This window comes from Meriones unguiculatus, chromosome 15, assembly GCF_030254825.1.
Source record: "Meriones unguiculatus strain TT.TT164.6M chromosome 15, Bangor_MerUng_6.1, whole genome shotgun sequence".
NCBI classification, from domain to species: Eukaryota; Metazoa; Chordata; class Mammalia; order Rodentia; family Muridae; genus Meriones; species Meriones unguiculatus.
The window spans coordinates 71413125-71533827 of NC_083362.1; the positions used below are offsets into that span (position 1 = coordinate 71413125).

Genomic DNA, 120703 nt, shown 5'->3' on the forward strand with positions numbered 1-120703 from the left:
GAATTCAACTTTTTTTCTATGCAGGACCTCACTGACTTTCTAAAACACAGAAGTCAAACTTAATGTAGTAAAAGAGCTATTTTCCCTTTCTTCCAAAGCAAGGATTTCATCATTTGGATGGAACATAAGTTTTTCCAATACGTTGTGTCCTCAAAAGCATGAAGGTGCCAAACTTTGCCACCCAAAGACCTAAAGCACACGGGAGTTTGGTCAGGTACATCTCTCCGGAATCCCCTTCTTCTTCCAGTCCCCTCGGCCTTCCCAGTATAACCTCCAGAAACCTGTGTGACATGGAGTCAGCCCCATTTCTTAGAAGGCATTTTCAGCTAGTCCTGCCTGCACCCAAATCCAAGACCTACCACCTGCTGAGTGACCTAAGACTATAACCTCCCTGAGCTTTTTCTGCTGCCATAACTTGAAAAGGTGACCTCTCTGCAGCTGTGCCCCGCAGAGAGGAGATATCTAAGACACCCAGCACACAGGAAGACTTTTAGGGGCAATTTTTAGAGAAGGAGCCTGTCAGATGTCCTTTGATTTTTTTGTTCACCCCCTCCCAAGGGGTGAGGGAAGTCACCAAGGGTGGAACTGATGTCTAAGCAGCCAGGTGAAGTTTTCACTTCCTCCCAGCCTGGGTTGCTCATGCAAAATGAATGGAAAGGATGCATCCGCCTTCCAAGTCTTGAACCAAAAGGGAGACTGCCTTTCTCTCCCTCCTTGCCCATCCTCTTGCTAGCCAGGAGCTAGGGTGCCCTGGACCAGCAGCCCTGAAGGCAGGAAAGAGGCCAACCTCCCCCACTGAGGATGACAAAGGGCCACACCACTGACATTAGTGGCTGTACCACTGACACATTTCTAATGTGTCTTTGGATCTATTACATCAACTTAAATGCAACCATGGAGTCTAAAAGGTTCCAACCATTAACCCCAATATTCATTATCCAACACCAGCTGTCACAACAGAGCTTTTGTCTCTAATGCCACTTCAAGGCCTCCCTCTCCCCTCCCTCTAAGGATAGGGCCTGTTAGGTCTAGGGACCATCTGACTTTCATCTGCTCATCCGTCCACCTCACAGAGTCTGGTAGGCCTCCCGTCTCTCTGTCCCTCTGCCACGATGTGGCTTCAGTGATGAAGGGCAGTGCCCTGTGACAGACCTGTACAAGCAACCTCTGACAGCTCCAACTGGAGTTGAGCTGATGAACAGCTGTGGAGGGGACAAGGCAGCTCAATCTGGAGACTTCTGATCCTAGTGATCCTCCCCAGTTTGGGGCATTTTCATATAAACTGGATTAGAGAGCAAAGGTCAAAACCTAGGTAAGCCTTCTTGCTGCCCGTGGCAAGCTCAGCCTCCCCTCTCCCTCAGGACTGTGCCATTCCTTCAGCCAGCTCCCTAAAGAGAGGCCAGCCACTGACCTGCTGGTGGGATTTGCTCGTTTAGCTGAAGGGGCCTGGAGGTGTTCTCACCAACAGTCTGGCTGGAGGGCAGCTGAGTCTCTTTGGACAAAGACAGAGACTAAGATGGGAACAGACGCATCACTGTCCAGTTTGGTTCTGCCAAGACAGCCCATCCTGGCTTTGTCTGAAGCTCCCTTTGAAAATTTTAGTAGGATTTCAACTCGGGATGTTCGCTATCATCTTGCCTTCAAGCTTGTTTATATTTATATATTTAAAAAAAAAAAAACTTAGACATTTTCAGAAATTCCTCTCCCCGCCCCCTCCGGCATTTTGGAGATGTGGTTTCTCTTTGTAGCCCTGTCTGGCCTGAAACTCACTCTGTAGACCAGGTTGGCTTCGAACTCAAGGAGATCCGTCTGCCTCTGCCTTCGGAGTACTGGGATTAAAACAGCCTGTGCCACCGCCAACCAGGCTACAAGGCTTATTTTTAAAAAAGAAAATTAGCAAAAGGAACAAATTATCCAACTACCAGAATCCCAGTCTCTAGTTGTGTCATGTGTAAACCACGTCTGGTCCACTGTTTTTAAAACGTCTGCATTTTTCTTGAAGGTTTTGGCGGTAAGGAAGTCCACCTATGATCTGGAAAGATGTGCCCTTTGAATTCACTACGCAGAGAGACACACAAAGACACAGACACACAGACACACCATGTGTTACCCCAGCATCCAACATCTCCCTGCGTTGGAAGATTCCCAAGGAATAGCTGGGTAGAGGCCCTTGACTGCCTGTGGTGGGAGGCAGTGAGGCCAAGGGGTATTGTGACATGCCCCGGGGAAAGGCAGTTTTTCCTTTGGCCGACGGAGGCCCCAGCCCATTGGGACAAGGGAGCGAGACCGACATGGAACAGAGGCCTGAGGAGCAGCCCTCCAGGGCCCCTAAGGAGGAGAAGGTGGAGGCGCAGACCCTGAACCAGGCTATCTTCGGCCGCGGCCGGATGCTGCTGGTAAGAGAAGTCTTGAAGCAGGAAGAGAGCTACACGAGCCTGCAGAACTCTGCGGGTCAGCCCCCAGAGGATCTGAACGGCGAGCTCTCCAACACCCAAGCAACAGACGGCCAGAGTGCGTCCAGCAGCTGCAGGCGGGGACTCAAGCGCCCCGCCGACAGCTTGGCCGACAACCCGGAAGCCCCGGCCGCCAAGTGCAGGAGCCGCACGCAGGAGCCGGAGAAGCCGCAGTTCTTGGGTCTCGACAAAAAGGACTCGCCGGGTTGCGCGGCGGCTGAGATCGCCGAGCTGTGCTCGGAGCCCGGCAGGCAGCTGCTCCTGGTGCTGTGCCACGCGTCGGCGCTGGGCACGCAGCTGCCGCGGCTTCAGCTGCTCCTGCAGCAGGTGCGCGTCCAGGACCGCCGCCCGCCAGCCGCGCTCGTCGGGATCCTGATGCAGCCGCGGCCGAGCGAGGAGGCCGAGTCGCGCCGCCGTCTGGAGGACCTGCTGTGCAGCGTCTTCGCTTCAGACAACCCGGAAGTCGAGGTGCACACAGCAGTGTTCTCTCCCAGCCGCCCCCAGGGTGTCCTGGACGTCCAGCGCGCTGCCAGCCAAGCGCACATGCCCCCCCTAGTGGATCGCCAGACCCAGACGGATGGTGAGGGGCCCGAGGGTGGAAACTGGGATTGTTGTTCCCTTGAGAAGTGGGCAAATCCCTGACATTCACAGCCCCTGTGTGATGGCGTCTCCAGAAGTTTGGGGTACAGTTTGAATGGTAATGAACCAGCGTCCTTTTCCCAAGATGTACGGGGCTGGGTTAATCTGAAAGTGTTCGAGAATTAACCCAGAGGTCGACCTCTCCCCTCTACCTGCCCTGCCTACAGTTGAAGAGAAGTCACGTTTTTATAGCGTCCTGATGGGTGGATATTGTAGGACCTATAACGGCTCACCCCCTCCTCTCCAAATGCCCTGATGGATGCCCTTCTCAAGTTCCTTAGTGGACTCCCTAGTCGGACACTTCTCCAGGGGATAAAAGTGACAATAAAAGAAACCTCGGTGTGAGCCGGTCACTGTGCTAAGGGCTTTCACCTCTTCACAGCAGCTCTCTAAGGTTGGGACTTCAAGAGTTAACTGGTTTACCACTGGGGGTGGAGTGTCTAGGGTTCCTCCCCCCTTCAAAGCCCCTAATATTCTTCCCTGTGGCACTGGGGGCTGATCTGTGGCCTACGGTCCTTGAGCAGTAGGCTCTTAACACCAGCTTCCGGCACTCTGTTTCCAGAAGCCCCTTCCAGCACAGCATCAGAAGCGTCCTGAGCACAGGCCCCTCGATGCCCCATTGCAGAGGCTCTGCTGCCTTTCACTGGTGACCATACCATAGTAAACTCCCTCTCATCAGACCCGTTACCCTCCCGGGTGACACAAAAGGATGAAGGACTGCTTGATGCCAGATTCAGCAGAAAGAGGCTAGCTTCGGGATAAATGGTGACACACCCACTCTAGGGTCTCAAGGAAAATTGATGGGGGAATGGTATTATCACATTCCACACCTTGTCCTCACCATCCTCCGACCTTTCAAACTCATTCTTCTCCTAAAAAGCCGATTACAGTTTCACCTGGCACTCCTGGCTAAGAAAGCCCACACTGATGGGCTCATTCCAGTGGTGACACTCCTCTAGGGACTACAAGAATCTAGTCCATCTTTGGCAACAGCCTCTTAGTAAGAAAACTTCCCTGACTCTGCCTTCAGCTGTTCCATGGACACCATCTTACTGCTTTCACTCTCTTCTCGGGCAGCTTGCATAAAACCTGCTGGCTCTCCCTGCCCGGATCTAGGGGGTGGGGAATGAAAGCTAAGAAAAGCAAGAAGTAATCCTAAAGTTAAGTAAACTATGACAGCAATGTAGAGGGGCCAGGTTCTTGCTGGGGAACACCCATGAGGACTTCTCCCTCCCTGCTCCACATATTTTCTCCTTAATGGTAAAAACGCTCCTCAACCGTCTTCTTTCAGGAGCACACATCTGTGTGTCCCCGTGCCCTGTTGCCTCTCTTCAGGAGAAATGGAATAACTGTTTCGTGGCTATTAAAAAATTCTATCCATATATGTCCCCACCTACACTGGATTCATTTAAATCAGTTGTTTCCAACCAGAAACAATGTTAACACCTTCTTGAAGTTCTGGGCATATGTAGCCACACCTGGAGGTCTTTTCTGTTATCGTGATGGGGGTGCTGGCCAGTGAAGGCCAGAGAGGCTGAAGGGCTTCTTATAACACACAGCACAGCCTCTCCTGGGAGACATCCAGCCCACAGTCAGGGCTGAGCCCGAGAAACTGATTTAAGCCAGGTTAAGCTCCTCAATCAATGTCTTGATCAACCACTGAAAAGGCAATTTAGGCAAGATGAACCTCGTGCTGACTTCCAGCTTCTCTGATTCTAAACGGCATCCCCTCAATTGGTCCATGCCTCTTGACCTCAGGAAACAGCCAACTTCTTGTAGAGTCACCTACCCACTGGACCTCCTTACTCCAAACCAACCAGACAGAACCTGAGCCCACTGAGCTTTCCTTCCAATTCTCCATGCCTTTCTTCAATCTTCTCATGCAAGAAACTTTAAATTTGCTTTTTTTCAATTCATTAATTTCAAAGCTTGTATAATCTGACTCCCATTGACTACTGGAGTCATAAAGAAAGAGAATCCCTAATTGGAATTTAGTCGTAAAGATGCTACCAATCAACTGGAGGTGTGGGGATTTAGTCTGGGGAGAGGGATCTCTGTAATTTAACTTCTCTGAACCTCAATATCCTTTTTGGTAAACTAACACCAATGATAATTAATAGGTAAAGTCTTTGCTGGCTCTAGAAGGTTGAAAATAGATCCTCTCATGTCACTGTTGCCATCGGTCTGACCTTTGTGTGGGGCTGGTATGGAGCATTTCTGGCTTGCTAGCTTTCCCTGACCTTATCCCTTGCCCACTCACTGTGGCCTCACGCCCTCCTCCAGCTTTGGAACTCTGGGTAGGGCAGGTGTACTTACCTCTACAGCTTACCTAGCTCATGGAGGAAGTTCCGTCTCTTGCTGGGAGCACATTTTTCTATTGTGATGTGTGACATTTACGCTATATTTTCAAAATGCTTTTCACTCTTCCATCCTAAAATGAAAGCCACATTGTCAAGTTAGAAAGACTCACTGTCTATTTGACCCAACCATTGTGTGGGGGAGGTAATAAGTCTGTTTCACCAATGAGTTTGAGAAATTATTTCTCAGTTTTCTGAGAACTTGCTTAAATTCTTGGCCAAAAAATTGAAGGGTTCTTAAAAAGTTCACACACACACACACACACACACACACACACACACGCAGGTTCCCTTCCCACAAGGAAAGAGGGAAAACTTTTCAGAGATGATGGGAGGCAAGAGGCCATGGAAGGTAAAATGCTAAAATTAGTCAAATCTTCAGAAAAGGTCCCTTAAAGCACACTACATATATGGGAACCGTAAATGTTTGTGTTTGGGGGTAGACATATGTAAACCAGCAACAGAGCTGAGAATCCCATCCAGAATGTCTTTGAATTAAAAGGTAGCTCACTTGGACCCAGGAACACGCAGCAGAAAGGTGTCTGAAACGGGTGCTCTGGTCACAGAATCGTGGGGATCCAGTTGTCATAGGCCCAGAGACTATCTTAACCAGGCCATGGAGGGACAGGGCAGCTCCTGCCCCCTGCCTGTTCAAGCAGGAAGCCCTGGAAGAGCAAAGATGCTACAGGGAAGACTGTGCCAGAGCCCTAGCTACAGGGGCCAGCCTGGCTTTTGTGACCTCACAGGAGGTATGGGTGACTCTTGTCTGTGGGACCTTTCTTTAGTCAAAGCCCAGAGACATATCTATACAGGGGAGCCGACCTCCTTAAAGAGGGAGCCAGGAAATTTACAGCTCCATGTAGCTCCACGGTTTTACTCTTAAAAAGACCACCATGAAGAAGGTAAAAAAGAAAAAGGCTGAGTCCAGGCGCCGGAGGGATTCTATCTCACGGCAGGCTAGCTCCGACTCTTCACAGCAGCCCAGCTCAGAAACACCGCTGTCATGTCCAGAGCCGATCCCGCCACCACTGCAGCCACAGCCTTGCCAATTCAGCCTGCCTCCGCAAGTTAACCCCGAGCCTACCTCACAACAGCCGACACAGGTTTTCCCAGCTTCAGAAATCCACGCCCCACCTCCGTTTTTGCTATCTTCAATGACTGACTCCAAAGACACCTCTCCATGCAGGAAAGAAGGTGGGCAGACTTCCTGCTTCCGCAGCTCTAGCCTTCTGGCCGATAGAGTCCCAGAGCTAGGGGCAGCTTCCTGTACGGTGATGGTGTACAGTCAGCATGCTGGCTGCCGCCATGTTTGCCAAGTGTGGAGGGGCGAGAGTTTTCCGCGAGACCAGGATTTCCGGGTTTTGTCATTCCAAACCATCCCAGGTCTCGCTGGAAACAGCCGTGGATGGTTGTTTATGGGAGTCTATCTCATTAGGAGTCAGTCAGCAACTGTTCAGAAATTAACAGCAAAATACGGTTTAGAAGACAGGAAGCAGTCCCATGCCTTGTGGCTACTTTTTATCCAGCTATTCTCATGAGAGGTCCGACTACTCCAAAGACCATTCCAGGGTGATGGGTTGGGGATGGCTGTGTGACAGTTCATGAGAGAATTTGGGGTTTTCTGTTTGTCAGGTGAAAAGTGGGAAGGTTTTTTTGTCCCCCCCCCATGTGGTTCCAAGAGGTCTGACCTTGGATTCACAGGGAGGATAGCTAGATCAAATACAGGATTCCTGGCTTAATCCTAACTTCAGATAAACCACAAATAATACTATAATTGTTAGTATGTGTTCCAAACAGGCATCCTGTATTCCTGAGACAATTTCTGAGAAATTGTCATCCTTTCCCACAGAAGATACTAAAATAGGATCGGACCCATTTATTTGATCAGAGCCTCCACATAATTACTTTTTCTCCACCTTAATAGACACTCCCAGAGGTGTGCTTTGTTGATGATCTTGGCAGTGTCTAATCCAGTCAGGCTGACAAGATTTGCCTTCTCGTTTGTTGATGTTCTAGTGGGCGCCTCCTGTTGCTTTCTCAAGGAATCCTTCCCCTCTGAGAAAGAGCGAGAAGGAAGGGTGGAAATATGGGCTGAAGACTTTCAAATTTATGATGTGACTTTCTAAAACCTAGACTTAGCCAGGCGTGATGACTCTCGCCTTTAATCCCAGCACTCAGGGCGGCAGAGACACGCAGATCACTGAGAGTTTGAGACCAGCCTGGTCTAGAAAATGAGTCCAGGACAGTCAAAGCTACACAGAGAAACCCTGGCTGGAAAAAAACAAAATAATAATAATAATAATAATAATAATAACAACAACAACAATAATAAAACCAACATGTTTTAATGCAAAAAAAATGTGGCTCAAGGCAATACTAGTCCTTAATTAGGGTGACTGTCATTAAAAAGGACAATAATAAGGTGGAGATTTGAGATTTAGAATTTAGAATATACACTGTTAGTAGGATGTAAAGTGGGGTGGCTACTGTGAAAAACAACCTGGAAGTTTCTCAGCAAAACATCGTTAGCAACCGACCCATTCCATTTCTGAGTACAGAATTAAAAACACACTCATGCAGAAACACACTCATGTTAGGGTACGTGTGACTACCCTAACAGCACCGTTCACAATAATTAAAAACTGGAAACAACCCAGTGTCTACCAGGTGATGAATGTGTACCAGAATACACTGAAATACTACTTGTCAGGGGAAAAAAAGACATGGTTTATTGATAACTGTTACAACACAGATGAGATGAACCTTAAAAATATCAGTCTAAAGAAGCCAATCCCCCTAAGAGTTGACATATGTATGATTTCATTTATGCAAAATGCCCAAAGTAGATTAATAAATTGCCAGGGATAGGAAAGAGAGAAATGGAGGTGTCTGGTGATGGAATGAGGTTTCTCTTTCAGGAGATGGAAGTGTTTCAAAGCTCATAGTGGTGATAATCACACAACTTTATAAACATACTAAAGCCACTAACACATTAACAGTAACTTTAAGGACAGTGAGAATTATATATCAATGGCAACTTTTCAAGCTAAAAATAAAAGTGTTGCTTATAGAATTCTTGTTTTCCCCTGTCTGTGGAAATCATGTATTTTATAGATAGTCTAAGCAATAAGTACACCAAGCTTACTGATTGATCAACCAGCTTCATGGAGCTTACGAATGAAGCCCTTGACAAACCGAGTTGGAATTACCCACCAAAACATCAGCTTGCCCAGAAACAAAGGGTACCATCTCCCGATTCTGCTAAGTCAGGTCCCAGAAGAGCACAGAAATGGGAGTATTAGGGAAGTTTTCTGTAAGAATAAACCGAGTGTGGTGTTTGTTTTTTGGATGAGCTGGTACCCACTACATAAATGGAACACGGCACACCAAGTCCAGGACTGCAGCCTCTCATGGGCTGGGTCATCACCTGCTTGCATCACTTCCTACCAGTTCTGTACGAAGGCTTTTCACTGGCCTAAAAGTTAGAGATCTTGAGCCTAGGTCCACTTCTGTAATGCACTTGCTGTACAGTCTTTGATCCTCAACTTCCTCATGTTAAAAAAAAAAAAATGAAGTCAGCAGTATGCCATGCCTCAGGATTGCAATAATTAGACATGGATAATGATGAGAAGCACCATCCTGTGTAAGCAGTTGTCTCTTCATTAATTCTCCCCAAGTAACACCAGTGGGTAACCTGCTTACTCCTCCAAGCAGCTAGTCCCCCCTTGTGTTTGGGAAGGGGTGGCGCTGTGGATGAGCCTTCTTTTAAGTCGTTGGCTGCCCTCTATAAGTCATTCAATTTCACATCTTTGAAAATGTCTTTAAAAAGCCAGGGTTTCCCTTGAAACCCCTGCAGCTGCCACATGTGACTTCTAGAATAGTCCAAGAGACTGCGTCCCACCCCAGGAGCCAGGTGCAGCCCTCATCTCTCTCCTTCTCTGTCCGGCAGTGCCTCTGACCTATGTGGCTCCACCCTCCTGCTCCTGTTCAGCCTGCCCTGGCAGCTCTACTTGCTGGCGACGTTTGGGGCTGTGCCACAGCCGCATCTTCGATGTCCTTCTGCCTCGAGACTGCCCAGCTATGCCAGGGAGAGACTCTTCAAACCTTCTCACCTTCTACAGGTTCCCGAGTGGGTGGGTGGGCTAAAGCCTTGATTGTATTGCTCCCAGGCCAGGCTCTTTCCTCTGATCTTGTTAGCAATCAGTGTAAATTCCTCCAAACATCATAGACCTTTCAAAACCAAAGCCTTCCTCTTTAAATAACCAAGTCATCTGCTTTGGCAGGCAGCCTTTGGCAGTGCTTTTCCTCCTTTTTCCACACAAGCCCTTTTTCCTGAGAACACCATCCCACCTAGCCCATTGCAAACTCCATGTCACTCAGGAACTTTGTGGTTACTCACTGGTTGGCCATTCACTTACTTTTTGGACCAATATCATACACAGGGAGGATCTATTTATTAACCCATATATTAATTATCCCTGGAGCTCACTGATAAATGATCATAACTCAGAGGCCCCTTCTAATAATAGCAAAACCTGCCCCATTTAGAGTAGCCATGCTGTTACGGGAAGTCTCCACAAGGCCCATGTTTTCCAGACTGGTCTGTTAGTGGCAGCCTCTTCCTCCATTATCGCATCACCCAGTCTCTGTCCTGCTCTTTCCCAAAACCACCAGAAGAAATGTCATCTAGCCACCGTCATTCATGAGAAGGTCCCCGTCCATGTGAAGAACAGACTGAAGATGCTGTCATTCTTGCAGGACTGCTGGGTCATGTGTTGGGGCTGGGAGAGGGGCCTCTCCTGAAAGGAGCATCCCGGTTGTACTCAGGTCCTTCCACTTAGGGATCTCATATCCTACATCAGGAGCACAACCTGTTCTCTCATTCTCCTCTTCTCCTATCCTTTCCAGCTTCCTCTCTTGCAGAATTAAAAAACAAAAACAAAAACACAGAGGCAGGGCTGATCTGGGGAGGAGAGCACGCATACAGTCACAGATAGCATCTTGTGAGTCCCACCCAGGAAGAGTCCATGACTCACGCACACAGTGTATCTGTCCCTTCAATCTGTCTGCTGCCAGGTGGCACTGTGGGTTCCCATGGGTGAAAAACCAAATAATCCTCTGGTAGGAAGCTAGGTGCTGTGAGGGACACCTAACCAAGCACCTTCCGACGTGCTCAGCCTATGGAGCTTGCTTAAAATGTGTGCATTTAGAGGCCTGTGCACAGAACAGGTAGTACGTGGTATGGGAGGGCTTCTGGGAGTTTCAGAGTAAGGCAGAACCATGTCAGGGTCCACAGCACTGAGTGCCCAGTGTGTGAGCCAACTCCCAAGGTGTCCTAGGATCCCTCTATGGCTTAAGATGGAAAGGAGGGGCATTCTAAGCTACAGGAAAAGCCACAACACAGTTCAGACTTGGGAAAGACTTTTCCCATGTGAGCCCCTGCTTCTGCAGTCTTTTCCTTCTCAGAGGACTTAAAATGGGCGTTTATGTTAGACACGAAGCTCTCTTTCAGTCAGTTTTCTATCAAACTGGAATCCTCATTTTCTGAACGGCTTCCTTGCATTTACTAGTTCACTCTCTCGCTGCCCGGTCTTTGTAGCGAGTGTAACTAATGTTATTTCCTCTAAAAAGCCTCAGAGAGTTGTTGTGAAGCTTAAAGAGGACACTGAATGGGAGGTGTCTGGTCCGAGGTCTGGCACATCATGACCTGGACCACCCTTGTACCCTGTTACCCTCTAGGCATCAGTCACAGGCTGACTGAGCCTCCTGCCCCAGGGTGTTGTTGGAAGCTCTGTTGGAAGGGGGTGGGGGTAGTGTGTCCCTTTAGGAGGTGGAGACCAGGAGGGGCCCCTGGATATCCCAGTGTTGCCTCCCAGCACACAGACACTGAAGTTTGCCTCCCCAACCCTTCCTCTCTGCTTTGCTCTGCTAGAAAGCCTTCAAGGAAATACTACCCTGCCCGTAACCTACGTTCTTCAAGCTCTCGGAACTATTGCTGTGGTCCTGGGGGCCCTGGGAGCTGCCTACTTCATCACTGAAGCGCTGTGAACTGGACCCCAGGCCCACGGTCCCGCAGGTAAGAGGATCACCGTTTCCCTTTACTTTAAAAGGCTATCTCAAGATGGATGAGTCCTTCAGCATGTTGGGGAAAGCTCATGCTGTCCCAAGATGGGCTACCATGACTCTCTTGGGCCTCTCTGGAGACCATTTATCAGAATCATCAGGACAAAGCCCCTACCTCCTCTCTTGTCCCCTGACTTGCTATGGCTTCACTAGTCCTGGAAGGGAAGAAGTAGGAGGGGTCGGGAAGAGATTAGTCCCACCTCAGAGCCTTTCTCAGATGAAGGGTCACCCGTCTCACCATCTCCAGTCTGACCTCTCTCTGGTGGCTTAGCATCTCAACTTCAGGAGCTATTTCCACTCACGCCAATGACCTCCAGCCTCTTTCAAGGCCATGCTGTTTCTTTGGAATGTGTGTGATCTCTCCCACTCCTCACTTATATTGCATCATCTCCGCATATGAAGATGACTTTCATTTCATTCTGATTTCATCTGAAGCCAGAAGCAGAGCCCACAACAAGTACTGGGTACACCAGATACCTTGAAGAAGTATTCTTAAGAGAAAGCAGGGCTGAGTGGGGAGGCAAGAGCAAAAAGGAAAGGAGAAAAAGGAAAGGAGAAGGCTTCAGCCTGGCCTCATGGAGTCCCAGAATGATATCTGTACAACAGAGCCACTCCTTCAAGAGACAAGAGACTTCCCCTTCCATATCCCTGTGTCAGTTGGTCAGTATGTGGCTATATGGCTGCAGGGAGGAAATTTGGGTCTTTGTGTAAAAAGCAATTCTCCTCAGGCTGAGAGCAGGTCACTGGAGGAGGAGGTGACTCTTGGTCACCAGCAGCCGAAATTCACCATTCAAAGAGCCAATGCATCCGTCAAGCTGGAAACAGAGGAAAGGTGGTTACCAAGAGCAACCATGGTCATCCCAACAGCTAGGTCTTGTTTAGCAAATGCTTCAAGTGTGATGGTTGAGGCAGGGAGTGAGAGCCAAGGGAAACATTTCAGTCTGCCCTTCAGCACTCTATCGTCCACGGGACTGAGCATCCATGGTTGTAGTCAAACACGGCTCTGGGAATCGATGCTTAAAATGCGTAAACATCCAAACCTACAAATGAGGCCAGCGAGAGCGCAGCATCCTCTCTGGAACTCCTGGTGACTATTCTAGCATCATCTAGGGACTACTATGAAACCATCCTGACCTCCAGGAGATGTCACAAGCACAAAAGAGCTTGGCTTCCCTCTTCTTGGACTTGCTGGGAGTGGTGGGGGTATTCGTAGGAGACATCTGGTGATTGATGTATCTTGTTATCATGTCAGCATAGTGGCCAAGAAAATGCTGGCTCTGGAGTTAAACTGACAAATCTCTAGACTGTGCCACTTGGAATCCTGGTGTTCGGGGTGTGTTCTCTGACTGTCATCTCCAGAGAAGAGTAACAGCTCTCTCCAAAGACAATGGTCACGAGGATTCAAAGAGGGATATTCAGAGTTGAAGTCCCAGGGACAGAACTAGGAGTTCATTGCCTATTGATCCTATGATACAAGTACCAGATGGTCCGGTGGCAGGCTGGTGGGTGCTGCTGTACCTCAGTGGCAGCAGGCCTGCCTCTTATAGGAACCCACTGAGGGAGTTGCATTACTTGTGGTCTAGCGTATTCAATATGTTCATAGGCCTGCTTTTTCTGATCTGATTTTGGTCCACACATTCACGTGTTTTCTTGGCTTAATTGGTGAGTTCATGTGTGGTGGCACTTTATTTGCAAAAATGAGTTATCACCCTGTGCCTCGTGGTGCTTGTCGAGCAGATGAGGGTCGTCAAGCTGCTGCGTTATTGAGTATGGAGTAAGAGTGCAGAGCACAGGCTGACTGCATAGCATCCAAACCAGAAAGGGCCTCAGGCCAACCAGCAAGAAGTTAGGTGCAGGAGGGCAGCCCAAAGTTCTCATTGCCATGGACAAGGGTGTCTCCAGAAGGTTCTATGGTAGGAAAGATTCATAGACAAACCTGGTAGAATGCAGAGAAGTGCCACTCTAAAACATACAGGAAAGGACTATGTGGGTACATTGAGTCCTCCTGAGCGTCAAGGCTCAGCCCTTCATCCCTGTGAAAGGAGAGAGGTAGCTGGGTGTCCTTCTCTATCCAGAGCAAAAAGTCATCCGAAGAAAGTGGCAAAGTTGCCCCCTCTTAGAGAAAAGTGCTTTCGGAACTTTCTTTCCTAAATCTCAGAGAACCAACCTCTCCCTCAGTATTATCCTCAGCCGATAACGAAGCAACAAAAGCAAAAGGTTCCTTGGGGAACCCTTGAATATGGTAAAACTCAACATCACAGCCAACCTCTGGGGAAGAGGGGGTCCCATCTTAGCTGCTCGGGGAATGGAGAGTTAACAGGGAAGGTGTTGACATTGGCTGAGCCCAGTAGATGCTCTAGGACTTTACAAATAGTGTCATAGCCTTGGGTAAAACAGTGTGAAACTTTGAAGAAGCGAACAAGAATAAAGAAGAGATCAGTGAAGAAGGAAGAGGAAAAGAAAGAAATCAGGTGGAGGAGGAGAAAGAAAAAAAGAAAAGGAAGGAAGGAAGGAAGGAAGGAAGAAAGCTGAAGAGAAGGAATTTGAATTCTAAAAATTTACTTTTTTGCAAAAAGCACTTAGTTTTGAACCCTCACAGATAAGACTGTAAACATGGAAAGCTGTAGAGATAGGTCACAAGGAATTGATTAAGAGAATGGCTCTATTATTTATTATTTATTTTTCCTTACAGATCCAGTTTCCATCAGAGGATCTCACTTGTCACCAAAATAGAGAGAAAAAACTATCATGCCTCTTTTCTTCATTGTATTTTTTTAATTATTCTTTTTGAGGCAAGGACTTGCTTTGTAGCCCAGGCTAGCCTTAAACTCACAGTTCTCCTACCAGAGTCTCCAGAATGCTAGGGTTACAGGTGTGAGCCACCGCGCCCAGCTAGAAATCTGTGTGTTTTACTCAGAAACATAAAAGCTGGATCTGGCACAGAGTCAGGAAGGTAAGTGCCTTGAGGCTGTTTTGAGCCAGAGTAGGAACCTACCATTCTAGTCTTGGCCTCTCAACCCGGTGGAGACCAGTTGGCACACGATTGGCACACATTCAACATGCTTTCACTTTTCTCACTCTAAGAGCAAGAATTGCAAGGTTCAATTCAAATCCTGATTTAACTTGTCAGCCACCTCTCAGGCCAGTTAGTAGGGACAGGAGGAATAAGCTAATATGAAGCTTGAATTCTGGGAAGCAAGGGCCCTGGACCTGGCAAGGGTTGGCTCTGTGATGGGGTCCTGACCTGCTTGCACCCTGTGGCTACTTCTGGCCAGTGCTGGGCAGGCTATATTCTTCTAACTCTTCAAACAGCCAGGTAGAATCTTAGTCTACAGAAATCCCAGCAAATACTCCTGGGAGGTTGGAGGGAGACGGACAACACTAGGTACAGTGGCCTCTGCAGGGAGCTGGAGACAGACGCTGCTGGCTCCTCCCTGCACAACACACCATCAGAGTAAGCCCACCCAAGAGAAAACTAATTACGGACACCCACTCCTGCAAGTAGAGGTGGGCTAAGAACCTGATGTTTCTCTAAGAATTGTCAAGAGGGGATCTAGCAAGACTTGCCCCAATGAGGCAGGGGACTGATCTTTCTGTAGCAGTAGATGGAATTGGGTAGGATAGGCCAGGCTAGTTACTTGCTGGGATTCCCAGAGTCCTAGAATCTTTGTTTAAGATGATCCTAGCAAACACCACTAGGTGAAAATGTCCAGGGAACAGAGGTGGTCAGCACTGGGCTTCCTTCCCTGGGCCTGTGGAAGCCTTCTTTGAAAAGCCCAGATCCTGAAGGCAACTAACAAAGACACAGGAGGGTCACGCTTCTATCCTGTGCTGCGGTTGGAGATGAAGGAGCCCATGGGCATCAGAGACCCACTGGCCACTGCTTCTGGAAGGCCTAACTGCTATCACCAAAGATGAACTCCTTTCCCTGGTACATTAATTAGACCCCTTTTGTTGTAAATAGCAACTTGGCAAAGCCTCAGCCCTGATTAAACCTAGTCCTCTGTCCTTCATGCAGACGTAGGAAATATTCAAATGATTGTTCTGCCTTTCCCTCACAAGTGCTAGGATTACAGGCACATACCACTGTGCATGGTTTATGCAGTGCTAGAGATCAAACCCAGGACCCTGAGCATTCTAGACAATCACTTTACCCACAGAGATGCTCCCTAGCCCCAAACTAAATGCAAATTAAATACATGATGGTGGACTCAGGTGAACCTCTGTGCTGCTAGGAACTAAATCATCTTATATTCCCCATGTGGTTATCCATTGTCCTCAGACCTACACCTCCTCTCTGTCCCTAAGATCCGCTGCCCACAGCATCTCTCTAATAACTACCCATTACCCTGTCCTGAGGCATTGACTGCTTTGACAATGCCGAACATATGCCTGTTTTAGAAACCAAAGTAAATTAGTTCAGCCGTCATGGATTCTTTTGTTCATGGCTGCTTTTATTCAACCTGTTTTTAAAGGTTTATTTATTTATGTATATATGTATGCGTGCTCTATCTGCATATATACAGGGGGGGGGGAGAGAAAGAGCTCTGTCTGCATGTATGCCTGAAGAGGACACCTAGATGTCATTATAGATGGTTGTGAGCCACCATGTGGTTGCTGGGAATTAAACTCAAGACCTCTGGAAGAGCAGGCAGTGCTCTTAACCGCTGAGCCATCTCTCCAGCCCCTCAGCATAATGTTTTGAATTTACATCTCAATCCTGTGCGGCAATTTTTCTCTTTTTATTTCTGAGTGTGCCACAATGTATTTTTTCCATTTATATGCTAATAACAGGTTATTTTTCAGGTTAGGGTTTTTAAATCAAGTTAATATGCAGGCACAATTCTTTTTATAAAACCAAAGTTTTCATTTCTTTGGAATAACTACCTAGAGATGAAATTGCTGGGCCCTAACTCATTTAGAAATTTTCTAAAGCGTTTGTACCAGCTGACCCTCCATACCGGAACTATGAGCATTTCTGGAGGCTCCACACTGCCTAGCCATTTCATAGACGAGGGCATGATAACCCTCCAGACAAAGAAAACCACACTTTTCTACTGACCCATTGTTAAGCTCCTTTGTTAAGAAATGACAGTGTTTAGCTGTGAGAGTGGTTTTGTGGTCAGGGTTAAAACAGCAATTTAGAGAGATATGTGTAAAATGGGTATGGATAGAACGCTAAATGGTGGAAAATCAGAGGAAACTGAAAATGGGTTGATCCTGTGGGAACCAGGTGAGTAATCAGTCATTTTTATTTAGGGATTCATGGATTGGCTCCCCAGATAAGCCATTCTGCAAAAGGGGTATTTTAAGTAAAAAGCCATTGAGAAATAGCTCTCCAGCAAGGCATGGTGGCACACACCTTTAATCCCAGCACCCAGGAGGCAAAGGCAGGCAGATCTCTGAGTTTGAGACCAGCCTGGTCTACAAAGTGAGTCCATGATATCCAGGGCTACACAGAGTAACTCTGTCTCAAAAGAGAGAGAGAGAGAGAGAGAGAGAGAGAGAGAGAAGTAGAGAAAGAGAAAGCTTTCCTTTGACCTCTCTGATTCATCTGAAAACAGGGTAATTTCTACTATCACAATGAGGCGACCCTACCCCAGGAAGGGTGAACAGTCTTCTCCCTGGAGACAGCTTTACAGGGAAACCATCCCACACAAAGCTTGCCTCATCTGCCACTTGGGTCCCACATTTGTGCCCTTCCACAGTTGGCCACCATTCATGTTCAAGCCTTTCATACTGCCCTATAAAATCTCCCTGTTCATGGAGACACTCTGTACATATGTCATACCTTTGTGTCATTTCTCTGTGTGTATGCACTCTGGTTAAGGACTTGGTTTTTGCTTGTTAAACTATCCTTTATCAGTCTAGGTATTTCTTCCACTATATGAAGTTTTGGCCACCCCCCAAAAATCTGTATGTTAAAACCTAAACCAATTCCCAGTATTTCAGTATTAGAAGCTGGGGCCTTTAGAACATGATGAGGTCATGAAGATGGTGCCCTCATGAATAGGTTTAGTGCCCACATTAAAACAAAAGCAGAAGATCTCAGCAGGGATGTATCTCGGTAGGCAGAGTGTTTTCCGAGCATGTGCAAAGCCCTGGGTTTGACCATCAGCACAACCTAGACCAAGTATTACACGCACATGTAATCCCAGCACTCTCCAGGTAGAGGCAGGAGGAGTAAAAGAAATTCAAGATCATCCTCTACTACATAGCAAATTCAAGATCAGCCTAGGGTACATGTGACCCTGTCTCAAGTCCAGTTGTATCTCCAAAAAGAGCGTCTCCTCTGCTCTCGTGTCTCACAACACTGAATACTTCTGGGAAACCTCTGTGACCTCATGAGGAGAGAAGACTTCTCCCCCACAGAGAGAAATTCTGATGCTGTGGTGGACACCTCTGGGTCTCTCCAATCCAGTTCTAACACGATCTGCCGGGAGATAGAGCCTCCAGGTTGAGGCTGCAGATCTCAAGATTGCTCCCATTCAGAAATTCCAGACCCAGGCCCCGAGCGTCTGACCCACTGGCATAAATCATGGTCCCCCTCCCCCAGGCCTCCTCAGTGTTGGATTCGCTGGAATGACTCTAGGACCCAAGGAATCATGTTCATTAGTTTACAAAGATCTACAGAGTGCAAGGTATGGGGGCAGGGCAAGGAACTTCCCTGTTCTCTCCTGGTGCACCATCATCTGTGAACTGTCACTTGATCAGTGGCCTGGCACCTCCCCAATCCTTGTCTTTTTTTTTTTTTTTATGAAGATTTCATTGCCTAGGCAGGATGGAAGCATAGACAGCCGTGCAGAGGTTTATAGACACAGCAAGGCTTTCTCAGACTCTGTGCAGCCTTCTCCCCTCCAGGGGGTGGAGCAGTCCCCTCTGGAATGGAGAGGCTCCTGTGACTTCCTGTAGATCATTGAATTTCTTTGTGGCCGGCTAACAAGATGGGTAGAAGATTAGGGTTTTCTATAGCCCACCTTTATGGTCTGCACTAGGGAGAGAAAGCTAAAAGTGGTGCATATCAAAATTTTAAATATACTCATACCACACCCATTTGCATTATTTTTGAGATAGCAATAAAATAGACTAAGATATTCCCCAGACTATTTGTATGTTTTCTCATATTTTTCCATCACTATTTGCTGATGAGAAATTCTCACTCCTCAATGGGCCATGAAGGTGGCATCAAAAATAGGCCTTAATAGAAAAGTAAAAGGCTGCTATAGAAAAGTAAAAGGCTATTCAGATGGCTCAATGGGTGAAGACTGTTGCAGCCAAACCGGATGGCCTACGCTTGATCTCCAGACCCACATTTTAAGTGCACCAACACACATATACAAAATAAACATTAAAAAAAAAAAAAAGTTGGTAAAATCCTCCACTGGCTTCCTATCTCACTTGAGAAGAAGCCAAGGTCCTCACAAGGCCGCTATGACAGCAGCTGCATGTGCTTCCTTGCTGCTCTTACCTCTGTTGGGAGACCTCTCCCAAATCCCTGCACTGGCTATTCTGGGCCTGCTGAACCTCTCCGCAAGAGTCACTGGCCACCTTTCTTTCACCTCTGCTCAAGCCTGCTTTCTTATGGAACCTAGAACCACTAGCCCAGGGATAAAACCACCTATAATGGGCTGGTTTCTCCCCATCCAGCACTAGTTAAGAAAACGCCCTTTATCTATCCACCTAAAGAAGATAAACAAGAAAGAGGACCCAGGGTACAATGATCAATCCTCACTTAGAAAGACAAATGGTAGGGACATTGGATGTAGGAGCAAACGAGTAACAGGACAGGAGCCTACCACAGAGGGCCTCTGAAAGACTCTACCTAGCAGTGTATCAAAGCAGATACTAAGACTCATAACCAAACCTCTGGCAAAATGCAGGGAACCAAAAAAATAAGGGGGGGGGAGTTAATACGACCCGGAGAGGGGACAGGAGTTCCACAAGGATCAAACATATCTGGGTACAGGGGTCTTTTATGAGACTGTTTCTCCAAACAAGGACCACGTATGGATGCAACCTAGAACCCCTGCTCAGATGTAGCCCTTGGTAGCTCAGGATCCAAGTGGGTACCCTATAAGGGGAACAGGGACTGTTTCTGACATGAACTCGATGGCGGGCTCTTTGATACCCCCACCCCCACCCCCAGAGAAGCAGCCACAGAGGAGGACTTTGCAGCCAGTCCTGAAGAAACCTGATAAACCAGTATCAGATGGAAGGGGAGGAGGTTCTTCCTTATCAGTGGACTTGGAAAGGGGCAGGGAGGAGATGAGGGTGGGAGGGTGGGATTGGGAGGGAAAGAGGGCGTGGGATACAGCAGGGATACAAAGTTAACAAACTGTAACTAATATTAAAAAATAAAAATTAAAAAAAAACGCTCTCTAGCTGGATCTTATGAAGGCATGTTCTCAATTGAGTTTCCCTCCTCTCAGATATGACTTGACATAAGACTGGCTCTGTGACACACACACACACACACACACACACACACACAGTGCATACAGTGTCCCTGCAGCAAGACCCGGAAGAGTGGTACTAGGGCCCCTCTCACACTCTTCTTAGCTCTTCCTAAGGGGTCGCTTCAACAGACTGACCACAAACTAGAGAGGGAAGGCCCTGAGGAGAGGAGTCATGAGTAAGGACAGATAGGAGTTAAAGACCTCCACTTTTCTCACAGTGGTCCTCAGGGACGCTGTCTGCGGTGGGTCAAGGTAGGACTGACCATGGGCTCTTGTCCTGGGACCAAAGTCTTTGGCGAACGCTTGAAGTTAAGTGTCATCTTTGTCCAGGCCGTCTCTTGAAAGCAAAGATGAGCTTGGGGGTCAGTTCAAGGCAGCATTTATCAGCACAACAGGTGACGCCTAACTAAGGCGAAAGCAATGGAAAGGAAACCCTTACAAAGAGGGAAGTGAACCCTACTCAAACAGGAGCAGCCCGGCTCCATACCCCAAGGCGCTCAGCCCTTTCTACAAAGCCATAGCCTTGAGCAAGAGGAAAATCAACGCTGGGAAAAGACGCTTTCTTGAGCTGGGAAAAGATGCTTTCTTCAGTCTCGGCTGCGCGTTTACCTCTCAGAGCTCAGCTCCCTGGAAACCTCCAAGGGGAAGCCACTCACACATATATCCCAGCATCCTCTGTTCTTGGCAAAGGTAGCTTCTTGCCTCCCAGCCTGGAGCTGCTGGAGGGGGTAGAGGGGGAGATGCAGTGTAGATGCTTTCTCTTCTCGCCCTCGGACTGTTCACAAACACAGAAAGACCTCATTCACAAACCAGCTATTGAAAGCTTGCTGGAAATGCAAATTGCTCAGAAGCGCATTCTTTTTTTTTTTCCCCCAAACGCCAATGTTGCATATTCCTGATGAGGGCTGCTAAGCGGACCAGGCGCCCCAAAGCAGGCGGCTCCTGAAGAACTAATGTCTGTTGTTAAAGGAAGCAGAACTTGGCTGGCAGCCAAGCAGGAGGCTCACCCCTTTGGAGTAAGCCAATAGCCCCCCTGGACCCCGAGACTCTGGGCAGCGGCTCCCACCCCAGGTTCTTAGGATAACTGTCAATGAGAGTGAGGCTGGCTGGCTGAGCTCGCTAGCCTCCACCGGTGCTCCTGGCCCAGCTCCCACCCAGTATCCTTGGGGGCCCTTTCTCCCCCAGAGCTCTCCCTGAGGGTGTGCTGGTCCTTCCTTTTAGGCATCGGATGGGAGTCATGATGGGCCTGAGGTGACTGAAGAGAATAGGTTCCTTCTCTCCTCTCCATAGCTCCCACCTTCCACCAATATATATATATATCGTGTGTGTGTTTGTGTGTGTGTGTGTGTGTATGTACTCTGGTAAAATGGACGTCTTTCCTCTGGATTCTGTAAAATTTCAAAACAAAGATTTATAACCCATTTCCCCCACTTTCCAAGAGAATCTTTTCACGAAAGCGCTTTGTTTGCTGGGGGGAGGGGTTGGTTTCACTTTGTTTTATTTTTTTGACAGAGTCTCACTATTTAGCCTTGGCTGCCTGGAACACTGTGTAGAGAAAGAAGGACTCAACCCCACGGCGATCATCCTTCCTCTCTCTCATGAATTTTGGATGTGTACGAACATACCCAACTTCCTTTGTTTGTTTAAGATAGGGTCTTACTGGGTAGCCCAGGCCAGCCCAGAACTCATGATCCTCCTGTCTCCGTCCGTCCAGGAGTGCTGGGATGACAGACATAGGTCTCCACGCACAGCCAGCTTCTCATGGTTGCATCATGTTCCTGCACATGGCTGGTTTATAATGGACCACGTGTAAGTCAACCAGGCTTACGTTAGTATGTGCTTTACCATACCACGGGCTGAATTCAGTCCATAATGCCAGTTATAATCACATATAAAGGAGAGGAAACCAGGCCCATCTGTCTTAGACAACAAGGGGAATCTTGTGGCTTATGTAACTGTAGAATCCCCAAGTAGCAGGCTTTGGGGCATTTTTTATTCAAAGGTTCCTTTTTTCCCCCCACTCCCCATTTTGCCCTCTGTGGAATTAGTTTTATCCTGTGGTTATAAAGGCTGTGTTGGGACAGAGAGATCTGATCCCTTCCTCACCCCTCATAAGGGCCTGTCCTCCTACAACAAAAGACAGGTTAGCAACATCGCAATACATTAACTAAATCAGTTTTAGTCGACACTCAAGCCCCTCAGTGCCGAGGAGCCGCTAGATCTAATGAAACACACAGCTTTAGTCCCAGCATTGAGGAGGCAGAGGAAGGCAGATCTCTATGAGGAGACCAGCCTGAGCCACATAAAAGAATTCAGGCCAGCCAAGGCTACACAGTAAGACCCTGTCTCAAAGACAATAAATAAATAAAAATAAAGAGCAAAGCCCCAGGGAAGGCTGTTTCCAGACTTAGGTTTGCTGGAGCACAGATAGCCACATTGACAGGCGACTGGGCTATGCAAAGCTAACAGACTGAAGGGCAGGGTGAAACTCAGGAAGGCCAGTCTTCTCGGATTTTTCTTGGCCTTGGTGTAGCGTTCCTCCCTCTGCTATGTCGCAGAACCATAAGGAATGATAGCCCTCAGGGGAGAAAGTTGCCTGGCTTTTAAATTTTTATGGTTTAGGGAAAGGTTCTCGTTCCTATGACTCACCTCAAGGAGGGCAAATTCTGGATTCTATGGCTCTTCAGGAGGGAGAGGCAAGCAGGAGGTGAGAAAGGCAGAAAGTCGAGACGCTTTGCTTCTGAGACCTTCCAACCTCTTTTTTTTTTTTTTTTAAATGTAGTTCAAAGAAGTATACCAAGGTACCGTACTTTGGAGTATTGTTTTCTGAGACTCAGCAGCTGCCAACAGCGCCTAAGGCTACCATAGATCCTTGTCCCCACCCAGAGAGAGTGCCCGTGTGCCTGTCAATCACCTAGCATCCCCAGCAAAATCCGATGGGTCACTCTTCTTGTCACATGATCAACTTATGTCACAAGAACACCAATGACTGGGACCAGAGAACTAAAAGGGAGAAGGCAGGATATTGGAATCAAAATCCAGCTACTTTAATAGAAACTCAAGAAATGCTGAGGGCTTCAACATATGTTAATTCTCCGTCTTCTTTTTTCCTTTTGAAACATTCTTTCAAGGGATCTGCAGGCTTCTCCAGTGTCTCACTTGTATAAGCAGCACAACAATGGCATCCACCATAGACATTTTGGGAAAAGATCCTTCTCAATGCTGTTCTCCTCTGATTTCTAGATCTTGCCCCCTGTACATGCCAATTCTTGAAGGCTGTCCCCGCTCTCACACACAAGCAGGCTATCTCGCACCTTCACTAGCATTACCTACCCAGACTGGTCCAGAAGGTTCTCTGAGGTCAGAAAATCTGAAATTTCATTCTCATAACACAGTCAACTGTGATGAGAGACTATTCACATTAAATCAGAAATCCTGATCAAATTTATACACTCATCTTGTGTCTTTAGTCAATTCTTTACTCCTCACTTTATGCCAAGCACATTCTTGACAGAAAGTTGTCTGGGCATCAAGTAAATTTCCCTTTCTGTATTCATGCAATGGGAAAACACAGAAGTCTGTAGAAACAGGATTGCAGAGGACGCTGTAGTGTGCTGCCTACAGACAAGCTGACCTATCCCAGATTCTGGTGTACTCACTGCTGGCCACTTATAGCTACACCTTTCTTTAGGCATTGTTTTAACTAAAGAAAACTGCCTAACCCAACATCATACCATTCCCCAAGAGCCAATGTAGGTTAAATGACAAGTACATGTGTGGTTAAGAAACAAAAAACCTTGGATGTGAGCCTCAGTTGAGGATAATTCTGGAAGACCATCTCAGATGAATGAAAAAAAAAAAAAAAAAAGGACCTGACTGCCTCTATGGATTGAGGAGAAGGTTTATTGTAGATACTGGGGAGAGCACTGCCAGAGGCATCTGGAATGTTCTAGACTGAACTAGACCATGAGTGGGGGGCAGAGATGGATCATGCAAAGATGTGAGATTCCCAAATAATCATCAATCAACAAAAAGCGATCCAGTCGAGCTGGGGCTCTGCATGCAGACGTTTGTGGTGGATCGTTGGGAAGAAACAAGAACCCAGGGGCATCTCTCAGCCTCATGGTTTCTCTCCACAACATCTGCAGTGACCATCCATCCTCTTTACACACAGCAGCTGAATTCCGAGAGTGTTCCGACAGGACACACCCCAGCACACAACCGTGTGTCAAGTTGGCTGGCCTTATTTTGGCTAATGTCCTGTTAGCCGTTCCCTGAGTCCATAGGGCGCTCGTTGGAATGTTACTATGAGAAGGTGTGGTCTCCTGGGGCCACCAGTTCAATAATCTATCACATTCTTCTTCCCACCCTCCAAGGATTTAGATCTACTTGCAAAACGAGTCATTCCTAGAGCAAAATCAGATTTCCAGAGCATCTTTTAAAACAGTCAGACTCAGGTTTGCAGCCCAAAGAGTCGCCATTAAAGTCAGATCCCAGGGTGATTAGGGTGAGATTTTTCAAGGGCTATTCCTGGTTGTTGAGGTCTATGAACTACAAAGATCAATTGTCTCCTCCACACACAAAGGAAAAATACTGGTGGGACAGAGATAAGAAAACTGCTTCAGTATTCTTTCACTCCATAAGGCTGAGTGAGAACCACGGGGCTCATAATAACCATTAGTCATGACTGTCTTTTAAAAAAAAAATTATTTTACTTGATTGGCAGTTCAGTCATGGGACTGGTGGAGGCCCTCTGCACATATGGTACAGTTAGGTAGCTTGGTCTTCTTGTGGGGCTCCTAAGAGTGAGATCAGGTGCTGTCTCTGAGTCTGTTGCCTGCCTTCGGGACCCTTTCCTCTAACTGGGTTGCCTCATCTAGCCTTAATAAGAGAGGAGGTGCCTAGTCTCACTGCAGTTTAATATGCCATAGCTGGCTGATATCCATGGGAACACTGCCCTTTTCTGAAGAGAAACGGAGGAGAAGTGGATGGGAGAGGCAGGCAGGGAAAAGGGGGAGGTTACGAGAAGGCACTAGGAGGAGAGGAGGGAGGGGAAAGTTACTAATTTGATTGCATCCCACAACTTTTGGTATTTTATTTTCATTTCATTTTAGATTTGTTTAGTTTTAGATTTATTTTATGTGTGTGAGCGTTTGGCCTGTGTGTATGTACAAGCACCATGTATGTGCATGGTGTCCGAGGAGCTGTCCCTAGGCCATTAGAGCCTCTGGAACTGAATCACCACGTGGGCTATGGGAACCAAACCCTGATCCTCAGCAAGAACATCAAGTGCTCTTAACTACTGAGCAATCTACCCAGCTCCATGTTTTCACTTCTATTCAATTAAAAATATTTTTCAGTGTTATTTATGATTTGTTGTTGTTGTGATTGTTGGGTTTTTGAGACAGGGTTTCTCTGTGTATCCCTGGCTGTCCTGGAACTCACTCTCTAGACCAGGCTGGCCTTGAACACAAAAGATCCTCCTGTCTCTGCCTCCCAAGTGCTGGGATTAAAGGTGTGAGCAGCCACCACCACCAGCATCCTCTGTTAGCTTTTTAACTAAACCTCTTGGTGTTAGTTCCAGTATTTTTTTTAGGAACCAAAATAGACATCTTTAGTTCATCCATGCCTTTGCACTCCAGCTTGCCTGTCCTATCTACCTTCCCCAGCCCCCACTGCCTCCTGTCTTTGAGAGATCTGTTTCTCACCTACACCATCTCTCCAGTCCTGGAAGATGTTTGGCTCTCTAACTCTTCACCAGTCACACACACATGCTTGAGCAGCCACAGAATGTAGGAATGCCTATTTGAGCAACCAGCCTGTATGGACTGACCCTTCCTTATTTAGATTGGTCCCTGCTGTAGTTTGGATGTCTTAAATGTTCCCTCCAAGGGTTAATGTGTTGGGAGCGTGGTCTCCAATGTAGTGGCAAGGTCATCAGGGTTCTCTTAAAGTATTCTCATGGGGATCCAAATAGTCTAAGATTAATTCCACTACCTTGGTAGCCCTGTGTCTCTGAGGAGTACAGGCTTGGAGCTGGGCTTTCAAAGCCAGCGGCTTCCATCTCTAATCCTGGAGAACCAGACACAAGCCAGTGATGTACACTGTCTGCTCTCAAAGACAGAGGCATGTCGCCTTGAGCTTTGAGTGCTCGGAAGCCAGTGCCCAGCATGTAGTGTCACAGCTCTGGTCTCATAGCAACTCAAGATGACTCAGCAGCTTCCTAAAATTCTTCAGTCACTCATGTCTGCAACTCCACTATACCTGCTGGTCCATTGTGACCATGGTTGCCTGATCACATTGGACCAGCACCATTTCCCTGGGAAGTCTGGACCATAGAAACTTACACTCAACCTCCTGCTTGATCAGGCCAACTAGATTTCAAAAGAGCCCCAAATCAAGGGGCTTTGGGATGATTATGACACTAATTAACAAGTCAGCTGCACACATCGCTGGAGAGTCAGATAGTGACAGATTCCCATGCGGTCACTGTGGGGTTGTGGGCAGGACTTGAGGATGGCAGGTGCTGACTTACTCTGTCGTTGCATGCTGAGTGTCTCTGCACATAGGATCTTCTCCTCCACCTCCCTCAGGCGGTGTGTGCACACGCCAGGGGCCCACCTGCACTTCCTCTTGGTATATTAAGTCATCCTGGGCCCAGGAAGAGGCTTCCTTGAGTTAGGGCTCTGTCTTACAACATTTTGTGTTTTGCTTTGTTTTATGTTTCGGTTTTTGTTTTGTGTGTATGGGTGTTTTCCTGCGTGTATGACTGCACACTTTCTCTTCAGAAAAGGGCAGTGTTCCCATGGATATCAGCCAGCTATGGCATGTCTGTTACCTTCAGAGGACAGAAGGGAGCATCAGATCCCCCTGGAACTGGAGTTTCAGATGGTTGTGAGCGGCCCTGGGAGACCTGGGTATAAAACCTAAGTCCTCGGAAGAACTGCCAGTGCTCTTAGCCGCTAAGCCAGCTCTCCAGCTCCCTCCTCCAGCCTTCTTAACACACCTTCATCAAGTAAAATTGAGATGACTACCTCTATATAAATGCCAGCTGGCGTAGAAATCATTTTCCTGGTGCCAGACTGAAACCAGCCCTCGTCAAGTAGATGAAGAAAGCAACTCTTCCAATACCAGTGCCTTGTCTGGCCACGCAACAGCCAGAGCACAGCCTGGGGCTGGCCACTGTGTGCCCACATTCCATTCCAGAGGGTTTTTAATCTTTCTTCTATGAATGAGGTCCTGTCGGTTCTCTGGTTTCTGTTCCTCAGGAAGCTCCCAGGCTCCCAGCTCCCGCTGACCACAGCTCAATGTCAGGCAAAAGAGACAGCCCAGAGAGACAGAGAGAGGCAGGGAGGAAGGGAAGAAAGAATAAATGGTGGAAAAGGAAAAAACAGTGAAAGTGAAAACAGGCGGAAAGAGAGGAAGTAACGAAGAGGAAGGAGGCACCAAGCAAAGGGGTCACAATTACACCCCTTGTTTCCCAAACAAGCTCTTCCTTGATCCGCTTGATCCCCACTTAAATTCTGCTTAAGTAGACAAGAAGGGCAAACGATTTCAGAAATCCCAATCTCTGATTACAGCTATTGAACCCCAGAAAGAAGAGCTACCTTTGTTTTATGTTGCTTCCTAGGGTGTGGATGACCAGGAAGAAGAAAGATTCTTGGCACTCTGCCTGTTTTTTGTTTTTAAAGGTCTTTGTAATTCCCTGTTAATTTCATACCAGAACCTTTGCTGTGTAAATAACACAGGTAAAGATAAGTTCACTGGCCCTGGACTCCAACCTTTGTGTAACATTCCCTTCTCTATCTGATCTACCTCGAATCCCACCTCTGGGAAGTTTGGAATTTGTTGCCTGGGATTGAGAGCCCGAGAGAGAGAAGAGTGGAGAGTTCAGGAGGCCCAGGCTTAGCAGAGGTGACCTGTGATCTGCCCCCACTCCTTAAGGAGGTGACCTCTGTTCACCTGACTCCCCTTCACCTGACTCCCCAGGCGCTGCTGTCCTCTCAGGTGGCGATGCGCCCACTTTCAAGGCGGTAATGTCCTAGAAGTGCGAGGCCTTCTGTGTACACACCCCGACCAGGCCGCAGAGGAAGAGGGAGGCTGATAGAAACGCTAAGGAGCTAATGTAAAAACAGGAGAAACACCCACATGGCCTCTACCTCAAGGGAAGAGAGAGAGAAAAAGAGGAAGAGGAAGAAGAAGGCCGAAGAGGGAAGCGAGGGCCAAGTTGACACCTTAGGCTTGTGCTCTGGCGTCTGGCGGGAATCTCTACCTATGCACGTAGCCCCTCCCCTATGTGTGGCAATGGTAGGCAGAGCAGGGTGCTAGCCAGGAATGAGGTGAGCGCCACAACAAAGAAGTCTGGCACTCCTTTCTCCTCCTTGCAGGGGTCAGCGATTCTAGCTCGTGAAAAGAATAGAGGCCAGGAGAGAGAGCCAAGGAGCTGTGTTTGCACGGCTGGGCACTGCAAGGTTCTGACAGGTGATTACATCCCTTGAGCTTGCTGCATGTCGTTGCTGTGATAAATGCCACGACCAAAAGCAGCTTTCAGAGAAAAGAATTTGTTATATCTCTTCAGAAAGGAACTCAAGGCAGAAGGGAAGGAACTGGAGGCAGAAGTTGAAGCAGAGGCCATGGAGAGGTGCTGATTACTGACTTGCTCCTTGGGGCTTGCTCATCCTGGTTTTTTATACCATCCAGGACCATTGGGGGGCTGGCACTGCCCACAGTGAGCTGGACCCTCCCATATTAATCATTAACCAAGAGAATGCCCCACAGACTTGCCTGCAGGTCAGTCTGATGGAAACATTTACTTAACGGAGGTTCCTCTTCCCGGATAACCTAGAGTGTGTCAGGCTGGTGAAAACCTAGCCAGCGCCTTCAATTGCTTTTCTTGTTGCACTGGCAAAAGCAACCTGAAGATTAAAGAGTTTATTTTGGCTCACATATTGAGAGTACAGTCCATCGTGACAGGAAAAGCCTGGTAGCGAGAAAAACAGCAGGGACACGAGGCAACTGGTCACATGGTCTCCACACTCCAAAAGCCCGAGGTGTAAAATTCCAGATGGTGCTCGACAGCTTCCGAACAGCTTTGCTAACTGTACAGAATTTTGTCCAGGTGTATAGACTTTGGGTCTGCTTCATTTTGACATGTAATTCTTTTTCTCGGTGCAAGGTTTTCCTTTTCCATTCAGTATAGAACCTCAGCCAACAGGACAGCGCCGCTCACATTCAGGATGCGCCTTTTTTATATTAAATCTTTCTGGAAACATTCTCATGGATATGCCCAGATATGTCTCCTAGGTGATCAGCTGACAATGAATTAGTCACTAGAAGCCCATCCCTGTCAGTCTTATAACTAGACACATTATTTGTGAATGTTATTGAATTTAGAGTGTATGTGTCTGTCTGTCTGTCTGTTCCCATGCAGGTACAAGCATGTATATGCAGGTACGTACATACTACCTCATGCATGTGGAGGTCAGAGGTGTCCCCTGCCACCTAATGGGATCTAAAGATAAAACTCAGGTCACCAGGCCTGCAAGCAAGGCTTCTGCTCACTGAACCACCTTCCCAACCCAAACATGTCACACTGCCACCCCTCCCCCCAGGCTTTGCAGACACATGGCTACCTTGTAACATAAAGCACATCAGCACATCCATTCCCATTTCAAAAGTCCCGGTAGTCTTGTCAGCTCTGAATTATTCGAAAGTGTGTAAGTACAGAGTCTATTCACACAACCTCTTAACTGTGAGGCCCTGAAAAATAAAAAATAAAAAAAAAATTATATACTTCCAATATGCAGTGACACAAAATGAATGTTTCCATTCCAGAGGGGGGGTGGGGCAAAGCAAAGAAAAACCAGGCAAAGCTTAAGGGAAACCCACTAGGGAAAACACCAAGTTCTCCCACTTCGTGTCCTGAATGTGGGGCTCTTCATAACGTCATCTGGGCTCCTGCGGCCATGGGTGGCCCCACCTCACCAGTTCTGTGACCGTAGCACACACAGCCTCCCCGAGGCTCCACTGTTCGCCTCTCTGCTTGCAGCTGGCATCTCCAAAGTGGCTTTCCCCTTGCAGGCAAGGTTCACCTTCACAGCTCTACGAAATGACCTCTCGGGGGTCTCCTTGAAGGGAATATGACCCTGCCACACATTGCCCAGCTTCACGTCTTTCTGTAACTCTTGCTTTTTCCAGGCCTGTAAAACCAGCACCACATGGATGACTATGCCAAGGTCTGATGCTACAATGAGAGGTAGTCTATTCCCCTTCTACCACAGCTATAGTGCCCTCTGGGCACCTTGGCAGCCAAGCTGGTAGCCAACCATAGGAGTGACATTTCCAAGCATTGAATTTGCATTTTCACAAGTTAGTATCTTTTTTTAAAAGACTTACTTCTTTATCTATCTGTTTTGTTTGCATGTATGTCTGTAGCCAGAGGAGGCCATCAGATCCCATGGGACTACAGTTAGGTTGTGAGTTGCATGCCCATGCTAGGAATTTCACTAAAGACCTTTGAAAGAACAGCCAGTGCTCTTAACTGCTGAGTTATCTCTCCAGCACACATTTAGAATCTTTGATAGGCAGAATTAAGGTACTTTCCTTCTATCCCAGTGTGAACAGCAAGTTTCTTCTTAGTCCTGTTAAGCTCTCCAACAATTATAGCTACTTTCTCTGTGCCCTTCTCACCTGCAGCTTAAAAACTCATTCACATTCCTATCTCACCAAATGGCACATATTTCACCAAATGGCACATCTTTCATATCTCCCTCTCCACTTGCTGCTCTTTCTCACTGTAAACTGTGTGAAGACCCGTGCTCACTAACTATGCCTCAGTTTGAATGTTATATTGTCTTAAAATACTCTCTGTCAAACAAATGAGTCCATTACCTTTGAATTAAGCCTCACATACAAGTTCTCAGGGCACGGGAAGAATGCAGTCATGTTCTTTCACAGTATAGCACATGAACAGCCCCTTGTCTGGCTCCTGACTGACTTCTTGCTCCCCCCTGGACTTCTTGAGTCCAATCTTTACTGTCTACCTCCAAAAAAATCAATCCCAGTAATCGACAAACCACATGGTCACGTTTATCACAGAAACAGCCCTTTTGAGTGGCATGTTCCATGTTAGTTGTTTTTCTAGTTGCCATGACAAACTATATGACATAAGCAACTTAAAAAAGAAAACATTTGTTTTGGATCACATCTTGGGGTGTTGTCCTTCACACCTGGAAAGGCATGACAGTAAGAGCAGCACTGCTGTGGTGTGGTGGCAGGAGCCTGAGGCAGCACATCACGTTGCTTCCAGGGAGGAAGCAAAGAAACAATTGAAACAATTACTGGTGCTCAGCTCCACGTCTTCTTTTCCCTTTTTATCCAGTCTGGGAGCTCAGCCCGTGTGTGTGTGTGTGTGTGTGTGTGTGTGTCTGTGTGTGTGTCTGTGTGTGTGTCTGTGTGTGTACAGGCACCCACATTCAGGATAGTCCTTTACTTACTTAAACCTCTTTGGACACACCTTACAGACATGCCCAGAGGTGTGTCTCCTAGGGGATTTATAATCTGGTCAAGCTGACAATGAAGATTAACCGTAAGAACAGCATACTGCCGTTGAGTGCTCCTATACTCATCTTCTGGTCCTCAGGACTTCGTGCGTGCCTGGTACTCTACCACCGAATTATACCACCAAACCCCTATTCTCTTAATGGAGTGTTTGGTTTTTGTTCTTTCTGCAGCACAACAATCAAGCTCTTCAGAGAGAGACGTGCTGACTGGAGCTTCGACTGCCATTTTGGAGGTTTGATGAGAGAATACTCACTTTTCTGAATACTGAGTCCCCACACATCTAGGAAAAGAGATCTTCTCTATTAGCCAGTTATTGCATGCCTCCAAATACCGACCAGACAAAACATACTTTCATCGTGCACGTGTCACTGTTACAGTGTTGTTCTATGCCCTGTAAGTCTACTCTATTTTGGACTCTACGAGAGAGCTAACTCTTGTTTCCAGTGAGTTCATGTTTCCCCTGCCTGGGCTAGCACTGTTACACCTAGAAGAGACTAAAGCCCACCTCGCCTTGTACCACTCCTGGATACAAACTTAAGGAATGGAGGCTCAGTTGATAATGTCACAGTATAATGACATTACGGATTTATAATGTGGTTCTGGCCACACCCCATGTGCCACCCTCCTATATCTACAGAAACTCACCTCAGTGTCTTGTGAGCATTCTCCCTGGCTGCTGTTCTTTGCGTGAGCTAGGTGCAGTGAGAGGAGAGGATACAGTGTCATTGTTCTGTGTCTCTAATCCCTTTCCTGGATGGCATAGCTCTGTTCTGTCTCCAGGTATCATGGTGGAGGTGGAGACAGGAATGGGGTAGGGTAGGAAGTGTCCCCTGGGCAGAAGACATGTCGGGGCTTCCATTGTTTTTATATTAATCTGTCATGGTGCATATCCACTTGCCCTTTGATTCTGGGGTGTGGTCAGGGTTGTGCACTCAGAAAGGACCAGGGCGGCCAACTCATCTTGTCAGCTAAACATTGGTTTTTCTTTTTTTCCCCCACAACACCGACCACCACCTGAGGCTGTCTTGTGTACGCCCCACCCTCACTAGCTGTCATCTCTGTGACGGTGAGATGGCCCACTCACAGCTGCTCCCCAGCACTGGGCACAGTGAAAGCTAGAGATGCCCAGTCTCTGTCTAGGCGAAGTAACGGCATCACTGACCTGGTGATGGAGCCCCACCCTGCATCCATCTCTAAACAGAGGGCTTTTTCCACCCAGGTCCCAACCTCTGCCTTCAACGTCACAGCATCCTTCCAGAAAAATGAAAGAGTCCATCTGTAAAGACAAAAGTCCCATTAATGAGAACCAGATAACCAATAGGACACCTTCCTCCAAATACTGGTATAACAACTATTAGACCCGGAGACTTAGGGAAGAGCTGCATCTTGGACATCTTTGCTTCATGCATACAGTAGGTACCCAAGATTCATTTTTATGGAAGAGCAAAACCTTCCATGGTGGTGGAGCTAATTATATAGGGCAGGGAACAATGTATTTTAAAAAGAGGATTGGGGTTTTGTGATGAATCCAGGGCTGGGTGTTAAAATGTCTCTGCACCAACAGCCTTTGGGCCAATTACTATGTAGTGAATGGAAGGAGAAATAAAGAGGTTAGATACCAGCCCCAAAGGCTATTTGAATTTAAATCTGATATTAAATAGTATGTAAACGCCTTTTGCACCAGCTCCTCTCCAGGACACAATAATAGCCACATGTGCCTTGGGGCAACTGCATTTGCACAAGGCAGGAAAAACATTTCACAGAATATTCCTTTGGACAAAGCTGTCCCGGTCCATGTGGATGGTAGGGAATGTGTTCCTGCTTCTAACCTGGTTTTTAGACAGGCAGACACATAGACACAGATAGGTGCACACATACACACTTACACATGCACCTCAGCACCAGAACGTAACTCTAGATCAGTGGTTCTCAACCTTCCTGCATTGGGACCCTGCATTGTGACCCTTTAATTCAGTTCCTCACGTTGTAATGACCCCCAAACATAAAATTAGTTTCATTGCTATTTCATAACTGTAATCTTTTTACTGTTATGAATTGTTATGTAAATATCTGTGTTTGGTGGTGGTGTTAGGCAACCCTGTGAAAGCATAGGGTGACCCCAAAGGGGTCACGACCCACAGGTTGAGAACCACTGCTCTAGGTTCTGACCCATGCTCCATATTACATCAGACGGTGCCCAGATTCAACGAGTATTTGTGGAAATGGTAACCAAAAGGGAAGCTGGCTCAGGGAGGCAGTGGTGGGCAGATCCCTGTGAGTTGGACCCAGCCTGGTCTACAAAGCGAGTCCAGGTAGCCAAGGCTACACAGAGAAACCTTGTCTGGAGACAGAGAGAGAGAGAGAGAGAGAGAGAGAGAGAGAGAGAGAGAGAGAGAGAAAGAGAGAGAGAGAGAGAGAGGAAGCTGGGTAGAGGTATGCCCTGTGTGGTGTTAATTCTAATTGTCAGCAACACAATCGAGAATCACGTGGAAAATGAATCTCAGAAGGGACTGTCTAGGTCTCGTGAGCAAGTCTGGGGGATGGCGGTACCTTAACTGACAAAAGACTGTTCCCTTCTCTCCGCCTTGACTGTGGGTGACGTTGCCGGCTGTCTGGAGCCCCTAACTCTGCAACCTTCCCGCCGAGATGGGCTGCAGCCAGGAGCTGGGAGCTCCTTCTCCTCCCTAAGTTGTTTGTGGTTAGGGTGTTTTCATCACAGCAACAAAGATGAAACTAGGACGCCAGGCTTCCTTTCTCTCTGCTGTCCGCACCCACTCTTCTGCTCTACCTTGGCTCCAAAGCTTACACCCTGACCCCAAGTCCTGTGGGACTCCTCCAAAATAAATACCGGCTCCAGAAGCTAGGCATGGCCATACCGGCATGTAATCCCAAACTGAGACTAGAGGATCTCCGGATTCTAGGTTAGGATGGTGTGATAGCATCTCAGGAAAGAAGGAAAAAAGAAAAGAAAAAAGAAAGAAAATTTCAAAAAAGGAAAACACAAACAAACCTGAGACTAGAGAGATGGTACAACGATTTGGAGCGCTGACTGCTTTTGCAGAGGACCTGGGTTGATTTCCCAGGACCCATATAGTTGCTCAAAACCATCTACAACTTCAGTTCCTCTGGACCAGATGCTGGTGCACATATGTGCAAGCAAAACTACTTGTAAATGTAAAATAAATGAAAACAAGTATACTTAGATAGATAGATAGATAGATAGATAGATAGATAGATAGATAGATCTGCTCCAGGGTTCAATTGTTAGGTTCAGGTCCACTCACCCTCCACTCCCCAGGATCCCGCACCTACTAGGTGCTGGGTAAGTATGCCCTGGGGGTCTGAATAAATGAATGAGTGAATGACAGTGTGCTGAGACGCTAGCGCTCAGGGCGCTGCCGGCGGACCAGGGGTCCGGGCGGCTCGGCCCTCGGGGGCGTGTCCGCAGAGGCGGCCGGGGAGCTCTGGGTCCGGTGCAGGAGGCCGGCTGCCAGCATGGAGAGCGAGCTGGAGGCGCTGGCCCCGCGGCCCGCGAGCCCGGCCGAGCCGCCCTTCCAGGCGCTGGTGGAGGCGGCGGGCGGCCGCGGGCAGGTGCTGCTGGTGGGCGAGCTGTGGGAGCGAGAGCAGAGCCGAGCGCTGCTGCGGGACTTCGCGGGCGCCGTGTTCCCTCCCGAGCCCGCGCCGGGCGGGTCGGGCTGCGCGGAGGCCGAGGGCGAGGCCCCCGCGGCGGCCGCCGAGCCGCCCCGGGCCCCGGGGGCGAGGGCGGCGCGCGCCATCCGCTCGCGGCTCGTCTTCGTGCTGTGCCGCGCGGGGTCGCTGGCCGCCCGGGAGCCGCGGCGCCGCCTGCGGGAGATGCTGCGGGACGTGCGCGGCCGGAGGCGGGAGGGCGCCGCGCTCGTAGGGGTCCTGGTGACAGACGCGGGAGCCGAGGACGCGGCGGCGCCCGGGCTGCGGCTGCTCGAGGCGCTGCTGCGCGCCGTGTTCGGCCGCCAGGTCGGGGGCCCGGTGCAGGCTGCCGCCTTCAGTCCCGGCCGCCCGGCCTCCAGCCTGGCGGTCCAGGAGGCGGCCTGCAGGGCCCTGCACGCCGCCGGGCCGGGGCGACCAGGTGAGGCGGCTCGAGCGGGGTCGGGCTCCGCACGGGTGTGGGCGTCCGGGGAAACCTTCAGACCCGGTAGACCGGTTGACCCCCCTCTAGGCCACCCAGCTCTGCTGTGCACCGAGGTAAACTGAGGCCCGGAGCAGGGAGGTCCCCAGCACGAGGCCTCTCAGCCTAAAGTGAGCAGGAGTGGAGTCGTTCAGGCCAGTTCCCGATTGCACGTGACATGGGGGGGGCAGAGGACCTGAGGGGTACAACTGGTGAGGACGTGGGTATGAAGTAGGATTGAACTGCTGGGTGGGGGGGTGATGTAGGAGTCGGAGACTGAGCTTAGGGAAAGAAGATGGAAATGGCTCCTGGGGGTGCAAAAGGTTTGGATTAGTGTGCGTGGGGGATGGGGATGGTGGAAACGGAGCGGAGGAGGCGGTGACTGGAGCTTTAGGACACTGTGCGAGTGAAGTTGCTGCGGGAGCTTTGGGGGGGTGGGGAGTGGGCAGCACCGGAGGCTCAGTGTGAAAGGGTGGAAGGCGGATGCAGTTCCTGGCAGAGACACGGACAGAATAGGGGTCAGGGACCAAGACCATGATGACCTCAGTGATTTCTGGTAGCCACGGACCGCCGGCTGCCTCCGCCAGGTGCCAAGTGTGACGGGCCACCTCTTCCCTCCCACCCTCCTGAAGTAGAGAAAGGGGTGTGGGAGCTTCTCCCGGCCTGGGACGGCCCCCGTCACAGAAGGGTCAGGCGACCCAGGCTAGCAGGTTTTGCAGAAATTGTGCAAAATACTGGAATTAAAAGTGGGCCTTAAGTGGAGCTGGGTCAGACCCTGGGAGATCTTTGCTCAACGGCCTTCCCTTTGACTGTTTACCGCAGTAAGCTTCTGAGCTAAGGAGTGGCTGGCTGTGTCCGGTGTTCGGGGCATCTGCAAACGGGCGTCAGCCAGCACTGGGAGACGTCAGACCTTTTTGCAGCAGGAAGACATTATCTGATTTTATAAATGTCACACTTTGCACCTGGCAGCTTGGGAAACGTATTTCTCCCTGGAGGCTCCCTTAGCCTCCGGCCAGTTTCCCCTCTGTGGAGGCTGAACAACCTCCAGGATCCTGAAAGTTGAGGGAAATAAGTACCCCATATGCACGTACCCCTGTTCTGATAAAATCAGCTCAGCCGGTTCCTTACCTGGCCCTGGCGGAAAGAAGGGAATTCACACAAATTCCCCCTAGACTAATGAGCCGGGACCTAGAAAATTCTTTAAGCCTTCCTTCTCTAAGCCCTCAGTTTCCTCACACTTAACTCTGGCCACGGTTTTGTGCGCATGGCTGTGGCCCGGGCCTGGAAAGCCCTTTCTCTAGCTAGCCCCACCCTTCCATTCAAAACTGGACTTCCTGCTTCAGGGAACCTTCTGAGAAACTTGCACACTCGCTCCTGTTTGTGAATTCACTAGTGAAATTTCAGAAGCTTTGGCCTTGGTTCTCTGAGCAGTGACCAAATGGTTTTGTCACTGTTCCCTTCTTAGTTTCCCCACGCTAGTCCTTCCATTGGCTAACTCCCTGCCTGACACCCAAGATGGATGACCAGCTCCTTGCTTTGAAATAAACACTGACACTCTGGAAAACAGGGCCTTTGCAGAGGCCTCATCTTCTGTATATTAAACTCTTGCCGGCTTTTATGACAACACACTGAGAAAAACAAAAACTTTTACTAATGAGTCAGGGTCTTGAATTAATTATAACTCTTTGTGCATCCATTTCCTTGCAGCTTTTGCAATGTTTTATGGAGGTCAGGCATAGTCACCCATGCCTTTAGTCCCGGTACTCGGGAGGCAGAGGCAGACAGATCTCTCTGTGAGTCTGAAGCCAGCCTGGCTACATAGTGAGTTCCAGGCCAGCCAGCCAGGCCTACACAAGGAGACCCTGTCTCAAACAAACAAACAAAACAGCATTTAATCTGTTGGTGTTCAGAAATAGTTTAAAGCAAGGCATGGTGTTGCATACCTGTAATTTCAGCATTTAGGAGGTTGAGGCAGGGGGATGGAAAGTTCAAGGCCATCCTAAGCTACATAGTGAGACCCTGTCTCAAAAACAAGTGAACGACTGGATGAATGAAGAGGTGAGGTTGGGACACGAGGAGGAAAGAGGGAGTTTGAACTAAAACTGAAGGAGAAATTACTGCTCTGTGAGTATTTTCTTTGGTGGTGTGCAGTTGTGATTACTTCCGTGTCATTGTGTCACTGTGGTTTCCCCAGCACGTGCACAGAACACAGAAATGTGTGAGGCTGAAGTGGGATAACCAGACAGATGAAACCAGGGCAGGAGAATGTTGAGACTTAGGGTTGCTGAGGAAAATCTCTCCGCTGGTGAAGCGCTTACTAGCTGACCGTTGTCTTGGGGACTTAGGATCTCTCTTTCCAGTAGAAGGTGCCTGGGAAAGATCCGGCCTACTGACGTGCTTTTCCTGGGGTCCCTGGAGCCAGAGGAAGAGCCGAGATGTCACCTCCCCCCGAGGCCCAGCTCAAGGTAAGTACTTTGGTTGCCTGGATCTGAGTGAATGCAGGGACCTTAAGGGACAGCAGATGGGCACCCATGGAGCACTGAGTCCATCCTGAGAGTAGCATGAGTGATCAGGGTGCCTGTCCTTCCAAGCAGGGCTCAGTGTGGGTCAGGCAGAGTGCCTGTCCCAGCAGTCCTCCAGCCTGGTGAAGACATGAAGAAAACTGTAGTACAGAAATTCCACATGCATGACAGGGGGCGGGAGGGCAGGCCAGCATCCCCTGAGAAGCCATGGAATGTTAAGGAGCTAGTGGCATTTGAGCTGGGATACAGGACTTCCTATAGGCAGATATAGGAAGAAGGCTCAGAGAGTTACCTGAGCAAAAGTTCCCAGAAAATACCATACTCAGAAAAGGACGAGCCTTCAAGGGTGCTCAGGGCCTGGTGTACTTGGAAGCGGGAGGCCTTGGCGTGCCAGGCTGGGCCACATGGGAGCCGGTATGCCCTTTAAAGGTGCAGAGTCTTAGACACAGTGGAAAGATGGTCAGCCTGTGGAGACACAGAGAGATCAGAGGCAGGTCCCAGTCTGAGGGGACCACAGCACCACAGGAGGGATATTGGGTTACTTGGACCCACAAAGGCAGTGAGACTAGAAAGGAGCTAACTCACTTAGGGGAGGTTTCCACGGTGGAGCCATCTCACTGGTCAGTGGAGTTGAGGAAAGGGTAGGGGACAGACAATGAGCAGTGGTATAAAATGAGCTTTTATTGTGTCCCTTATTCAAAACTGACGATTCACTGATCTTGTAGCCTTCTTTCACTGCCTAATAAATTGCTACAAACAATGGCTTAAAAGAACATACTCTGGGCTGGTAGGATCTCTCAGTGGGTGAAGGTGCTTGCCACCAAGACTTGAAGACCTGAGTCTTCTTCCCAGGATCGATATACTGTGGAAGGAGAGAACTAACATCCACAAGTCGTCCTCCGACCTACACACACACACACACACACACACACACACACACACAATGTTATGCAGTATTTCCACACTCTAAATAAATAAAAATAAAATGACATTCATTTATTAAGTGTCCAAAAACAAAAATGCCCAAAACCCTTATATAAAGTAGTAGAGTAACTGAGCTGGAAAGATGGTTCAGCGGTTAAAGCAACTGCCAGGCAAGAATGAGGATGGAGTGTGGGTCTCCCAGAAACTCACTAAATACCAAGACAGTGTGACAGCCTGCCTGCCATCCCAGCCTCAGAGGGAGAAAACAGAGGGACCACAGAGCAGGGAAGCTAGCAAGACCGGCCATACCTGCAAGCTCTGGACTTGATAGAGAGACCTTGCTTTGATGAATAAGGTGGAAAAGCAGTGTAGGCAGATCCTTGACATCAACCTCAGAGAAGAAAACATACGCACACACACACACACACACACACACACACACACACAAGCATGCCTGCACTGGCACTCACACAAGGGCATCCACATACATGCAAAGACATGCACACCTGCACATACACCACACACAAGAAAACAAAGCACAGTCCGTATTTATAATCTGTGCAATCCTCCTGTACATTTTATTCATCTCTGAATTATTTATAATCCTCAATACAGTGTGAGTAATGTGAGAGTAATTTTTATGCTGTATTTAAATTTTTTATAGATGTATTTATTTTTATTATGTAAGTGTTTTGCCTCCATGTGTGTATGTGCACCATGTATGTGCAGTGCTCAAGTAGGCCAGAAGAGGGCGTCAGATCCCCTGGAACTGTAGTTGCTGATGGTTGTGTGCCAGCTACCATCTGGGTCCTGGGAACTGAACCCAATCCTCTGCAATAGTAGCAAGTACTTTTAGCTGCTGAGCCATCTCTCTAGCACCCATTATACTGGGCTATAGTGACTAGAAAAATATCTCTCTTGTTCAGTACAGACCAAAAATTTTTTTCAAATACATATGATCCAAAGTTCATTGATTCTGGATGAGAAACTCATGGATACAGAGAAGTGTCTATACACACATTTATAACACACATGATAAATATAAGATATACTCATGTACATGCATGTGTTGTTTTGGAATATTTTCTTCAGCAATAGCAGATTGTGACTGTCTTCTTCCTAAAGAAATTGTTGTATCAGCATCTTTTTAAAGATAACTGTAGATGAACATAAAATTTAAAACAGCATGGAGAGATCCAGTGTCTGCTCTGCCCAGTTTCCCCAATGATTATAGCTCAAAAAATTATAGTAAAAACCAAAACTGTAGTGCAATATCATAATCAGGAAACAAACGTTAATGCAATCCAGAATGTATTCTGGGTTCCTAATTCTCTCTCTCTCCTTCTTCCCTCTGTGTGTGAGTAGTTTTATAGAATTTTATACAATGTCTTTTATTTTCAACAAAACAAAACTCCTTTGTTGTGATTCTCTGAGCTGCATGCACAACATTTTATTGTTTTATTTGGTTTTGGTTTTATAATATTATTTAGCTATGCCTTGGCAATTTTACACGTTTTGTTTTTGAGATAGAGTTTCATATATTCTAGGTTGGCCTTGAATTCGCAATGTTTCCAGTATGACCTTGACCTTCTCGCCTTCATCTCCCGAGCACAGGCACCATCGCACCTACTTTATGTGGTGCTGGGAACTGAACCTGGGACTTTTGAATGCTAGGCAACCACTCTACCGACTGAGCTACATCCCAAGTGCTCTCGCTCTCTCTCACTCTCTGTTTATTTTTGTTTTTCAAGTCTCTATATAGGCCTGGCTCGCCTGACACTCTGTAAACCAGGCTGGCCTCAAACTCAGAGATCTTCCTGCCTCTGCCTCCTGAGTGCTGGATTAAAGGTGTGCACCACCACCACCCGGCCCCAACCCCAGTCTTCATGCATATAGAAAAACCATAGTTTGTGCCTTCTCTGAAGGCTGACTGAGGATGAGTTGCAACACTTTCAGCTGCTGGTGAGGCAGCCAGGACTCAGCCAGCATAAGTTGTGAGGAAACTCATTATCTCCCATAAAAAGAGTGGAGCTGGCTGCAGAGTTGGTCAGCATCAACCCAGGAGCCACGGACCCCTCGAGGACCTGGGACTCCCCCTTCTCCACAGGCCCATCTTGAACTGGTTTCATCCTCAGATTGGTAACGAGAAGGCGGCAGGAGTTCAGTGATCACGCCCAAGTATGCCCTTGCAGAAATGCCTAAACCTGGGCTTGCTGGGCTCAAAGGGCGTGTGTCCTTTTTAAAAAATGTTTTAGACCTATATTTTGCTTGGCTTTTGAATCTCTGATGTGTACACACCTCGGTGTGCACATGGAGGTCAGGGGACAGTTTGAGGGAGTTTGTCTCTCCTTCCACCATATGTGTTCCGGGAACCAAACTCAGGTTGTTGGGCTTGCGTGGTGGCAAGAACTTTTACCTGAGTGCTTCAGTGTTGACTCACAAACTTGATCTTTTCACTGTCGAATGTTCCAGAACACCTCCGGGTCTCAGACGAGAAGCTTGCACTGACAGCCATATTTCCCAACGGAGACTGTGAAGAGCGTGGAAGTGGATCTAGAGCCCAGGATGGAGTCGTCCACATGCCACCCGAGCCCTTGGAGGACACAAGATGAAGGCTGGACCCCTGGACTGGCCCTAACCTGCACACTGGGGTCTGGCCCTTCTCAGTGAGTCTCCATGTCACCGTGTTGACCCCAGCTGAAGGTGACTGACTATAAAGACCCCACAAGCTTGGGGGCAGCTGCCTTCACTTGCCAGCCAGGCAACAAGACCTGTGGGACCTCCTTCACACTTGGTGATTTTTTCACTCTGTGATTATGGTGATCTTGTCTCTCTGTGCCTTCATTTCTCTGAGCCAAGGAGACCCTGTAACCACTTTGCAGACACGCCACTCAGTCTTTCTGGGGCTTGTTTCCCAAGTGATTGAAGGGGCTGCCAGCCTAGTGGCTTTCTCTCAGGGGCCACACTGCACCTCTGGGCAACACTGGAAACTTGTGTGGGAGCAATAAGAGGGCATCTCACGGTGTGTAGGATGGACTAACCACAAATAATTGGTTTACTCAGAATACCGATTGTTACAGTTTTGAGAAACAGAAGGACCAATCCCGTCTCCCTGTCATTCTGGGAAGAGATCCCCTTAGGTTTCTTGGGACATTGGCTCCCAGAACAAGCCAAAATAAAGACCTGACTGTTACCATGAGGCAGCCTGTGAGGCCAGAGCCAAGATGGTTTGTGTGTTGCAAGGCCAGGACCAAAAGCACCTTGCATGCTGTGAGAAAAAAACAGGCCTCTGTCTTCCTCATGTTGACACTGATTACTGTGCCAAACCCTTTGAGGAAAAGTTTGCTGGGAGCTGGCTATAGCAGCAAGGGCAGGGAAAGCCAGGGTGTTGGGGCGCTCAGACCCTCTGACTTGTACTAGATCTCAGGTCCTCGCCCAAGAATCCTGGAGCTTCTAGGATCTTCCTTCCCTCTGAGTCTGTGAGTTACAGAGTGGTTAAATGTCCTCCATGGAGCCTCCCGGGCTATCTGTTCATGCAGAGGCAACCAGGGATTGCCTCTGCTGCTCCTGCCTGCCCCTGGAGAAATCAGTGTTTGGAAGGACAAAGGCCCCTAATGGTTTTCCCTAAGGTGATAAAAGCACTGTCAGAGTGAAGTGGATAGACCCGCGTGTTCATCTGTGATCCCCTCTCCAGGTACCCAGTTGTGCTTGCTTTGTGTAGCTCCCTGCGAGGAACTGCCTACCTGTGCATCATAATTTCCACTCTTTCTGTGCCAGTACCAAGGCAGAGGACCCTCCCTGTTCTGCGCCTCCATTTCCTCTTGGTGATCCATGGCCTGATCCTATCCTCATGGAGAGAGAATGTGGAGTGCAGAGGGTTAGCATCTTTCTGGCGTGAGGCGGATGCAGCATCATTTTAATAACGCACGCTGGTCCCGTGGGAAATAGTCCCAGCCGGCATTTTTTATTGAAGAATGAATGGAGGCGGGGGTTATAGTCCAGTGAGTAGAGGGATAACCTAGCATGCTAGTTTGATGCCCACCACTGCATTAACTGGACGAGTTGCCTATGCCTGTAATCCCAGTACTTGAGAGGTAAGGATGAGAAGAGCAGAGGTTCAAATTTACCCTCAGTTACAGTGTGAATTGTAGGCTAGCCTGGACTACATAAGACCCTGTCTTTAAAAAAAAAAAAAAGAAAAAAAGAATTTTGAATTATCAGTTAGACCTGGTTTTGCTTTTAAATGGGGAGAGTGGTATATTTGAAGCTGTTATTTTTTTGTTACAATATTGACCTATGCAATCCTGTGTATTCACTCAATTGGAGTTTTGTTATTTGATTAAGGAAGGGCTAGAAATTTAAGTGGGGATTCGTCTAAGACCGAAGTTACAAGGGCTAAAATCTTCTGTGTTTGTTACCCATGTTTGAAACTGCACATTTCAGTCAACATAGTTCCCTGGGCGAGGGAGTATGTACCTTCCGCTCCAGTCTGTGGCGGTTCCTCTCCAGCCCTCACTTGGAACGCCATGCCCACAGCACTCTCCTCCCAGCAGACACAAAGACTGGGTGTCATGAAGAATGCTCTTGTGGGGCCCCTGCAGAGGACTTTAGGAAGGCGTGAAGGTTGGAGTGGCCTGAGGGAGACTGGAGACCCAAAGGAAGCCAGGAGTCCCTGGGAGCTGTGTGAGGAGCTGCCAGTGAGGTCCCAGTCTGGCTCCTGGGGTTCTAACCCGTAGTGTAATAGCAGTTCCCCTGCTTTTGACTTGAATGCTGGTTCCTCATGTCTAATAAACTAGACAGTGCCTCACTGGTATCTAATAGAAGCAGAATGGGTCTTTCTTTTCTTCTCCAACACCGTCCTCACAGGACCTGGGGAGGAGGGAGTCTGAGCAAATGAAATTTCCCCCCAAAAGTCCCCCAGGCCCAGGTGATTTCTCCACTGGAACCGGAAACAGCATAGCCTAGCCAGGAAGCAGAAGCAGGTTGTTAGTAGATTTGTTTGTTTATTTTTACATTTTACTTATAGAGGGTACTCACATGCTACAGCACGTGTATAAAAGTCAGGACAACCTGTAGGAGTCAGTTTTTTCCTCTCACCATGCGGACCTAGGGGATCAAACTTAGGTCATCTGGTTTGGTAGCAAATACCTTTACCTACAGAGCCATTTCACAGTACCAGAAGTAAATATTTAAAAGGAGATTTTTTTTTAAATTTAAAGATAGCATGTGATTTGATACACAATAGAGGGCGTGGGCGTATATGGTATGTATTCATTTAACCAGAGCCAAGCCAGGCCTTCACTGACTTTCAAACCTGTGTAAAACATGTGTCATAGTTCCTCTCCTGCTCAAGTGTTTGCCTCCAGGGAGCTCCTGACTTGTCAAACTGTAAAGGAATCAAATGTGGGGGCCCCTGGGCCTGCAATGCCAGTGAGCCCCTCTTTTTCTGGTAGATGCAAGGAGTGTAACAACCATTGGCCACTGGAGATGTGAAGGGAGTGTGTGCTTTAAAATGCCAGTGACAGTGGGTGTAGTGGCGCACGCCTGTAATCCCAGCACTCAGAGCGGCAGAGGCAGATAGATCTCTGAGTTCGAGTCCACCCTGGTCTACAGAGTGAGTTCCAGGACAGCCAGGGCTACACAGTGAAACCCTGTCTGGGGGCAGAGGGAGGCAGTGACTAGGTAGAGGGTTTGCCTCACAGGGACAGGTAGCTTGGACTTTGTCCTGTTTGCATGGTAAACACTGTGAGTGGAGGAATCCAGCTTTATTGAGGGCTGCACACGAGCACTCTGACCTGTTTTTGTGAGTTAGCGGATCAAACGTTGGGACAGAGGTGGAATTTGGCCAGGACAGCCTGCCACTTGCACAACCTTGGTGTCAGGGCAGTGGAGGGTGGTGGTACTGGACCGCCAGGAACCTACGCACATCCTTATCTGCCTTCAACCTTGAGCACAAAAGTCTTCTGCTAGCTTTACACCCAGGCCTGCTAACTGGGAGAAGAGCTTGGCTGCCTGTGGGAAGATGCTGTGGTTCACAGGGTCACAGGAAGTACACAGGGGTGAGAGTGGGAGGGGAGAACAGGCTGTTGGGCCATCGCGTCCTAGGAGGAGCTGTGGTCTTGGTAAGGATGAGAACCCCCCACCTACCTTTCTTCCTGGGCTCTCTAGCCATGACTCTTGCCCAGAACGTCCAGCCGGGCTTAGAGCACCCTGCTTAGTCACCTGACCAAGCCCTCGTTTTGAGGTCTGGTAGCAGAAACTGGGTCTGTCTCTTAGCTCCAAGTTCTTTCTCTCCCTTACCAGTTAAGGGGGTCTTTAAATTGGTCGTGGCTCGCCCCGTTACTCTTATTGCACACTAACTTCACCGTGACCTACAATCCCTGTGGACCGCCTGCTCCAGAACTCCTAGATGTGGGGCAGCCACCTCAGCTCCTTGTTCCTGACAAGAGGGTGTCTCCCTTCAGCCCACCCAGAGCCGGGCCACACAGGAACTGGGGGAAGGGAGGATAGAAGAAATCTATGGCAAGGCACAGGTGAAACTACATTCTCAAGTAGCCGCCTTTGGTAAAGGGGCAAAGTAATAGGGAAGATTCATTTCAGTCATATGCATTCTTTGTTTTTATTTTTTGAGACCGGGTCTCACTGTCCAGCTCTTTCTGGCCCAGAGCTCACTGTATAATCCAGGCTGGCCTCAAACTCATGGGGATCCGCCTGCCTCTGCCTCCCAAGTGCTGACAATAAGGACTTGAGCCACCACACTCAGCTTACTGTACTTTAAAAACACATTTATTTAATTTTCTGTGTATGTGTGTGATGTAAATGCATCACGTGAGAGCAGGAGCCCGTGGGAGTCAGAAGAGGCCTTGGATCCCTAGGAAATGGAGTTACTGATGGTTGTAAGCTGCTTCACAGACGCCTTGGCTGGGAATTTGTTGGGGGTGAGGGGGCTCTCCCGCTCAAGTCCTCCACCAGCAGGGAGACTCAAGACCACCAGAGGGCGCTGCAAGCCAGTCTTCTGCCTCCCTGATGACGGGGCCTGCCACCCGGTCCCTAAGCCGGTGAGGCCACAGCGAACCTGGAATGGGCTTGAGATGTATGGCCCTCCTAAATTCTGGTCGTTCTTTAAGAACAGAGGGCACCCTGTAGGAATCCTTTCTGTCGTTTCACTATGACCTCGAAAGTAAAGTTCATTTGACTCCTGGAAAGGGCAGGCTAGCTTTAAAGCCACGGAATAAATCTCAGATAATTTTGTGGCAATAACAGGCAAACCACCCCAACTAGAGACACAGTGCTTCTCCATACAGGACAAAAGTTTAAAACTAGCCACCTTCTGTTTTCAAATTGTGTGTGTGTGTGTGTGTGTGTGTGTGTGTTTGTGTGTGTGTTGGGAATCAAACCCAGAGCCTCACTCATGTTAGGCAAGTAAGTGTTCTACCACTGAGCTACACTCTAAACCCCCAAAAGTTCTTTAATTAGTTGTCAAATTCCTGAGCTGAGAATGCTCAATTAGTTCTCAACATTGTGTACATTTGCTGTGCAAGGGGCTATGGGCTCCCTTCCAACGCTGCAAAAACAAATAACGAGCTGTCTGTAAAGTAAGGACATGGCGGCTCCAAGGTACAGTTGAGAGGAAGGTTTTTATTGTAGGTATGAGGGACAGTACAGACAGCGGCATCTGAAGAGTGCAGAGCAGGGAGAGAAACAGTGGACTGTACATGGCCATGAGGGGTATGAGGGGTGGGGGTGGGGGGTAGCCAGAGAGGAAGACAAAAGAAAGGACCGAGAGAGAGAGAGAGAGAGAGAGAGAGAGAGAGAGAGAGAGAGAGAGAGAGAGAGAGGCAAGAGAGAGGTGGCCAAGAGAGCATGGCCGAAATGGCAGGGACCTATGTGAGGGAAAGGAGCTGGTATACACCAGCACGGAGTCGGCTTGGAGGCGGGCGTTCGCTTTGGTATGCTAATCGCCACCACAGTTAGCCATTTGTTCCAAGCTTCTTTTGGACCTGACACTAGCTAAAACTAAATAACTAAAAAAACGTTATGACAGCACATGAAATTCTCACTTCTGGCTTTTCTTGGAGAAAGCGTCTGCTTCACAGTGTAAGCCTGCATTCTCGCACGGCATCACTCTAAGCTCCATTGCAGCCGCTCATCTGACCTGGGCCGTGCAGCCTTTTGTCGCAGGCCCCTCCACTCCTCATTATCGCCTTCGAGGTTATAGTTGTCGAACACCAACCTAACACAGCGTTCACGCTCGCGCGCACACACACACACACACACACACACACACACACACACACCCCACCTTATCCTTTGTGGTGCTGGGAATCTAACATGGGACCTTGAGCTCACTAAGCAAGCACTTAGCTGAGCTGTGCCCCCAGCGCCTGAGCTCTGTTTGTCTTTGCAGTACTGGGTAGGGACTTTAGCTGGGGCCTCTTGCATGCTACACAAGGGCTCTTCCACGGAATTGTATCACTGGCCGTTGAGCTGGTATTTTCTTACATAGATCTTACATCTGTTAATGCCAAAGATGGAAGGAGGAGGACCACAGACCCAAATTATCATGGCCAAATTAACTAAAGCAAGTAATTAATTAAAGCAAGCTTTTGTTTGTCTGTTTGTTTTTATCAGCATAAATAGGCTGCCTCCCCCTAAGGCAGGGTTTGAGAGGTCAGCATTGGATGTGAGGAAGACATGGTTTTCTATAGCTCATGGGGAAGGGATTTCCGAATGGGGATTTGGTAGGCAAAATAGGAGGGAGCTACAGGAGTAAAACACAAGCGTAACAAGTTAATCCTAAGGACCTCCTGAAACAAAGGCAGGGTTGCAAGGTGGACATAACGAGGTAGTCGTTAGATGCAGGTACTCAAAGGTGGTCATGTAAGTTTTCGAGACAAAGGCAGGGTTGCAAGAGGGTCATAAGCAACTTCCTGAAACACAGACACGATTGCCATTCCTGGACAAGCAGGACAGAACCGTTTGTAGTTAAGGTTACAGGTGGGGCATAGCCCAATCCTTGAGAAACAGAGGTTTAACCATAAAGAGGAATGAGCCTAGTTTGTCTTTACTGTAAGATGGCCTAAGATGAAGGCAGGCTGGGTCTTCACCCCACTCTTTTGTGTTACTTGTTGGCATTTGCTTATGACATCTCTGGGGGCCTGGGAACACACAAGTGTCTTTCTGTGGAGGTATCTCTGCAGAACTGGCCCCCAAGCACTCAGGCTACTTTTATGCACTCCCCTTTCACACACACCTCTTTGGTCAGTGCCTTTCGATTTGAGTCGAGGGCCCTTCGAATAAGCTTGCTTTCAGCAAGTATGGCTTCAGAATACTAAATTATTAAAAGTTCACACATATGCTCAAGTATGTCACCAGTCACATTTAACTGGCTGGCAACTGCAAAACATTGATCTGTTTCACTCCATTAGAGTGTTTTGAGAAGGTGTAGAAATAGGCTTCAGTCGCTGCTATCTAAAGAGTAGCTTCCTGGTACGAAGCTAGCGGCATAAACAGTACTATTTGCCAGGGGTGGGAATAACTGGTAGAGTAAGACCCTGGGTTCAGTTCCCAGCCATTTCCCACCACACACACATCACTGTTTACCACAGAATTTTCTCAGCATGGACCAATGAAGCAAATCTGCTGTCGAAACTGCTGTACGAGAGTAAATGTCTGACTGAAGAGATGGCTCCGTGGCTAAGAACACTGGCTGCTCTCCAGAGCACCAAGCTTTGATTCCCAGCACCCACATGGCAGCTCACAACCATCAGTAACTCCGGTGCCAAGGGACCTGATTCTCACTTTTGGCCTCCAAGGACACACACACACACACATACGCACGCACACACACACACACACACACACACACACACACACACACGCACACACACACACACACATGCACACACCATCCATACATATAGTTTTTTAATTGAAAAAGAATAAGTAAAAGTTGCAACTGCCACTTTAAAGTTCTGAAGATATGTTAGGAACTCATTGCTAGGAGGGGAGGGAAGCAAATGCTAGGAGAAGGAATGAATCCATGCCATTGTTTCTTCCTTCGACATATTTTTTCCTTTATAGTACCACATACTTCTGATTATTTATTTATTTATTTATTTTGAGACAGTGTCTCTTTATATAGCTCTGGCTGTCCTGGAACTCACTATAGACCAGGCTGACCTTGAATTTACAGAGATCCCCTGCCTCTACCTTCCCAAGTGCTGGGTTTAAAGGCACGAGCCACCAGGCCCAGCCATATTTCTGCTTTTTGAAACATGTAAATGTACAGTAATAGCTATTCCAGAAGTAAAGTTTTAAGAGTCTCTGTGGGGGCTGTGGACGTAGCTCAGTGGGTAAAGTGCTTATCTAGTATGCATGAGGCCCTAGGTTCAAGTCCCCAGCACAGCAGAAACCAGATATGGTGGCGCACACATGTGATCTCTACATTTTCCGGCTGAAGGGCAGGAGGATCAGAAGTTCAAGGTCCTCCTCAGCCATAGTAACTTTGAAGACAGCCTGTGCTATTATAAGACCCCACCCCCAATTCTTGGTTGTTCATTGATAATAGATTGATTAATTATCAATTAATTATCATTATAAAGTACTGTGAGGTTTTTGTATTTTGGAGGCAGGCTTTTTCTTTTATAATTAATCATTTATTTAATTTATGTGTGTCTGCATGAGGGTGTCAGATCGCCTGGACCTGGAATCACAGACAGTTATGAGCTGCCATGTGGGTGCTGGAAATTGAAACTGGGTCCTTTGGAAGAGCAGCCAGTGCTCTTAACTGCTGAACCATCTCTTCAGCCCAGAAAATTGTGTGTGTGTGCATGCATGAGTGCATGTACTTGTGGAGACCAGAAGAGAGCATCAGATCCTCTGGAGCTGGAGTTACAAGTAGTTGTGAGCTGCTTGATGTGGGTGCTGGGAACGGTACTTGGGTCCTCTGAAAGCCCGTTCAAGACAGAGTCTCATTATATGACCCGGACTTGACTGGAATCGCTATGGAGACCAGGCTGGCCTGGAACTCACAGAGATCTGCTTACCACTGCCTTCCAAGGCGTGTGCCACCCCGTCTGACACCTGGAAAATCTATTTTGTATGTACAGTGTTCGTATTTGGGGAGCGGGGAGACTCCTCCGGAGGTGGAGGCTGCAGAAATGGAGGCAAGTTTGCGCCTAACGTGTGTAAGTGCAAGTAAGCTGGAGATTAACCCTGGGTGTCTTCCTTAATTGCTTTTTCACCGGCCCCCTCCACCCTCCACAGCCTCACTCCGTAGCACTGGCTGACCTGGAATTCATTTGTAGACCAGGCTGGCCTAGAACCCACAGAGATCTGCCTACCTCCGATGTGATCAAAGGCGTGAGCCACTACACCCAGCCAATTTATTTTTTGAAATAGGGTCTCTTACTGGACCTGGAGCTCACCATCTAGCTAGACAGGCCGGCCAGCAAGCTCCACCTGACTCCACTTCCTCCAGTACTGGGATTATATCGGCCCTGGGGATCCAAACTCAACCTTGGGTCCTCATGCTTTCATGACAACTACTTAACCGACCAAGCCATCTCTCCAGTCGTGTCCCACCACCATCTTTCCCCACTTAGACAGCAGCTCTTTCTTTGACACAGGTTTCTAAGAGAACCCTTGGCTACACTTGGGATGGCGGGTATTACTGCAATGAGACCGCCACGGCAATAGGTGGCGCTGCGAGCATTGCCTTCTACCTTCCCTGACACCCTTTCTCTTAGCAATGGCGGGTGATGAGTGGGCCTCTCTTTGCCAGGGTGTCTATTTTGAAGCCTGACGGCAGGTGCAAATGAATGCTCGCTCCCGACCTGCCAGAGCGCCGACCTCACGGAGAGTTATAAAAAAACAACTGCATGCTTTTTGCCCCGTTGCATGGTCTCGAGGGGCGGCCGCTGCACAGAAGACGCAGGGGTGGAAGTGAATTTGCGCCGCACCTCAGGCGGCGATGTGGGCAGCCCCAGAGCGGGCGGGGTCCTCGGCTAGAAGCGAGCCGGCGGCCTGTGGAAGGGACTGACTGAGCAGCGCACCCGGGAACCTGGAGGCGCGGCGGAGTGAGCGGGCCCTGTGCTGACAGATCTAGGGCTTGGCCAGGACTGTGGAGGAGCGGACCGGCGAGTGCAGGGCGCAACCATGATCACTTCAGCCGGTGAGCGCTGCCGGGAACAGGCGCCCCAGGGAGGAGTCGCCGCCGCGCCGGCGTTTAGCTGAGTCAGGGCGGGTGACTGGGCACCTCCGGGTCGAGCGGCGGCCTGTGCGGCCCCTCTGCCCGAGGCCCACCCCGGGGTCAAGGGCTGGGAGGCTGGCCGGACCACCGCAGGCCCTGTGGGTTCGTAGGGATAGGACCAGGTGACCACCTGGACATCCCTCTCCAGCCACACCCCCGTGCCAGGACCAGAACGGGCTCCTAGGCGGTCCCTGGACCGCCCAGGGATTCCCTTTATTCTCTCCGTCCGCTTCTCGGCCGAGTGACCCCCCGTCTTTCCCCGCGGGTGTTTTGGTTTGGGGTGGGTCCCTGTGCCATCGTAAGGCTGGCATAGCAGCTCCTGGCCTGGCATCTTAACTGCTACACTCCGTGCGTCTGCCTTGGGCTTGAGATAGCTTCTCCTGGAAGTCCGAAATTCGGTTTGAGGTGGCTGGTTTCTAGGGCCACCGTATTCACTTAAGAACTTCATTCCGTGAAGGCAGCATTGAATGGAGAGCCGGCTTACTTACTGTGTGTGTTCAGATGCCCAGGACTGCAAAGCCGATGTCAACATACTTGTGTGGTTTTAAACGCAGATGCTTGTGGTGGCTATTGAACGGGAAGGTGTGGAGACGAACTTTTAGATGGAGATTTTTCAAGGCCCCCTCTGCAGGCTGTCTGATTTATATATACATAGCTGTCCCCAGGCCTGGTGCTTTCTCATACTTGGCTGCTTTCATACCCTTTCTTGGTTGTCCTTTTTATTCTGTACTTGTTTGGATGTTTGTTTTTCAGACACGGTCTCACTGTGTTAGCTCTGGCTGTCCTGGAACTCACTGTGTAGACCAGGCTGGCCTCAAACTCACAAGATTCCCCTGCCTCTGCCTCTCAGGGGCTCGGATTAAAGGTGTTTATGAGTAAACCCTGTGATGGTTATTTTCTAGCACATGAAGAAATGTTGCCTGTACTTAAAAGTTAGACTTTTGTCCTGATGGATACAAATGATTACAAGTTAGTTACAAATGACTTTTAGTTCCCATCAAAGGGATCATTTCCTCCCCCACCGCCCCCCCCCCCCCATGACTCTGGAGGCAAATACTAGATTTTCTGCCACTTGTAAATACAGGCTTAGGCCCAGTCAGTACCGATGGTCTTCAGAGTGTTGGTTGGCTTTACTGACCATAATTCTGTGGGTACTTAGTTGAGTACTGTTAAGAGTGGTCCCAGAAATAGCTACCTCCCTTGGACTGCGGTCAAGGCCACTTTCACCTCTTGCCTGGGTTATTATACTAGACTCAAGACTTTTGTTTTTCTACCAATGCTTTTTCTAAGTCCCTTTTAGTTCCTGGAATTTGCTTTGGAAACTTTGTGTAGTGTTTCTTCTCAAGTGTATCAGTGATGGTAATAGTATCATTCTCATTATACCATAATCACACAAGACAGTTTCTCTTCTAAGAGTTCTTGTACATTCTGTTCCCACTTAGCCTTTTCTTTCACAAGGTGTCTTAGATCTTCAATGTTTATCTCAACCTAATCACTCTATTAAAACATTCTGACTCCCCATTGGCAGCTACTTCTTCTGTGCACTATTCTGTAATAACCGTGTTAATTTTGCCTTAATGCTGTTATACTGAACTCCATGGTAGGATTTTGGGCAGGAAACCTGTTTACATAATTCTCAGGACACTGCTAAGTGTGTGGCTAATGTTAAAAACTATGTCTTGAATGAGAAAATGGGTTCTCTTGAGTTTTTAGAGCAGACTGAAACAGGACTTAGTAGGAATATAAGGAAATTTTACCCTCTTTGTGGTTTCAGGACTAAGGATTTTGGAGATCCTACCCTGAAATACTGGGATGATAACATATACATTTATACCTATCATTTGAGTTTATTGAATTGTCAGTTTCTGTTCCAACCTTTTTGTCACTTTTTTCCTGTCAGCTCAATTTGGCTTAGGACCTGGGCTTAGGACTTACCCCAAGTACTTTACAGGCCAGAGTTGGGGTTCTGTAATTTATTTATTTTTATTATATGTTCATTGGTGTTTTAACTGTACATATGTCTGTATAAGGGTGTCAGATACCATGGAATAGGAACTATAGACAGTTGTGAGCTGCCATGTGGGTGCTGGGAATTGAACCCTGGTCCTCTGGAAGAGCAGCCAATGCTCTTAGCTGTCCAGTCCCTAGAGTCATGGTTCTACTGTGGCAATATAGTCATTCATTTACTTACCGGACACGTTAGTCACTAAAAACAGTTGTGACTAAGAGGCTAATATAGACCATTTTGGGTTTTTATATTGTTTTGTTTTTTTCAAGAGGTTTGTGAAAGGGAATGGGGACAAAGACATTAATACTTATTTACTGGAAGGAAGCATGAATTTGAATGGGTTATATTTAATACTAGCAAATAGAGGAAGTAATGACAAACTTTAAAATAGTAGTTTTCTACTCTTTATCCTCTTCTGACATCCTAAATTGACCATTTTCAACTTTCAAGTAATACTTCCAGGACATACCTCTATATTGATAAATAATATGGAAACATTGCCATTAATTGAATCAACAATTTAACACAGTATCTGCTGAGTTCCTGTTATGACATAAGCTTTTATTTTTATTCAGGTTTATTTATTTTTATGTGTGTGAATGTTTTGCCTTCATGTATGTATATGTACCACCTGAGTACCTAGTACCCGTAGAGACAAAAGAGGGCATTGGATCCATCAGGACTGGAATTCCAGATGGTTGTAAACTGTCACAGGGTTTTGGGACCTGAACCCTGCCTGGTCCTCTGCAAGAGCAGCCAGTGCTCTTAACCATTGAACATCTCTCCAGCTCCATACAAATTTTTGAAAAGCACTTAGGTCTTTGCCTATCCAGAGTTGGATTCTGTTTTATCTTTAAGTAGGAAATATTAGTGTAGACATATATAGCATATTTGATTTAGTTGTGTTCCATCGGAAGGCTGACATGCTGTGCCAGGGTACCATGTAAGAAACAGTCACAGTTGAAACCACATAGGAAAGTCCAGAGATCCAGCTCTTCTGATAAAGAAGCCATTCCAGTGCAACATTGCATGTGATAGGTAATCGGAGTCTTTAGAGTCAAGTGTTATCCTACTCAATGGCCATTCTGCATGTCAGCTGTTCTGGTCCGCCATTTGTTCCGCATCCTGCCGTCCCCCACACAATAATTACATTTTTTTTAGTACAATAAAAGTGTGTCAGTAATCAACTAAGGCATTAAGTGGTTAAAATGGTTTCATTTTAAGTTTATCTTTTCTCCTCTTTTTTTCTGGATGTGTCATGCCAAGGTTTCTGCTTTTAGAACAGTGAGGTACCTTCATTTTACTGCTAACCATTGTACCTTTCCTTTGTGGCTTCCCCAAAACTCTTGGAGCTGTTTGCCAAAACTGTATTTACCAGATGAAAGAGGTAACTAAACTAAACTCTTCAAATGAAAATGACAGGAAACTTTTTAATTAACCAGTATCGGTGTTCCAGAATGATTTTATTACCAATATGAGAAACATATTTGAGAAAATTCAGTTGTATTTATAGTACAAGAATGGAATTTCCTATTATATATTCCAAGAACTGTCTTGTGTTTTTTGGGAAAACTCAGCTTTCTTTTGTCTCATTGCTGCTGACACTCAGCTGAGTGAGGATGTGGTAGACGCTGTGCTTGCTGAGACTGTTCATCATTTAGTGAAATTTCTTCTTTGTGGGCCAGCACCACGGCTGAGTGGGTAAGGGCTCTTGCCCCCAAGCTTGATGACCTGAATTCAGTTTCTGGAATCCAACTGGGAGAAGGAGAGAACTGATTCACACAAGTTGTGAAAGTTGTGTGCACTGTGGCCTGTGTGCTCACACACACAATAAATAGGGAAATGTAAAAGTAAATGTTTACAGTCTGTTATTTGTGATAGGAAGAGGGTGCTTTAATGTGGGCACGTTGAAATAATTGAAATGAACTTTTTTCTGTTACTTACTTTAATTTTGGATCAGTCTCAAAGTTGGGATTCTCCTGCCTTTGTCTCCACAGCTAGGATGATAGCATGTAGCACCACACTCAGCAGTTGTTGGTTTCTTTTGTGTGAATAAGTTTTATTCTAAAGTTGTATAGAAAATTTTCCTGGCTTGGTCAGTATCTAAGTGAATAGTCATCAAAGTGTAGTGAGCACAAGACCCACTGGGAAACTTTATTCCTGGGTCTGGGGAAGACCAAGAATTTACACTTCTAGTAAGTTCCCAAGTGCTAGTAACATTGTTGGACCAAGAGTTGTACTTTCAAAATCTCTGGGCAGGGCCAAAGGTGATATCTCCTGGTTGGTGAGATTTTTAATATTGACACAGATAAATCTAAAGGCTCCAACATATAAGCTTTTACCGTTATTTTAAATGTTTTTATTTATGGGCCACTGAGATGGCTCAGTGGCCAAAGGCACTTGCCCCAAGCCTAATGACTTGAGTTTGATACCAAGGACCCATGTGGTTAAAGGACAAACCAACTTCCACCAGTTGTCCTCTGACCTCCATGTATGCTATGGCACACACATGTTCGCCATGCACACACACAGTAAAAAGTTGGTGGTATGTGTGAGAGTGTGGGAGTATATGTGTGGTATATGGCCAGGTGTGTGCTCCTGCGTATATACAGAGGCTGAGGAGTACATTGGCTGTTAGCTTGCTTCTTCATGGCCTCTGTCACTGTCTCCCTTTTCCTTCCACCCTCCCTCCCCCCTCTGTCTGCCTTGTTCTCCTGAGACAGGGTCTCTCTCTCTCTCTCTCTCTCTCAGCTACAGGCTAGCAAGCCTGAAGGAGGACAGTGATCCTCCTGTCTCTGCTCTGATTCCACCAGTGCTGGGTAACTGGTGCATGTGGCCATGTGGAAATTTGAACTCCGGTCTTCATGCTTTCTAAGCAAGCATGCTTACCTATTTGGCTATCTCCCTAACCCCATTAACTTCCACAGTTCTAAATAATAATAATAGTTTCTCCAATGAAAAATAATTTTTTCCTTGTCTTCTGTTTTCTGTATATATGCAGTATATATGTGAGTGTGTTTTGTGTATGCACGCACACATATGTGCCAGTGAATGTAGAGGCCAGAGGTTAATAATGTCATATGTCTTCCTCCATCACTGTTCACTTTGCTTTTTGAGACAGGGTCACACTGAGCCCAGAGCTCACCAGTGGTCTAGACTAGCTGGTCAGCAAGCTCTGGGTACCTGCCAGTGTGTGTGCTGGCTTTATACCTAGCTTTTAAGTGAGCGCTAGAGGGTTAACTCAGGTCAGGGGCTGGCAGCAGGCATCTTCTGTCACTGTCCATCGTTTTTGAGACGGCATCTGCTTCTTTCTGCCTTGCCCTTCGCAGCACTAGGGTCATGCCCATCTTTTTACATGGGCGCTGGGATCCATCTCTGGTCCTTCGGTTTTGCAGCAAGCACTTTACCCAGTGAGCATCGCCCCATTGGTAGTTTTTGACCACATATTGGTGTCTATCTGCATGAGAGTGTTTCCTAACTGTGGTATTATATCTTTTGTCTTACAGCTGGGATCATTTCTCTTCTGGATGAAGAAGAGCCACAGCTTAAGGTGCGGGTTGAAGAAAGTCCCTGAGCTTACCATGAAGTCTATGAAGCTTCTTTGGTTTTGAGATATCTTTACATTTCCTATCATTTAAAGTAGCCTTCTATAGCCGGTAGCCAGTTGTTGAGCTCTAGCTAGAAAAGACGATATTTTGATTCTAGAAATTAATTTATGGGCTGCAGATAGTAAAATGGCACATGAGTAACCTTCCAGTTTTATTAGCAACAATAAGCACAAAACATTGCTTCTTCTGTGTCACATATTTATTTTCACTTGACAAAACTTTGGAATATTGGGCAGACAAGACAACAGGTAAAAGGCACTTGCTGCCTAGCCTGACAACCTGAGTTTGACCCCCAGAACACATATGGTAGGAGAGAAGTGACCCCCACAAAATTGTTTTTTGACCCCCACAAGCACACTGTGGCACATGGATACGCACATACACATGCACACATCTAAATAAATGTAATAAAACAACTATTCTTAAAGTTAAAAAAAAAAGTAGAATGTTCTGCCAAGGTCTGTAGACACCTGTACTCATGTAACGTAAGCTAGCAACCTGGAGTCTTGTATATTCGAAGAAGAAAGAGTTCACTGTAAGAAATAATCCATGCATAGTTCACTGTTTTATGTTTGAAAACAAAACCAGAAAAGGATAATCTAAGTTTTAAAAAGTACATTCCGAATTTATGTATTTGTTAGACATGAAATTTTAAAATAAATATTACTGAGAATTTGGCTATAAATTTGTGGGCACTTTTTTGTTTTTGAGTCAGGCTCCTTCTACATAGCCTTGGCTATCCTGGAACTCTCTGAGACCAGGCTGGCCTAGAACTTGTAGAGATTCACCTGCATCTGCTTCCTGCGATTAGAAGGCATGCACCACCTGACTGACCAGTGGACACTATAAAGAAGCATGGTGTTAAGTCTTTAAAATTCAGTTTTGTTTTATTTTACAGGAATTTGCACTACACAAATTGAATGCAGTTGTCAATGATTTCTGGGCAGAAATTTCTGAGTCTGTAGACAAAATGTAAGAAAATACTTTATTTCTATAAATTTGGGTAAAGTAGAATTGCTTACTTAACTCATTTAGGAATCTACTAATTTGTGGCTTGAGTGGTTAAATTTTGAGTTTTCAGGAAGACCATATGTTAAACAAGGCCTACCTTTCCTTATTTTTTTCAGAGAAGTTTTATATGAAGATGAAGGTTTCCGTAGTCGACAGTTTGCAGCCTTGGTGGCATCTAAAGTATTTTATCATCTGGGGGCTTTTGAGGAGTCTCTGAATTATGCTCTTGGAGCAGGCGACCTCTTCAATGTCAATGATAATTCTGAATATGTGGAGACTATAATAGGTAATTATCTTCCATCTATTAAGGTTTTGATCTTGCAGATGTCTTCTTGCTCTAGTCGATATAGCCTTTTTATTCACTTTGATATGATGTTGCTAGATTTTAGTTTAATTGGATGTTCATTATCATCTAATACTGTTAAACAGGCTATGTGTTTCCATCAGCTTCCTGCTGAGTACAGCTTATCTCAACAGTGACAGTCATCTCCAGTCCAGTGAACAGTTTGAGTAACCAATTAAATAAAACTAATCTTTATAAATTTCTTGTCTGACTTCTTTTTATTTGTTAGAGACAGGATTTCAGTATATAGCAGGCTGGTCCTGGATTCAGAATCCTCTTGCCTCTGGCCCTTGAGTGCTGAGATTACCATAGGCATCTGCTACAACTATCATATATAATTGCTGCTAATACAGGAAGTGTTTTAGTCACTCTTCATACCATGGTGGTCATTCTTCATAGTCTTCATTTGTTCCACAGCTGACCTATGAAGAGCTAGCCTTGTTGTCCAAATGAGAAAATGGGGCTTTAAGATGAAAAGGTACATGGTTGTTAAATAAAAGGCAAGAAATTAAAACCTAGATTGACTCACTCTAAAACCCTTATTGTTATTTTTTGTTTGTTTATTGAGATGGGTTTTGTTATGTATGTAGCCCAGTACAGCTTAGAACTCACTTTGTAGCCCAGGATATCCTCAAACTTTTGATCTTCCTGTCTCCACCTCTCAAGTACTGGGATTGTAGTATGTGCCACCATGTCTGGCTTATTTGTTGATTTTAGAAATATTGGTGTCGTAGTCTGTCACTCTAACAGAGATCTGAGATTATCTACTTGTAAAGTGAAAGGTTTTTTGTTTGGTTGGTTTTTTGAGACAGGGTTTCTCTGTGTAGCCCTAGCTGTCCTGAATTCCCTTTGTACACCAGGCTGGCCTCATACTCAGAGATCTGCCTGCCTATGCCTTCTGAGTGCTGGGATTACAGGCATGCACCACCACGCCCGGCTTTGATATTAGTTTATTCTTATTAACTGATCTAAACTTTCACAAGTTCTACCTAGATGAACCCTAAATACAGTGTACCTAGTTTATAAAAGTCTATTGCTATCCCCCATACAGAGACTCATTTAACTTGCATCATCTACTGAGCTAACAATTCTTTGTGGTAGTTATTTCTCTTCCCCAAGGTTTGGAACTAAACTATTCTTGACATGGTACCTTTTCTTGTCTTTTCAAAGACAAACAAGTGAAGAAAGTGGAGTGTGTGTGTGTGTGTGTGTGTGTGTGTGGTCACTCTGTAGGTGACGTGTAAGGCAGCTCAGGAAAATGCCTAGTTTTAGTTTCTCTAGAATGTTTAAGACATGATTTCACCTGTGCATGTGTTTCTCATCCGTTGTGCCATTGGTAGGGTACCCTTCAGTATGTCTCTGGCCACACTAATCATTATGAAATGTGGAAGTCAGGTTGAGCATATATGCTCCTGCATGAATTTTCAGGCACTCCTTGGGGATATAGGTTCCATATCAGGCTAAGATGGTGGTTTTTTGTTGTTGTTGTTTTGTTGGTTTTTTTGTTTAGTTTTTTTTTTTTTTTTTTTTTTTTTTTTTTTTTTTTTTTCTGATTTTCTGCCATTGCTTGAAAAGCATTTGGCATTCTTTGGAGTTGCTTTTTGAGCCTGTGGCACCATTGTTCTACAAAGATGATTTACATACAGTTATTAATCCCAGGATACCTAGTTTCAGATGTAAAGTATAATATATTCTTTGTGGTAATAGCTGTTACAGGCCTTTTAAAATATTCTTTGTAATGACAAGTATGTATTTCTTTAAAAAACGAAACAGCAACTGTTAGCCAACTCTTGACTTAATCAAATTGATATAATTTTGGTCAGAATAGTTACTGATGTTTGGAATAGTATCAGCTTTGTTGGTGTTGATGTGTAGTCCTTTGTAACTATCATAAAAATTACTTATTTGAAAGTGTAAGTTCTCATATTTTAAAGTGTTTACTTATAGTGTTTGTGATCATGAATGTAGACATTGTTTTGTCTTGTTTTCTGTTAGTTTGGTCCAGTTTACAAAATAATTAGTAATTTTGTTTTCTCCATAGCAAAATGCATTGATCATTATACCAAACAGTGTGTAGAAAATGCAGATTTGCCTGAAGGAGAAAAAAAACCTATCGACCAGAGATTGGAAGGCATCGTGAACAAAATGTTCCAGCGATGTCTTGATGATCACAAGTATAAGCAAGCGGTCGGTATTGCTCTGGAGACCAGGAGACTAGATGTCTTTGAGAAGACTATACTGGAATCTGTGAGTAGGAATGTCATTTTAGAGTTTGGGATTTATGGGAAGTCAACAAAACAGGGTGTTCAAATGCAAACTCTGGTTTGGTTTGTTTTGGTTTTTTGAGACAGGGTTTCTCTGTGTAGTCTTAGCTGTCCTGGAACTCACTCTGTGGATTAGGCTGGCCTCAAGAGATCCTCCTACTTCTGCCTACCTAGTGCTGGGATTAAAGGCATGCACCACCACTGCCTGGCCATACCATTTTTAGAATTCTTTTTATTGATTCTCTTGACAGTTTCATACATGTACGCAGTGTATCTAAATCATATCCACTCCCACCTTCCTCTTCATACTCCTAGGTGTCCCCAGTGTATCTCTTTCTCATCTCATGACCTCCTTTTTTTCATTACACTTTATTTGTGTGTCTGTAAGGAGCACTCATGTGCTACTACAGTGCATGCATAGAAGCCAGAAGGTAATGGGAGTTGTTCTTTCCTTCTTCCATGTGAGTCTTGAGGAGTCAACCTACTGAGTCACCTGACCAGCCTGTCCTTCCTTTTGTAACTTATGGAGTTTGATTAGTGCTTTCTGCATGTGCGTGGGTGTAGGGTCCTCCAGCTGAGCATGGCAGTCCACCAGTATCACACCCCCAAAGAAAAATGACTTTCCTTCTTCAGCATCCATCAATTGCCAATAGCTCCTTGGCTAGAGTTAGAGTCCCTGAGCCTTTTCCCCATCCATGTGAGAGCGTTGACTGGCTTGAGCCTGTGCAGATCTTGTACAGGTGACCAAAGCTGCTGTGAATTCATTAATACAGTGGTCATATCATGTCCAGAACACAGCATTTTGCAGTCTCCCCAATTCTCTCAACCCTTCAGCTCTAATATTCTGTGTTTTCTATTCCTCAGTGTTCCCTGAATGGTTGATAGAAATGTCCTGTTTAGAGCTAAACACTCAACAGTCATTTATTTATAAACCAACACTTTGGCCGGTTATAAGTCTCTGCATTGGCTGTTGCCACTGCAAAAAGAAGCTTCTCTGACCAGGGTTGATAGCCCCACCAACCTATGCGTATAAACATCACCACTGAGAAGGAATTTGACACCGAGGCCATTTAACAAGAGCATCAAACAGAGTGAGAGACCTGGTGATAGCTCTGTACCATGCTTTCTGACCGTTGAGTGAATATGCATTAGCTGGTCAGAGGGGCTCTCGCAGCAAGGTAGGAGGCAGTTGCAAAGCACAGCATTTGATAACAGTAGTATGGCTGTTACAGTCTTCACTTAGTGACGTCCTGATTGGCCTGTAAGTAGTATAAATTGTTTCACTCCTTTTTGGATTTTGGTTTGGTTTTCTTGTTTTTCTGAAATAGGGTCACATGCAGGCCAGTCTGGCCTCAAATTTGAATTCCTGATTCTTCCTTCTTCATCACCCAAGGGGTGGGATCATGGATGTGTACCACTGTGCCTGGTTTTTTTTTAGTGTTTTGTTTTGTTTCTTTTTAGGGTTTTGTTACTTTTAAATCATAGTTGGGTGGTGTTGGCACCTTTAATCCCAGCACTGGGAGGCAGAGGCAGGCAGGTTTCTGAATACAGAGCATCCTGGATACAGAGTGAGTTCCAGGACAGCCAGGGCTACACAGAGAAAGCCTGTCTTCTAAAAGGGGGGGAGGGGTGGAAATTAAACTGTTTTGTTTCTGAATATATATAAAGACTAAAAAGTGCTGTCTTTAAATTATGTCTTTCAGAATGATGTCCCAGGAATGCTAGCTTACAGCCTCAAACTCTGCATGTCTTTAATGCAGAATAAGCAGTTTCGCAATAAAGTATTAAGAGTCCTGGTTAAAATCTACATGAACTTGGAGAAGCCCGACTTCATCAATGTTTGTCAGGTGCTGACTCTGGTTTCCTTTACGTGTTGTACCGCTGCATGTCAGAGCATATGTGTTGCACTTTGTTACGCTGAGTTTCTGTGGTAGCTTCATATGGTAACTCAGTTGATCTTTATACTCCTGTGAGGATAAATACATGGTTTATATTCCTTTTACTGATGAATGGAATCTCACCATTTAAAAATTATTTTGCTACAATGTATTCTTTGTATTTATGTATATTCTTTATTCAGTTTGATATAATGTATGAACTCATCACTTAAAACACAACTAAACATTGGTTATATTTTATCTCTTAATTTCTGAACCACTTAAAATTTTCAAGTAGTATAGAAAAATATGAAATAAAGCCTGATTTTTCCCCCTTTCTCTTCTTATAGACTTTTCCCTAAAGATAATGGTAGATTTTTCCCAATTTATTGCACATTTAGATCTACTATATTCTTCTCAGTGTCTGAGTAGCTTTCATTGACTGGAGATATGCATGGTTTACCTTCAAGCAATTAATACACTGTATATATTTTATATACTGCTTAAGAGCATAGCATTTTATTTATTTCATATTTATTATAATGTGCTCTTATGTGTGTGTAAATGTATATCCTTTAAAAAATGATTCAGAATGCAATTTGAGACAGAAAATACCAGGTGACAAAAATGTCTACATTGAAATTGCTCCAAGTCAACACAGGATTTTAAGTTAAAAATTTTTTTTAAAGATTTTATTTATTTATTTATTTATTTAATGCATATTAGTGCTCTAAGAGGGCAGTAGAGGGTGTAGATGGTTGTGAGCCACCATGTGGTTGCTGGGAATTGAACTCAGGACCTCTGGAAGAGCAGGCAGTGCTCTTAACCACTGAGCCATCTCTCCAGCCCCAAGTTAATTTTTTATATGTTACCCAAAGTCAGTTTAATATTTAATGTTGTATTTCCTTTTTCTTTATATTAGTTTTTAGAGTTCTGTTACTTTTTTTTTTTTAATGCTCATATAATTGTTCTTTGTCCCTTTCTTCTGGTTCAACTTCTTTCCTTATAGACAGTTTTATTCTTTCAGTGTTTTATTCCCTTTAGTAACCTTTAATGACTTACTGTGGTTATTCAGTACATTAACTCTGCCTTACTTAAGCAAGTTATTACTGTAAGTTATTAAGTAAGTTATTACTGGTCACTTGCTTTGTTTCTATTATTTTCTGTTTTTAGTTTATAGTAATTTTGACTGTATATTTTTCCTTGAAATTGAACAAATTTCTACTTACAAGGGAATAACATTTAAACTGAGTTTTTAAAAATTAAACTGAGTTATTAAATGGTTAATCTTGTTTAAATACATGGAATATTTTAACAGAAGAGAAAAGTTTTGAAATGATAATTTTGATTACTCTTGTTCTAGCCCAGCACAGTACACTACGTGTTAAATGAATGATTGATTCGTAAAACTGTATGGTGATAGAGAAAATACGGGTTGAAGAGTACTGGATATAATTTAAGACCAGACAGCAGTGCTGAACACCTTTTATCTCAGCGCTCAGGGAGCAGAGGCAGGGATCTCGCACCTCAGGCCAGCCTGGTCTACAGAATTCCAGGAGAGCCAGAGCTATCTACAGAGAAGGTCTGCAGAGAAACCTTGTCTTGAAAAACCAAATAAATAAATAAACAAATAAATAAATTATGGATGTGGTAAAGAGGAGTGAAGATTGCTGGGTATGGTTGTACGCACCTTTAATCCCAGCCGAGCCAGGCAGATGCCTATTTGAACTTGAGGTCATCCTGGTCTACATACATACCAAGTTCTGGCAGCTATCTAGTCAGGGATACACAATGAGATCCTGTCTCAAAAAAAAAAATAGATTCAGCAGTTAATATTGAATACTTGCTAGCCACCAGGCATAGGACTGTGAATATGATTTTTAAGAAAAACTTACTTAATATTGGGTTTCAAAATGGAATGCTAGACTAGATAAATGTTCCAGTTTTAATTGTGGACTATTTGTTGTGCTCTGAGTACCTTGCATATGAAGTTTTCAGTTACTATATGCTTGTTCTTTTTCTCTATTTCAGTGCTTAATTTTCTTAGATGATCCTCAGGCCGTGAGTGATATCTTAGAAAAGCTGGTAAAGGAAGATAACCTGCTGATGGCCTATCAGATTTGTTTTGATTTGTATGAAAGTGCTAGCCAGCAGTTTTTGTCATCTGTAATCCAGAATCTTCGAACTGTTGGTACCCCCATTGCTTCTGTGCCTGGATCTACCAATACGGGTACTGTGCCCGGATCAGAGAAAGACAGGTATCTTCTTCTGTGTCAGAGCTAACTGTACATCTCCACTTATCTGGGAGCTCAATAGAATAGTCCTAGAGGGTAGATTTTGACAATAAATAAGTTTAACTGTTAAGTTTTACAGATTGTGAAGTTTAATGATAGTGCCCTACTTTACACTATGATAGGGGAAATAAGGACAACCAAAGTGGATTCTTCTAGAAAGAAATAGGTGCTACAGGATGCATGTCGGATACTTGTGGCTACTTAATTATAATAAAATACGTGAAATACATGGGCCAAAATAATTGTCTCAGATTCATCTGGACTAGATATTTAGAAAGGAATGTTCTGGGATTTGCACTTCTAGTAAACCCAAATCATTAATATCTTAGACTCAGACAATGTGCAGTTTCCCCTGCACATTGTACATTTAGACCAGAGACTTACACTATGTCTTGGCTGCTCCAGGCTAGTGAGCAGTGCTGCTCCACGACCTCCGCTTTAGTTCTGCTTCCAGGCTCCTTCCGTGACTTTCTTTTCTGACTCCCCTCATGGTGGACATTTAAGCCTTTCCTTTTGGTCCTGGTCTTTATCACAGAAATAGAAAGCAAACTACCATAGAGATTGGTACCAGGATAGTATTGCTGTGTAGTACTTGGCCATGTTGTTTGGGGGAGGACTATGAAGTATTTTGGAAGTGTTGGGGGAAGGAGCCATTGAATGCTTAGAATTTAATGGACTGTTCTGTAGGCTCTTGGAAGATTTTTTTCATCTTCCATTGATATGTTTGTCTTTCTTTATATGAGTACTATCTTTTTGATTACTAAAACTTATGATGTCTTAAAATAGATACTATAAGATGTTTTTATCTCATTGCTGGGGATCCTTGTATATTCTTCCAAACACTCTACCACTGAGATACATTTCAAACTCCCAGAGCCACGGTTTGATTCTTTTTTTCATTGTGGCTATTGTAGATTTCTGTGAGCCTATGGGCACTTTGACTGGGGATTGTGTGGAAACTCTTCACTGAAATCTCACAATACTGAACCTGTAACCCTGGCAATATTCAGCCCATAATCTAGAAACATGGTACTTTTCTTCATTTTTTTTTACCTTTAGAAAATTTTAAAAATAGATCCTTCTGTAGAAATTTCTGCATAGAAATCATACATCTACCAATAGAGACCATTTTACTTCTCCCCCTCTCTCTAAACCTTCCTCTTTCTCCTTTTTTCTACACTGACTGGGAATTCCATTGCATTTTAGAATAGAAGTAGTGAAAATTAATATCCTTTGTTCCTGATGTGAGGGCAATAGCGTTTAGTTTAGTTTAGTTTAGTTTAGTTTTCTGCTCCCTCTCCCCGTATATATCCCTATTTGTTTATAGAAGTTTCTTTTGTTTGTTTTGTTTGTTTGTGACAGCGTTTCTTTGTATAGCTCTGGCTGTCCTGGACTCATTTTGTAGACCAGGCTGATCTCGAACTCACTGAGTTCTGCCTGCCTCTGCCTCCCCAAATGCTGGCATTACATGCATGCGCCACCATGACCAGCTTATTCTTAAATTCTTTTTAAAAATCATTCTGTTTATTTGCTGTCATTTTCATTGTGAGTTAATCTTTTCTGAAATGATTGTTGTTGTTGTTTTTTCTCATCTGTAATTTTCTGCTAGTTGTATTTTAATTTTTGACTTTCTCTAATTCTCATTTGTTTTGAGACAGGAGCTGTATTTAGGCTGGCCAGAGTGCTGAGATGATGTTGGCATTAGACACTGTGCCCAGTTTTCTGTAGTGCTGGGGATTGAACCCAGGGCTTTATGCATACTGTGCAAACACTACAGAATGAGCTATGTCCTTAGCCCCATCTGAGTCTCTTTTTCATCTTAAATTATTTTCTTATCTTTTTTTTTTTTTTTAAAGAAAGTCTCACTGTGTAACCCTGGCTAGCCCTCTTTCCTCATGTAGTCCAGGCTGCCCTCAAACTCACAGAGCTCCACCTGTCTCTGCCTCCTTAATGCTGGGATTAAAGGCGTGTGCCATCATGCCTATGATGTCCATTACTTGAAATAAATTTTCGCATATAGTAATGCTGTATAAGGATTTTACTTCAGTCATTTTCTATGATTTATTTTACTAAATTCAGGTTTCCTAAACTTTTACAGAGGTGGATTGTTTAAGGTTGTTTTTCTACTTTCAATGTTCCCTAAAACTTTCTTTCTCTTATATTATGTTTGTGAAGTAGCAAACAAAATGATAGCGTGTTTTCTCTGCCCAGTGTTTTCTCTATAGCATTGTGCTTTGACCCAGAAGGAAGTATCAGCTGTTTAGTTTTAAAGTTGGGGGATCCCGAATGATTTACTTTACACTTTTTTAGCTACTGGTAGTTCATCTCCACCTGACTATTTTGGGAATGGGACTTTTTTTGCCCCGTTTTTGTTATATTTATTATTCAAGAATATTGTTAACCTAAATTTGTTTTTTTGTTTTTTAAACAGTTTATCTGGGGGAAATTTAATAACTGTTTCCTCCATCTTAGAGATGCTAGAGTCTTACTGAAAATACTCAAAAAGTAAATTTATTTTTTTGTAGAACAATTTAAACATAGTTCAGATCTGTATTATAACTAAATTGCCTGCGCTTTCTATTTAGAAGAGACTTATTAAAGTGTTGATCAGTGGCTTTTCTCATTTTAGTGACCCTATGGAAACGGAGGAGAAGACAGGCAATACACAGGCGGGAAAAACACCAGATGTGGTGAGCATACATTCAGTTACAGTTCAGAGTGTTCTCTTGGGGCTCTTCTTCTTCCTCTAATTCTTCTTTATCTTTTGTTTTGTTTTGGTGGGGGGAGTGGGGGAGAGGACCAGGAGGGCAAGAGGAGACTGTCACTATGTAGCCCTGGCTGGTATTCAGTATAATAAATCAGACTGGAATTAAGCCTGACAAATTTTGGGATTAAAGGTGTGTGCCAGTATTACCAAACACATTGTTTTAAATATGTGATATTTACTTGACTTTTTAAAGGTTTTAGTTTTTGTTTTGTGATGTCAGAGTCATTTTATAAAAATGAATTTTCTATAAAAAGTAGTTTTGAAAACTCATCAGAGGACCCAGGTTTAATTCTAGCACTTATATTGTGGTTCACAACTCTCTGAAACTCCAGTTCTATGGGATCCTGTGTCTGCTTCAAACAGTGATAGTTGAATTTTCTAGATCCTGTCATTAAAATATGGGAAAAGGAGGTTGTGTGCGTATGAATGTGTGTTTGTGTATATGTGTGTTATATATGAGTATGTATGAACATGTGTGTGTGAGATTGCTTTCATTGTTTTTAGACTGATGAAATAAAATTGGTTTAGTGAATTTCATTAATATTAATATTTTTACTCTTTTTTGTTTTGGCAGAGTCCAGAGCCCAAGGACCAGACACTGAAAATGATTAAAATTTTAAGTGGTGAAATGGCTATTGAATTACACCTGCAGTTCCTAATACGAAATAATAACACAGACCTCATGATTTTGAAAAACACAAAGGTAGAAAATTTTCTGTATTATAGTGTTCTTTATGTCTTGTTGAAGGCTTTGTTTTACTTCCTATAACCAAGCGAATGTTAAAAGTTTTTGTAAAAATAACAGTGAGTGTGGCTGAACTCATTGCAAGAACATCTACTCAGCCTGTGTGAATGTGTCCCTGGATTCCATTACCAGCATGAGGGAATGGGTGGAAACTCTCACTTACTAGAGGAAAGGGAACTGACAAGGATTGAGTTCCTGTTTTTTGTACTTGTTCAGTAATGTGAATTTTTTGTTTCATTTTAAATTAAATTTAAGTTTTATTTTAAATATTAATGTATTCACTTAAAGTTGAGCATGATAGCATGGTCAAGATGTTAATGTAGTTGATATGACTATATTTCCTACTCTACCAGTCTTAGGCACAGACTCTGACAAATTTCAGTTTTTGAACAGGTATGATTACATACCTGTAAATTTAGTTCAGGAATTTTCAAAAGAGCTAAAGTAGCCCAGTTGGTAAAGTGCTTATTTGTTTTACAAACAAAAACGTGAGTTCAGTCCCCAGAAGAGATGGTGGGTGCTTGTAATACTGGGAAGTCAGGTGAATCCCTGGGGTTTACTCGCCAACCAGCGCAGCCTATTTGTTGAACTCTAGGCCAATGAGAGACTATCTCAAAAAGCAAGATGGTTAGCTCCTGAGGAATGACACCTGAGGTGGCACAGGAGCTCTCACATGAGCGTGCGTGCACACACACACAGTGTTTTCAAGGAAAGTAGCTCATCTATTACTGCCATGCCTACTGCTCTCTTTGCAGTGCACTAAATAAACTTTGCTTTCTTGGGAGAAAAAAGTTTTCATGTATAAAGATAAATAGCAGTAAAAAAGAAAATCTTCTCAGTATCCCTTCCCAGGGACATTTGTTTTTTTCTTATAGCCATACACTAGTTCAGTAACTAAAGAGTGTTTGATTTAAGCATGTATTTAGTCCCTTTTAAAAAAATACATATTTACAGATCGCAAAAAAAATACAGACTCACATAATTTGTAAATAAGTTAGGGCTTAGAAGGTAGTTAATGAGTAGAGAGCTGCCTGGACTGTAAAAGGCCTTGGGTTAGTTATATCTGCAGCACTAAAAAATACATTCTTGCGTTGATACATAATTTGGTGGCTGCTAAAGGTGCGGGCCAAATGAGTTACAGCATTGCTACTTATGTTCCTCCAGCACCGTGGAGACCTTAGGCAAGATGTGAAGAGGAATAGAAATGTCTGAACAATTATTGGCTGCTCAAGGAGAGGAGTTGGAGATCTGTGAATTCACACTTCAGATCTGTGACTGAGCCAGTGGCGATATAGGCAGAAGTGTCAGGAGGTCAAACAAGTTCATGCCTACTTGGGCTACATGAAACCCTGTCCCATAAAACAGACAAAAAATCTGATAGTGACTTGAAGTTAATACCACAAATAAAAATCTTTGATTGTCTTGTTTTTACAGACTAGCTTTTTCATCTTTATATATGTCTCAAACCCTTTCTTCAAAAGCAAAAAAAAAAAAAAAAACAAACCTCAAGATTCATATTTTAAATGTCATTTCAATTGTTTTCTGATTTTGCTGCAAAATAGGGCTTCTGAATGTATGTGAGCATATGTATGTACAAATACTTTGCCAGTGATAAAGAAGTCTGTACTTGTTTTTATAGGATGCAGTACGAAATTCTGTATGTCATACAGCAACTGTAATAGCTAACTCATTCATGCACTGTGGTACGACCAGTGACCAGTTTCTTAGGTAAATATGCTTGGAGAATTCCACCTTGCTGGAATTTCTTTTTTAAATATATATTCCTGTGTGTCTGGGGATAGGGTATCTGTAGTTGCACTGGGAGACCAGAAGAGGCCGTCAGATTTTCTGGAGCTGAAGTTAACAGCCACTGAGCCGCTGACTTGGGTGCTGGGAACTGAAGTCGGGTTCTTTCTAAGAACACTCTGTGCTCTTAACCACTGAGCTGTCTCTTCAGCCCCCCAAATGATTTTTTACCAAGATTGCATTGAGAGTATTCTCATGCTTCCAACTAGTCTCGAATTTTAAGTATGTTTGCTTATTACATATAGTTTGTTTTATATTTGCTTATTTTAAAGTAAAATTAATTACTTTTATAAGTTGCCTTGGTAGCTTGAAGGAAAAAAATGAAATATATGATTTTCCTTTTGTTCAAAGTAGAATTATGTATCCTGTATTTTAAGAATCTTTAGAGCTGGGTGGTAGTGGCACACGCTTGGGAGGCAGAGGCATGCAGGTCTCTGAGTTCAAAGCTATCCTGGTCTACAGATTGATTTCCACGACAGCCAGGGCTACACAGAGAAACCTATCTCAAAAAAAAAAAAAAATCATAATATTAATGCATGCCTGTAATTCCAGTGCTTGGGAGGCTGAGGCAGGAGGATTACTGGTTGAAGACCAACCTGGACTACAGTACTAGACTCTTTCTCCAAGAACAGAACAGCTTAGGAAAGTCAGGATTAATAATGCTCAGGATGCTTTTTTTTTTTTCCTCTTACAGAGATAATTTGGAGTGGTTGGCCAGAGCCACTAACTGGGCCAAATTTACTGCAACTGCCAGCTTGGGTGTAATCCATAAGGTAATATATTTTATTCATTGTGACTGGCCATCAGAGAAGAAGCGATTTTTCTGGGGCTAAGAAGCATAAGTTTATTGTAATTCATCAATAGGTGTATGTTGTCAGATCAGGTCAGTCCTTGGACAGCGAAGGGTGAAGTAAAGAAGGCACTAAAATCAGTATCTTTCTTTTTAGTAAAAGTTAGAAATCCTTGACTAAGCCATTTTTTAACAATTGAATTGAAATGTTGTATAGTCTAAGTTAATTTGTTTGGGGAAACACTGTAAAACAAAGTCAAAAGTAGATATGATTGCAATGTTTTCTAACCAAGCTGTTTCTAGATCTGTTAAAGAGTCCTGTTTAAGTGTAGGAATTGTTTGGATGAGAGCACACCCTGTTAACCAGTCAACAAGTAGGCATTCTGAGGAGATGCTGCACCTGGTTTGCTCTACCTTTCTCTAACCTCTTTGTAACTCAAATCTACAGGGTCATGAGAAGGAAGCATTACAGTTAATGGCAACATACCTTCCCAAGGACACTTCTCCAGGGTCAGCCTATCAGGAAGGTGGAGGTCTTTATGCATTGGGTCTTATTCATGCCAATCATGGCGGTGACATAATTGACTATCTCCTTAATCAGCTTAAGAATGCCAGCAATGATGTAAGTATTAGGGTGAAAAACCGTATTTCTATTATTTGAGAATCTAAGACAGTGATTCTCAACCTGTGGGTCTCGACCCATTTAGGAGTCAAATAACCTTTTCGTGGGGGTTGTGTATATCAGGTATTCTGCATATCAGATATTTACATTACAATTTACAAAGTACCAGAATTACAGTATGAGTAGCAACAAAATTTTCTAGTTTGGGGTCACAGCATGAGGAACTATATTAATGGGTTGGAGCCTTAGGAAGGTTGAGAACCACCTAATTATATATTTGCTCAGTATTTTGGTGAATAGATTTCTTAGAATTTGGGAATATCAAAAACAGAACTTCCCATAGTAATTTGGGGGTTTATATTGAAACTGCTTCCATTTTGCTGTAGGTTTTCTTGAGATAGGGTCTTGGTATTTAACCCAACCTGTCTTCCAACTCAGACATTCTCCTACCTCAGCCCCCTGAGTGCTGAAATTACAGGAATGAGTCATCACACTTGCCTCCTTTTTTCCTTTCTTCTTTGTTTGTTTCTTTTTTTTTTTCTTTGTAAGTTAAAATTGTGCTTCTTAGTCCTTTAAAACCAAGTGAAGCAAGCAAGACATGTGGTCTCACCTAAATATCTTGGAATGTTATTACTGTATGGATGTTACATTTCACCTGGTTTAACCATATCTTTTTCAAGGAAATGCAGGGTGTCCAAGGTAGCATATACTCTGAGAAATCAGAATTATTGCTCATTTTGATCATTGATAAGTTTTTTTATGTAATTCTTTTGAAAACGTTTATTAAGCAGTCCTGTTACTTTAAATGACCCTCAAATGGGATTTTAGACTTTAGCATTTAGGTTCAAGTGTTTTAGAAAATTATCAAGAAAATGGTTAAATGAACCAGAACATTATAGCTTCAAATTTCAGTGAAAAAAATTGAGCCAAGAAGATGGTCTGTCCTGGCTGAGAAGTTCCTCGCTCACAAATTCTCCGTGGACGTGCACACATCTTTACCTCATTTGCTCAGATAGTTTATTGACACACACACGTGCAAAGCAGGCGGCAGAACACTAGTAGTGGAAGCGTCTTCTGACTGAAACAAGAAGTTCATCAGAAGCATCTTCTATAATTAATGAAGATGTTGATGAAGCAGCGTTTTTCTAACTCTGGGCAACTCTGGATGACTGCTTATGTATAAACAGGAGCTGGGGGGCTCTGTCTTCTGGGACCTGTGGTCAGGATGAACGAACTTGAAACATTTTTTTCCTTGATTTCCCTGGTTGCAGACATCACAGTTCTAGAGACAGAACACCCTACTGCCCTGGCTTCGTGCGCACACCAGAGCTAGGATAAGGTGGGGCTTCACAAGTGACAGTTCCGCCACAGTCACCCCACAACAACGCTGGGGTGCTGTCCTCACGAGAATAAAATGCGCTTGCAAAGTGGACAACTTCCAAAGCCTCCTTTTTCAGATGAAGATCAGCTTTATGCTCTGACCCCATTTTCTCCTACTTTTCAACTGTATTAGTTGGATGCTTTCTTCTCTTCAGTCTTTGGCTTCTCCATCCATACTGCCTCCTCCTTCTTAGCCTACGAACATCTGCAGATTTCCCTTGTCTGGCCTAATTTTTCACTGGTACTTGCCTCTTAGCACTGTTTAGTCTTTCCTATGTAAGTTTATGGAGGTACACTCTGTCTACTTCTCTTCTCTCACGTACTTCTCGAGTCACTAGTTACACTAGCAGCCATCATAACTAAAATTGCTGAGGTTACCACGGGTTCCTGAGTATCTGCTCTTTTTTACTGAGACACGTTTTGTATATCTCCTCTCAAAATATTTTTTTATAATTGGGAAGTAGAGGTAGGATCAAACAGTTCAAGACTATCCACAGCTACATACTGAGTTTGAAACCAGCCTAGCTGAGGGTTCTGTGTGTGTGCGTGTTTTAAGTACTGTGTTCTGGATTATTGGAACCAATGCTTTTTTCCCTAGATTGTTAGACATGGAGGCAGCCTGGGCCTCGGTTTAGCTGCAATGGGAACTGCACGTCAAGATGTATATGATTTGTTGAAAACAAACCTTTATCAGGATGATGCTGTCACAGGTAAGCATTTGTTACTGAAAACAACAAACTTTGTGATTTTTATGTGATTTTTTTTTTACTTGCCTTTTTATAATCTTCTTAAAAAAAACTCAAGATGAGAATTCTTATAGTTGGCATTACATTGGGGAAGAGAGAGAAGGCCAGGTAGTGCTGTCCTTAGATACACTGGGCTTCTCTTGTTGACGAGGAAGCAGAATTTTTTCTGTTTAGCAGATTTATCTTGTTCTTTCTTAATGTAGCCCCTTTCTAAAGGGGTGTATTCAGATTGCTCTGACAGAAGTAACTTGTGCAAATAGGAGGTTATTAAAGAGAGCTATTTTTGTGTTGGGGATATTCCATGGTGCTTGGTGATTATCTTAGATAGGGTTTCATTGCTGTGAAGAGCATGACCACAGCAACTCTTATTAAAAAACAAACATTTAATTGGGGCTGGTTTACAGTTTAAACATGGCAGCAGGTAGGCAGGCATGGTGCTGGAAGAGTTGCTGAGAGTTCTACATCTTGATCCCCAGGCAGCAGAATGAGACTGGGGTGCCACATTGGGTGTAGCTTGAGCATAGAAGACCTCAAAGCCTGTCCCTACAGTGACACACTTCCTCCACCAAGGCCACATTTACTCCAGCAAGGCCACACCTCCTAATAATGCTACTCCCTATGGGCCAAGCATTCAAACACTTAAGTCTATGGGGTCCATACCAATTCAAACTACCACAGTAATAATGCTTTAAAAAAAAAAAAAAGTTGCCATAATGTCTCTTGACTTTATTACAAGATTGGATAATACATACTGTCAAGATTTAAAAGAAAAATAATATACATGTATGGATATACTTCCACATACACTGTCTCTCTTTTTAAAAATTGCTCTTGGGGAGCTGGGCTCAGTGGCGCACACCTGTAATCCCAGCACTCAGAGGCAGATCTCCATGAGTTTGAGGCCAGCCTGGTCTACAAAGCAAGTCCAGCACAGCCACGGCTATATGGAGAAACGCTGTCTCGAAAACAAACTAACAAAAATTTGGAATTAGGGAGAGATGGCTCAGCAGTTAAAAGCCTGTATTAGAGGACCAGAGTTCAATTTCCAGTACCCACATCAAGCAGTTAAAAACTGCCTTTAATACCAGCTCTAGGGTGTCCAGCGTTACTCTGACCTTCTTGGACATGTGCATATCTGCAAATAGACACACTCATGTCCACATAAATAATGAGTATTTTTTTTAAAGGTTGGCGAGGGCTCAGTAGTTAAAAACACTTGTTGCTCTTAGAGAAGACCTAAGTTTGGTTCCCAGCACCGCATGGTAGCTCACAACTACTCTTAACTCCAGTTCTAGGGAATTCACCGTCCTCTCTTGGCTTCTTCAGGCAGCAGGCACATACATGTATGTGTGGTTGTACATAAATGTCAAGGCAAAACACGTAAAATCAATCTAAAGTGTTTTTATCTCTATTAGAAGGCTAGTAGTCTCATAACTGATGCAAATAGGCACTACTTTTGGTTGGATATGTTGACGCTATAAAAATAGCTTTGCACGTTATTTCACTTTTTACTCCAGGGGAGGCAGCTGGCCTGGCCTTAGGTTTGGTTATGTTAGGTTCTAAAAACGCCCAAGCGATTGAGGATATGGTTGGCTATGCACAAGAGACTCAGCACGAGAAGATTCTGCGTGGTCTAGCGGTTGGCATTGCGTTAGTGATGTACGGGAGGATGGAAGAGGCTGATGCTCTCATTGAATCTCTCTGTCGTGATAAGGTGAGGTCCTTTTTGTTTTCTCCCCTGAAATCTACATTCTCATCCTATATTTGTCTCCCCTGGCCCCAAGACAGTATTGTTTTGTGTTGTTTTGTATTGTTTTTCAAGACAGGCTCTCTCTGTATAGTAGCCCTGGCCGTTCTGGCACTTGCTTTGTAGATCAGACTGGCCTTGAACTCACAGAGATCCATCTTGCCTTTGCCTTCCAGCTGTTGGGATTAAAAGCATGCATCTGGCACAAGACAGGGTTTCTCTGTATAGCTCTGGCTGTCCTGGAACTTACTCTGTAGACCAGGCGAACCGCTGGTGCTAAGTGCTAGGATTAAAGGCATGTGCCATCACTGCTTGATTTAGCAGTACTTTTAATAAGGTATACTATTTTTTGTTTTTTTTTTTTTCATCAGAAAACATTAACATTCTTTATATTTGAGTAAAGGATTTCTGATATATCTGTATATGATGGTATTATGTGTAGCAGGTGCCTAGAGGTACACTCTTCTCTGTAATGTGATCAATACATTATAGTTTATTGGCTGGATTACTAATTAATTCATTCAATTGTCAGACTTACATTTCTTCCACTTAGAGCTCCTTGCCCAGGAATTAGGTAAGGAAAAAGTAAATTAGAAAGTGGTGGTGGCTTATGCCTTTAATTCCAGCTCTAGGGAGGCAGAGGCAGAGGAATCTCTGTGAGTTTGAGGCTGGCCTGAACTACAGTGAGTCCCAAAACATCCAGGAATAAACAGAGAAACACTGTCTTGAAAAACAAACAAAAGAATATGGAAAATAGGACCTGTCTTCTTTGTTTTTTGTTTTCTAAGTGGGAGTCGATTTCATATAGCTGTTTGTATTGATAATAACTTGACTTTGTACTTCCCAGAAAGTATAAGGCAAGATAGAAATAATTAAGAATTAAGAACAGTTCCTCCTGTATTGAGGGTTTATTTTCCCGCATTCACTTTGAAAACTACCAATCACAAATTGTTTTAAGGTTCATGGTTTCTACATTAAATGAGACTACCTGGTGTCTTTGATACTATGCCTGCTATTTATAGCAGTTATTGTTTTGGTTTATTGCTGCTTTAGGGGGATGAAATGCTTGTTTTCAGAGGTTGTTTTAACTGCATTGCCCAGGCTGTCCTGTAATAACTGAACTCAACAAATCTCCCACCTGAGCCTCCCAGATAGTTGTCACCATAGGCTTGCTTCACAGTGCCCAGCAGCAATCACTCTTGGAAGTAGGTTGAGGACTAATTGGAATTATTCTTTCTCAGGACCCAATTCTTCGAAGATCAGGAATGTACACTGTAGCCATGGCTTATTGTGGCTCTGGTAACAACAAAGCTATTCGACGCCTGCTACATGTTGCTGTAAGTGCTCTTGATCTCTTTCAGGGGTAGGTAAAGTAGAAAGAAAAGTTTACAGGTGGACAACAGAGTGTGGCATGTAGTACATGCACTGTATATGTGACCATCGTGTATATGGCCCATCCGTGGCCTCAAGTTCATATTCCCGTTCATTGGACACAGTAGTCCGTAATTCAACAGTGGGTTTTCAGAATGAAATAGAATAGAAAGTACTGTGTGAGCATGAATAGTCTTCAAAACCAGTCAAAGATACTTCCTGAAACTACCCCAAGGAGCATCCTCATTTTTAAGAGACAAGACCATGTGAGACTCTTTGGTCATCTTAAGACAAGTAAATCTAAAGAGCTTCAAGAAACCACTTTTTCTAGCCAGTGAAATTAGCTTTAGGTACCACTAACTGGAACATGCTATGTTTCAAGAGGTCTCCTGCCCAAGAAATCTGATGCCTATGCTTTCCAGCAGGCTTTTCCACAGTCTTCTCAAATTCAGTGTAGTTTAGTAAGAAGAATAGTGCCAGCTCAAATCATTTTCATTCCATGTGTAACTTTGTGAATTTCAATCATCTTGACAATGGGAAAACAGCATCAATTTTAAACAATTGATACAGTTCCGGTGACATACGTCCTCCTGCAAGGCCACACTTCCCAACACTGCCACTCCCTATGAACCTATGGAAGCCATTTTCACTTAAAGCACCACAGTCAACATACTATGAGTTTTATTGTTGGCATTTGTGTTTTGCTTGATCTTGGGGCACAACAAGATCCCTGGAAACAGCATTGAAGAAATGCTTGGGCATTCCTTACTCAGAAAAGCTATAATGCAGCAGAATTAGTCTTAAGTGGCTCTGAACCTTACGCTTCACCAGGCTGCAAAGGCATCTAAGATGCTTCAAGGAGGAACTCTTAGATTTATTTTTTCTAAATTAAGCAAAGAGTGTCTTTTTGTTTTTAGTATTTGAGACAATATAGCCCTGGCTGGTCTTGAACTTCATATGAAGAAAATAACAACCTAAAGTTCACAGAGTTGTACCTTCCTCTGCTTTCCTAGTGCTGGGATTAAAGGTGTGCCAGGAAAGACTTTTAAAAACTGCGTGTGTTTCATTATTTCTTAAATTTATTTACTGTATATACTTGAGGTATATGTTTAATATACATGGTAAGGAGAAAGACTTGATGAAGAAATATTATTAAGGCCTAATTTATATTTGAGTGATGGGGAGTTTATATCAGCTTATTAATAGAATGTGTGTTAAAATCATCTTAAATTTTCTTCTCTAGGTAAGTGATGTTAATGATGATGTCAGGAGAGCAGCAGTAGAATCACTTGGCTTCATTTTATTCAGGTAATAATTTCTAGCTTCAGATTATGTGTGTATACCATTTCTTAAATAGAAACTAAAATACTTGACCATGTTGAAGTTGAGAGTGAGAACAGTGCGCATGTGAAAAAGAAAAGTGTTGTGGTTTGAGAATTACAGTCTTTTTTCCAAGGCAGGGTTCTCTGTGTAGCCGTGGCTGTCCTGGACTCACTTTGTAGACCAGCCGTGGCTGTCCTGGACTCACTTTGTAGACCAGGCTGGCCTTGAACTCACAGAGACCCACCTGCCTCTGCCTCCCAGAGTGCTCAGATTACAGGCGTGCACCACTACACCCAGCTGCTTAAAATAGTTTTTTTTTTTTTTTGTTCAGTTTTCTTAACACCTGCTTGTTTTAATTTTTTGCCCGTGTTTCCTGTGTCTCATACATGTGCTAAATCCCTAGTTTCAGCAGCAGGTGTCACCCATGGGCTATCTTTTGTAAATAAACTCTTCATACCATGATAGGCAGATGGCGCTAGTAAGTCAGATGAGTTGTGTGCTTGCTGCTGTGTTATGCAGGCTGGTCTTGAACTGGACTCAAGTGATTCTCCTACCTCAGCTTCCTAAGTAGCTGAGGTTGCAAGCTTATATTGAAGGACCTTTATGGATTGTTTTCCAGAATACGTTCTTGAAGAGGTAAGAGCTAAGAAATATTGAGAGACTATCTTGCCTAAAACTTCTTTATAGATGAAGAAATTGTGTTTCTTTAAGGGACTAGAGTTAAAAAATTAAAAAGTTCTTTAAATTTTACTTTAACGCATTTTCTTCAATTATTTTTCATTTCATTTATTTATTTATTACAATTTATTCACTTTGTATCCCAGCTATAGCCCCTCTCTCACTCCCCCCCAGTCCTGATTCTGTTGATCTGGCTGGCTAGGCGGTTGTCCCCTTCCTCCTTCACCAGTCCATGTACGTCCCTCCCAAAGTTGCATGATTGGTCAAAGAGGGTGACCTTCCCTGAATAGAGGAGGACTGGTCTTTGGTCAAGGGTATAGGAGGAGCTGCGCTCCCCTGCGAGAACCTCCAGACAAGTTCAATTATTATTTTTAAAGATGAAGGTAACTCAGAAATCAATAAGTATTCTTTTAAAATGTTAATTACATTTATTTATTTATATGTCTGTGGACATGTATATACCACAGCACACATGTGGAGATGAGAAAAACACTTGTGGGAGTCAGTTCTCTCCTGAAGTCATTAGGCTTGGCAGTAAGTTCCTTTATCTGCTGAGCTATTTTACTGGCCCATATTGCATACATATTTTTAAGCTAAGTACATTAAATTTTGCAGTAGTTAGCAAAGTTCACATTGTTGTGTAATTAAATGATAAGCCTTCGATTCCAAACAGTCTCATGATAAATCTAGCTTTCTCTACTATGTACTTCTCTCAGAGTTCTGTCTTCCTTGAAGAGGTTCTAACAGAATATTGTTATTCTCAAATTCCCTTGTTTCCTTTAATATTTGAGAGGTGTCTGCCTTGTCTAAAATCTTATGCGATTTTCACATTGACATCATTTACTTTCAAGTATGTGATTAGTTTATGTGTGTAAGCATTTTACTTACATGTATATATGTGCATCATATGTGTAAGTGCCCACAGAGGCTAGAAACAGGCATCACATCCCCTGGAATTGTAGTTACAGGCAGTTGGGAGCCACTGCTATGGTTTCTGAAAATAGAACCTGAATCCTCTGCAAAAGCAGCAAATGCATGCTCTTAACTGCTGAGCCATCTTTCCAGAGCCCTCCATTTTATTTTCCTTTTCCCCCAGTAGAATTGCGTTTTGGTTTTTGAAACAGTTTTTGCTCAGGCTGGCTTTTAACTCATTATGACTTCCTAACCTAGGATGGCTTCCAACTTATAATCATGCTGCCTCGGCCTCCCAAGTGCTAGGTAGGATTGCAGGCATGGGCTATCACTCTGGTCTCTAGACATCACTCTTTAGATGACCCTGTAGTCATTTAACTTAAAGGGTTAAAGAATTTATTTCTTTTTAGATAATGTTTATTGGACATAAATACCAAAAACATCTATTCATTTTTTTCTCAAATTAAATTATCTTTGTGTAAAATTCTCATCTGAGTTAATGTCTTTATTCTCAAGATAGATCATACAGTTGTACTGTTTTTAGTCTTTCTCCAGATTTGTAGACTGTTATTGTTTATAATGATTGTGATCAGTGCTAAAAACAGGACTGGGATGTAGCTCTGGTAGAGAAATTTTCTGTCATCTGCAAGATGTAGAGTTAGATCGCAGCACTATATCAGAAGACAAAAACCCAAAACAAACAAAGCACAGCTGTAAAAAAAAAAAAAAAAAAAAAAAAGTTGACAGGTATCTTGGTAATGCCTGCTGCATGTATTGAGACTTGCTGTTTTGTTTTGTTTTTTAATATGTATGGGTGTTTTGCCTGCATGTCTATCTGTGCACCGCTTGGTTATCAACATCAGATCCCTTGGAACTGGCGCTACAGTTGTGAGCCACCATGTGGTTGCTGAGATTCAAACCCGTAATTGCACACGGCCAGTGCACTTAACCACTGAGTAATCTCTCTGGCCCCGTCAAATTACAGATTTCTTTAAGCATTCATAAAATAGAAATTAACTACTAATGGTAAAAATTTGGAATTTCACAAATAGTTGATATTAATGTTATATTTCAATCAGTAGACTGTTCTGGAAATGCTAAAATGATCTCACTAGCTATAGATAAGGTTAAAAAATTTAAGTCATATCTGAAGCTAGTTCATAGGTTCTGTGTTTTTGTAGGTGTGTATATATTTACACAGTAATAGAAATCTGCGAATAGTACCAAGCATGTTAGGTAGCGCTTTGGCAGTATTACTGGTAATTATCTTTAAAGTTTCTGAAACAACTGTGTGTGCTTCCAGGAATATAAAGTACAGTGTAGATCTTAGAATATTATCAGTAAGATGTCTGGCAAGTCTCTTTGGGGTTGGGGAGTGGATTGGTGATAGGACACCTGTCTTGGTGTTCATGAGGCTCTGGGTCTGCTCTGCAGCATCAGGAAGGGGAAACGTGCTATGACAAGAGTATAAATCTTAACATATAGCAGACGCATCAGATTACAACCTCCAACCAAAGCCGAGTGATTTTCCTCTGTGTCCGGCTTCTGTTTATTTTATTTGGGGGGGAGAGATGGGGAAATATAAATTATTTTTTTAACCGAACTAATACATCCTTATGCTGTTGAAACTATTAAGATCACTAGGGCAAAGTGGCTAATGCTTTAATGACAAATGAATTAAAATTTTGAGATATAATTTTCCTGGCAGATGATACAGAGCCCATACATATATGAAACATGTTGGGGTCTGTGCATTAGATTCATGGTTTAATTCTGCCATTAGAGGAATATATGTCTGGTTTACTTACATTGAGATTCTCCATAGCCAGGTACAATTTTATAATGATCCTAAACTCAATTGCCTAGAAAGGCTTAGTGATAGAGCATTAGGTATGGGTCAGCTTGAGATGGCAAAGCCGAGGTATGGGCTTGTCTTTATTGCCACTTCCCTAAGCCTAACTTTGTTTGCCGTGAGTAGCATTGAATGAATACATCAGCAGTCAGAAGTGACTACCATTTACTGATCCCTGTTATGAATGGCACAAAACATAGGTGCAAAAACCGAAGTGGAGTTAAACTGAGTATTATTTCTAAATTTAGTCAGCTGTTCAGTACAGGTTTGACTCATTTCTAGCTGTAACAATGCAAGGTGAAATAACAAACAAATAAATGAACAAAAAACAAAACAAAAAAAAAAATAAATGAAAATTTTTGTGCCAGAAGCTCAGCTGCATTGTTGGCAGCTGTAACCTCGGTTTATGAGATCACGTACTGTTTAGGCCTCTGGATTGAGGGTCCATAGTTCCTGTTTCTGAATGTACAATGTGGTTCAAGTACCCAAGGACACTTTCATCTGCTTTGTCCTCTTCTTTCATTGGACGTGCCTCTGCTGATCAAATGCCTATTATCAGTTCTGCTCTATATTGTGTGACATCTAACTGCTGTCCTCCCCACCCCTTCTGTCAAGACAGCTTCCTGACTGAGGAAAATTGTGGTGCCATTAAAGCCACTCTTCACTTTTGCTCCAAATATGATCAACATGGGTTTTGTTGTTTTGGTTTTAGGCTTTACAGGTTTATTTGTAGGTGTGGGGTCCCACTGAATCTGGAGCTCATCGGATTAGTAAGCCAGCAAGCTCAGGGGTCCTCCTGACTCTGCCTCCCCCGCAGCAGGATTGCAGGCAGGTAACACTCTACCCAGCTTCTTATGTGGGCGCAGGTCACCCTCACTCTGGTCCTCACTCTTGCATGGCAGGCACCAGTCTGTCCCTCTAGTCTTAATAGTCATTGCTTTTGTCTTTTGGTCCTGTCGCTGCTGTGTGTGCCTTCTGCTTTTAAAAACGTTAGAGTTAACATTTTTGTTTCATTTTATTTTATTCTTAGTACAACTTTACATACAGTTAGGAGCTTTAAAAACTTAAAACATTTTTTTAAGCCTGGAATTTGTTGACATTTAATTTTATCGCATTTGAAAGCCAGAGTAGGGATTGCTTTTGTTTGTAGCCATACAAAACTGCTTTATCCATGCTTTGATTTTGTCTAGATAATTAAAATGGACAGCCTTAGGATTTAACTCTTGCTTTCAGGAGATAAGTTTTTATTCTGTGCATTTTTCTTGGTGTACTTGCATTGTGCTCATCACCTTACTTGAGTGAGAGGAGACTGCCTGTTCTGTTATACGTAGCTGACTTGCTCTTCAGTTTTGTCACCATCGTTTTCAGTGAGGAGAAGTGTATCTAGGAGAAGGATTGATGAAGACTGAATGGTTGAACTTCGAAGCCTCATTGGGCTCTGGTACATGGCAGGATTGATTCCATTTCGAATTCCATGTTTTGTGAAAAATTTCGAGTTTTCTACCATTGAATTCCCAAAGTAGAGTGTACTGGAACATTTTCTAAGTACTTTTGCTGACTTTGTGGCCCGGTAATTGCAGATGATGTACCTTCCAAATGCTTCCCTAAATGTCTTATTGAAGAGGGTATAGATCAGAGGATTCACTCCTGAGGAAATGTAGCCTATCCACACAAATACCTCCAGGAGCATTGTGAGAGTAGTCTGGTTGCAAGAATCACACAAAGCTAAAGTTATATTTGTAATAAAAAAGGGGCACCACATAAGCAGAAAGAGGAAAAACACAATTCCAAGGACTTTTGAGGCTCTCTGTTCATTAGAAATGGTTTGGGCTGATTTTTTTCCAACTGAGGACATTCTTCTCATAAGTGTTTCATCACTTGAATTGGGAAGAATTTTGTCCTTGTGAGAACCATCCAGCATTGCCACCTTTTCTGGTGATGAAAAGGATGATTCTTCCCTTTGGAAAACTGTGGACACAGTCCACCATGTTAAGCGTTGAGGTGGCTTGTTTTTGACCAAGTAAGCTTTCTTTTGTAGAGCATGAATAGTGAGAAAGTAGGTGACTATCATGATCGCGAGAGGTGCAAAGAAAGCAGCCAGTGAGCCAAAGAGCATGAAATTGCCAAAACGTTCCTTTTTCAGTCCACAGGTGATGTTATTTGGATTAATCACATCATTCTCTATCCCTCTAATAGGGACTGGGATGGCAATACCTAAGGAAGACAGAGTGAGATAAATTGAGTCATTTTTATGACCTATTCTTATGGTAGTTGTTTTGAGAGCTTATTGTAGTAACTTCATGTTAATGAATACTTTATAATTCCGGAGTCCTACACCTTCATATTTGTCAGGGGTTTATCAACAGATAGAAGGAATCTAACTGAGCACATCTGCCATTTTTCAGGTTGGAGAAGAATTCAGAAGATAAGTTTAATGCCCAGAATACTTAATTCAGAGAGAATTTGGAAAGTCATTATCTTCATTTTTAGATGTAACTATCTTTGAGGTTGTACAGTCTCACCTAACAGTTTTATCTTTTGGTATTTTGGTGTGTTTTAATTCTAACTTTTTAGAGAAAACAAAATGCTCTTTTTTAAAAAAAGTTGCTGCTTGGGGCTAGAGAGATGGCTCAGTGGTTAAGAGCACTGTCTGCTCTTCCAAAGGACCCTGGTTCAATTTCCAGCACCCACATGGCAGCTCACAACTGTCTGTAATGCCAATCCCAAGGGATCTGACACCTTCACATAAAATTAAAAAAAAAAAAGTTGCTGCTTAAATCAGCCATCTTGTCAGCCCTTTTCCTTTTTTGTCCATGTATTCTTTTTGTTATTATTTTTGTTTGTTTCTTTTCAAGATAGATTTTCTCTGTATAGCTAGCTCTTGCTGTCCTAGAACTTACTTTGTAGACAAGGCTGCCCTCAAACTTGAGATTCGCCTGCCTCTGCCTCCCAAGTGCTGGGATTAAAGGTGTGCGCCACCTCCCCAGGCTTTTGTCCATATATTCTTAGAAGCTTGAACATTATAGATACTTAGTAAAAATTTGATGTTTATAAGGTCATATTATCTAGCCTTAATTTAGATAACTTCTGACCAACAAACTATCATCATATTCCTGCCCTTCATAGAAAAAAGTTTGCTGACTCCTGACCGACCTTGTTATTTCTGCTATTCTTCCTTCACTAGGCAGTTCACTTTCCTCTCCTGTTCATCTACTGTTTGATATAAAAGTCTGTATTCTGAATAGACATTTCCTTAAGTCTTCTTTCTTCCCATGCCATGTGTGTGTATTCCCAGGCTTTTCCCATTATTTTAGCAATGTGAAGATAATATAGTGTCTTTCTTGCTTTACTGAGCACATTCTAATACTGATTAGACAGAAGTAAGCAATAGTAGTTTTCTTTTCTCCCCCTTTAATACTTCAGGGCTCATAATTATTTTTCTCTTCAAAAACACATATTCTATCTATTAGGAAGCAGTGAATCCTTTGGTCTGTTCATCTGTTACAAACCTGCCAGTTTATTTTTCTGGTACTAACTTAGGAGAGCTTTGAACAAACACTGCACTTCATTGAGGTCCTCTAATAGCAGCTGTCTTTGAGTAGTAAAGATGATAACAGACTGGAGAAGCAGCTCACAACCAACTGAAACTGCATCATCTAGCCTCCTCGGGCACTAGGCACACACAAGATGCACGTGCATGCATGCAGGCAAAGCACCCATACACAAAATAAAAATTAATAATCTTTAAAAAGATGAACGCAGAAGTATAGAACAGTTTGAGGGAAATTGAATTCTTTCTGTAAGTCATTTCTAAACATTAGCTTAATGTGAATGTTAAGTTTTTGACAGTTAATATACTAATAGATATTTAACTGCCTTTAGTCTGTGCACATGGGAACATTGACCCTACTAGATGAGTTTATGGTCTTACCAGCTTAGAAAATTTGGTGCGGTAGACTTTTTCCTCCTTTCTTGTTTATGCTGTTAAGTGTGATTTTTTTGCTGCTTTACTTTAATGATTTGTTGGCAAATACCAATGCTCTAGGATGGCGCTTAGTAAACACTGGTTGATTCTGAAGACATGGACTTCCTGCTGACTTAGACTTTACTTGCAGCATGGTTCAGGAGCTGCAGTGAATGTGCTGTGCAGGTACTTAGCTATCACTGGATTGCTTCGACCTGAGTGTTCCTAGGTACCAGACCTGGCATTGCCGGCCATGTGGAAATAAAGGCTAAACACTCCACCCATACCTTTGGCGTTTCCCACATACCTATTGAAATTAACCATACCACTGTAATCTTGATGAATGCAGTAGCCCGGGAGTTGCACTGATTGGCCTGAATTGGCTTTTTGATGGCTATATAGCGATCCACTGAAATAGCACAGAGATGCATGATGGAGGCAGTTGAAAAAAGAACATCGAGGAATAACCAAGCAGGACACAGGACCAGTGGGAGGGGCCATGTAGCCTCTGAAAGAAAGGGGGAAAATTATTTTATTTTATTTTTTGCTTATAGAATGACAACTTTCAGTTTAATATTTTTTTCTTAAGCCAATACATTTTTTATATAATTTATTTTTATTTTATGTTTATTGGTGGTTTGCCTGCATGTCTGTTTGAAGGTGTCAGAAGCTCTAGAACTGGAGTTGCAGGTGTGAGCTGCCCTATGGGTGCTGGGAATTGAGCCCTGGTCCTCTGGAAGAACATCCAGTTCTCTTAACCACTGAGCCATCTCTCCAGCCCCCAACCAGTACATATTTTTAAGCCCTTAAAATGATCCTGGAGTGCTGGAGAGCTGGCTCAGAGGTTAAGAGCACTGGCTGTTCTTCCAAAGGTCCTGAGTTCAACTCCCAGCATCCACATGGTGGCTCATAACCATCTACAATGAAATCTGGTGCCCTCTTCTAGCCTGCAGGCAGAATGCTGTATAAATAAAAAAAAATTAAAAAGGTAAAAAAAATGACCCTGGAGATATTGCTAATGTTTTAAATGAATCAATTCAGAGGTAATTAAATCCTTGAATATGATTTATGGAGGAGGGCATGTATCAGAATTAAAATATTAATTGAAAACATTCTATAGAACATTGTATACTCTCATTACAAGTAGTGAATGGGGATGTGTATCACCTTGACCATTGATTGAGACTGCAGGCTCTTAGGTTCTGATATATAAAGGCATTGTGTGAGAATATGATCTGCATGGAAATTCAAGTTTAAACATCTAGTTTATGGGAAGACTTTGTAGCAAAGTCTATTTTAGTGTTAAAAGATATCTTGGGTTTACTGGTGTGAGATAATCATTCAAATGTCTCATAGAAAAGAACATTTAGGAGCTGGGGAGGCTCGCTTGGTAAAGCGTTTCCATGCAAGCATGAGTACCTGAGTTCAGATCCCCACCCCCTACATCCAGGTATGACAGTCTGCACCTGTAAGCCCCAGTGCTGGGGGGACAGACACAGAAGAGTCCCTGGGACCTGCTGGCCAGCCAGCCTAGTCAAGGCAGTGAGCCCCGGGTTCAGTTGAGACCCTTTCTCAAAAAGTAAGGTGGAAAGTGATTGAGGAAGACACTTGACATCGACCTCTGACCTCCAGATAAATGTGTATCCACAAGGAACTCATGAGAGACCTGTAGATATAGAGAGCCTAAGCAATTGAATTTTCTCTTCTATAGCATCCAGTTTTCTATTAGCAGTGGAAAATGATGACCTTAGACAAAAATAATAATGTATTCTTTAACCATTTGACATTAAAGGCAAACAGTGTAAGAATGGAAAGAATCACTGATTAAGAGAGTTTCATGGTGGAAACTAAAGGAAAGCTATACCCTACATTCTGGGCTCCCAGTAAGGAAATAGAAAAGTACTCAAGCATGAACTATAGAATCATGTAGTCCCTCTAGGCCCTGTAGTCCTGGCTACTGTGGAGGCTGATATGGAAAGTTCACTTGACCCCACACCCAAATCTGACCTGGGCAACATGGCAAGACCCTGCATTAAAAAAAAAAAAAACACTTAAGAGCATGTGTGTTACTAGAGATGGAATCCAGGGCCTGAAGTGTACTAGGCAAGTTTTCTACCACTGAAATTACTGCTTGACATTCTGTTGTTGTTTGCTTTGTGGTTTGGGAACTTGTTGTGTTGTTTTATTTGAAGTGCCTCAAGCTGGCCTAAATGACCCTTCTGCTCACCTGGATATGATGTTTATCCTCAGATGCACTTGCTCTCTGTAGAACTTTTAAAATAAGATACTTTGCTACTAATTTAAACTTGCCTGTGTAGCTATTCTTGATTACGTATTCTACATTTGAAAATTAAGGTCTGGAAAATTCTAGCCGTAAATCTTGTAGCCATGAGCAGAAAACCACAGAGAAGACATATGAAAAAGTATGTGTCTTTGGAATCTGACTTTTTGACCCCTGGTATTCCTCATTCAGGCTAGAAGGAAAAGCTTTCCAGTGCTGATTTAATTAGGCCTGTGAAGCCTGGTTAGTCTTGTTTTCCAACAGAGTTAATATATCTATGAACACTAGTTTTAGAGCAGAAGTGGGAATTAAGATTAGTGCAGGTCACTGCAAGAGGGCAGTGCGTCTGCTTGAACATTAGCTTATCCGGGGGTTGGGGGGCAGAGAACATACTGAAGTGCTACATTGCTGTTTATTATGGCACAGAAACATTAATAACCTGTGTGCATTGTAATTGGGCCATCTCCATGCTTTGCTTGGAGGAGGAATATGTTGTTCTTAATTTCTTTTATTAATTGTAAAAACCTATTTTCTTCTTTTTTAAGCCAGGTGCCCTTTGCTTTGATGAGATAGATTCACTGCATCTGAAATCTGCTTGCCCTTTAGGGAAGTTTTTAGTTTGGAAAGCCAGGTTACATCATTTGTTTAAGAAAACTAGCATCAGTCTATAAATATGAGTCATAAAATACCTTTTTTTATTTTAGGAACTTTAAAGATTGTTTTTAAAGGCATTCCAAAAAGACTATGTCTACAGAGTTCACAAAGACACAGTTTAGGAAATCAACTGTTAGGGGATAGACCTAAGTAGCTTTTTGTTTAAACAAAAGAATTTTACTGCTTTTCTATATTTCAAAGAGTGATAACATGGTTCAGGCCTTAGATTCTTAGAAAGCTTCTGGGTTGGTTGGTTGGTATTGTTTATTTGGGAGGGGGGAGTTGTGTGTGTGTGCGCGCGCGTGTGTGTGTGTGTGTGTGTGTGTGTGTGTGTGTTCTCATCTGAACAAAATAGATCTCTTGAGGTTAGCTAATATAATAGTGTTTTAAGTGTTTTCAGCCATTTAGTACATAGGAGAAATTCGTTGGTTCTTTAAATTTCCACTTTCCAAAAGTATTTTATTTCCCTGTTCTCCTGTTTCAGAATCATAATCTTTCCGAATCCATCTTCCAACTATTTTCAATGCTCTGTGTCTCATGGGTACTGCTTTAAACTATGGCTCATAGAGCAAGGCTTAACATTTGTTACAGTGGAGTCCCCTGTGGTGGTCTACACCTTTAATCCCAGCACTTGGAGGCACAGGCAGGTAGATTCCTCAGTTTGAGGCCAGCCTGGTCTACAGAGTAAGTTCCAGGACAGCCAGGTTTACACAGAGAAACCTTGTCTTAAAAATACAAAACAAAGTGAGTGAGTGTGTGCGTGTGTGGGTGTGTGGGTGTGTGGGTGTGTGGGTGTGCGCGCGCGTGTGTGCCATTGCATGGGCCATGGTACATGTGTGAATGTCAAAGGACAGTTTGAATGAGTCATTTTTCTCCTTCCACCATGTGGGTCTTGGGGATGAACTCGGGTCCCCACCAAGCACCTTTACCCACATTTACCCATAGACTGTCTCACCAGTAGCTCATGGTTTGGAGGTCTTTGTTCATTTGTTTGTTGTTAAAACAGGATGGTGCTGTGTAGCTTGCTCTCAGGCATCTATTTTTCAGTCAGTCCCCCTGCCTCATATTTCTCTGCCCAAGTATTTCTAATGTTGGCATTTTTAGGATTTGTGGTAAAAACTGTTGTATTGTGTTCATGGATTTTAAGAATAAAAGATAAAACAGCAATAAATAGATGGATGGATGGATAGATGGATGATAGATAGGGAAGGTTGTAAAGGTCACACCAAGTGCTCTCAAAGAAGAAATGAAAACAAAAAAACAAAGCAAAAACTGTCACGTCAAGAGTATCACAATCTTAGTTAAACAGAAACTTAAACAATATGGAATTAAATGTTATGCAAATAAATGTTTAAATAAAATAACCCCCAGTTAAGAATACCAGGGCCACCTTGTTATTTTTAACTCGGTTTTTTGTTTGTTTGTTTTTTTAACTTTTTCCCCCTGAGACAGAGTTCTCTGTATAGCCTCGGCTGTCCTGGACTTGCTTTGTAGACTAGGCTGACTCACACTCACTGAGATCCTCCTGAGTGCTGGCTACATTAAAGTCTTGTGCCTCCACTTCCAGCTTTAAATTTTTCAAGTCTGATTTAACTGTTATAAAGGTTTTTAGTTACTTTCATTGAACTTCCTGGTAATAGCTAAAATTGTTCATAATGGTAATTAATCTTTTATGATTGTATAACTAAGAACAATTTTGCTTGTAGACCTCAGAAGTTCTGAAGATTTCCCATGCAATTAGAGAAAATCATGGATTGCTCCTTTTTTAAAATTATCAAAAATTCATGCAGATATGTTTAGAAAGTCCTAGTATTTACCAGTCTATACAAAGATCTTACTATTTCAAGTCTGGTTCCCATTTATACTGTGCACAACTTGCAGTTTATAAACCTTCATTTGATGCCTTCCGAAGGTAGCATGTATCTACATGCACTGTCTCATAGAATATGTCTTAAATAATGAATTCATACTATGACATTTTAAATGATGGTTACGTTCCCAGGTTGGTTCTGGTTTGCTTCCTATCCCCAATCTAATAACTCCTTTGTACGGCATAATTACTGGTAGCAAAAGTGTTTGGGACTATATGTTATTGTGTTACTTATTTTATAAGTATTTGAAAAATGAAATGCTGTTAAAATGGGTTATAATTTAAGACATAAGTGTGCAGTATGTATTTTGTGTTAAATGTTTGGATTTCTGCTATTTTTATTGTTAAGACTATCTTAAGCAACAGTATTCTAGATAAGCAGTTTTCTTCAGCTCACAGAATCCCTACTATTTGAAACCTCCTTGAGAAGTGCGTCAGCTAACTTGAACACTTTTCTGTTAAGATTCCTTAACCTGAGCTAGTCATTCATGTATAGCAGTTTTCTTCACTTTTTAATTTAATAAGCAAATATTCTAGATTAGTACATTTTATTTCTATAATTTGCATGTTTATTCTCTGCATATAAATACAATTCTTGGAAGCCTGATCATTTGTAATTTTAAGTTGTTTATTAGTAGGATATCAATTTATACTAATTGACTAATTAAATTTCTTTTAATGCTGACTTTGAAGTAGGAGCCCTCATTAATTCCTTAAAAAAAATCATTTGTTTACTCCCAAAGCTGAGGACGATGTACACACAGCAGAAACTCCTTATGGCTACTTTAATATCGTTGTCTTTTTTTTATTATAACAAAGATCTGAAAGTCAAACTATATTTTTATTATCACAGTAACTCAGGATTTGTTCTACTTATTTCAGATGGTCAGATACCATAAAAACTTGAGCAGATGGATCTTCTCTTGAGATACTCTGAGCCAGACCATTTCCTTTTGTAACTAAACATCTTAACATGAGTTATGTGTAGAAATTTTGTCAAGGTTCAGAGCACTCAAGTTAAAAAGAGCTATAATAGGAATTTTTTGAACAATATGTAATTTTAATTGGGACTTAGTGATTTAGTATTCTATTATTAAAGCCCCAGAATTATCTGAATTGTTTACCTTATTAAAAGGAAAATATGAATAATTTTTTGAAAGGTGTGGTTTTTTTATTTGCTGTAATTTTTAGGTAATGAATACCGAATCTGTGAATATTGCCAACTTAATGATTTTATAAGATAACTGAGGAGAGGTTAAAATTGTTCCTAAGAAATTATTTTTGTGTCCTTTCACGTTTATTACAAATTATTGAAAAAATGAGGGAATATTACCTTCTCTGTCTTTAATCCAGATCCATCTTTTATTTCTTTTTTTTTGTGGAATGGTTTTAATTTTTAATTTTTATTTTATTTTTATTAATTACAGTTTATTCACTTTGTATCCCAGCTGTGGTCCCCTTCCCCCACCCTTCCCAATCCCACTCTCCCTCCCTTCTTCTCCTATGCCCCTCCCCATCTTTTATTTCAAAGAAAATAAAAATCAAATGAGTGTCTGGTTCTTTAGTGGTCAGGTATTCAGTGGCGGGAACAAAGGGAAATACTTACCAAACATGATCGTCAAAAGGGCAATCGGCATCACAAACAATCCAACCAGCAAGTCAGCCACTGCCAAGGACATTAGAAAGTAGTTGGTAGCATATTGCAGCCTCTTCTCCAGTGAGACAGCCAGAATAACAAGGATGTTCCCACCAATGGTGGGTATTATCACCACGAGAATCAGCAGAGCTGCCCAGTGCACTTTCTTCCCCTGTTCCTCGGGAGTCTGCAGCATTTCCTCTTCTGTTGATTCTGTCTTCAGTCCAGAACGGTTAGACAAGATCAAGTGATCACATGGATTCTGTAAAATGTGCTCAGGGATTGTGCTCTGTTCAGATACTTTGTAAGAGCAAGCCATTTGCCGTTCTGTGATTCAGTCCAGTCCCAGACAGTGGTCAGCATGGTCAGTAGCTAAGCTGGTCATCTGCTTTTGCAAGGCATTGTACCCATGCCAGACATTAACCTGCCACGGTTGACGTCTTTCTTCTTAAGAAGATTCAGGTTCTCCAAGATGGGAATGTATGCACATCTCTCCATGTTTGCAGGTAAGACAGCCACATTTTTAGTCTTTCTAGAGGCTTAGATTTCAGAAGACTCGATGAAAGGCTCCAGTAGATGTGGAGGGGGAAAAAATATTAGTTTCTCTTGTCTTTTTTTTTTTTCCGTATTTTTAAGAGTTGAAATTGAACATAAGTACCAAAGAGTTTCCCCCCTAGATACAGAGAGGTTGTATTATTAACAGAAAGCAGTAAAATATACTAGAGCTAACTAAGTACCCCCTCCTATTTTGATAGGTTGTTATGCATTGTGATAGTGCAGCCAGTGCCCACAAAAATACTGTATTTCTGATTTGCCGCAGAGGTAATAATAGTGGAGATAGCACATTGCATGTTATCTGAGCTTTAGGTACTTTCCCCCTTAACTTTAGAAAACATACAGAATCGTGAATCAAAGCTCTAAATAGTTACAAGTAAATGTTTCAGTAAGTACTAGCCCACCTAAGCTCTGAGTGAAGGGCTCATCAGCTAAGAATCTGAGTGTACATGTAATCGTTTGTTTGATGGTGTTGATTTAAATGCTTTTTTATGACACGTTTTATAATTCCTTCAATTGGAGAGAAAGTAGTACAAAGTATTACTAGCTAGATACTTGCTTTTAGTAGTAATTGTGTTTTTCTACAAGATTTTAGATGTAATCATGTAAGTCTGCCAAATTTGAGCCAGTTCTTTTTTTAAGTCCCTTACTCTTTCCAGTTTTCTTGAGAAGCACTTTGAGAGGAAAATTAAGTTATCTGTTCATTACACTCACAAATTCTGTATTAAAATTGCCTTCATATTATACATTTTTAAACCACTGAGATGGAAAAGACTATGGAAGAAGAGCTCCTGAAGATTGAATGGAAACAACAGAAACCTGTTGGTTCCATATGTGCTTGCTAAATGCTTACCTCCTGTCTGCTTGTGACTTCCTAATGTGCTGTCCTTGTGTCTGTTCGGCTGGACTCCTTCTCCTGGCAGGTCCTCCTCCCATTGACTTACTCGAGCCTCCAGCACTGGCACTTGTAAGCAGTGAAATAAATGTTTGTGCAGCTGTACGCCTGCCAGCGAGGTTATTTCCTCTTTGATACTGTCATTATTAGAATATAGCTGCATTCACTGTAGTTCATAAACTACTCATGTTCTGACCAGTTCGTGACCCTAATTCAAGTGATATTCTTATGTGTTCTCTTTGATATTTGGGGGAAATATAATAAACTCTTACTTTAGGGTAAGATGGTTTTATTTGGAATTAAGCGTAGGCTGTTTTTCCGCTTTTGAGGAAAAACGAGATAAAATCTAGAGATTTTGGGATGTGTATCTTATGGAGATGCTCCATCATTAGCCATATAGCAGTTTTCACACTTGTAATTTTTAGCAATGAAACAATATTCTCATCCAGCTTTATTATGTCTTTGCTGTGGAGTGCAGCTAATTTCCTCACATCACAGCCTTATATAGAAAAGCACAGAAAGATCTGCATGCTACTTGTATAGATTTTGGCAAAAACTTTGTGACTGCTCATTTTTAAACAGCCTCTGAATTTGGGAGCTGGTTCACTGGCAACTTTTTTCCCCATAGATTTTTAACTAAGAAAAGTGTATAATGTGTAGTAAAAATGTGTTTCTGTCCTATTTCTAAAAAGTAATGTATAAGTCTTAACAATTATGCTCTTGAAATTTTCTCTAAACTACAAAACTGGCTTGATATTAAACTCTAGCAAGGCTGTGGTGGCACACACCTTTAATCCTAGCACTTGAGAGGAAGAGGCAGGCAGAGCTTTGGGAGTTCAAGGTCAGCCTGGTCAGTGAGTTCAGGACACCTAGACTACACAACTTAGGGGAAAAAACAACAGTTTTGTTGTTTTCAGTGTTGCCTTTTTAAAGGGTCTTCCTAGGTCACTCAGAGATTAATTCTTTACATCTCAGTCACTGGGATTTGTGTATTTTTCATTAAGACACTGTCATACATGTGCATAAAGGTATTTCTGTCACATTCACAACCTCTTACTCTTCCTTGTCCTCCTCCCACTCCCTCTCATTCCTTTCCTCTTCTGCCAGCCTTCTTCTACTTTCATGTGTCTGAGTCTTTGTGTCTGTCTCCTAGTTCTTTTATTAGCTCATTTACAGAGCGTGGGTACCTCACTAGTGACTATAACTGAAGAAAATGACTTGCCCTTCCCCATTAACCATTAGTTGTGCATAATCCGCAAGGTCTATTTTCTTCTTCTTCTTCTTCTTCTTCTTCTTCTTCTTCTTCTTCTTCTTCTTCTTCTTCTTCTTCTTCTTCTTCTTCTTCCTTCTTCTTCTTCTTCTTCTTCTTCTTCTTCTTCTTCTTCTTCTTCTTCTTCCTTCTTCTTCTTCTTCTTTCTTCTTCTTCTTCTTCTTTCTTCTTCTTCTTCTTCTTCTTCTTCTTCTTCTTCTTCTTCTTCTTCTTCTTCTTCTTCTTCTTCTTCATTTTCCTGTTTGGTTTCTTATAGTTCCTTTTGTAGATTGTATCTCCTCTGTATTGAAATTTAATATGTTATTTCGTTCCTGTATTTCCTAAAATTCTTCTCAAATTTTTGTAACTTTTTTTCTTTTTTTGGTTTTTGTTTGTTTTTGAGACAAGGTTTCTCTGTGTAGGCTTAGCTGTCCTGGATTCACTTTGTAGACTGGGTGGCCTCAAACTCAGAGAGCCACCTGCACCTCTCAAGTGCTGGGATTAAGGACATGCGCCACCACCACCCTTTTGTTGCAGTTTTATTTGGTTTGTGTATGCATGACGTGGGAGGAATGTGCATGCCACAGCACACTTGTGCAGGTCAGAAGACAACTTGCTCTTTCTTCCATCATGTGAGCCACACACTTAGGTGGTCAGGCTTGACAGCAGGTGCCTTACCTGCTGCACCATCTCACTGGCCGCTGTTTCCTCTACCCTGGCTGTTGGTTCTAGAGGTTTGATAGCATTCTCTCTCCATTTATTTGTCTATTTCTTAATTGAGAGCCAAGACTGGTGGTATATGTAGTCTGATTGTTTTCATGATGTGTTAGCAGTCATTGATAATCATATTGCGATCTTTTGCTTCTTTATAAATTGCAAAATGGCTATACAGTTTTATCACGACTTCATTTACTATTACTTGAAATCATATATACATGTGTGCAAGGATTACTGTTTTTTCATCGCAGTCACTGCTTTTCTCCTTTTCTATCTAGAGCTGTCTGCTGAAACACTGGCAAACCTATGAAGAGTTTATGGCTTTATTGTGTTCTTTCTTGCTTTCTTTTTGAGATTTATTTATTTATTTAATGATTTAACATAGGTGAGTGCTCTATCTGCATGTACACCTGCCTTCCAGAGGCTACCAGATCCCTGTATAGATGGTTGTGAGCCACCATGTGGGTGCTGGAAATTGAACTCAGGACCTCTAGAAGAGCAGACAGTGTTCTTAACTGCTGGTCCACCTCTTTCTCTACGGGTCAGTTTTCTTTGGAATATCTTGCCCTTGCTGCAACCAAATAACAAATTCTGAAAGTCTGTCCGTCACTAGTTCCCTAAAAGGTTTCTGAGAATCTGAAAATGAGAATCTTAAACATAGCTATCTAGAAAATCCAGCTTATTTGATACTGTTTTGAAAGAAACTTTGAGTACTAACTGGCTTTTAAAAAGGGGTCGAACTACAGCATATTAGCACACAAATTCCTTATTTTGATCCGAAGACAATTTCTGGTTTTGCCTCTAGATTTCGATGGTGACAGCATGGAGACACAGGAGAACATTATGTTTTGTGGGTGAAGCAATAAAGGCTCAGTACTATTCAGAGCTTGTCTCCCTAATGATAAATAACCACCCTTGAATTGGAACCCAGATCTTTCTGATTCTAAGCCTATGTTCCCTCAATCTCAGTGAACTAAACACAAATAAATAAAATAAAAGTAAGTTGACAGAAACAAGTGAGCAGTGATCAGGGTCTAAAACAAAGCCCTGAAAGAAGAATTGAGAGTTAAGAGTTTTGCTTAATTTTCTGGCAGACTAGTTGTGGAATCTGAGGGAATAAACAGAATAGAATTACATAGATAAGTGGTAATTATGAGAAAAGTGGTTTAAGTTAGGGGAGTGTTTTTTAGTCCTCTTTCTATATGCTGGCTCAGGTATCAGTGATATCTAGGTTAAAGACATCCAACTGGCCTTTAGATTCTCTTCAGGGTTAGGAGATACAGAGACCGTACAGAAGCTAGTCTATCTTGATTACTGTGCATTGTGCTAAGCCTCTGACTTGGCACTTACCTAGTGATGATTTTAAACTTGTAACTCTAACAGAGAAATACCATGAGATTTATACCTTCAAAACTTTGTAATGACTATGCCAAGAACAGTGTTTCTGTCTGTGTACATATATTACTAGTTTTTTCTCTGTTAATAGACTAGAGGATGAAGAGGAAAGACTCCATATTCTGAAAGCATCTTGATCTATTATGTTGCAATGTAGTTGTAGAAAATACTCAGTAAAGAAATAGAAGCCAGAGTGTTGAAAAAAATTAATCTGTACAGTTTATGGTTAGATGAAGCCAATAATGTTTGCTCAATTCTTGCTCTGTGGAAGGTGTGTACTAATAGTAACGTTGCCAAGATGACTGTTAGATGTAAGCTAAGAACTTTTCATTGAAATGGAATATCTGAATTGTGTTACTTACTTCAGTGTGTCATCCCCATATCCACCTCCCTGTGTAGCTTTGGCTGTCCTGAAACTCAAAATATAGACCGGGCTGGCCTCAGACTCAAGGTATCCTCTGCCTCCAGAGTTCTGGAGTTAGAGTATTCATATCCTCCATGCTGCCCTGGAAACATCTAAAAGATGCTGTAAATGCCTTGTCTTCTGTAGAAAAACACCGTGCCCAGAAAGTAGGAAAGTAGAAGCAGAGGCGTTTGCTCCACATGACTGGCTATTCTCCACTGGGAAATGAGCAGCATGCAGAGAGCTTACTTGAGAAGTCCCTGTTATGGTCCTTTCTCTGCATGTTTTCTGAATGTAGAAAGTACATTTCTACTATTGATAGAATTCTGTGGGAGTGGGTTTTTTTTTTCTGTAATTTTTAATAGTCATTACTTTGCATCCCTCGATGGCTTTGAATTTCCTGTGTAGTACAGGCTGTGCTCAAGTGATAACCTACCTTCCTGTCTTTGTTTCACTAGTGCTGCATTCCAGCTCTGTGCCAACACATCTTTCTGTGGGATTTTATTTTATTTCATTTTCTGGTTTTTCAATACAGGGTTTCTCTATGTAGCTTTAGCCGTCCTGGAACTCACTCTGTAGACCAGGCTGGCCTCAGACTCAGAGATCACCTATCTCTGCCTTCCAAGTGCTGTGATTAAATGCAAGCACTACCATTGCTCAGTTTCTATGGGAGACTTTCATTTCTACAATTTGTTTGTTAAATATTATGTTATTTCCTGTATCTCAAAAATAGCAATAAAAGCTTGCTTAAAATTCTTCCATTTTGGTTTATAACATGTTACTTACAACACTGTCTTCTTTTTCTTTCCTGTCAGGACGCCTGAACAGTGTCCAAGTGTGGTTTCTTTGTTGTCAGAGAGTTATAACCCTCATGTGCGCTACGGAGCTGCAATGGCCCTGGGGATCTGCTGTGCTGGTACAGGAAACAAGGTAAAGCCCAAAACCAGTGTGGTCGGTTCTTTCCTGACACCAGGCTTTTCTGTTGCAAACAAGAGTGAAACAGCTGTGCCCTATGAAACACAAGTGTCCTGTGATCTCAGACTGAGCGTGGTGCACAGGGTTTCACCGTGCTCCCCCACTTTACTGTGTTCAGTGCCTGAAGACTCCTAAGAACAAACCGATGTTACACGGATAACCGTTCAGAACTGCTCTGTCATTACATGGTTATTCTCGCTGTTTACTTAGTACTATGGAAATTAAGATTACTGTCTAAAGCCACCCAAAATCAACTCATTTTTTATTATTTTAATTATGTGTATATGAGTGCAGGTGACTATGGAAGCCAGAGGTGTCAGATCTCTTAGAAGCTCTAGTTACAGATGGCTGTGAACTCTGCATGCTCTTATCCACTGAGCGCTCTAGCTCCTAAACACTGTTAACTGCATTTAGAGAAAGAGTACGTGTGTTTGTGTTCGTTCCTCTGTCCACTCGTCATTTTGTCTGCAGGAGTCAATTTCCTTCTTCCACCATAATGAATAGTGGGATTAAACTCAGGTCATCCGGCTTAACAGCAAATGCTTTTATGCCCAGGGCTATAACATATACTTTTGATTCACAACATTGATATAATCACCATGCTTTGCCTTGATTAGCACACATGCATACATCTTAGACACCCTGGGTGGACCTTTCTTTTTACTCAATGACTGTATGTTTTTATGGTAGAGAGAGAACATTGTTTCCCTTCTAGAGTCTTTATATTATACAGAAATGGGTCGAACAGATTTTTTAATTTTGTTTTTTGTTTTTTTAATGGGTATCACTAGCATGTATGTCTATGTAACACCCACATGTGGTGCTTGCAGAGGCCAAAAGAGGGCATTGGGTCTCTTGGAGCTAGAGATACAGATCAATTGTGAGCTGTGCATGGGTGTTAGAATTGAATCCCATTTCTATGAAAGAGCATCTCACTCTTAACCACTGAACAATCTCCCCAGCCCTAACTTTCTTATCTCATAATGATTAGTTCTGGAAATTTAAATTTTATTTTGCTTGATTTTTGTTGTTGTTGTTGTTCTTTCTCTTCTCAAAAAAAAAAAAAAAAAAAAAAAAAAAAAAAAAAAAAGAGTTTCTATTAAATCCAGTACCATCACCACCCACACAGACATACCATTTAATGCAAAAAAAGGTTTTGGAAAAAAAAAAAAAAAAAAAAGGTTTTGAATTTTCTTTGGGCTGGCAAGATAGCTTAACAGGTCAAGGTACTTCCCACCAAACCTTGCAGCCTGAGTTCAACCTCCAGGACCCACCCAATGGAAACAGAGGACTGGTTCCCATAGGTGGTGCTCCAGGCGCACACTATGGCATTGATGCCTACAAGCTCAGGTACATACACACATACCCGTACACCAATAAACTAAGTATTTTTAAAAACAATTTTTAGAGATATTTTATTCTCTCCTGGTATTTTATTGCATTCTGGTTTTAGCCTGCTTTCCCACTCTCTTTCCTTCCCTCCCCCTCTAGGCAGAGTCCTGCTATTAGGTTGCTTAGGCTGGCCTTGAACTCAGTCTTCACACCTCAGCTTCTCAAATGCTGTAGGTACAGGATTATATCATCATAATGAACCACCTGTTCATTTTTATTGCTACCTCACAATTTTTATAACAATTTAGCTTAATGTCTATGTCCTATCTGCTGAAACAAAAGATTCCTGTGAGCAAAATGTTTACTTCTAGAACAGGCAATCATACTTGGCACTTGATTTATTAGGGAGGGAATTTCTTTTGTAAATGTCTGTGAAGCTAGGCATGGTAGCACTTGGGAGGCAGAAGCAGGTAGATCTCTGTGAATTCCAGGCCAAGTTTCAGGCCGGCAAAGGACTATACAGTGAGACCTTGTCTCCAAAAAAAGAAGCAGCCGCAGCAGTATATATCAGAGGCTGAAAAGATGACTCCATGGTTAAGAACACAGACTACTCTTGGAATGGACCACAGTTTGGTTCCCAGCACCCACATCAAGTGACTCATTGCTACCTTTTAACTCCAGCTCTGGGAGAATCCCACACCTTCCTCTGGCCTTCAAGGGTACCTGAATTCATGTGCACATACCACATACTATTAAAATAAAATAAACCTTTTAAAAATACCTATCTTCGTTTTTATTAGATTAGTAAGTATATATAAGAATTGCCTTTGTTGTAGGTGGGAGGGAATGTATGCATGCTGCAACACATGCGTCGCGGTCAGAGGGTAACTTGCAGGAGTTGGCTTTTTCTATCTATGTGTGGGTCCTGGATCAAGCTCAGGTTGTTGGACATGGCAGCAGGCTCCCTATACCTGCTGAACTCTCTTACCAACTGCTTCTTCTTCTAGTATGCATCTGTTCTCTAAACAAAGGACAGATAGAGTTGGATATTTTACTAAGTATTTTTCCTCTTAGGCTTTTAATTTACATTTTTGTCAGCTCTCATAAGTTAAATACAAATTGGATTTTTTTCTTTCCATATTATTCTAAACTTAATATATCTAGGAGCAAATGTTCTTTGAAGCAAAGCATCTGACAAGTTAATACAATGAAAGATTTTTATTAGTTATATAAATAAGTCTGCTTTATTTCTTAGTAACTTGTGTGACCTGGGTATTGGCCTAGGTATCTGTACACAGCTGAAAGAGGGCATTTAAGAAGGTTAGTTGAGTGGTGGTGGCCCACGCCTTTAATTCCAGCACTTGGTACACAGAGGCTGGTGGATCTCTTGAGTTCGAGGCCAGCCTGATCTACAGATCAAGTTCCAGGACAGCCAGGCCTATACAGAGAAACTATGTTTCAGAAAGAAGAAAAGAAAAAAAACTTAAACATTGCCCTAATCTAAAATCAATCTGACAGTGATTGACTTAAAAATACACCCATCTCAACTTCATGAAAATTTTGTTTGTCTTTTTGTTTGTAATGCTTTCAGGAAGCAATTAATTTACTAGAGCCGATGACAAATGACCCTGTGAACTACGTGAGGCAAGGGGCTCTCATAGCTTCAGCACTCATCATGATCCAACAGACTGAAATCACATGTCCAAAGGTAAGCAAAGAAACTCTAGAAAAGAGCTGGGTTTGAGTTTTTCTGTAGTAACTTAGTCACTAAAAGTAAAAAGAGAAAAAGCACATGTAAGGGCAGCAGACTAAGAACATTGTAGTTATATAGTTTTCTTGGTTATATGTTTTATAAACTTAAGATCACTTTGTTAACTTCACTATACAGCATACTTTAAAAATTATAACTCAAAAGTCAGGCAGTGGTGGCACATGCCTTTAATCCCAGCACGCAGGAGACAGGCAGATGGATCTCTGTGAGTCTGAGGCCAGCCTGGCCTACAGAGCAAGTTCCAGGACTGCCAGGGCTACACAGAGAAATCCTGTCTCATTAAAAAAAAAATTACAATTCATGAGGTACAATAATAAGATTAGCTCTTTTGTTTGTTTTGGTGTTTTGTTTTGGTTTTGCCTCTGTATGTGCTTTTAAATAGATTTAACAGGACTGACTTGGTACTTGGAGAAAGAAATTCGAACAGTCTGACTTTTCTGCGCCAGCCTTCTGAGGCAATGAAACGCCCTACAGTCGTGTTATGTGTATATCTGACCTCGGTTGTTTAAAAATGCCTCGGCATTCTTACCCTCTTAGGCTATGCTGGGCAAGGTGTCAGTGGCTCAGGAAGTCCTCAGTGACTAATTCCTGTCAGTTTTAGATGTCAGATTCAGTGCACACTGGCCTCTGATCATGAGTCCTCCAAGTGATCCCCCTAAATCCTCTCTCTTCTATACTGAGGGAGAAAGATGACCCAACTTTTCTCAACGAGGTTGTCTTTATGTCTTCCATGAGCTGTACCTCTGAATTAACCATAGCAGATTTTGAGGCACTTATTTAAAACTTCCCTCATGATGGTGTCTTATACCTCGTATTAGTCTTTACTGTGCAATGCAACTGGACACAGCAAAAAAATCTGATTGTGTTGAGAACAGAAAGTACGTATATATTTGTGTATTCTGGAATGATCATTCTTGATGTGTCAGTAGAAGTGTGAGCCACTGGTACTGTACAAATGGTGTCCACCTGTAATCTCGGCTTCTCAGAGTCTCAAGTTCCAGCACTGCTTTGGCTACTGGAGGGGTTCAAGGCCAGCTGGACAACTCTGTATTTAAAAAATGAGGCTGGGGGATTTGCCTTCGTGGTTATATGCTTTGGTTTAATCTTCAGTACTGAAAAAAATGCTTAACCTGTGCCCATACCATTGTATTTAGGTTTTTAGAGCATGTATCAGCTCTAAAAACATTGATGATGTTTATATCAGTTAAAAACAAAACATTACTACAGGGGAAAAAAATATGTTGATGCTGGGTGTGGTGGCAAATGCATGTAGTCTCAGCATTTAAGAGGCTCAGGCAGGGGTTTACAAGTTCAAGGCTGGCCTGAGCTACAGAGTTTGTCTTTAAAAATAAAACAGGAAAGGAAAGGATGAGGCCACTGGCTTCTCTTCTGCCTCTGCAACAGACACAGCACCTTTATTTTCTTATGAGTCAAAGAGACTCAGGAAAGAGGAGTGCACTTGCTTCACTTAGCATTGTGCTTCCGCCTCGGCAGAGCTTTGTCTGACAAACCTCACTTTCTGAGCCGCCACTGTCATTTTGTGTCATTACCCAGTGCTTCTCTTTCAAGATTATTTTCAAGATTTCTGAAAGTTGTATTATTGCATGTAGAGTCTGACTTCTCATCCTTTTCCCCCAAGAATTGCTTAATATGCTTTGTCTTCTAGAACATAAACATCTTTGCAAACACAGACCACATTTCTTGATGCTTTTAAATATAGCAGCTATCATATGAGCTTTTATTTCTGCTTTTGATGTTGCACTGAGCCTTTGGAGGTTATCCAACTGAACAGTGTCATTAAAGAATGTACCTCCTCAACTAGTCATATGTAAATATTTATTCACTTGGACCTCACATACTGCTTTCACATTGCTTCTGTTGTCAACTAGATAAAAATTTAGTCGTCTTCATCCTGGCTAGGAATTCCAGTGATTAAACCAGGTATGGAGGCTAGGGAGGTAGCTCATCAGGTAAAATGAGCTTGCTGCGTAATAATGAAGGTCTGAGTTGGGACCCCAGCACACATGTAAAAGTCACAAATGCACCTCTAACTCCAGCTACACAGATAAACCCTGTGTTGAAAAGCAAAATTGGAGAAAGAGAGAATATATATATGGTTAAAATACTAATAAAATTAAGATGAAAACTGAAAATATGTGTGATTGTGATAATAAGTTATATTTTGCATGGCTGTGAACAAAGTAGCTCATGGAAACCATCATGTGGGTTCATGGTTTTTGAGGGATTTTAATTCATTATAGCAAGAAGACTCTTTCAATGGCAGCAAGGGTATCTGGTGTTTATGTTTGTGTATGTGAACAAGTAAGAAACTGATAAAACATATACCCCAGATCATAGACATATTTCTGTATTATAGAAATATCTGGGGGAGAACGAGGTTGCTGTTTGCATAGCAGTGGACCGGGAAGCAGACAATGAGACCAGAACCAGGGGTATGGCTTTAACTCAGTGGTTCTCAACCTGTGGGTCATGACATCCTGCATATCAGATATTTACATTACAATTCATAACAGTAGCAGAATTAGAGTTATGAAGTAGCAACAACAACTTTATGATTAGGGGTTACCACAATATGAAGGTCACAGCATTAGGAAGGTTGAGAATCACTATTATAACCCTCAAAGTCTACTCCTTAGTGACCTCCTTTAACTAGCTAGGACCCACCTCCTAAGGGCTCCACAGCCTCCCAAAACATCACTACCAAGGAACCAGTGATCAAAACGTGATCAGTGGAGACATTTCAGGTTTAAACATTATGCAGTACAATCATGAAATTATAAGAATAAGGATAATTTTTATTTTAGATGTGTGGAATCTGAAATAACAGCAAATCATTTGAAAGGAAAAATAGTATATGGGGCAAAGTCAGAACTGAACAGAAAGATCTGAAAACTTACAAGTTTGCTTTTAAGACCCCAATTGACTATAAAATCTGACCTAGTAATTAATCACTTGTTTTCTCCCATGTATGTAAAATATTCATGTGCTACTTCAGAATTACTCATCTGCTTTGGAGTATTGCTCCATGCCCCATCAGAAGCACAAGATGTGTATGTCACGTTGGCGTTTTCTTTTTTAATACATGTGTGGGTGTTTTTTTAATACATGTGTGGGTGTTTTTTTAATACATGTGTGGGTGTTTTTTTAATACATGTGTGGGTGTTTTGCCTGCATGTGTCGCATGGTTACCTTATACCTGCAGAGACCAGGAGAGGGTCGGATCCCCCAGACTGAGTGAGAGGCAGTTGTGAGTTGCCCTTTGGGTGCAGGTGCTCTGGAAGAGAGCCACTGCTCTTCATCCTAACCCATCTCTCCAACCCTCATGTTAGTTTTTTAACTCTGAATTCCAAATACATCTGAACTCAAAAATTTAATGGAAAGAGTTACAGTTGTAGAGTTGACATTCTAAACACAGATGTAATATCAAAGAAAAAGTTAAAACTTCCAAACTGGTTCCTGATAAGCAGAGAAATTTCTGTAGATGGAATAAGGTAGGAAGGAGAGAAAGGGGTTATGCTCTGCAGAAGAAATAAGTCCAGAGAATAAGTTCTACCTTTTTTGAGGGGGTATGTATTATCCTTTTTTTCTTACTATTCTTTGAGACAGATAGCTTCCTGTGTAGCTGAGTTTGGCTTCCATTCTCAAGTGATAGGGTTATAAGTATGTGCCTTTTTGCTTGGCCATGGTGCCCTCATATTCTGAACTGTGAAGTTAAGTTAGAAAATCATGATCCTCTTCCAGCCAGTGGCACACATCTTTAATCTCAGCAAAGGCAGGTGATCTCTATGAGTTTGAGGCCAGCATGGTCTACAGACTGAGTTCCAGACAATTAAGGCTACACAGAGAAACCCTGTCTCAAAGTGGGGAGGGAGAGAAGGGGAACATTAAGAAAGTACAAATCCATCTTTTAATTTTTTATTGGATGCTTTCCTGTTGTTTTAAAGATAGCTGTATATTTTAATTTTTCTTTTAAATAATGCACATACATTTTGTACACTGTTTTTTATAAGTTTATGAGATTTTTTTTAACCTTTAGAACATAAAATTTCTATCCTATAAGGTAATATAAGTATTCATCTAAAATAAGTTCAGAATCAAAGGAATTTGACCTGTTGAGCCAGAGTGAAAACATCAAACCTTGGGCTATTTAAAATTTGTTGTAAACTCTGTGATGATTTAATCACTGGGTTTATGCGTTTTTGGAAGCGGTGAGGCTGGAAGTGTGTGACCCAGGAGTGAACACGGGCAGGTTTTTCCCCTACTGCAGTTTGTTGCTGCCTATGTATGAATAAAACTGAAAGCCATCTTTAGGGAGTGTTGTTTGATTAGGGGTATTTAGGTGGCACAGCTAATAGTCAAGAGGGTTGTAAGATTTTGCCCCCATAAGACGTATGCCATGCTTAATGAAGTATGCCATGCCTCATATGTGTGACCACCGTTTCTATAGGTTGCCTTTAGAACATGGATGAGGTAGATGCTATAATCCTCAAAGAAAGGGAAAGAAACTAAGGCTCAGAAAAGCTAATAAGTGGCCAAATATGGTAACACATACTTGTAGGCAGACAGACAGACTAGTAATTTACCCAAATAGCTCCTAAGAGCAGAGATAGTCATATGCCAGGGCTGTCTGATATGTTGCTCTGCCACAGCGTCACACTGCAGCCTTCAGACCAGTGCAAACAGAAGAGATTCTGAAAGAATGTGTGCTAAACTCATTATATTAGGAAACTCAAATCTGCTGTTTGCTGCTTTTGGCAGATTTGGGGAGCTCCATGATCATGTGCTTCTTGAACAAGCAGACCTCTTCCTGAGTGCCTACCATTTGAAAGCACTGTCGGGAAAACAAGGAAGTGTAAGATGTGGCAGAAGCATAAGATAGTGCCCTCTTTCCACCCACATAGCTAAGAAATCACTTTATTCAGTAAAAGTATTTTATAAGCTTTTTATGTAAGAGTAGTATATGGCGACTTCAGGAAAATACTTAAGTATACAAAAATTACTAGTAATCTCACCCTAAATTGAATCACAAGAGTACTGATTCTGAGCAAGTGTTCAGAAACTGGTATGTGTTCAGAATGCATGTTGTTAATGTTTGTGAATACACTCACACAGTCTGGATGAAGGGTAGTTTACTTAAGGTAGAACTGAAGGGCTGTGCCTGTTAGGAAATCTACTTGGTTGACAGAAAGCAGCGTATCTGTAATTCAAAGTGCAGTATGTAAAATTCTTAGTGTTTGCTTGAACTATTTGGGCCTGCTGACTGGCTGGTGCAGAATGAAATCTTATTCAGCATTCCCTTGAGTCTGAATCATCCACTCTGGAATTAGGACTGAAAACAGTGCTGTTTTCAAGCACAGAACACTGATTTCAACAGAACTGTTCTGCCTTCACATCTGGCCCATCTCCCTCTTCTAAATGTCTTGAAATTGAGAACTGAGTTTCAATACAATTAGCACAGTTTATTGGGTGTTAATGACACAACAAATGGACAGAATTAGACTAACATAATTATTCTTCTTGCTTCTTCAGGTGAATCAGTTCAGGCAGCTGTATTCCAAAGTCATCAATGACAAGCATGATGATGTCATGGCCAAATTTGGCGCTATTCTGGCCCAGGGAATACTGGATGCAGGTAAAGTTCTTAGCTCTTCCACATATATTATGTAAATCTAATGAAATAGCTAATCAGATGTTCTGTGTGATATCATAGAAATTGAGTCTGAAACAAATTATTCCAGGGTAAAATGTGAGGAATATGTAGTTTAGAGAGATGATTTTCAATTATTCAAGCACAGATGTTTATGTTTGAATGTGTTAATCATTCCCCTACACTCACACTCTTGCCTCCATGCTGAAGACTGAACCCAGGACATCACACATGGAATATAATTATACCACTGAGTAACTGTGCATCACCTCTTTTTGTTGTTGTTGGTGGTGGTGGTTGTTTTTTCAAGCTAAGTGTTTCTTCATGTAGCTCTGGCTGTCCCGGAACTGTTGTAGAACAGGCTTCCCTCAAACTCACAGAGATCTACCTGACTCTACCTCCCGAGTGCTGGGGTGAAAGGTGTGTTCTTCCACAGCCCAGATACATCACCACTTTTTATGTTTTATTCTGAAACAGGATCTATAAGTTTTCCTGGTTAGCCCTGAGCTTGCTGTTCTCTTGCCCCAACCTTTTACAAGTAACCGAGACAACTGTGTACCACCATGCTTCTCAAGTCCTAATCCTTTTGTATCACAGCTACATAAGGTGGCTTTACTCCTCTTTCTTGTTTATAGTGTCCACCTCACAGTGCTGGGAGTATTAGAAATACTGAAGAGAGTTAGCCAGGCCCAGTGGCACATGCCTGTAATCGCAGCACTTAGGGAGGAAGAGGCAGGTGGTTCTCTGTGAGCTCAGGTCAGCCTGGTCTACAAAGCAAGTCCAGGATAGCCAAGGCTACACAGAGAAACCTTGTCTCGAAAAAAAAAAAAAAAAAAGAGAGAGAGAGAAATACTGAAGAGAAATTAAGGCAATAAAGTGGTGCTCAGTGACTTTCAGCTGGATTGGGGGGGGGGGGGATGTGGATCACTATATAGTCCTGGCTAGCCTCAAATTCAAATCAATCCGCCTATCTCAGCCTCCCAAGCACTGGGATCATAGATAGTCATGTGCCACTGCGTCTGGCTAAAAATCTAACTCTTTGTTGGTGACTTGAGCATGCATCCTAACTCACTGGCTCACTGTATTTCTCCAAACTCCCCAAAGAGATAGCCTAGAGGATGTGGCAAGGGGCAGAATAGGTTGGGTTTCAGTACATTCACCCTCTTACTGCTCTCACTCTACAAACTTACAATCAGCATCAGTTGATTTCATTCTTCATCATGTCCTTCCTTGGAAAACGTATTGAATCAAGAATTAAATGTAAGCCAGCCAAGGTGGCACTCACCTATAATCCCAGCACTCAGGGAGGCAGAGACGAGGATCTCTGTGACTTCGAGGCCAGCCAGCCAGGTCTACAAAGTAAGTCCAGAACACCAAGGCTACACAGAGAAACCTCAAAAAAAAAAAAAAAAAAAAAAAAGTAAGTAAGAAAGAAAATTGAATGTTAGATTTCCTTTTATGGGGCTGGAGAGATGGCTTAGTAGTTAAGAGCATTTCTTGCTCCTTGCAGAAGACTGAAGTTCAGTTCCCTAGCACCCGCGTCAAGTGGGTCACAAGCACATGTAGTTTAAGTTCTCCTTGTTCCTCTTTGGCCATTAGGCACCCACATGATACACATACATACATGTAGGAAAACACTCATACCCATAAAATAAATTACTGGGTGCAGTGGCGCATGCCTTTAATCCTAACACTCAAGAGGCAGAGGCAGTCAGATCTCTGTGGGTTCAAGGTCAGCCTGGTTTATAGAGTGAGTTCTAGAACAGCCAGAGCTACATGGTGAGACCCTGCTTGAAAAACAATAAAAGATAAATGGCCAGCTGCTTCCCTAGTGCAGTACCTAGAAATGCTTCTTACTTAGTACTTAGTACACTGTTGCACTCATAGTTTCTTTTCTTTTTCTGCAGGTGGTCATAATGTCACAATCTCCTTGCAGTCCAGGACTGGGCACACTCATATGCCTTCTGTGGTTGGCGTCCTTGTCTTTACCCAGTTCTGGTTCTGGTTTCCCCTTTCACACTTCCTGTCATTGGCTTATACTCCTACCTGTGTCATTGGCCTTAACAAGGACTTAAAGGTATGTCTGTCAGTCCCCAGCTTTGTGGGGTATAGGTGACCCTGTTGGTAGCATATTTTCCCTTCAGTTTGAGTTAGTCCTTGAGCCCTGTAAAGTAGAGTGTCTGTGGAAGTTTTGTAAGTAAATACTGGACACATCTTTTGAGAGGGAATGATGGGGTAGGGTGCTTAATACAAAAATATGAAGAGATTTTATAAGCCATTCTGTGTATTTTGGGGGTTTTGGTTTGGTTTTGGTTTTGCAGCAGTGTCTCACTATGTAGACCTGCCTGCCTTTGCCTCCAGAATACTTGAATTAAAGGCCTGTGCTACCATGCCTAGCTAGTATTTTTGGTTTGGGGAGGGGAAGGGGAATAGACATTCTGTATAGCTCAGTGATATTTGAACTCAGGATCCCTCTGCCTTAACCTCCAGAGCGCTGGGATTCCAGGCCTGTGCCACCATGCTCGGCCACTTTAATCCAAAGGCTGCAAGAGCTGGTGAAAGCTTTTAAGCAGGTAATGACAGTCTTTTTCCTATAGAGAGATCACTGTGATATTGGTGGAAACCTGGCAGTGCTATCGCACTGATCTGGACAAGGAAGAATGAGGACATAGACTAACTAACTAATGAGGAGTGGAAGTTTGACATGTCAGAGTCATAGCTGCAGTGGGTCTCTGCGACCGCCACACCAGCAGAGTAATGATCCATGGGAAGCAAGAAGGCAGTTTGGTTCAACACGATTCAGTAGCCAGATTTGGTTCAAATTTTGAGAGTCTGACCCTGAGTAGTTTATTTTAGGTGTATTTAAGCATAGTGTAGTTTGGTGAAGTTTTTCCTGGAGGTAATTAACTCAATCCTGTGTGTACAACAAAGCCTAAGACATGACTACATTGTAACTCTTTGTAAAGTATATATCTTCTATAGATTGACTGAGAAAAACAAGCTCATGATAAGGGTCGGTGTGGGTGGGGATCTGGTGTGGTCTCCAGCCACACAGATAGCACAGAGTTTGGGTTACCAGGCAGAAACCTGTCTTTCTTTGAAGAGATAGCCCTGTGTGGTTAACATTCCAGGAATCTGCACACAAGTACCTCCATGTCTACTTAACAAAGAAGTGCTAGGATAAGGAAAATAATACAGGAGGATATTCCTTTAGTAGTAGCAGAACACAAGACCAACAGTGAGGGATCAGGGAGTCTGACAGAAGAAAATTGATCACAAAGGTTAAAAGCTTTAGGTGCTCATGCCCTGTTATCACAATTTTTAACCACATTTTTAATTGGATTTGTAGTTAGGTTTTTCTCAGTCCTGTGACAAAATGAGTCATCTTGTTCTTTAAAGGTTGAAGACTTTTCAACCTTTAAATACCTCTTATATTTGATCATCAACTGTTAAGATGTTTTGTTAAATTTTAAGAATGGAAAATTTTTAAGCTCAAATTTGTCTTAATTGAGAAATCCGTTATATTAATATGTTCATTATAGCAGAGCAACTAGTTATTCTTCATTAAGTATTTCAGTATTAAAACTGCTCATAGTTGCAGATAATCAGCATCTTCATTTCTCAAAACAATAGTTTGTTTTCCTAATCCCTAATATTTAACACTGTTGTTAAACCTCCTGTGTAATCTTTAAAGCCTTACAGTCTGCCAAACAATTTTATGTTTTCATTTTTCACAATGAAAGTGAGATAGAAAAGATCTCATCTTAGCAAATATGGTGCTTCTTACCATTTTTTTTATCAGTGCAAATTAGGTAAGTAAAGAAAGGTTCAGGCTAGAGAGAAGGTTTGTTTCATAAGTAATACGAAGTTAGTTGTCCATTAGGTCCATGTTAGAAAGTCTGATTATATGGTATGGAAAGTGTATACAGACTAATAGCAATAATAAGTTGTCAGTGTGATACGAGGAGTGGTCATGGGAGTTCAGTGAGCATAAGGAAATATATAACACTTTACAAAGGACGAAACAGTTATTTCCATGCTCCCAGTGGGAGAAGGACTTAACCCACTGACACTGGGTGGTTTGTGAGAAAACACAGAGGAAATGACACTTGTTCAGTGACAAAACTTTAGTATCTGTAGGGAACTGGGTACCAAAGTTAATTCACAAGGCTTTTTGTACAGTGCTAACATGGGACAGCTCTATTGTTAAACATTTAACTTGCATGGAAACTTTCCATCTCCCTTTGCCCTTGTATGCTTGTTACAAACATAATACATAAATCTTGATATTTCCATGGAAAGAACAAAAGAGTGTTTTATTTCTTCAGATGCCGAAAGTTCAATATAAATCAAATTGTAAACCATCCACTTTCGCATATCCTGCCCCTTTGGAAGTACCAAAAGAAAAAGAAAAGGAAAAGGTATGTTCTTTGAGTTTTTAACATTTGTTCTTTTTGGGGAAGCTACTGACCGTTTAGGTGATACAGTTTTAAATGTAATTGGTTGGTTGGGTAGTTGATCTGGGTAGAGTCTCACTATGGATTGCTGTCTAACCAACAACTAGATAGCATATCAGCCTGACCTCAAACCCAGAGTCTATCTAGCTCTGCCTCCAGGTACTAAGGCTAAGGCCATGTACCATCATGCTGCACAACTTTAACTGGGGGGAATATTCATCTGAGTGTGGGTGCCCATCGAGGCTAGAAACATGAGACCATTCTTGGAGCTGGAGTTACAGGTCCTTGTGAGCTGCCTGACATGGGGCCTGGGAACCAGACTCATTTTGAAAGAGGAGTATGTGCTCTTAACCACTGAGCTTTCCCTTCAGCCCTGTTCTGCTCTATTTGTGTATGTGCATGTGCATATCTATCCCCTCAAAAGCCAGAAGAGAGGCATCAATCTCCCCAGAGCTAGAGTTAACAGTCAGTTGTCAGCCATTATGCCTGACATGCTGGGCCCTAAACTCAACGTGTGCTCTTAGCTGCTGAACCATCTCTCCAGCCCCAACTTTGGTGTTTAAAGCAATACTTGTGGTGATAGCTAACATTAGCCTTAAATGTAAAATAAAGAGCCTTTTCCTCTCTTAGTGTCCCGTCCCCACAGCCCATGTTATTTATTTTCATGCATATTACCTAGTTTGCCTTTTGAAAACAGGTAAAACTGATTTTGAGCACATTCATTGATACGCAATAGAGAATAACGAATGGATTTACAGAGCTGCACTGGCTGTGGTGGTATACTCGATAAAACAACTCTTTTCTAGTTATGTGGGGAAAATTGTTTTTATTTTAGGATAATGTTTTATATTAACTGTTTGTTGATTATTTGAAGTTTTGTGTATAAGTAGAGTTAATTTTACAACTAACCAAATTCAAGGTAGCAACTGATGAGTATCCTTTCACAAAACCTTTGTTACCCCATTTCAAGGTCTTGTGTCACCTTTGATTTCACGTAAGAGCCATCAGGGACTTTACTCATTGTCTGTTACCATTACAAGGTTTCTAATGGTGAAAACATCTCTATGACCAAGAATTTCCCTGTGCTTTTCCCATAAAACCAAAAAGAACATAGCACTCAAGTCTGTGTCTTAAAAGATTGGTTGTTTTGGACACAGCCTCGGTAGCAGCAAATTATGTACCTTAATGTCCTGCTTGCTTTCCCATTTACTCTCCAGTGGTTTTGTTGTTTATAGTTACTGACAGGAATCAGGGACATGCTTGCAGGACTGTTTTCTTTGGGCCTGTTTCTTAGTATGTAGGTAAAAGATTATAACAGTCTTACACCATTTTGACTGTCTCTAGGTTTCCACCGCTGTGTTGTCTATTACTGCCAAAGCTAAAAAAAAAGAAAAAGAAAAAGAAAAAAAGGAGGAAGAGAAGATGGAAGTGGTAGGTACAACTCATACGAGTCAATACCTGTTGTGGTCAGATTCCTTAGACACTGTTGTAATTTGCTTTTAGCTTTTTCGATGAATTACTCTGTTTCCAGAGATTCAAGAAAACTGTCTGTAGTAGTTAGCTTTTCTTGTTGCTGTGACAGCATACCTACTGGAAGCAGCTCCGGAGAGAAGCGGATCGGAGCTCATGATTTTAAGGGATACAGTCTGTCAAAGCAGGAAAGGCGTGGTGTATGGGGATGCATCTTTGACAGTGCGAACATGCAGCATGGCTTGCTCATACTTTGCTCAGGCAGCAGAGAGCTGAGACTGGCAACAGTGCCATTCTACAACCCTTCGGCCACCCCTCAACCGGTGAGGCCTGTCTAGAAGCCCCCGATGTTCACCTGCATGAGCTTACGGCCCACATTCGGACTGTAGCTATGTCCATTTGTGGGAAGGCAGACTGCAGAACAGGGATGAGTTTCTAGACAAAGTTACAGCTGAAACAGGCTTTGAAAACAGTTCTGAATAGACGGTGACTGGATAAAAGAGAAAGACTTTCAAGAAGCTGGATGATGATCCATTTATATAGACTCTCTTCAGTCTCTGCTGGTAAAAACTTTTCATTCTTTATTTTTTAATTAATTACTTTTTTATTAATTACAGTTTATTCACTTTGTATCTCTGCTGTAGCCCCCCTCATCCCCTCCCACCATCTCTCCCTCTTCTCCCCCCATGTCCCTCCCCCAGTCCACTAATAGGGGAGGTCCTCCTCCCCTTCCATCTGACCCTAGCCCATCAGGTATCATCAGGAGTAGCTGCATTGTCTTCCTCTGTGGCCTGATAAGGCTGCTCCTCCTTGGGGGGCGGGGGGTGATCAAAAAGCCAGCCACTTAATAATCTTGTCAGAGACAGTCTCTGTTCCCATTACTAGGGAATCCACTTGGACACTTGAGCTGCCATGGGCTACATCTGTGTAGGGGTTCTAGGTTATCTCCATGAATGGTCCTTGGTTGGAGTATTAGTCTCAGAAAAGACCCTTGTGTCCAGATTTTTTGGTTCTGTTGCTTTCCTTGTGGAGCTCCTGTCCCTTCCAGGTCTTTCTATTTCCCCCTTCTTTCCTAAGATTCCCTGTACTCTGCCCAAAATTTGGCTATGATTCTCAGCATCTGCTTTGATGCCCTGCAGAGTTAGAGCCCTCAATGGTAGGTTTCTGTCCTGTTCCATTTTCTCCCCCTTCAGATGTCCATCCCCTTTGCCTTTCTGAATGAGGGTTAAGCATCTTACCAAGGGTCCTCCTTCTTGATTAGCTTCTTTAGGTGTACAGATTTTAGTATGATTATCCTATATTACATGTCTAATATCCACTTGTAAGTGAATACATACCATGTGTGTCTTTCTACTTCTGGGATATCTCACTCAGGATGATCTTTTCTAGTTCCCACCGTTAGCCTGCAAATTTCATGATTTCCTTGTTTTTAATTGCTGAGTAGTAGTAGTCCATTGTGTAAATGTACCACAGTTTCTGTAACCATTCTTTAACTGAGGGACATCTGGGTTGTTTCCAGCTTTGGCTATTACAAATAAAGCTGCTATGAACATGGTTGAGCAAATGTCCTTGTTGTGTACTTAAACATCTTTTGGATATATGCCTAGGAGTGTTATAGCTGGGTCTTGAGGTAGCACTATTCCTAATTGTCTGAGAAAGCGCCAAATTGATTTCCAGAGTGGTTGTACAAGTTGACATTCCCACCAGCAATGGAGGAAACCAATGATTCACATCTTTCTCACCCCTAAGTAGAGTCTGCTATCATTTTAGTTGTACTTTTATTGAATCTGCCACTATCTTTTGCACCTGGCAGTGTTCTACAAACTTAGCAGACAGACTCAAATAATGTTGGACAAAAATGACTCTTTATTCATTGCCTCTGTTCCATCCTAGGATGAAGCAGAGAAGAAGGAAGAGAAAGAAAAGAAAAAAGAACCTGAACCAAACTTCCAGCTGTTGGATAATCCAGCGCGAGTTATGCCGGCCCAGCTGAAGGTCTTAACTATGACAGAGACCTGCAGATACCAGCCCTTCAAACCAGTAAGTTATCAGTAACCCTTAGCTGTATTTGCCAGTGGGCATCAATCTGTAGGACTAGCTAAGACTGACAGAAGAGGATAAATCCCCAGAGTATTTTAGAGCAAGGTCACTAAGACCTTCCCCCCAGTTTCCTATGGATTTTTGGAGAGCTTTTCTCTAGTAATTTTTAAGAACTCTTTTCCCTCTTCTGTCACAAATATAGGCACATAACTACAGAGCCAGACACACTGGGTTGAATTTTTCTCTCTTTCCTCCATATTTAAAATAGGTATTATCTCCTTAACTAATAGGCACAGGTCAAAGAAGTTAATATAGAAGCACTAGAAACAAGAGCTGGTCCTGCCCGATTAGTGGTCCTCATTATAATTACACCATTGTCCTAAACACATTGAATTTTAGAATTAAAAAGGGACCTTTGTGATATTCATCTAATCCCAAGCCAAAATACTTCTCAGTTAGACACAGTGTATATTGATTACCTTTCTCATTGCTGTGACAGAATACCTGACAGAAGCAACTGAAGGGAGGCTCTCTTTTGACTCACAATTTGAGAAGATATAGTCCATCATGGTGAGAAAGTGATGGTGGAGTTTGTTACAGCAGGAGTGCGTAGCTGAGGCTCCTCACATCTCAGAAGACTAGGAAGTGAAGAGGGGTCAGGAAGCAGGCCCAGACTATGACCCCTATGGCTTGCCCTTATGTCTGCAACTGGGCCGTGCCTTCCAAAGGATCTCCCAAAATGGTACCACGATCTGGGCACCAAATGCAAAAGCATGTGGGAACATTACACATTCAAACCATGATAAAATGCTTACTAGAAAGTTTAGCCTCTATTTTGTCTTTTATCTTTCTACTTTCTTGTTGTGTTATTTTTGATTTTGTTTTGTTTTGTGTTTTGAGACAAGATCTTAGTCCACTTTGGCCTAGAAATTATTTTGCAGCCCAGACTAGCCTTGAGCCAGTGAGCATTCCTCTTGACTAGGGCTCCTGAGTGCTTAGATTATAAACATGAACCTCTAAGCTACTCCTGACCCAATTATTTTAAATCTAGAAAGCTAAAGACTTGCCAGTCCAACACATGCAGGACATCCAGATATTGAATCTGTTGTTTGAAATCGTAAGTGAAATTTCTGGATCTTCATATGGGAGTAAGTTTATTTTTATAATCCCAATAATAAATCAAAAGCAGCTCTTGTTTTAGTTGAGAGCCAAGGGATTCCTTGCTTACCAGTTTACAGAAACAAAGGCAAGAAACGGAAATTGATGTGTGTGGTGGTTTCAAGCTGAAGATGGGCATACCTGGCTTTATGTCTTGGCTGTTCTGTTTAGTAGTATGACTGAGCAGTTCCTTTGCATTTCATTTTCTTCACCTATAAAATGAGTACAGTAATTCCCTCTGCTTTAGAGAAACTATGAGGGAGGACTTTTCCAGGTCAGTTCTAGCCTGATTTTTCTCTCCTAGGTGCAGGATTTCTTCAGGTTGATGCAGTGCTCTCAAGTTAAGTAGAGGTGACTGACTGCATACATTTGTGAATATATTAGATTTTATACATGAAAGGAATGCATTTTATATTATATGAGTTCTTCATCTCAATAAAAGACCACTCTTTCATATACATTGAAGAAAGAAATTGCCCATTAACCCACCCCATACTCTCAGTGACAAGGTCATCAACATGTTCCTCAGATGGTACATTTGAAGGGAGCACTGTGAAGCTTGATGGCTCATTCCTCTAACCCTAGCACTTGGAACACTGAGGTAGGTGGATCTCTGTGAGCCTAAGCTCCAGGCCAAAGGCTACATACTGAGACCTTGTCTCAGTTTCCCCCTCAAAACAAAAACAAAAACAAAACAAAACAAGAAGAAGCACTAAAATAATGTCCCTACTCTGCTTCAGTAAGAAGTCATCATCTTAGCTTTTTAATAGCCTTTAGACAACATAGTATCTCCTCCTTAGCCAATGAACTTTTTCAGTAGCATGGGAAGCATTAATCAACCTAAAATGTGGTGCAGCTACAAACAGCTCTTTGGATATGTGGGTTGTGTTACAGAATGTGAGTAAGGTCATTTCATTTCTGATGAGCGTGTAGTAGAAGTTAGAACCTGTAGCCACAGGTTTCCAGAAACTTGGAAGTCCTCTTCTGAGTGTGGACATTTTATTCTGCTTGGAGGCTCATCTGCTCCTCTAGAAGATTCATGTAAACTTTAGACTGTAGAGGATGAGAACAGGGGTCATATTTTCTGTTGTTCTTGGGCTGTTGGTAGGTAGTCAAGGCAGAGTCCATTCACAGAATGCCTTCTTTTTAAGAAATGCTAACTTTTATGGGAGAAATCTGTGGATTCTTTGGTGTGAATGCATGTGTTAGAAAGGAGAAATGGTCTAGAAATTCTTGAAGGCACACCAATTTTATAGCACAGCAAGGCTGAGTCTTGCTGAGTAAAATCAGATTATGTTCAGCTGCAGAGATGCTAAGCCATGTGAGTCATTTGACTAACGTTCTTTTGCTTTCCTTCCCAGTAATATGCTTTGTGGAAGTATGCTTTTTCCAGATGTGCCTTGCCACTGTTGACTAATTTAATTACAGAGAGGCTTTCCATTTCCTTTGACACAGGCAAGCAAACAGAATAAGATTAGCACACCAGAGATGGTTGAATACTTTGGTATTTGAATTTACCATCAGCTAATACGCTGAGAAAAGGGTTCAATAGAATTGCTACGACAGTCTTCTTTCCTTTGGCTTTCCATCTGGTTTTTCATTGCTTACATCATAGTGATTTCTAGATTATAGTGAGAACACTCAGATGTTTATTTATTATTTTTTCTGACATTCTGGAATTGCTGAAGAAAAAAATGGCCTTTTATTTGTAGGTTTTCTTTAATCTCACAAATATAATAGACTAGGATACTTTAAAATTTTAATACAGGGTAGGAAAGTTGGCTTAGCCATAAAGGCTAGGAGCACCACAAAAACTATAGCATACGTTCATAGCAAAGGTCAGGGGGTTCTTGTTGCTCTTGTGGAGAACTCTGGTTCTGTTCCCCAAACCCACATAGCAGCTCACGGCTATCTGTAAATCTGGTTCCAGAGAATCCAGTGCCCTCTTCTTACCTCCTTAGCCATTACACACACTTGGTGCACAAAGACATACAGACAAAACACCTATACGCATTCAATAAAAATAAATACAAATCTTTTAAAAGATGGGGGAGGGCTATTTTCCAGGTTGGGACTGGCTTCTCCACATTTTAAACCACCTCTGAGGTGGTAATGAAGTTTCTGATCCGAGACCACGGTCCCGAGTATGGTACGAAGGCAGTAGAATGTGATGTTGGCACAGTAAACATTCTACCCGCAGTCAGATGGAAGCTAATAATCATTTCTGTGGCTGGAAACCCCTTCTTCGTCTGGGACGCAGCATCCACATAAAGCAGTATCACATGACCCACCGTGCCCTGGGTTAAGCTGGCAGCTCCTCAGTAGAAAGGGATTGTTTTGGTGCTAGTATTCTTCTCAGCCTTCCCTTGCATATCAAATGTTGAGGGTCCACTTAATAAGCACCTGCTCTAGATGGCAGAGCAGCATGAAATGCAAGTGGAGCTCACTCTGCTTTCCTCTCTGTGCAGCTCTCCATTGGAGGCATCATAATTCTGAAAGACACCAGTGAAGACATTGAAGAACTCGTGGAACCTGTGGCAGCACATGGCCCAAAAATTGAAGAGGAGGAGCAAGAGCCAGAGCCCCCAGAGCCATTCGAGTATATTGATGATTAAGGAGCAGAGGTAAGTACTCACCAGTTACTTGTGAAGGAATCATCTTTGTCAAGACCTTGAAAGTGTTTATGAAAGCAAGAATATGTTTCACTTCTTTTATTTGCTCCTTACCTACCCAAATACCACCAAACTTCACCTTTTTCATCACATCTGCACATTTTTCTTCTCTCACTTTGTGCTCTAGTGTCCTGCCGGCTCCTCAGCAACTAGTCTGCAGTGGTCAGAGACTTAGTCTATTTTTATAAGTTCATAAGGAGGGGGGGAGCTGACCCCAGAGGGAGCATCTTAGTGATTTTTCACAAGTCATTGATTTTTTTTTTTTAAGATTTATTTATTTATATGTGCATTGGTGTTCTGCCTGCATGTCAGTATGAAGGTACCAGATCCTCTGGAACTGTACTTACAGACAGTTGTGTACTCACTATCATGTAGGTGCTTGGACTTGAACTCAGGTCCTCTGGAAGAGCAGCCACTGAGCTATCTCTCCAGCCGCAAGAAAGCCTTCTTAAAAAAAAAGCTAAACAAATCCAGACATGGTTGCACATACCTGTAACCCAGCAGTTGGGATATGGAGGCAGGAAGATCAGGAGTTTCAAGGCCAGACTTGGCTCTCTAACAAGTTCAAAGTCAGATTGGACTTCTTGTTTCCCAACTGGAACAGCTAAAATGAACCATTTCCTTAGTGATCAAGGTTCTGAGAATGCATTCTGGGAAGCTCCTTAGGTAGGTCAGTCATCAGCAGACAGGATTTTAAGTCATGCTTTTTCTTTCCTTTTATCTTTGAGGGTAGTGTTTGTTTGTTAAGACTAACCTAACAGGCATTTTCAGAAAAATATGAATTTGTTTTATTCTTTTAAAAAAGTAGGAGGCCAGAGAGATGGTCAAGGGTAAAGGTACTTAGCCACCAAGCCTGCCAGCCTGAGAACCAGAAGGTGGAAGGAGAGCACCGACTTCTGCGTGTAATCCTCTGACCACCAGAGGTGTATTGTAGCACACAGGCACCACGGGGCAAACTCAGTCAAAATCAACAGATAACTTTCATAAAAAAGGAAGGAACCTAGGAACTCCATCATTTACTACAGTAGTATTTAAAAATGCATTTAGGAGCCAGGTGTGGTGGCTAGGTTTGGATTTCAACTAGTAGTTTTTAAAAAAAAATTGGGGGAATAAAGGATACTTTATTGCCACTTTCTCTCTCCCAGGATCTCACCTGCACAACTGAGACTGTCCTGGTGCACACTAAACTGTCTGTGAGGGAACCCTACAGAGACCTGCTCCATGCACGCACCATTGCCTACGGCTGAGCTGAAGAACCTTGTGTCCCGAGTCTTTGGCTGAGAAGACGATACATGACTGTTTAGTGTGCTCTTTCACAGAATTTGGTTTTCAAATAAATATATTAAAACCTTCAAAGTGACAAGACTTCAGTTGATTTGTTTTTCTTCTTGTTTTGTTTTTTATGGATCCAATGCTACCATCATAAGCTAATAAGCATGATGGTACCTGCCTATAACCCTTGCTTAAGAAGCTAGAGCAAGAGAGCTTTGACTCTTTGCTTTAAACTTAGAACATTGTCTTTGGAGAACTCTGTTGCAGTGCCGGAGATCGAATCCAATGTTTTCTGCATGCTAGGCAAGTGCTCTACCACTGAACTATATCCCTAGCCCAAAAGATAGCCTCTAAAGCTGGAGGAAAATGAATGAATGAATAAATTCTAGAGAGGTCAGCCCTAATGCACTCATCCGTCCATTCTTGTTAGGTTGGTCTAAAGGTTACTGACTCCCAAGGACGGCTCCACACTGTAATTTCATTGTATCCCTCCTTTGTAAATTCCTTGTTTCCTCCATATCAGATGAGTCTATAAAAGAATTATCTAATTTCCTAGCCTCTCATTAGCTATGCCCTTCCTGTTTAAACTCTTAATGTGGCTTGCATTTCAGACAGTTACATTCAGACTCTTGAATTTCCCTTAATATGTGAAATGATCAAAAAACAGAACCGTCATGAGGATGCCATCATCC

The 120703-nt window shown here is 43.2% G+C and overlaps 4 protein-coding genes and 1 long non-coding RNA gene across 10 annotated transcripts; 3 read left to right on the forward strand and 2 right to left on the reverse strand.

Moving 5' to 3' along the window:
* The first annotated feature begins 2216 nt into the window (after window positions 1–2216).
* Window positions 2217–15969, forward strand: Spata3 (spermatogenesis associated 3). 3 transcript variants are annotated; one of them, XM_060368767.1, is made up of 4 exons: window positions 2217–3033; window positions 9399–9582; window positions 11382–11525; window positions 14265–15969. In XM_060368767.1, exons 1-3 carry the CDS (start codon window positions 2217–2219, stop codon window positions 11485–11487), a joined length of 1107 nt encoding a protein of 368 aa, XP_060224750.1. In that variant the 3' UTR covers window positions 11488–11525; window positions 14265–15969. The 3 variants fall into 3 exon arrangements, with proteins under 3 accessions (XP_060224750.1, XP_060224751.1, XP_060224752.1); XM_060368768.1 differs by having other exon boundaries at window positions 9399–9570; XM_060368769.1 differs by lacking the exon at window positions 9399–9582.
* On the reverse strand, window positions 3063–20588 carry LOC132648112 (uncharacterized). 2 transcript variants are annotated; one of them, XR_009586491.1, is made up of 4 exons: window positions 20292–20588; window positions 6534–6898; window positions 5422–5523; window positions 3063–3197 (listed from the first exon to the last, which is right to left on the reverse strand). It is a non-coding gene; the product is annotated as an uncharacterized LOC132648112 (long non-coding RNA). The 2 variants fall into 2 exon arrangements; XR_009586490.1 differs by having other exon boundaries at window positions 3079–3197; window positions 5409–5523.
* A 14443-nt stretch (window positions 20589–35031) lies between these two features.
* Window positions 35032–44003, forward strand: C15H2orf72 (chromosome 15 C2orf72 homolog). 2 transcript variants are annotated; one of them, XM_060368770.1, is made up of 3 exons: window positions 35032–35695; window positions 38095–38199; window positions 41653–44003. In XM_060368770.1, exons 1-3 carry the CDS (start codon window positions 35086–35088, stop codon window positions 41790–41792), a joined length of 855 nt encoding a protein of 284 aa, XP_060224753.1. In that variant the 5' UTR covers window positions 35032–35085; the 3' UTR covers window positions 41793–44003. The 2 variants fall into 2 exon arrangements, with proteins under 2 accessions (XP_060224753.1, XP_021505411.1); XM_021649736.2 differs by having other exon boundaries at window positions 35039–35695; window positions 38098–38199.
* A 7163-nt stretch (window positions 44004–51166) lies between these two features.
* Window positions 51167–120095, forward strand: Psmd1 (proteasome 26S subunit, non-ATPase 1). Its single transcript, XM_021649730.2, has 25 exons — window positions 51167–51355; window positions 56948–56991; window positions 57948–58021; window positions 58177–58346; window positions 60445–60650; window positions 62371–62514; window positions 64576–64802; window positions 67468–67528; window positions 68180–68308; window positions 69990–70078; window positions 70851–70929; window positions 71395–71568; window positions 73547–73658; window positions 75212–75408; window positions 76683–76778; window positions 78056–78120; window positions 98012–98126; window positions 101095–101211; window positions 106825–106927; window positions 108850–109019; window positions 111271–111363; window positions 112744–112830; window positions 114763–114909; window positions 118536–118691; window positions 119885–120095. Exons 1-24 carry the CDS (start codon window positions 51340–51342, stop codon window positions 118680–118682), a joined length of 2862 nt encoding a protein of 953 aa, XP_021505405.1. The 5' UTR covers window positions 51167–51339; the 3' UTR covers window positions 118683–118691; window positions 119885–120095.
* Htr2b (5-hydroxytryptamine receptor 2B) lies at window positions 82591–93457 on the reverse strand. Of its 2 annotated transcripts, XM_060368772.1 has the most exons (4): window positions 93391–93457; window positions 91953–92549; window positions 85849–86049; window positions 82591–83791 (listed from the first exon to the last, which is right to left on the reverse strand). In XM_060368772.1, exons 2-4 carry the CDS (start codon window positions 92299–92301, stop codon window positions 82899–82901), a joined length of 1443 nt encoding a protein of 480 aa, XP_060224755.1. In that variant the 5' UTR covers window positions 92302–92549; window positions 93391–93457; the 3' UTR covers window positions 82591–82898. The 2 variants fall into 2 exon arrangements, with proteins under 2 accessions (XP_060224755.1, XP_021505406.1); XM_021649731.2 differs by lacking the exon at window positions 93391–93457 and having other exon boundaries at window positions 91953–92626.
* Window positions 120096–120703: the final 608 nt, after the last annotated feature.

Bases quoted from the DNA above. Each gene is read 5' to 3' on its own strand.
- Spata3 (XM_060368767.1), top strand. From the start codon at position 2,217: ATGCCCCGGGGAAAGGCAGTTTTTCCTTTGGCCGACGGAGGCCCCAGC. The intron at 3,034-9,398 runs GTGAGGGGCCCG...TCTGTCCGGCAG, and splicing joins TCGCCAGACCCAGACGGATG to TGCCTCTGACCTATGTGGCT. The intron at 9,583-11,381 runs GTGGGTGGGCTA...TTGCTCTGCTAG, and splicing joins TTCTACAGGTTCCCGAGTGG to AAAGCCTTCAAGGAAATACT.
- C15H2orf72 (XM_060368770.1), top strand. From the start codon at position 35,086: ATGGAGAGCGAGCTGGAGGCGCTGGCCCCGCGGCCCGCGAGCCCGGCC. The intron at 35,696-38,094 runs GTGAGGCGGCTC...CTCTCTTTCCAG, and splicing joins CGCCGGGCCGGGGCGACCAG to TAGAAGGTGCCTGGGAAAGA. The intron at 38,200-41,652 runs GTAAGTACTTTG...CGAATGTTCCAG, and splicing joins CCCCCGAGGCCCAGCTCAAG to AACACCTCCGGGTCTCAGAC.
- Psmd1 (XM_021649730.2), top strand. The intron at 75,409-76,682 runs GTGAGGTCCTTT...ATTCTTTCTCAG, and splicing joins AATCTCTCTGTCGTGATAAG to GACCCAATTCTTCGAAGATC. The intron at 111,364-112,743 runs GTATGTTCTTTG...GACTGTCTCTAG, and splicing joins AAGAAAAAGAAAAGGAAAAG to GTTTCCACCGCTGTGTTGTC.
- Htr2b (XM_060368772.1), bottom strand. From the start codon at position 92,301: ATGGCTTGCTCTTACAAAGTATCTGAACAGAGCACAATCCCTGAGCAC. The intron at 86,050-91,952 runs GTAAGTATTTCC...CCTTTCTTTCAG, and splicing joins CCTTTTGACGATCATGTTTG to AGGCTACATGGCCCCTCCCA. The intron at 83,792-85,848 runs GTATGTGGGAAA...TGTCTTCCTTAG, and splicing joins GGTATGGTTAATTTCAATAG to GTATTGCCATCCCAGTCCCT.